The sequence below is a fragment of the Falco punctatus genome (genome assembly GCF_963210335.1).
Source record: "Falco punctatus genome assembly, chromosome: 15".
Classification (NCBI taxonomy): Eukaryota; Metazoa; Chordata; class Aves; order Falconiformes; family Falconidae; genus Falco; species Falco punctatus.
Window position 1 is genome coordinate 19,498,543 of NC_137595.1, and position 121,896 is coordinate 19,620,438.

Consider the following 121,896-nt stretch of genomic DNA (forward strand, 5'->3'; position numbering starts at 1 on the left):
ATGAGTCATTACAAACAACATTTGATTTTAATTTATAACACCTTAAAACTGGGGTGGTGTTTGCCAGTATAATGAGGTTTTCTTTTATTCCTAGCAAAAATACTTGACTTGCGTGGTATCCTAATCCTGCTTTTTATGTGCCTGCTGTGGAAAACCCCTGTGGGTTAATAATTCACAGCCAGTCACAATGTCTTTCTGGTTTCCTATGTGGGTAGCAGGAGGAGGAGGGCATGCCTTCCCCCTTTCTCCTTGAGGCACTTACTCCCTGCTGTGCCCCAGGGGCAATAACCAGTCAGTAAAGCAACCCTGCCACCAGTTGGTAGTCCTGATTTGCTTTCCACTTTGTGTGGCCTTGTTGTTCACTGACAGGTGGGAGTACAGGACAAGTAATCCCAGCTCTGCTCACGGTTGTTAAGAGTTGCAGCTGGGGCAAGTGGGAGAAGGAGTGAAGGGATAAAAGATGGCGGGATGCTGAACTTGGGCTTTGCAATTTAAGTGTGCCCAAAGAAAGACCTAAGACATCCTAGCTGTCAAGATCTTCCAAAGGTATTTTTTCTGTATGTAGAGTGGTACAGCAACTAAAATTTTGGCATGGGAAGCTGACTGCTCCGTAAGAGTATAGGCTTTCATTTTGAAAAGATTCTTATACAGAGGGTATCACCAAACTCTTACAAAAAAAAAAAAAAAAAAAAAAAGAAAAAAGTAAACCAGCTAAGCAGTTCCTGCTGTATGATAGAACTGCCAGCTGAGGTTGTGGCACTGCTGTAGTACTGGTGTTTTTATGAAGCTTCTCATCTTGTTCACACTGCTCTGTGTAAGGTGCTTACTGGCTCTGCTCAGCTGGGGAGGCTGAGGAATGGTGGCACTCGTTTTGTGCGGTTTTATGAGCACTGGCAGGGGGCAACCAACCAGTGAGCTTCTGCTCAGCCATGTTTGCTCTCTCTTTCTCTTTCTTTCTCTTATTTCCATTTTTGTTGCATGCAATGTACGATGTGAAGCATTTGTTTTGCTCAGTTATGCGTGAACTAATGTGGATAAACCAAACTATTATTGCAGTTCTGGTACAATCAGCACTCCAGCCTTTTGTTTCAAATGCTAACACAGCCTATTGTTGGAACGCTGCTTTTGTAACATTTCAACATAAGGCAGTTAGTCATAAAAGCAGCTGTGTGGCTGTCAAATTACTCCCCTTCTAGGGACATAAATAAAACCAGAAGCAGTATATGTATACTGTTAGTTGTTGATTTCTGGGTATATTCTAAGATTAGCAAAAGTGGTGAAGTCAAACGTGATGTAGCTCTCAGACTTCAGTTGAGTTGCCCCTAAACCAAACATTGTGAGATGGGTTTTGGGATGGATTTATTAATTCATTATCAAATTAAGCCGATTTCCAGGGCAACACAACATTGCTGTTACTCCACATCTATTTTAATTGCTATGAATAATAATAGTTTGGTGGTTTGCATACTGTGTGTAAAGGAATATTGAGCCAAAAAGAAAGGTTTAGTTGAATAAGTTAGCTTGTTGTTATTTCTAACAATTTTGATGTTTTTCCCCTTGTTCTAATGATGACCTTGGTGAACTCTGACCCCCTACTCCCAGGTCCCTCAGGTTAGCCCCTTAACTCCAAAATAATAACTTTGCATGAAAATGAATGTATATACTTTTGCAGTTTCTAAATGTAGATATGCTGAGTCATTTTTCAGACATTTTAATTTGTGGTAGAAAAGCAAAGCTCAGAGTTGGCTTTCAGGCTCTTGCATGTTGTTGTAGGGCTGATGCTGGAAGGACACGGTGGTGTTCTCCCCATGGTGGAAGATGATGTGGGTCCAGATTTGCAAGGCTTTGATAAAGTGTCCCCAGCTGTGACACTTGTTTTAGCATATTTATTCTCAGTGCCGTTAAAAACAATATATGCTGGGTTTCATCTTTTTTAAAAAAGCACATTGCACTGTCCTCCCATGTCTTTGCTGTATAATTGTGTTTTCCAACTTGGGCAAGTGATGGTTTTCATTTTTGTAACCCCTGCTAACTGTTCATTTTGGACACTCTCAAGTGACTTAAATAAATTAGGTGCTTCTTTTATACCAAGTGTCTGTAGGAAAATTTATAGAGTTAGTGTGATGCTTTACATCCCCAACTTAGAACATTATAAATTTACAGTGCAGAGAAATCCTTATTTCCATTGTTTTGCTTCACCAGCACATTTAGAGAAAATGAGGAAAGCTTTTCCTGTAACATATATTTAATGAAAATGGAGCATACAGCCCTCCCCTCCCTAATGTAGGGCAGTGGAACAGGATTGGTAAGAACATCACCATTTTCACAAGCTTATCGTGATTTTAGCATACCAGCATGTAGCACGAGCCAGCTCTTGGGAAGATTTTTAACATCTGTGTCTAGATTGAAAATGACTTAGTATATCTATTTAAAAATAACTATGTCTTTAGGTTTTGCTATGATGATTTCAGGAAGCAAGGAACTGTCATGAAAATTCAATAAAGGAATACACTGTAGTTTTTAGTGTGCTGTCCTAAGTACTGTGAGGTAGCAAATGTGGTAGCTCCTGATATCTGAATTCTCGCTTTATGCAGTCATGTAAAAAAAAAATGAATTCAGCTTTACCTTTTCATTAAACTGAGGTCACACAAGCAGTAACCTTACTTTCAAAAGGTCATCATGGGTATGCAGAGGGGAACTTAACAATTGCTTCATGTTTTGTTCCACATTGTGACTGTGCTCAGCCAGAATTCAATATCAACCAGTACAGGACAGATTTATAAATCATAGCAAAACTTATCTAACAGTGAAATATAGTTTATAAGTATTTAACAGTAACAATCAAATGTCCACGTCATTATTTTTAACAACTGTATTACAGTTAGTATTTAAAATAATTTTCCAAACATGTAAGAAATAGTGCATTGAGGTAGACCCGACATGTATTTATTATAGCTTTTAGCTGCAAATTGCATGGTGATCTGTTGATATATTTAAATCATTTCACTGACATGAAAGATGCAACTGACACAGGAGCCAAAATATGTATTAATTCAGGAGCATGCTAGGGACAACCAGCTTACTTTTAGAAAAAGGGCTTTTAAATGATTTTTCCGAGGAGGTTCTCACATGCCATTCTCTATAACTTTAAACAGGTAAATCAGCATCCTGGGGTATGTTTTTAAAAAAAAAAAAAAATGCCAGCAGTAAAGACAACGAATTCTAAATTTTTAAGTTCTGCTGTCTTTTTGCTTGTGGCATTTGCAGCCCTTTTGATCCGTGTTAATCTTGCTTACCATCGTGCAGAGGGTGTAAGCATACTTTTCAGTCCTAGAATTGTATTCACAGAGAGCTGAGGCTCGTACCTGATGACTGGTGGTAAGTCTTTCTGTTAATCACACTTCCCCCTGCCCAAAGCAGAATTTTGCTTAAGGGTAAGTTGTCATTCACAATTTATCTGCATATTTGTCAACCTCCAGGCCCTGAGATGTTGAATATTGTCAGTGAAATGGTTACATAGTCTAAGCCCCGCTGTGAGTAGGACTAACCAGTCGCAGGCCTCAGCTGTATTGTTAAAGCAATAACACATTCTTTAAGTTTGCTGTGAAATGAAGTGTCACATTAGTCTTAGTAGAGCCTAGTCACCAGAATAAGTTGTATCTGAATATACATATTGTCGTGTATTCATGTATGGTTTTATGCATGCATGTGGATTATATTGTAAATACAAAATATGCTGGTGAAATGGGTTGTTGTGTAGTGTATATGCTGTCATCTGTACTATTTCTAACTAGTAATCTTGTTTTGTACTGTGTGATGTCTGACCCTTCTAACATCGATCATTGGGCTTTGGTGAACTCTGATCCTTCCAGGTCCTCCAGGTTAGACTCTTAACTCGGTCAATTTATTTTACTACGTTGCACTTGATGTAAGAGAAACGGATGTTTTCCTGTAATACTGTGATTATCTTTTTAAGGACTATGGTTACCCTGCACATCGTGTTTGATTAGCATGCCTCAGGATGGTAACCTGTTATTACTTTGCATGTGTACAGTACTAGACCAGTATAAAACAGCAAAAGGAACGCCAAAAAAAAATCCTTGCATGATGGGATGTTTTCTGTAGCTGAAACTGCTACAGGGTACGTGTGAAATCTGGTGTACAAAATTGCTGTTGATTTAAAAGGAAAAATATTGGAAGGAGTTCTATACTCAGATTTGCATGCAGAAACACAGCTCATCAAATGTATCCACTGAATGTAGACTATGAAGATGTCAAAGGAGATTGCATGGTGATATGTTGATATATTTAAATCGTGATTTGAGGTTGTAGAGGAATTGAAAATCCAGCACACTGATAAATGTTATTAGATTTGTTGTACTACAGGGGAGAATGTCAAAGCACTGTCCTGCAAAGAGATCCTTTTGTTAAGCCAGTTATGAGATCTAACTTATAAAATGCTATTAGCTGTTGCAGTTGCTCATGGTTTGTTTTGCCACACATTAAAATCAGTTACCTTCTATTCAGATAGTGGCTTAAAGGTAGGAGTCTCATCTTCCACTTTTCCAAATGCCCAAGTTTCTTTTAAATTCTCTGCTTTGCTTTGCATTAATGTGGCTGTAGCAAAGGGAAAATATTTGAAGACCAGCCTGGTTCCTCTACTGGGTTTAGACAGCACAGTTTTACTAAAGACAGACAAATCAGTTGGAGGGAGGGTCGTTCAACATAAGGAAATTTCTGCAACTCAGATTATTATTTAGGCAAGGCAGAATGATGGGGTTCCTGCTGCCCAGCAGTCAGTAGACAGTATATACCAGGCTCCTCCAGTAGGTATGTCAAATGCTATCAGCAAAAAAGCAGCAGTACTTTACACTGCTGAGACTGGCTTTCAAAAGGAATTCAGTCTGTTCGGGTAGCACTTAGGAGGTGATGAATGTAATGCAGGTCAACAGAGGGGATATTTGTACCATCTGATTTTGGGTTTCTTGGCTCCTATGAAAGGCACCAGTCTGGTCACTGGTAAGCTTCTAATGCAGCTGAGGTGGTTGCGCTGCCTTCTGGAAGGACCTGCTTCGCTTCGTCAGCTAGATGAGGAGCCTTGGTTCCTGATTTGGGTAGTGCAAATAATCCCTCTATTTGTTTTCCTTTTAGTTTATCCTGAATTCAGCGTTGAAATAGAGCTGGGAAGTCAAGCCAAAATATCTTTTAATTTTATTTGACGCTGAAGGCACAAACTTGGGGACAATGGTTGATACGTACTGATATATGCGTATCTGTTCTGCAACGTTAAGGTCCACCAGGCCCAGAAGGTCCACGAGGGCCACCAGGCAGTGGAGGACTTAAAGGGGAAAAAGGGAACCCAGGTCCACCCGGCCCACCTGGCCTGACTGGCCAAAAGGGAGACCAAGGACCACCTGGACGCCAGGTAGGACGTGTTTTCCCCCTAGTTTATTTTTAAATGCAGTAAAAATGGAAAATGTTCGTGTGGAGCATGCAATTTAGCATAGTAAAATGAAAGCCAAAATGCAGTATCTGAGACCCTGTCTTGTTGCAAGTAAAAGGATCTTTTCCATAATTATCCCCCAGAATCTGGGCAGGATGTCCCCGTTATATTCCCATGGGAGCTGGAGCTGTCAATGTGCACTTCACGTTACAGCGTTCTCTGACGGCATCCAGGGCAGTGAGCAAACGCACGGCCTCAGCCCTTCAAGGCACCAGTTCACAGACCCAAAGCGTGCTTATCTGTCCCCCAGCCACCTTTTCTGTGTGTTTTTCTGAAACTCCTGAGGAGCTGAGTGAATAACATGAAGCTGTTCTGTTCAGGGGGATCCTGGCCGTCCAGGTCTGAATGGAATGAAGGGCGACCCCGGGGTTCCAGGCGTGCCAGGATTCCCAGGTATTTAACTGGGGTTTAAAGCGAAAACCTCCAGAGTAACAGCCCCTCAGGGAGGAAAGCAGCCTGATTTTGGCCATTCCTGCAGCAGATACTGTAAGACAGCATGTTCTTCCACCGTGTAACTGTGTGAATTTGATGTTTCAGGTATGAAGGGTCCCAGTGGACCTGCGGGACCCGCTGGCCTCACAGGCAGCCAAGGACTGCCAGGCCCACCAGGTAGGAGCCCTGGGCAGCGTCGCTGTTGCTTTTGCTCGCTGCCAGTAAAATCTGTTACACAGGTGTAAGACTGAGTGGGGCTCAGCCAGCAATGACAGCGGTTAAGTGAGCACCAGCTTAAACACAATTCCAGGCTATGCTTTTTAGCCGTTCAAATAATCCTACCATATTGTATACTCTTATCCAGTCCACGTGGATTAGCCCCTGTGAGAGGTGTCCAGTTTTGGAGGGGATCTCCAAGAGTACTCTTATGCCTTACGTATGCACTTATGCTTTGCATTGATAGAGCTCTTGGCAATAAAGAATAACTGAAACTATTTTAATGCTCTCTTCCACCTTGGTTTATCTAATACTAAGCTGCTTTCTTTCAGGTCCGCCAGGTTTACCCGGTACCATTGGACGAAGCATAGTTGTCAAAGGTGACCCTGGTCCCCCGGGTCCTCCAGGACAGCCTGGGTCAAAAGGGCCACCTGGACTGCCAGGGCCACAGGGATTGCCAGGTAGGATCCTAGGTGGCTGCCGCGAAAATGACTACGTATAGCTGACTGCAGCTGCAACGGGAGTCACTTGGCGTAGGCTGCAGAGACAAGAAGTTAGGGAATTCAGCAAGAGATAATAGATAAGTGTAGGGTTCTACATTCTGGGTTAACGGTCTGTTCTCGTCTGATCTATCATGAAGAAACAACAGATGAGTCCCAGGCAATTTAAAGATTTCTGTAGTGAGATTTCAAGAGCTTTTATTTCAGTTACGCATCTGTCTACTCTAGGTCCAATTGGCCTTCCTGGTGACCCAGGGCGAGATGGACTACCTGGTTTTGATGGTCCAGCAGGACGTAAAGGAGAGAGAGGTCTTCCAGGCCAGCCAGGTATGGTGCTTATCCTACAAGGACTCGGTGGAAAAAGAGATGCTCCCTGCTCCTTTTTGTGAGTGCAGGCTACTACTGGCAAGTGAGATCTTTGCCTCATGGAAAAAAATAATAAAATTATAATTTTAGGATTTTCTTAATGCAAAAATATTACAAGCGGGTGAACATACTTGGTTTGGAATATTCTTGGAACCAATATGTTTCCAGTCATTGCTGAATAATACGGTAGAATGCTTTATCTCAAGCCTAATGTCATCCCCTTTGCAGCACAGATGATGCACAGGAGATAAAGAAGATAATAAGAAACAGAAGAGAGAGATTAGTAAAATATTTTTAATTTTGCTTGGAAATCATGAATGAGGATTTCTTTCATAAAGGAAAGCATTTCACCAAAGGCAGAGATCAGGCTACCGTGCAGCTATAGCTTAGAACTACTGAATTACGATTTGAGAAAAGAAATCAGACTAGGCACTGGGACAGTTTTCTAAAGAAGATGGGACATATTACGCAGCTATATATTGCAACTTATGAGAAAACCTATTAGAATTCAAACAATTAAACCAGCACAGAAATGCAAATTTTTTTTTCCCCCCTCTTTCTCTGAGTAACTCTATGGAATCTGTTAGCATTATTTTAGTGAAAAAAAAATGTAAATAATAATGGCTGTGGAATAACATAGTCTAAATATTTGTAGTTATGTTTCCTGATATTTTTGCTGTTCAAGAACAAATGCCTTTTCTGGTACCTTTCTCAGTATGTGACTCATTCTTGCTCTCATTCAAGGTTGTTCTAGTCTTATCTCCGCTTTCTGTAACCTACTCCAGAACTGACTGCAGCTGTTCTATCCATTTTGGTAGGCTTCGGCTCAGCTGGTACCAGAGCATGCCCTACAGCAAGGCTTGCTTCTGTTTCTGGCTCTACCATTTATTTTGTGATCTTGAGCAAGATACTTCAACGTTACCTTTTTAAGCTGCATACACAGATATGTTTTGGAATTGGGAAGCCGATTTGGATTCATTCCAGTGGCTGTCATGGCCACTGCGGCTGTTACCTTAGCGCCTCTCAACTCAATGTATTGAACTTCACAATACCGCTAAAACACAGGGAAGTTCCACTGTTGTAACTAGCTGTGACAGCCTCAGCGATTTACCCAAGCTTACATAAAAGAATAATTTGAGGAAGAGTGTTAGTAGATATGAAGTCCCCCAACTCACAAGCACCGTAATCACAAGACCATCTACCTTTCAGAGCTATGTTAGTCCTAAAAGAGCAAGAAATGGTGTTAACAAATACCGTGTTGTGTTTCTCTGGCGTGAACAGGTTCACGAGGAATACAGGGACCTCCTGGTCCTGATGGCTTACAAGGCCCACCTGGACCTCCTGGAACAGCTTCTGTTGCTCATGGATTCCTTATAACTCGGCACAGCCAGACCAGGGATACACCACTGTGTCCGCAAGGAACATCAAGAATATATGATGGATTCTCTCTTCTGTATGTGCAAGGAAACGAGAGAGCACACGGCCAAGATTTGGGTGAGATGCTCTGTATGTTCTGTCCTTAAGGGGAAGAGCTGCTGCTTCAAATGCTCTGGTTCCCTGACGATACGACAGTCTTACAGATTTCTTAGGTGAGGGTGGGAATTGCATACTAAAAGCTACTACCTCCTGAGGTCGCACATCGTAAGTCTGGGTGAAAAATGTATGCCAAAACTGAGAGGGTAAGTTTTCCCACATGTGACAATTTGATCGCACGTGCTGTGCACTCACAGGTGGAGAGGAAGAATACACAATTACTGGTCTCAAAGAACTGCTATGAAACACCACAAAGTGAAAACTTTGCTGTCACATTTTATGTCTCTTACTCTGTAGGTACTGCTGGGAGCTGTCTCAGACGTTTCAGCACCATGCCCTTCATGTTCTGCAACATCAACAACGTTTGTAATTTTGCATCAAGGAATGACTATTCCTACTGGCTGTCAACTCCGGAGCCAATGCCGATGAGCATGGAGCCACTGACTGGGCAGAGCATCCAGCCATTCATCAGCCGGTGAGACAGAGCAGGCTATCAGGTCTCTTTTTGAATGTCTGGATAAACAGCACATCTTACCCACGTGTTTCCAACGTGCTGGTTGGATATTAGCAGATGAATCTGTCATGTTTTGCTCTGGCAAATACTAGGAAAAGAGCTTGTTTTAAAGTCTCCATTGTCTGAAAAGGTCTGTCTGCATGCAGCAGTGCTAATTAGAGGCTGAAGGGCTCTAGGAGCTCTCCTCGACTGAGGAGGCTGTGCGGTCAGCAGTGCAAGAATCTCCACAGACAGGAAAAAGAACATGAGAGCCGTTAGCTCTAGGATTAAGGCGTTCACTTGAGGACTTGGAGCTTCCAGCTTTCATTTCAGGAACTGCTTTAGTACTTTACCTGATAGTTGTTAGTGTAAGTGCAGGCAGATTTTGTACTCCACACTGTCTTACTGTAGTTACAAAATATCTGAGAAGTAGAAGTCTGGATTAACAGGACAGCTTCTCAGAGGAGTTTTCCTCCCATTCTCTGTGTCAAGAATTGTTAATAAAACACGCTGCTATTATATTTTAATACCCCATGTTTCTTTGATGCTTCCCCTGTGTCCAGATGCGTTGTGTGCGAAGCTCCTGCGATGGTGATAGCTGTTCACAGTCAGACCATTCAGATTCCCTCCTGTCCACCAGGCTGGGACTCCCTTTGGATCGGTTACTCTTTCATGATGGTAAGAGCCGCCTCCTGCTCCAAGAAGTGGCCAGTACCCACTAGTGCCCTCAACTAGTTGCCGGAGGACTTTGTTAAAAACCACAATGGTTGTCACTCGAAAGCCTTTACCTTGCATTACTAACCATAGTAGCCAAGATTAAGTGCGATTTTTTCAGTGCCCAGAGCCCAGTGTATCTGATATTTATGGAAGTGTCTGACACCCCATTATCTCAACCAGGAATGATCAGTGGCTCTTTTGGTAGCTGAATGCTGTGCTATTTAACTTTTAGCACCTACTGTAAGACTCTTGTTTGTGTGTTTCTTTCCTCCACCAGCACACTAGTGCTGGAGCAGAAGGCTCTGGACAGGCCTTGGCATCGCCTGGATCCTGTTTAGAAGAATTCCGCTCGGCTCCGTTTATTGAATGCCATGGTCGTGGCACTTGTAATTACTATGCCAATTCATATAGTTTCTGGCTGGCAACTGTAGAGGTGTCAGAAATGTTCAGGTAAGAAAGCCTGTTTCTTGTATATTACTTTATTCCAGAATGAAAGCTTTGGAAACTGAATTTATTCCAAAGATCAAAAGAGATTTGTTTACAGGAGTATAGAGAAATGGTTTAGCTTGTTTTCCCCCTCACAACCAGTTTTTCAAGTGTTTCCTTGGTAAGCCTTTAATATTATGTAAAAACTTGCTAGGGCACATTCTGTTTTGCAAGGAGTCAGATTCTTTTTGTGGCAGTTCTTATTCACATTTAGTATTACCTTCTCTGAAAGAAGTCCTATTGTAGTTACTATATTTGGAGCCTAAACTGCCCATTTTGATGGGTTTTTTTCTTCTTACCAGGCTTTTCAATAGACTCAAATATTTGAAAAGGTAGTTCACACACATCCAAGGGACAGGTATGAAGGGCAAGATCCATTCTACTTAAACCTTTTAAGGCAGATGGTCATACAACCTGTTTTTTAAAGGAGGGAGGTTTCACAGCCTCTATGGCAAGCATTTTTTCCAGCACTCTGCAGAATTACGATGACGTTTGGGCTGCAAGGAAGCCAAGGGACGTTCTGCACTCAGCATTTCAGCTGGAGTCTCAGCTTCTCGAACTTCTTCCCTTTCAATCTGAGTAGCAAAATCCATTTTTTTCCTTTGAAAAATCATCTCCTTTCATAGAACAAATTGCTACTATCCTGTTTGTCTACTGATAAAAACCTCATAAATACTCCCGCTGCTGCCTAACTGAAAAACGTGGCTTTGTGGCACAGGGCTGGAATGCGCGCTGTGCTGCACAGCAGTATTGGCCCCGGAGCTGGTTTTGTCTAACACCTACAACCACGATACTTCAATGTGCATTAAACAGCCATCGCTAAGTTTTCAGGGTCATTGGTTAGCGGTAATAGACTGGTGAAAACTGCCTACTAATAACTGCCGTGCACCTTTGAGCGTTCTACCTGCTATTTGCTCTCTCCCATAAACACAACTTTCGTTTTTATTCTATTTTTTTAAAAGAAACTTTTAAGAATTGGATTTACTCTGTGTACACATAGAGTTAAAGTTCCCTTCAACTGAGAAGCCCAAAGGCTACCTGCAAAGACCTCAGAAACAGTGTCTCAAAAGCACAAACTTCACCTTCCAGGCGGGTTGGTATTTGTGCTACGTCACGTGCTCGCCCGAGCAGTCCATTAGCCTGTCTTGTGTATACTGAGACACTGGCCAAACCCGAGCATCTGCCTGTCACTCGGTGCTGAGGACGCAGGGAAAGATCACTCTTAAAGAAAACTAATTCCCGGCTTATGTATTTGTGTTACCTTAAATGGTGAATTAAGTAAAAGTTTAAAGGAAGAGTTCTGTAAACAAAGAAAAATCTAACCTGACCTTACCTTTGTGTCTGTCACCCAGTAAACCTCAGTCAGAGACACTGAAAGCTGGAGACTTGAGGACGCGTATTAGTCGTTGTCAAGTTTGCATGAAGAAGACGTAACGTCTTGGAGAATGTTTTATAAAACAGTTGAAAATTCCTAAGATGCACTGTCTTCCAGCTGCAACAATGGTGCTACTGTGCAGAAAGAAAAGAAAAACCACATCCAAACTGTTTTAACCATGCAAATTCCAGTGTACCTCACTCGTGTGCCAAACTAAGGGTTGTTCGGTACATATTTGACAACAGGACTAAGATGAAAGAATTGACCTCTTGGAAACAGAAAAGAACACCTGAGGTTCACAAAGGATCAGAAGATGAAATTTTTCATTTCTCTCCCTGTACCAAAATGGCACCTTTTTGAATCAACCAAGAGAATAAAGAAAAACATGACGCACTGAGTATGTTTAAAATAACAAGACTGCAGTTTTGAAAAACATTTTTCATGGTGCTACTAACCCTACTGTATCCCAGGTTTTTAATATGAAATTTTAAGCTTATTTCTCTTTGTAAGTAATGAAATGTGTATATTGTGTAAACACCTTTTTAGTTTAAACTTCCAGTTAGAAACAAACCAGACTGATATAAAAATTCTTATGTCTAAAATTGAAAGATACGGCCGTATTTTATTATGAAACTTGTGGTACAGAGAGAATTTACCCCTCTCACGCCAATTTACTCATTTAATATTTCATTTCCTTCCTCAGTTGCCAACCCGATATATTGGGGGAATGCACAATTATTCTGAAGTCATTTTGATCAGGGTTTTAAATGTTGTACACCATGCTATCAGTGGTTTTATTTGTGCTTAGAAATCCCAATCCATTTGAAAAGGGGTTTTTTGTATCTTGTGAAAATATGTGAAATTATTAGCCATATTCTATATCCTTCTTTTCTGAATAAAAGTCACGTTCACATTTTAGTAATTGGTTTGGTTTAAGAAAACCTCTTCCTTGGGAATATCCAGTTACCAAAGCATTTAAGATTATGCTCACCTGAAACCTCTACTCGTGTCATGCATTTTATCCAAAATAGTGTACACGCTAAGAAACCTTCCGAAAAACATAACATATAAGTTGGTGGAAGCTTTCATATTTACAAATTAAATACTTTAATCTTATGTGAATTTATACACATCCACAATGCATTTACGGTATGCAGCGACTGTTGTGTACGTATGGTTCACATAAGGCCTTGAAAGATGGTGCACGCGGTCTTTCCAACGTCGTTTTGTAAGACTCCTACCGGGTATGTCCTAGAGCGTCACTCCTGGTGCAATAGCTGAGAAGTGATCACTTTTTGTACGCGGGGCTGTTCGGCTCCTGCCGTCAGTGCTGTTCCACCCGCCTTCTGTGCAAGCAGAGCTCCCTGACAGAGCAAGAGGATTTGTCAAGTGATGAGACTTAAATATTTTTGTTGTATCAACTACCAGTACAACTTAACTTGTGAATTAACATACTGCTTTATACAGGTGAAGTGTATTTGTTTATCAACTACTGTTAAGTAATTTATCTGCTAATGGCTATTCGTTATTACCTTGCAGTTATCGTTGTAAACACGGAGCATCAGAAATCTCCTTGGTTTATGCACATTTGACAAAAGACATAGGACTGGTGACCGACCAGGTGGCAGCGACTTATACAGTGAGATCGGTGCTGATTTCAAAAGCTTTCAACTGAGTATGAAACTGAAGTTCTTTAGTTTTAAAAGTGCAAAACATTAATAGCTTTGTCTTTATTTCAATTAGCTGCAGTTATCTATGTTGGTAGAGAGTGGGCAATTCAGCAACGTGCATCCTTCAACTCATTTCATTTTGGTTTGCCGATGCATATAGAAATAAACTGAACCTGCTGCTACCTCCAAGTCAAGAACTTGTTACCAAAGCTGGAATACAATAGCAAGGCTCCTCTGGTAAACACAAGCCCGTATCCTAGTGCTGGCTCCTCGGAAGCCTCAAATGAACACATCAGCCTATCCCCAGCCCCCAAAAGCAGAAGGACGGGTGCTAAGGTCAAGGAGCTCCCACAGGAAAGGGCTCTCCCAGCCCCCCCTCCCACCACCCCCATCTTGCACTCACCACCACGAGGTGTTCACACGCGGGGAGACACAGGAAAGGGCAGAGCAGGTTTGTTCTCGTAGCATGCGCCCAGTGCTTCTGTCTAAGATTCGGGCAGCGCATAAAGCAAAGCCCAGTGAACCGGGAGGACAGGAGCTGCCGGTCCAGGCTAATGGGCATAGCGCCCGGAACAGCCGCTCTTGGGGCAGCTTTAGGTGCCAAATCCACGCGATAACCACAGAAAATGGAAGTGGGCCAAGTAAGTCGCGACACTTCTGCCCGACACTGTCTCTGTTCTGTTCCGGCAGCTCTCGCCCTGGCCTGGAGCGGTCCTGAGCCTTAACCAGCCTCAGGCTGAGATGTCCAAACGGGCTGTTTTTTATTAAGAGAAAAACGGTCTAGAGGGGAAGGAGCCTCTCTTACCCGAGACCTGCAGCAGAGATTCAGGCGATGGTTTAATTCCCATCATACATCCTGTGCCTTAGAGCAGGTAAATCACTTGGCTGGTGTTGGAGCAGAGTTACTGTCTGTAACAGCGCGTGGTTGTGCTTTTCTCCTACTTCTTGACTGCTTAGACTGTAAGCTCTTTGGGGCAGAGACATTGAGGGGGCTCAAATCTCAAATGTTGGTTGGGGCCTCTAGGTGCTATCCATCAGTATATAAATATTAAACTACAGGTAAAAGCTTGTGTTTGCAGATTTATTATTTAAAAAAGTAGAAAACTGTTTGGAACATTAGAACCTTAAACGTCCTTGGTGTAACGGAACCCCGGTCTGGCTCAGAACCCGCTTCGGCGACAGTGAAGGCGCCTTTGCCTCACGTCTGATTTGGTTTTAACTAAAACTTTTACTCTCTTATCTAATCCTGTAAAGTTTGTCTGGTTTAGTTAGTCTTGACCAGGAACCTGGAAGATTATTCCAAGTTGCCTGGGGACGAGTTGCACGCTCCGGCCACTCGAGGGCGCCACACAGCTTGGAATGAAGCTGGGACGCGCAGCGGGGACTAAAACACACAAGCTGGGGGGGCGGGGAGCGCGTTACCTGTCTCTGCTCCCTGCCCAGTTCTTGTTCTCGAAAGCTCGCTGCAGGCGGGGTACTGGCAGCTGCAACTGGGCTGATGAGTGGAAAAAAAAATATGCAACTTTGTAAAGGCATCCTGGTTTGCGAGCCCTAAGCCAGCAACCTTACGCCGAACTTGGAGTTACAGCCTTCTAGTATGTAAGAACAAAGTTCTGCTTAGGACAGGATTTCAGTATCTCCCTTCACCCCAGTAAGCCCTACTATAATCCTTGACCAAAAGGAAAAAGCTTCCTTCGACCTTAAATTCATTTATAAGGTGGGATTGGAACTTGTGGAACAGTTCTGCAGCCAGAAGTGCCCCCTGCGCGGCGGAGCGGGTGCGGGGCAGCGCGGCCGCAGTTCCGTACCAGGGACAAGGCCACGCACGACCCTGGTGCTTCAGAAGCTCCTAAGCCCGCAGCATCCATCCTTGTCTAACGCTCCATCCCCTCTGGAGCGAGGATTTCTCCCATCAAAGGGCAGAGAAGGGAGCACCTGTTTTGGGGAGCAGGTTTAGAACTTCAAAGAGTGATATATTGATCTTGCAAGCAACAAATGCCCAAGGTCTAAAATCTGACCTTCTGCAATGACTTTCCGTACACTTCAGTGTCTCGCTAAAGCATTTTGCAGTCAGAACGTGGCTGGAACCGTACGAAGTGCCAGCCCAGGGCCAGCACTGAGGGCAGCTCATGGTGCCAGCTTGGGGGCTACACCGCTGCCAGCAGCGTTACGTGTTCTTAACAGGCCCTTCCTGCCCGGAAAATCAGGCTGTGGGCCGCCCTGTGCTGTTGCTAGACACATCACACCTCTGCTGCTACAGCTACTGCCACTAGAACAATTCAGTCTTCCCAGGGTACTTTATCGACATAAAGCAGGGCACTCACCAACGGAAGGCAGCGGCGGTGAGCTCAGGGGAGCTGTAACAGCGGTCTAACATTTTCGATGTAGGGTAAGTATCTAGAACGATTCGCTTTTGGAAGGAAGATTATTAACCCGACCGCTGTGCAGCAGGCAGGTGACCGCTGCCCAAGAACAGCCTCAGCCGGCAGCGAGGTGAAGAGTAACTGGTTAGTAAAGCAGGCGGACGGCTGCACCAAAGGTACTCGTGACAGCCCTGGGTGCAGCGCAGGGCAGTGGCAGAGGGTGCTGTGCCAACCAGCTCCGGCGCCCCCCGAGCCAGAGATTCCTGACAGCCGCTCCCCCGCAACCCTAATGCTGCTTCGCAAAGTTCTAAATAAACTCAATGACTTGGCCAAAAACAAAAGAAACAAGGCGGGGTGCGTTTCCTTACAGAAGGGGCGGCGGGGGGAAGCCCTCACCTCCCAGGTATGTATAGTCCTGCTCCCCCAGGCCACCGCTTCCCAACCCTCCATGGAAAAATGAGGAAACGTCTTTATATCCGAGGGGACACGACTGCTGTAGCCAAGAGGATGCAGGGACGGGGCCAAACACAATACAAGCTGCTCTGCTACCTGGGGACCCCACGAAGGACCCCCTCCCCCACCACCAGCCCCTCCTGCCCAGTGACCCGACTGTTCCCAGCACTGCATCGCTTGGCCAGGCGCAAGGGCCAGCACAATGGGACAACGTATTTCAAAACCAAGACTTCCAACACGTAGCCTAGTGGCTGTCTTCAAATTCCGATAAGAAATCTACCTTGCCTCCTGGTTTTAATTGCAGGCTTTGCTTTCACCATGCACCGGAGTTCTGTCAAGGATTCACCCAAAGGGGTTTGAAGGATTAGTGCAAAATGATGTCCTCCACCCCCCACCCCCCAAAAAAAACCCTCAAGCAGTCAGCCCGTTTCAGATCCAAGACATTCAGCCAAAGGTCTCTTAAAGCCGTTACTGTGAGACTGTCACAACAGGCTTGACACTGTTCGGATAATTTTTGCTGTTTGTTTCCTGCCGGTGGGGCTGTTCCTGCCACGTAAGAGCAGCACGGTCCCCTTTTGCTCCCCAACACAGGCTACACGCTACGACGCGGCACCCTGAGCAAGGGGCTGCTTTATTTGAGGAAAACCCTGTTCTTCCAGCACGCTGGACTTTCACAGGGAGTTCTTCCACCGCACTGCTCTGAGGGACAGGGTAAGAATTACAATTAAAGCAAAGGCTAATCCAAGGCATTTCCCAGTAAGCACCCACACTGACACAGATCATCTACGCTCACACCTATGGATAAAAACCTCTCGACAGAATTACCGGCGCAGCCTTCCCGTCAGCGAGGACCCTGACTGGGCACTCCACGTTTTGCTGGTATTTGCCAATGGAACTACCGTTGGTTTTACAAGTGGGAGCATCACCTGAAATAACATGGTATCTATACAGCTTTTGGTTTTACACACCGAGACCTTATTTAACACACAGTGAACCAAAGCCTTACTACAAAACTTACAACAGCAAGCTGTACATGTTCCCTTCTACCCTCAGCTCTACAGACAGGAACCTATTTGATCCTACACTGCTAAAAATTCCTCCCAGGACTAGTACTTTTTGATCACAAAACTCCCATACCCAGTCACAGACAGTTACAAACACAACATCGCTACCGCCTTCTGCACTTCAAGCAGAAAAAGCAAGTACCAGGCACTGATTGTTTGGGTTTCCATTCAGAAATCCAGTTGTTTACCAGCACTATGAGTCTACGACAAAGAAAACTCCTGGGTGTTTTGCTGTGTGTTACCTTTCACACTAAGCGGCAGAGAAAATTGGACAGGCTGGGAATCGCTCCCCCAAAAGACGCCAAAAGCTTCTCCAAACCTTCAGGGACAGAGGGTGACAAAACCACTTGAAGCAGCAAGCAGCCACGGCGGAAGGAAACGCGCTTCTGACAGACAAAAAACCCAAAAGTTTGTTTAAAAATAAAACCCAGACGCAGAGCTACATGAACACGTATTTACTGCAAGTAGCTCTATGGAAAGCCAAGTCAGATAAATATAAACACTATACAGAGCTTCAAGCCAGTCTCCCAAAACCGCAAACGCGATGTGTTTTACAAAGAAAACAACAGAACAATATTTACAATGGAAGACAAAGCCAGATCAATCAGCTCAACTTTAAAACAGATCTGTGAAGCAGAAATAGCAAATATAATGAACAGTTTCAACCATATATGTTTTAGTTTGTACAGACAATAACTGTCCAATATCAAATTAAATTTACAGGACAAACATTGTTCTATCATTGGTATTTTTGTACTATACAGCAGCATAAACGGGTAGCTGGAAGGTAGTATATATAGTGATATGTTTTACATCATCTGAAAATGTTCTTCCAGCACAATACTGAATAAATTAGTTGCTGTAAACTAAGAGATTCAAAAAGATTGCATATTTATTATGCCGTACCTATTAGTATTTGTACCACTATACTTGAGGTTACCCATTTACTTATTTATTCAGCATTTATTAAATCAGTGCTGTATATTGTACAATGGCAGCCTCAGGGATCTAATATGAAATATGTAACAAATTTCTTCAAAACAACCTTTTCCTTTCACATTAAATGTTTAGAACTATCTTCATCCAAATTTTGATTTCTTAGAAAAGATGTAAAGCTTTATAAAAAGCTGTCTACGTATTGCATTATTAATTTATGAGACCAAACAAAAGCTATATGGCGAGACAGTATCGTGGTCTGTAAGAGTGGTCGTATTTTCAATTTGTGTACGTTTAGCAGCAACGAGTAACTGTACCAACTGGAACTTCTCCTCCAGAATCAAAAACAGGTCTGTGCTTTTAAACCCCGTAGCAACAGTTTTTCCTGTCACTAGACACTGAGTAAACTGATTGGTACCATGTTTCCAGGAAAAAAAGGAAAAAAAAAAGAAGAAAAAAAAAAGTCTTCATATTTTAGTGACATGTACATTTTAATACTACTTAAAAATAGATTTGGGTACACATCACTGAACAATCCGAGTTGACAGTGTCTAATTTGTTATACAAACTGTACTAGCAATTTAAAGGTTGTATGTTAGAGGTGAGGCAGCCTGACAAATCAGTTGTACAATATACAATGTAGAGGATTACCAGCTGTGTGGTGCAGTACAGCATGAGGATTTGTGTACCACTTCTAAACCCTTGACCAATCGTCAGTGCCTTTTATTATACATCGCATGTACCAACGACTAGTGTCGTGCTCTTTGAAGTTCATAGCAGTGTTAAAAACCTAAACTCATTTCAACCAAAAAAAAAAAATAATAATCCAGTACAAGAGTGAAGCACTTAAATGGTAGAAAAATCAGGGCTTATTTTTAAAATGTCAAATAGTCATTGTTCACATTTCTGTAAGTGGGATAAAGACAATTGATGAGCCAACATTTTACTTTTTTCCCCATTATGCCAGGAAGAAAGAACAAAAATAGCCCCAAATTAAGAACGGGACTTAGGTTGCCAGTAAGATCAATTAGGGTGGTTTCCCTTTAAAAGCTACAGCTGACAAGTGTCACGCAGAAGTCACAGACGCTGGATACGACTCTGCAGTTCTCCATTCGAATGCATGAACAAAAACCTCATTTTACACAATTTGTATTTATAAACAAGTATCTTGAGGGTAAGAACAAAAACAATCTACAAGACAACCAGCCCATTAATCCTACTTTGTACATACCAAAATTCTGAGCGGAAAAAAATAATTCAGTTTAAGCTCTGACAGACATTTGATTTAAAATACTCTAGCCTATGATCAAGAAATACCTCTTGTACCATAAAAGCAAAACCTTTTAAAAAAAAATTAGGAAAAAAAGGCAGAAGAGGTCTCTTCTCCCCAGACCCGTTGAGTCCCACGGGTTCACCCCTCAAGCTAACGTGCACCTCTCCCTCCCTCCTTCCACCCCGCCACCCGACAGAAATCCTGAACTGCCAAAATATTCCTAAACAATACGTGTTTTAAGCTAACCACTTGTTAATGTACCAGAGAAGCAAAACCCATGTTAAACAGACAATCAGAAACCAGCTTTGACTTCTCAGAATATAAATTAAAAAAAAAAAATATTAACGGGAGAGGCAGGAGGGAGAAAGGGGCATACAGGGATCTCCTATTAGCATTCACACTGCCTCCCAAATAGGTAGGACACGAAAGACCAAATTCCATCACCAAAGCACAGCTATGAAAAAAAAAATCTCAATTCAAATTAATTCGACTGTAGAGAGCTGATGTCTATGGAAAAAAAAAAAAAAAAACCCAAACAATTAAAAGGATGTGTGTCTATGTCCGTGCTGGTGGAAATGAAAGTAGCCGGCTGGAGCTGAGCTTTGCTTCCAAAAGCACCACACAGTTTCTGGAGTTACCAGCAGAAAAGTCTTCTCTTCCAACAATGGTTTCCATGGCAATGCAGTCAGTCTGGAAGGGAAGGGGAAAAAAAAGTCAGTGACATTTTAAATGCGAGTTATACTGGAAAAAAAATACGTGTTTTCCAGAGAGATGGAGCTTATCCATCGCAGGAGCGACAGCTGCTGACCGGAGGGCACGGGCCCGGCCAGGGCACCCTGTCCCATGAGGAAGAGCCAGGGAGGCTGGAGCGAGGCCGAAGGGCCACCACAGGCTGACACGTGGGCGCTGGACAGGAGCTGGGGCGGCCACCAGCACCAGCACCAGTGCCAGCACCACTGCCGGCGCCCGGTGGTGGGAAGGAGCCCAGCTCGCTGTCCGTACTCCGCTGGAGGAGATGGAGCCCCCCGAGGCGCCGGGCGACGCGCAGCACGGAGCCCATGGCTCAGCGCAGGCTGGGCGCGGAGCAGGTCCGTTCACCCAGGGGTACCGAAGGCTGCGGCCAACGCTCCCGCTCACGGCAGGGACGGAACCGCGACAAACGCGCCCGCAACTCCCGTGCCCAACAAGGAGTGGCAAGCCACGACAGCCACGTGCCCCGTCCTCAACGTTTCAGGAAAAAACATGATTCCTTCTAATAAGCACCACCTTGGAGGAGCTTTCCCTTTCCGAAGCAAGACTCACCAAAAGGCAACACAGCGCAGAAGCTGCCCCCGCACCGCCAGCGGCCTCAGGCTGCCTGGAACAGGCAAGTACAAGGTGCTCGGCGAAACGGGGTGGGGGAATATCCTCTTGTGTTACAGGAGGACCCAGCCTGGCAGCAAGGCATGGATGGACATCCCAGAGAGGGGGAGCCCTGAGCAGCCAGCTCCGCAGTTAACCATGCAGGTGCCAAGGTGAGCGACTCAAAAGGCTCCCGACACGGATAAAACTGGTCAAGGGGACACGGACACTCTCTGCAGCAGCATGAACATGAATCGAGGAGCACACAAAAATTCACATTTTGGCTTGCTGCGGAACCCAACGCTCCCAGTAGAGCCAGCATGAGCACTGGTGTCAGCCGGAGGGGCACCACCAGCCCCATCACTGCGTCGTGCTGCCTCCCCATCTGGACGGGCTGTCCTCGCCCACCCAGGTGGTCCTCCCAGCCAGGACGGAGGGCACCGTCCCCTGCCAGTCAGGTGGCTTTGGTCACCTCCTCTTCAAGGTCTGAGGCACCTGTCTGCGGGACCTGCTTCCCGGCATTACAGGGAAGAAGGAAGCAGCAGGCTGCTCGCATAGAGAAACAACAGCCCCCTAAAGACACTGAGCCTTCAGAACACACCAGGTACAGAAACGTCTGCTTCCACCCCTGGGAGGTGCACAGCACAAGCCCTCACTGCCGCCAAGAAGAGCTGCAGGCTGGGGAACGCTTTGTTAGGAGCCCAGCACGGTGCTGGAACGAAAGAGGAGGCTTCAGAGCTTAATCCTGCCCTTCTGCGGGGTCACGAGGAAAGCTGTTACATCTCCTCGCTGAAGAAAGCACAGGGCTTCACCGCCTCCACCACAGGAATATGCTGAAGAAAACGCGACCATCTCAAGAACAGGCAAGCATTATGTATAATAATGCAAACCTGTATGTTTACTTACATAACCAATCCTAAAGTACGCACACGCAAACTCCACCCTGAGTTAAAGAAGTTCTGATTTCCATCCAGCTTAAAAATACTGTCGCTTCAAAAGAAAAAAGCAAGAAGGCCGAAAGAGCAAAGCTCGGAAGAGCTGCCCCGAGCAGCTGCCCCTGCCCTCGGCCAGGGCTGCCCACTGCTCCAGAGACAGGGCAGGACTGGAGCGGTCAGAAGTAGAGGGGTCCTTCAGTTCCAGGGGAAACTCCCTTTTATCCCTGCACAACCCACACCAAGGTCTGGGTTGCTGGGTTTCATTTTTCAAATACATAGTGATTTCGAAAATATAGTCACTAGGTTTTCCACAATTCAAGGAGCAGACAGCCAAAGTACACCCGCAACTCCAGGATCCCCATTTGTGTTGTAACGATCGCTACAAAAAGCTATTGCTCGTTCCACACCGAGCATGGTGTGGTTAGCGATGGCTTTGTTTTCACAAAAGCTCAGTGAAGCTATTCTTTTTTAAATAGTTCTCCTCTTTAGAAAAGTATTATTTTGTTGTAGGACCAAAGGATGAAAACACGCACCACAGCTCACAATGAATCACACCTCAACGATGCATCCAAGTCACACATTAAACCAGTTCAAGCTTCTATATTAAACTTATATTCAGTAAAAATTAACATTTACCAGCATCCCCCCACCCTTTCCTTGCTGCGGACCCATAAGCTTACATAAAAGGAACTTCAAAAACTGTCTCTGCTTTTGTCAGGACATTTTTCCTCCACGCCTAACACACACGGCACACCTGAAAGCTGCTTGACAAGTTATTCTAATCTCTCCAAGCACATCCCCAAAACATTCCAAAAAGCAAAGGCCCAGCTGTTTGAATCAGAAAATCCCGTGTGGCATAACTCAGGATTTATACATAAAACTTTTTACAAGCTTTCAGAAACTTATGCCAAATTACATCTAAGATACTTGGAAGGGAAGGGGAAGAGGAAGAGCTTAAGAGCAAAGAAAAAACCCTGCCGAACTCCTAAGTTTGATTCTTTGAACAAGCCCAGCACAACTCAGAAGGCAGCGTGCTAACCAATTCCAAAGCAGGCTCAGCCCTCATCAGAGCCCAGATGAACACAGATTAATTTATAAGAAACCTGAAGAAAAAAACCCTCAAACTAAGCTTCACTACAATTTAAAAATTCCCTGTATGTCCTGGCTCAAATACTGAGTTTTACACCCACATAAAGGCAAGCTCAGGACCTCCCCGCAGCGTCCCCCCTTCCCAAAACTTTGTGTTTGTTAAACAAGATCCCATTAATTCGTCCCCCTCTCTCCCCTTCATCATAAGCTATACTTCAGCATGTTTCCTCGTCATTTTTAAGCTAAAACAGAATTGTGGGAACTGTAAATAAACATAAGGGAGTTTCACATACACATTACCTACAAGCTGGTAACAGTCTCATAAAGCCTTGAGCCTTTCAGACATGGGGTTACGGGTTGTCACCACTTCTCTAATCCCTTTGTTAAGCTGAAAATTTCAATATTGCAGTTGGAGCAGTACAGCTGGCTGGTGCCCTGAGTCATCAGCTCTTTTTTGGGGATAAAAGCATCAAGCATTTATATATAGAGAGAGATACAGATCTAAATCGATATATATGTACGTATGTGAAGACATACATCAGTGTCAGATAGAAGAGGCAGAAAAGCAACTTGTGAAACTCGACCACCAAAAAAAAAAAAAAAAAAAAGTAAGACAAGGCTGAGGTCTTGTGAGATCCCTCCCACACAGTGCTTGCAGTCCCCACCACTCGTGAGGGTGGCACTCAGCGGTCCATTCCTCCCTACAGCAGGACCACAGCCAGCAAGAGCCACGGGTCACCCCCCCACCAACCTCCACGCTCAGAGAAATCCCATCACGACCAGTGGACCCTGCGCCCGGGGGCGAGCAGGGTGTGCAGCCCAGCGAGGGACAGTTTCCGCAGTCCAAGCCCATCATCTTGAGCCATGGAGCCATAGGAACTCCAGCTGATGTACCTTCCCCCAGCACATCCTCCCAGGGAGATGTGTGCTGAACCACCAGCCTAACTGCCTTTCACATTTTGGTGCCACAGCTGCCCACATGGAGCGAGCAGGAACCCTGGTGTCAACAGAGCACTAGAGACTGCCAAGACCCCCCCGCAGTGCTGCGTGCAGCTCTGGGCCCCAGCACACGAAGGACACGGACCTGTCGGAGGGAGGCCAGAGGAGGAGCATGAAGATGCTCAGAGGCTGGAGCAGCTCTGCTGTGAAGACAGGCTGGGAGAGTTGGGGTGGTTCAGCCTGGAGAGGAGAAGGCTCCAGGGAGACCCTGCGCAGCCTGCCAGTGCCTGACGGGGGCTGCAGGAAAGCTGGAGGGAGCTTTCACAAGGGCATGTAGTGATAGGACAAGGGGCAACGGCTTTAAACTGAAAGAGGGGAGATTTAGATGAGATAGAAGGGAGAAATTCCTCAGGCACTGGCCCAGGCTGTGGCAGCTGTGGGTGCCCCATCCCTGGCAGTGCCCAAGGCCAGGCTGGACGGGGCTCTGGGCAACCTGGTCCAGGGGAAGGTGTCCCTGCCTGTGGCAGGGGAGTGCAACTAGATGGGCTTTCAGGTCCCTTCCAACCCAAACCGGTCTGTGATTCTGTGAAGTCGCATGCATTTATTTAGCAAAGTTGCAAGAGTGCTCATGCATTAAGGTCCTTGGTGGCTCTCGTCTCCCACACCTGATCTTCTACCATTGGACTAGCCAGTAGGTGAAGGTAAACTAATGGAGAACACGAACTGCTCAAAGAAAATGAAAACAATACAGCTTCTGTGAAGCTGGGTGATCTTGTTACGTCAGTCTTCATAATGTAAGATTCATCAGCCGACAGTTTTCTGTGCTACTAGGACAAACACAATCGCTGATCAATAAAAACCAGATTAGCGTTTCATTACAGATAGCACAGAAACGTACCTGGCTCGACACTGACTGATCAGTAAAGGAAGCTGTCAGAGAAATGGATGAAACAAGTAAGGGAAACAAATTACGAGGTGCGAGCTAGCTGGGAAGAGAGGAACAAGCTCACTAAACAGCCCATCAGTCCCTTAGAGTTCTGAAAACACGCATGCCACTAAACAGAACTCAGTGGCCAGATCAGACATGGCAAGTTTGAAGGTAACTTTCACTTGCAGTGTAAACACACGGCTGTTCCTGGATTGTCACCAGCTCTTCCAAGAAAATCTGCTCAGTCTACAAAAACAAACACACAAACAAACAACAACAACAAACCACACCACCACCCTGGGAACAACAAAACAAGCAGCAAAAAACTGAACGCCAAAACCCCTCTGCACTTTTGTAGCAGTCCAGAAATACACTGTTCTAAGTGGTTTTCAGAGCACCCTACACTGGGCTTTTCCGCTTATTCAAACTTCAGCTCCGTTAACAGATTCTACACGAAAGCTTCAGCCTTTATGCCAAATCGAGTTCTGCTGCTTCAGAATATCGAGAACAATACAAATTCAACTTCCTGTGAACATTTAATATTGAGAACGAGTCCAGAAAGCGTCCACACATTTTCACAGATCACCTCTCAAAATAGATAAGCAAAGTTTAGAAAATTAAGAGTGTTCTCTTCACTACACAATTCTATTTAAATTCATCAGTTTAAGATGGGATCAGATTATAAAACTACACACAGCTGTCCAAATCTTTCTGAGGAACAATGAGAGGGAAAGGATCAGAAGGGCAGAAGAGAAACCAAGAGGGCAAATATTTAAAATGGGATGGCAGCATGCCATTGCTCAAAAACGTTTTGTTGAAAATCAAGGAACACACGGAAAAAGTGCTCTACAAGTGTTCTATGCAAAAATAATCTATAGTTTTATAAAAGTTAGGGTCAGAGGATTAGATCAGTCTTAATTCATTAGATTGCAAACCCAGCGTGTTCCATTTGAAAATGTATCAGATGAGAATACATCCAATTTACACTTCATTTCCTGCATCTGAATTATTAAGGTCAGGCGAGTCAGGCCACTTTGAAACAAACCAAGAGGTTTTAAGAACATAGCAGACATACCCTAATTCTCTCAAAAAAATCCATCCTAAATAATATCTGTTTTTACAGGAAAGGCTTTTACTGACATAATTCTGCAACCGATTCCTAAAAGGATAAAAGATTTGCTTACAGAAGATATTAATTTAAGATAATTAAATGATTAAAATCTCCATGTCAAAGACTTAGACAGCTTAATGCTTTCTGGAGAACACTACTGAAGTTCTCCATTTCCTGAACTTCAGGTTAGGGGGAAATCAGAATTAATCTGATTTACACAGATCAAAAGCAGCAGAACAGCCCTTGACTTTCTTGCGCGCAAGGCCACACAATATTCCTGTTGTTCAGGAAAGCACCAAATCCCAGCACAACCTCAGGACACAACGTGCATGTCCAAAAGCGCTTTGTTCGTGCCACCGGGACAGGGCAGAACTGCCATGAACAGCACGCAGGTCGGGGGGAGGGAGCTAATTTGCACAAATACATTCTGCACGAGTTAGTGAGAATTTTCTTTTGCCCCAAATCTTACCAAATGCAGTTACTATCCTGCGTCACTGTCCTATTTCTTCGAGTTCTTATTTTAAAGGCATAGCTTTAGACCTTGCTAGAGGCAAGTGGTGTTATTTGAGAAAAGCAGGATCCCTTCTTAATTTGCACACGCAGACATCAAGTCTACAAATACAAATCAGAAAAACAACCACATCGTTTGCCGTGGCCACTCCATATGCAGTTACCATACCTGGGTAACCCAGACAAGGTCCTGACACAGAAATCCCTTACTTGGGAAATGTGCTAAACTACATGTTCACCATTAAGCACATATTCCACAAAATGATGCTTTAACTGAGCTAATGAATGTATTTCATACCTACAATTTTACCAACCTTACACAAGCAAAAAAAAAGCGAGATCTGTTTTAAGAAAAACCTGTTACATGACCCACTTTTCATTGGATAAACTATTTAAACACAGCGAGTGGTAACAACACATCCCACTAAATCAGATTCCTCCTCAAGCTGTGTTTCTAAAATTTAGAAGACAAAGTTACTCTTGCAAATAATTTTTATCCACAATTGTTCATTCAAAATGTGGTTCTGCTATTCTTAGTGCTTGGCGATTTCATGAGCTAAAAACCTCTCCCATGCTTTAAGATCAGTTTTATTCACTTTGCAGAAACGCCTTATCTTTTGCAACAGTGGCTTCTTTTTCTGTTTCAAACAGCAGTGTTGTTTCTAGGAAGGCTTTATGCCCACTCCCTAATTTCATCTCTTACTGATACTATTCCTAGAATTAGGAAACTTGCACGCAGTTTTGGCAAGGGCTTAACACCAACTCAAACTGCACTGGACAGCTTGGCGAGCTGTTGGGGAGTTTTGGGGTTGGTTGTTCTGGTTTTTTTTTAAATAAATTTCTGTTACAGTATAGCAAGACAATACTAAAAATTCACGTAAACACACACAGAAGTTCAAAATTTCAGATTTTCACGTTGCAAAAGAATGAAAAAGGTTCTTTTTTAAAAGCACTGTTACAGCAAGTGACTGACCTCCTAAACTGCAGAAAACAGATAAATTTTAGCCAAAAAAAAAAAAAAAAAAAAAAAAGAAAAATCTTGCGTGGCTTCTGACAATACCACCTGCTACAGTTGACTCCGCTCTCCTGACAAAGGTTAGAAGCCCTAAAGGGCCAACAGGGAGGAATAAATTTCCTGCAAACTGGATGTCAAGAGCTGTTAGGGAACAAACAGGGAAGAAAACAGCCAGGTCAAATACCAGTGCTGAACAGCGCACACAGCTCCGGTTCCCTCATTCAAAAAAGACTTGGAATAGCTGGAAGAGTTTCAGGGTAGTGCAGAAAAACTCATGAAAGGTGTGAAACAGCTTCCTAGTGAGGAACAGACAGGTAACAAGAACCCTTCAGCCTGCAGAGAAGTATTAGGACGTATCAGTAAGTTAATAATACTATTACACCGCAGGTCCCTGCTGCGCACGGTGCGGGAAGCTGCTGACAGCACGCTGGCGAAGTATATGGCAGAGGAGGATACAGCATCTACACAATCCTAAATAGCATGGAGAGAAAAGATAGGGTTTGTTATCTCTCCCAATACACAAACCAGGGGCTGCAGTACGCAGCAGGGTCCAAAACAGAGAGGTCTGCATGCAGCGTGTACCGACTGCGACCGCAGGCTGCTGCGGGTACAAGGAGTTTACACAGGATCAAAGGGAGATTGGAAAAGTACTTGGATTAAAGATCCATAAAGGATTATAAAACAGACAAATTACATCAGGCTCAGGAAATCCCCCAAGCTGAAAAAAAAAAAAAAAAAAAAAAATACCAACCCAGCGGCTGGGTGTAGGTTTGCGGGGATGTGTTATATACGCCTGCTCTGCTCTTCCTCTGCTGGGTGGTGTCTGCTTGCAGGCACAGGCCTTGGGTTTGGGCGAGCCAAACTATTCTCATGAACGCAACTAAGAGACACTGTCCTGTCACTCATGACTAATGAAACAGCTCCCCACCTTCCAAATCGCCTTTTCTTGATATTTTGTTTCTACAAGAAGTTTCACCTAATTCACCCCTTTGCTCTTCTCAACCACTTTAGCCGTCACCGTTTGAAAGCACTGGGCACTACCTTTTCTTTCACCTCTACTGCCATAAACGACTGTCAAAGGCATGAAGTTGCTACACGGCCACATCCCCAGATAGTTACACCCTCCTCAGCCATACCTTTTGCCCATGCATGCCTGCACAAAAAAAAATAAAAAAATATTTGCTATCAGCCACTATCTGCTACCACACACAGCAGCTGCACGCATCAATTTTCTACATTTTCTAATTACCACATTATTGAGTCTGCATTAACATCAGGACACCCAAAACCCCGGCTCACGCAGGGGAGGAAGAAGAAAAGATCAGACTGCATTGCATGTGTGAAGCAAGATCTTCTCAAATCACAGCACACGCACAAGAGCCAAGGATAGGGCCTTCAGCTTCCAGGAGGAGCTCGGGAGCACACAAGGACAGAGTTAAACTGTGTCCACACACAGACAAGTTTTAATCAACAGCACGCAGCTCTCCTTCAGTGTTTACCTTGTGGAACACGTCAACATTAGTATTTCAATCGCTTACACCCTCGACAGTGAACCAAGCCTCACTGCTGCCACCACTTCCAGACGCGCCCGCAACCACTGGTGGCTGCTCAACCTGATCTACCGACACAGAAATAACGTAACTTTCTCTGGTCAAAGCTCTCATTTTGCACTCCAGCTTCCGCAGGCCACTCTGGAGCAGCTGAAAGCACCCAGCAGCTGCCACCCAGACCTCCCTGCTTGAGCTGGACTCCAAACACTCGCACACACCGGTTACAAATCCTTGTATCTCCCAAGCCATGCTGCTGCCTCCTCCCCTACACTAGGAGGTTGCCTGAAACCACCTAAAATCCCTCCTGCAAAACCATGGAGGAACCAGCAGTAATGCCAAAGCAGCTCCATCACCCTGCTGCTTCTGGAGCAAAGTCACACAAAGAGCAGAGGATGCAGCGATGGTAAGTGCCCAGGGGTGCTGCCCCGCGTGATCCTGTGCTCTGGTACGCATTCCTGCACCCCTGCTTGCACTAAATCTATGGCTGCAGGAAAACTAACTTACAGAAAGGAAAAAAAAAAAAAAAAAAAAAAGAGGAAAAAAATAATCACATTCCACATCTAAAAGGGAGAAGTAAACATCGGGACATGCTCCTAACTCGGCGATACATGTTGGCCCACATTCCTCTTACCAAGATTAATATCCTGGCCAGTGTTCTGACATTTACCTCATCCTTTTCAAGTCATTTAAACCATTACAACCACTGTATTTATAGCTCGCTACCTTCCATCGCTCCCTGCCCTGTTCATACCCTTCCAAGTGCCTCTACCAGCTTCCTCTCTTGCAACCGCTCTCAGGCAGCCTTTTATCTCCCTGCGAGGCTCTTATCTTCACCCTGCCAAAGGCAGCAGCCTTGATCTTTATCTTACTCTCCACCCCAGCACATTAAGTTTCATCCATCGCTTTAGTTTTGTGTTTTAAATTGTAAGCTCCTTAGGACAGGGACCAACACATTTACATTTGCGGCAGGGTACAGGGGACCTCCATCCTGCCTACCTGTTCAGGTTCTACAAGGAGTAGAGATCGTGTCTGGAGCTACAAGCTTTCATTAACAGACTCACTGTTGTAATACTGTCTGAATGACCTCAAGATCAAATCTGTTCATTTTTTTCAACTCATTTCTAACTGATTTCCAGTTCACCACAACCTGCAATTTAGAACAGTCTTCTTCTAAAAACAACCAAACAAAACTCACCCACCCAACCCAAAAAAACATCAGAGTTAATTAATATAGATGGCAAATACCTCCCAAGGTATCTCACATAACAAAAAGCAAATATTCTAGCAGTTTGAACTCAACAGTGGATGTTACTACAGAAAACCCAAACAGCTCACAGATTTTCCTAACAGACTAACTTAAAATACAAAAAAAAAAAAAAAAAAATCCATACAGCAAACAGGATCTATTCAGCCCCTTAACCCATATTGGTTTACACTTAAGAAACTTTATTGGTTTAGACTTACAGGAGTTAAGGGTGTTCCTTCATCTGTACTGATGGAAGTTTTACCTGCCCCCAACTAGTGCTGAGGAATGCCCCCAGCCAACCCCCCCGCAGACAGGCTCTGTTACCTAGACCAGGGAAGCAAAGGTGCCCAGGTGTGGGGAGCAGCCTTTCCGTGCCAGTTGCTGGTTCATCTTGGCCATTTCAGCTCAACTGTCGAGAAGCTGCCACAAAAGTCACAGAAATAGCTTAAACAGGGGGTTTACACATATAAGGTATCACATGGCTCACATTAATAGCTTTTCTTGGTCTAGTACGCAAGAAGTTCTCATTTATCTAATGATGCATCTGCTTTGCTGCCACTAAGATTGCTCCAAACCCCTAGTAGCCTGAGAGATCTGTGTGAAAAAAGCACTAGTTCCCAAAAAACAATCCAGGCTCAGGCTGAACAGCATCAAAAAAAAGTTATACTGCAAGTTCAGCTGTTCAGCAAGAGCCATAAACAATAAAGCAAGCTGGCTTGGCATGAGCATGGGAACAGAACCGCACTATTCCCTCTGGAAGGAAGGTATCATTCATTAGTGTCTCAACAGATTTAGAAGCAAATTTTACCAGGTTTCTTGCACACCTTCTGGTATTATTTCCCACGATTTTCTGAAAAAGAAAAATACAGTTTGATATCCTCAGTCATTCCACAAAACCCTGTTCTACTGGAAGGGAAGCTTTTCTCCAAGTAGGTAGCATAACTATAAGCCTTCCATGCCCTAGCAAAAAGCAAAAACTAGCCTATTTTATGCCCTAAATAATAATCCAATATTTATGTAAGTTCATAATATACATACGCTATGCAGTGAACACAAGCACTATTCACCTTTTAGTAGTAATTTAAAAGTTTTCAATTTTGTTGAGTCCCATTAAATTTTATCGCCACCCTGGAATTACAGCCAAATTTTAACTATATTGATTTTAGTATAAGCCATCTCTTTCAAAAACCCTTTCTTCTCTGAAGACTAAAAAATAAGACCTTACACTTAACTCAGTATCACCAGCACACACCACATGTATACACACACCCCCAGTCTTGAATTGTTAGCATCCAATCCTGCAGCTAAACCAACAGAAAACAATGTTTTGAAATCAGCAAACTTTGCCCCTTAAGATACAGCTCATGACTTAACCAGGGCAGAAAATTCTTGCTAACAGTCTGCTACACTGCTGCTCTTGGGATAATGCTACACCTGAAGCAAAATCTCCACAAATCCAAACACTTGTATGTTCAAGATCATTTAGATAAGACACTCAGCAACACCTCTGAAATGCCTTTGATGAGTCAGGCTACTTTACCTTTGTCTTCCCACTGCCCTCAAGTATGTCACAAATCCCTACTGATCAAGGTTCTCAACTAAATTGTAACCCTCCCTAAGCTGGGTGACCTTTACAGAGATGCAGAGCTTGATTAAAACTAGAACATACTTCTTCCTTTTCCCCATGTCATTGCTTTAACCTGTGAGACAGCAATGCAACTTCATCATTGGATCCTTGTTATTATGCAGAAGCTAAACGTGAAAAAAGTCAAAACAACAAATTTGCAGGGTGGGCCACAGGACCGCTCTCCAGCCAAGTCATTACACACCATTTAGGGTGAGTCATAAGATAATGCTACATTTTTAGGACAAAACAGCAGTAATACAACCCCAGGCTCCAGAAAGCTTGACACATTCTCACCTGCCTTTCAGCTTTATCACTCCGTTTTTATTAGAGTTGAAGAATGACACGTTTGATCACAACAGTACTTAAAATAAAATTGTAGAATTTGTTTCCTGCTTGGGATGGGAAAAACAAACTTGTTAGCGCAGTCAACATACTGAACACCATTCAGCATGTTTTTGGGAGCACCACAGATCCCCAAACAGAGCACAAAAACACACACCAAGGTACAACACAGTACTATAAGCTCTTTTTAGTACCATCCAAAACCTCAAGGCATAAACCCTGCCCCCAGCAATCAATATGAAGAAAACTTGTTAAAGATCCTTTCATTAAAAAAGCAGCATATGCAGAGAAAAAAAAACCCCTCAAACCCAAATTCTACCTACTGCTAACAAGCCGCTGGACATAGAAAAAAACTCAGAGAAAGAACTAGTGACAAACCGCCCCAGTAACCCTGGGCTGGAATACAGCTGCTGGGGAGACTGACTACGTGACTCCAACCTGCCACCCCAAGCCACAGGGGAAACAAGGGGCCCTCAGACATCATGGGAGACAGGGAAAAAGTGAAGTTTTAGAGGGAAAACTAAAAGGGTAGTAAATCTTTTGGTGAAATCTTAAATGCATTAAAAAACAAAAACACCACGCACACACACGCACAAAAAAAAAATGCTGCTTGGACCAGTGCCGGATTACTCCCGAACTCCACAGGTTCTGCAGTGGTGCTTTAACCTGCAAGACAGCTACAGGGAGGAAAATTTAGACTTTCAAAGAAGACACACGTCACCAACAGCTGCAACTATGGATTTCAAGTCTGGAAAGCTGATTTCCAAAAGTATTTCAACGGTGACTACAAGTTCTCTATCAATGGTAGGGAAACATTCTTGTCTCAGATTTTCTTACCCAAGCAGAAGTAAACCCCAACTGATTCTTGGTCAAATATGTCATAATTAGCTCACTCCCACGCTGCATGGCAAAAAATCTGTTCTGCCATCAGCAGCTTATACACTGCTTGAGAAAGTTACCCTGGGTGGTTTCAAGCATAGCTGTAAGTCACTCAAGACTGTTCAAGGGGCATCTGTTACAGTAAGATTAAAATGCTTTGGGTTTGTTGGGGTTGGGTTTTGGGGGGGGGGGGGGGGGGGGGGTTGGGTTTTTTGGGTTTTTTTTTGGTTTTTTTTTTTTTAAGAATTATTATCCCAGTGTTATTTCAAAGATGCAGGACACACAGCAGCATTCGGATGCGCTTCAGTAGGGTTCTTCAAGTTATTTTTACATGGGCTTGTGCCTTAAGTATTCTGCCGATACAAAAGAGCCTCAGTTTGAAGTAAACTTTTAAAAACCACTAGCTTGAAACCTAAAAGGGGCAGTTATTTGCTTGGTATCCTGTAAACTGTAATTTACTATATTAGTAATAGCTAAAACATCCAGCTTCTGAATTTCTCAAAGTGTATATTGTTCATTACATTCTTCAAGATTTTGCATCTGAAATATGTAAGTTACCATAAAGGACCTGGACAATTTGGAACACAAGTTTTACTTTACAGCTGTACTTGTTTTCCTTCCTCTCAAGCTCCCCAAAGGGTACACAGCCCTCTCGCCCAGTATAGCACAGGAGGAGATTAAAAAGGTGAGGAACATTGAAATTATAGTCCTGCACTTTAGACAACTTCTGAAATAGTATCTTAGCATAGTGTTAGAATAGCAGGTTAGAGATAAGATTAAAAAGTGGGTGTAAAAAAAAGTGGGTTGATAATAAGCTGAACATTACATTTACTCTGAACAGCCTGTTCTGTTTCTGGAGTCCAGGGTATCTTTGCAGGTTTAATATTTCTAATTAAGACTGAAGAAACTTGTATTATACAGGACGCATTATGCAGTTTATTACCGCCCCGTTCTCATTATCCTCCTCAGTTTCTACAAGGTCCAATAACAAGGTATACATTAGCTAAGCCCTGTTTGAAGTAGCTTTAGTGTTCTGTACTCCTAGCACAAAATTTCATGACTCAGATTCATGTAATCAAAACTGCAAACCGCTTGCTTCAATATTGTGTAACGATTTTGTGATGAAACTGTTTTGCTAATGACCTCCTTAAGCTTCAAGCATTAAAAATCAGAACATTATAATCTTTTTATCATCATCATTATCAACATAAAACCTGAGTTCAATTTTGCCTAAACCTAAAATGAAAGTTTACTAACAATTCAGGCCTATTTACCATTTCAAGGTAGTGCCCTCCCCCTCCTCCATCCATGTCATGAATGGAGAAGGGGAAGAAAAAAAAAAAAAGTTTGATTCACATCAGTGAACCTGACCCAGAAGTAGTTTGGGAATTACAATGAGGGGGCAGTGATGCATTGGAAATCACTCCACCACCCTCAGCAGTTTGGAGAACGCAGCTGAGTCACAGAACACAATATTCCACTTAAGCAAACAAAAACAAAGCAAAACAGCAAATGATCCGAAGCTGGGAAGTGTTTTCCTTCCAGTAAAACTGCAGTTTACGGAGAAGAGAGCAAAGTTCTCTACCTGATAGAATTTAGCACACGTGGGATAGATCCTTTCTAAGAAGTAAAGGGCAAAAATGCATCTGCTAAATATTTTCCTTAGGAATGGATTTAACCACACAGCATTTTGCAGGCAGAGACCAAAAGAGTGGGACGTAAAAGGAAAGAAAAGACAGCACTGAGTTCTGCTAAAAGTCTCCAAGTATTAAAAGTATCAATTACACACAGGCACACTACACCTCTTCAGGACACAGAAGTTTGAAATGAAGCTTCATTTTCACTATTCAAAATGGAACGTGCGAGTGTTTTTTCTAGATTACAGAAAAAAAAATTAAGTATTAAAATAGCAGTTTATTGCAGTAGAAATGATACATTGTTTAAAGAATACAGGCTTCTAAAATTATGCTTCCGATAGCTCAGAGACACAATTTCCTACGTGAATGGAAACTGCTATCTTTATAATCAAGAATTTCAAGTCATTACTAAGAAACAGATACACATCACTAATTTACAACACTGTATTCAGGTCTGGCCCCCTACTTTTTGCCTGGACTATTCTGAAATTTGTTCAACCCCTCCACGAGCCACCTACAAGTGAACAATGTCCACACCCCACCTGCCCTCCTACTATACACCAGAAATATTTTATGCTGTCTTTTTAGAAAACTGTTAGGCCTTGTTTTGGAGCAATGTTTTATAATTTTGTTTTTCTTTTTAGGACTAGAAAGAAACCACCAACCTAAGCTCTTACTGTTCTCATGCTTCGTTTCCTGCCAAAGCCCATGGTTTTTATGCAGAGTTTCTTTCACTTCATTTTAACACACGTTTCATTTCCAGAAAACTTCAGTCCACAGCATAAACCAGCAGCTCTAAGTCTCTTGCCCCTCTGCAACTCGTAATAGACAAGGGAAAAAACCCCAAGCACAGGGCTGCAGATACTTTGCTGTGGCAGGAGTAAGCAAAATGTTTAACAGAAATACCATTTCTACACACACAGTCTCCCAAAAAATATTTTTAAACGTAACATTTACAGTATGGCTGAAAGGAAATCATCTCTGCTGGGGTTTTTTTCCTCTCCATTTTGTAAGAAGTTTTACTTTAGAGCATGGATTTTAATCATATGAGGGGCATAAAAATCAAGTAGGAATTCTGCTGTCTTTGGGGGTGCTCTTTAAAAAAAATAATATTCAAAACCAGAAACACAGATCAGATACAGACATCAGTATACCTTTGACTTAGCAGAGAAATCTTTGAAGTGCTGAAAGACTAACTTTGGAAGAAAGCACTTTCTTGGACTGGCAACTTTCAACGTCTTCTAAATTTGATTCCAACCAACAAAACAAAGCAGAGGCAAAAAACCACTGAGGCAAACCACACATTTCTGAGCAGCCCCAAGCAGTGCTGCCAGACTTCGAATGGCATGCGAGCTGAGTCAGGCTTATACCTTCCACTATGAAAGGCTACACAATTTTAAGCTCCTTCAATACCTTCTGCCTTTAGATACTTAGTTTTAAAGTGAAACTAGAAAAGAAAAAATTTCAGTGTTTAAGATTGTAATTAAAAACAGAAAAGCCTGCAGTAGCCTGCCCCTTCACTGCTTCCTCTGTTGACAGAGAAATAGACAAGTATCAATGTCCAACAGCAATTAAATATTTCCTCTTAGTACTGATCAATTATTGACTACATCTGCATTTTCAAAGACAGGAAAACATTTCCAACACACAGAGTTTTCTATCTGGCTGGGTGAATTACTGTAAGTTCAGTGGGTCACTGACACCAAAACAAGGATTATACTTCCAAAGTTCCAGTGCAATGCAGCGCTTGCACAAACACTGCTGCTCAGCCAGTGGACACGGATAATACCACTAACAGCTAATTACTACTTACTGCTCCCACCGTGAGAGCTTATCATATGAACAGAAGCGTCCCTCCTCTTCCCCATATTCTTCCTTCCCACCCCCAACACCCTTTTTTACGCACACCTCAAACTGCATTACCTTAAGCTGGGTCAAACCACTGATCTCTTGAAAGCTAGCAGCCTTCTCTCCAAAGTTTCAGACCTGGAAAACACCACTCGGAGCCTGCTCATCCTCTATCGCAGGCCCTCCTCATCCGCCATGCAGAAGGCAGGTCGCTGGGTGCAGGCTGTGGCTCAGCTGAGCCCTTGGATCCTACTCAGGGACAAGCAGGGAGGGCATGGGCTGCAGGAGCCCCCCACCACCCTGCCCAGCCACCCAGAGATGGCTTCTCCAGAGGATATAAGGCTCCTGGGGAGAACAGAGCTCAAAAGGGAAAAAAACACCCCGAGTTCTGTTTACATAAGATTCAGCTAAATAAATGTGGGTAGATTTCCACATTAAAGAACACATGTATTTCACCTACATTTGTTGAAAGAAACTGACCTAAACCCCAAAATTTGATATCCAAACGCAATTCAGCAATTTTCAGCTATCCCTATCCATGAGACAAACTACAAAGTATCAAGCTCACAAACACCACCACCACCACAACTAAAAAAAAAAAACACAACAAAAAAAGTGAAGAGTCATCGAGTTATAGGAAGGAAAGAAGAGGAAAACAGGAAGGAAAAAAAAGAGCTACCATAAGCTCAGGATGGGAATTCACAAGATGAAATACAGTTGTTGTTTATACTAGCAAAATTCTTTCCTAAGAAACCAAGGCAGGTGACAGTTCGCTAACACCTCTAACCGCCTAGAAGAGTCACATAAATCCTTTAGACCAAGGACCACGTCCCCTTGTGCTGCTGTTCAGCGGTTAGAATGCTGCACTATGAGACAGGTTGTGCTAGAGTCATGCAGAAGACTATAAGAAACATTCACCCCACCCCAAAGACCACATTTTAGTATTAAGTAGAGTGCCCCATTCCTACAGTTAAGCAAGCATGAAAGGAAAAGTGCTTTTAAAGTTACAAACCTTTTCTCGCAGCGTTACACTTCAGACCATCGGATCTGCTGAAATCTATGCTTACGTAAGCTCCACTGTCCAAACCTGAAGTACCATTTTGGAGATGGCAAGTTGGTGCTGCAGTACTTGCCTCACAGCTTATAGGATCATCGCGTAAATTCAGAGCGATGTAGTTTAAGCCATTCTGAAATCCAGTTGAGGTATCCCTGGACATTTTGCTTTCCTGACCATCAGCAATGTTTTCATCCGGTTTTAACCAAACATTGTCAAATGAGGCAGAGCTGTGTCTTTTGCTACTGTCAGTAAAGAAAGAAGAGGAGGTTGTCACAGTCCCAGCAGAAGAGAACGTTTCGGAACTGTGTCTCCTCCTGCCTTGAGGATCGGCTCGGATCACTTTCGGTCCCAGAGGAGGTTCAGAGCTAGGAACAGAGAAGCTACTGCTACCAGCATATCGATCGACAATGCACAGTCTATTCACGATGGAAGAAGGGCTATCAACCTTTACACCGTTGTCAGATTCGGCGGCAAATGGCCGAGGCGGTGTCGCTGCCATGTTGAACGTCATCTCTGTGTAGTCATCAGTCCTGCTGCTTGCGGTGCTAACACAAGCGGTACCAAACGAAAGCCTAGCGTAGTCAGGATTTGGTTGGTTTCTAGGAATACTGGAACTTGCATAAATTGAAATATCCGTTAGAGAGTTAGACAGTTCCTTCGCTACTTTCGGCGACTGTACATCCAAGTCAACGCTCATGTAATCAGAAAGCGGGGACTGTCTGTGGTCACTGCTCGAGCCTAGGGACGATGGTGATCCTTCTGCAGATAAGGAATATGGTGTATTACTCGCCTTTTCATTAAAATCAATATTTATGTATTCACCGGGACTTGCTGGCTCAGGTGGAACTGTACGATCATACATTCTTGGGATAGTATTGCTCCCTCGCGTACCTAGGGGCAGTCTCGTGGGCCTAGTAGCCCTGTTCTGCACAAGTCCTTCATCCGAACCTTTCACCGCCGACAGTTTAGAGATGCCGTTAGCCAGAGCCTCGCTGCTGACCCCTTTTACATTTTCTGGTCCACCATACAAGAGTTTTCCAGGTGAAGACATCGGAACATATTCACTGTGGTCACCGTTTTGTCCTGACAATGCCTTAAAGCTTCGGGGCAAAGAAAAATACGAACTAAAACCTTTGGAAACAGAAGTGGTGTGAACATAATTCGAATCACCGGGGTGCTTTGGAGCTGAATTACCAGGTGACATATCCATATACTCATTGTTTATGATCTTCTCATTACTTCCTTTAGAAATAAATCCAGTTAAAGGACTTCGCACAGGTGAAGAGCTAGCCTTTGGAAACATCATCATATACCCTTTGGAGTCAACCTGAGAGGGTGACCACGAATTGTTAATCTGTTTCGGAACAGACATACTTTTAGGAGTCATCGGCAAATAGTCGCTGTTGCTGGCTAGAGAAGATGCCACTCCTGGCATCATTGGCATGTACCCATCATCCCTGGCTTTACTCCTACTTTGGTTACATACAGAATCAAGGTTAGTGTCATTGTACTCCGATTCATGGTTATCTCTCAATTTTGGTGTTTCAGAGTAAAGTAATCGCCCGTGACTTCCCACAGAATCTTCATCTAATGAAGCCGTAGTTTGTGTCGTCTTCTGCTGCACCGACACAGACGTTGGCTTTGTTAGAGAGTAAGTTCTTTTCCTGAAACACTTTTCAGCCTCCATATAATCATCTCTGGAGCTATCATCTGCCTGTTGCTTACTCATGGACATGTACTCACTCAGACAGTTCTCCTCTCTGATGGGCGGTGTGTTTCCCAGGGAATCTGGCGTGTTACTCCTGACCCGAAAGTACCTGAAATCTCCAGGGCTGGAGCCATATTCATCAGAAGAGATAAATCCCCCATCGCTTGGGGAACCACAGACGGATGAGCTAGAAGGCCTGGTCAACATGTCCGAAGCAGAACCATGGCCACTGCTGGAAGAAACACTGATGGGACTTGTAGTGGAGGGAAAATGAGACACGGGCAGCGAAGCAGACCTGGTGTGGTAAGATGAGCTGAATGCGGCTCTCACATACCTTCCACTTCCTTCTTGCCGGCCCAAATTCATCCTCGCAGTGTTCAGGTGGATCAGACTCCCAGTCACTGACCTAAAAGGTCTAGTCATGGTTCCTTCTCCTTCGCTGGATGTTCTGAAGCGATAAGAGCTGCTGCTTTTGGTGGTAGGAGGCGTCCCTCCAGCAACACTCTCAGTTCTAGATCTTCTCTGCAAGCCCGTCTGGCTGGGGGGCAGGTTGCCCAAGTGCCTCCTAGTGGTGATGAAGGAGATGGGGTTGGTGCCACTGCCACCACCAGAAGACTGACTCTTGCTCCGGGGCCTGAACTCCGCAAAGGCCTTTAGCGCTTTCATGGTCTCCAGAAAAGTCTCGTGCATGTTCTGGGCAACCACTGAATCGTCCACTTGCATCCAGAGCTCTCCGGGCCCAATGGAGGCGGATCGGCCCACTTCAATGAAGAAGAAGTTCTCCGAGTGCCCGCAGCGGCGAATGTTCATGAGCTGCAGGTGGACGGAGGGCACCTCCGAATTGAGCTTGACAAGGTGGATGGCCTTGCTGGAGAGGCACAACCTGTACACTCCGGTGAGGTTTTTCGTCTGCCCCAACCCTTTGGGCTTGACGTTGACCTGCCACACCTCCTTGAAGACGGTGCCAGGTCTCAGGGCGGCCCCATAGTGCTCGTCGTCCTCGTCCACCTGCTGCTCGGCGTGGTCCTCCTGCTCCAGGAAGCCCCTCTTGCTCTGGCTCATGAGCTCGCTGATGGCCTGGTACCAGGCCTCCTGCTCGCCCTCGTTCTCAGCCAGCATGGCGAAGTACTCGTCCTTGGTGTACAGGGCGATGATGTGCTTGTGCTTGGCGTCCGCCCGCCGGCTGACGGTGAAGCACTGGTACAGGGGGATGACCCGCTTGGGCGGGGGGCAGCAGAGCGCGGCCGGCCCGCCGGCCCCCGCCGCCCGCAGGCTGCTCTTGAACTTCTTCTCGCTGTCGTAGTACTCCAGCCGGGCGGGGGCCAGGTGGCTCTCGGCCCGCAGGACGAAGTAGCGCTTGTGCCCGTGCTTCTGCTTCCGCAGGTAGCCGCACTTCCTCACGTCCTCGCCGGCGGCGGGCGGGGGAGCGGCGCGGCCCGGCGCGGGGGGGGGCGGCCCGGCGCGGCCCGGCGCGGCCCCGGTGCGGGCCGCCGCGGGGGCGGCCTCGGGCGCCGGGCAGAGCGAGGCGCTGGGCGAGCGCCGCAGCAGCTGCAGCAGGTGGTGGGGCTGCGGGGACGGGCAGCGCCCGCCCTCGCCCGCCGCCGGGTCCCCCTCGCCCGCCGCCGCGCCGAGCACGCCGGGCTCCAGCTGAGGCGCGGCTCCGCCTCCCGTGTGGCGGGCGCCCGGCTCCTCCTCGCCGCCCCCGGCCGCCGCGCCGCCGCCGCCGCCGCCCGGGCCATTCATCCCGCTCGCCATCTTAGGGGCCAGGCAGGGTCCGGAGCGCCGGGGAAGGGGCACGGGGAGGGCAGCGGGAATCCGCCCTCACCGGGGAAGCGCCCCCCGCGGCGGGCCGCGCATGGGGAGCGGGCGGTGCCTGGCGGTGCCTGCCTGTGCGCCCACCCGCCGCCCCCGTCCGCGCCCTCCGGCCGCGCCGCGCCGCGTCCGGCTACTCGCACTCACGCAGGCAGCCGCGGCGGCACCACGGCGAAAACATCACGTGACCGCGCAGAGGGCGGGGGCGCGCGCCGGGAGGGAGGCGGGGGCGGGGCCCCCGGCGCCGAGGCGTGCGGAACGAGGAGGGCAGCGGGGAGCCGGCCGGGCGGCTCGCCGGAGCGGCAGGGAGAGAGCGAATAGGGAGCGCCGGCCCTTCTCCAGCGGCCCAATCAGCGGGTAGAGCTGGGGGCAGGGGGCGGGCCTCCCCGAGCGCTGCCCGGTGGAGGCGGGGCTCCGGCAGATGGGCAGCACAGTAGACCACTGGAAGGCGGCGGCAGCCCCGTGCTGGCCGCGATCTGGCGGGGCGTTTCCTGCGCTGGAGACGGGTGAGCGGCGAAAGAGGCGGGACCGGCGCTGACTGGCGAGGGGGCGGTGAGCCGCCGGGCCGTTAGCCAATCCGCGTCTCACACACAGAGATAGGAGAGGCGGGGGCGAGAGCGGCGTGTACTTGGCGGCGTGAGTAAAACGGAAGGCGGGGGCTGAGGAAGACGGGCAGCCCTCTTGGCCAATGAGCGCCAACACCTTGGCCCCAACGAGAGATGGCCGGCTGACGTTGCCTTCACCCAGCTCCCTTTCGGAGGAGCCCGCCCCCCCCCCACCCCCTCGCCCGCGCGCGGCCGGGGCCGGCCCCGATTGGCCGGCGGGGAGCTGAGGCGGGGCGCGCGGGGCGGTGGCGGGGCGCGGGGAGGGAGGGGTGAGGGGGCGCGCGCCGCGGAGGAAGTAAACAACCCGTCAGCGCGCGAGCGACCGTTGGGGCCGAGTGCAAAGGCGGCCGGGGTGCGCGGGGCCCGCGCGTGGCGGTCAGGGCCAGGCCCAGGCCCAGCCTCGCCCCGTAGGGCGGCTGCCCCGCGGCTCCCCGCACCCTGCGTCCCCGCAGCTCCGTGAGGCTTCGCCGTGCCGGCTGGGCAGCGTGGCGGCTGGGCAGCTGCGGCGGGGCCGAGGCAGTCCCGGGCCGGCCGGTCCCTTGCGCCGCTGTCAGGCTGCTCAGCACGGCCAGCGATCCTCACCCGGCGGTATCCATGCGGGCCATAGGCATAATCCCAGAATTTTAGATTAAAATCCGATGAGTGAGGAGCGAAATCTCTCTGGTTTGCAGTGACACTGAATGGGCACAAAATTCCTTCTCATCCAGATGAATTGTTGCCCGGTTACAGGAACACGGTGCGGCCAGATGCACCACCATTCCTTTCTAGCCCTTTACCCACCTCCACAATGCTTTCTTCTGCTCTTAATTAACGCTTCCCTTTGCCAGCTCACCAAGCGCCCTACTAGAGGCATTTAATTGGCGCAGAAGCGCAGCGGCTCTGACCCTACCCGCCAGGCGTCACGGCCAAGGACGAGCACCTTTCCCACCTCGTGCTGCGCTGCGGTGTGGCAGGTGCTGCGGTGTGGCAGGCGGCAGAGGCCGGGGTGTTGCCCACCAATGCAGTCCCTGGTGCCTTCGTAGGTTTACTACAAGCGCCCCTGCCAAAGGTATATGTAATTTGAGTTAGGTGTTTGTGCGTATCAGTCGTGTCGGTGTAAAAATAACCTTTTTTCCATAATATGACTGCAAAGATCATTTCCCTGCCAATAATTTTGACCATATGCCTGTCTCTTTACTAGCTCCCCCTTCTCTGTCAGTCACACCTAATGTACTTGATCTGCTTTCAAGGTCATTCTTTGTCTACATCACCTGTGATTCACTATTGAGATGACAAGGCTCAACAATTCCTCACACCAACTTCTACCACCCACTTGTTAAATTTTGGGATAAATAGCTCTGTGTTTTCTCTCACTGTGCCTCTCTGCTGCGGGAAAAGATATTTTTTGGAGTCTCCAGTAACTCAGTTTGGAAGCTGGCACGCCAAGTCTTGTACTTGCCATATTGATTGTTAATGCCTCATTATTTCTTTGTACTTCACCATTCTCTATCTGTTCACTGCCTGCTCATCATGTGTTTAAACAGCAATCTTTTTCTGTTTTGTGTTTTTACAGCATCTAACACAATATGTTCTTGTCCGTGATTATAGCTCCTGTTATGGCAATACAGTGTATAAGTTGTAACTACAAAAATGTAATCGTTCCCAAAACAAGTATTATAAACACAAGGAAACTGAGATTAAATTTAGTTTTTAAATAAATTCCAACATGTTAGTATGAAAATACACAACTAAACACCACAGAAACATTGATTCTGCCCTGCAATGCTGTCAGGCAAAAGCTATACAATTATATTGCATGATATTGTTGATAGCCCCTGGTAGAATTAAACTGGTTTTTGAAGGTGTGTTCCTTTCATTTTTCATTCTTTTCTATCTGGTCCATCAGTTGGGTGGAGATGTGATTGCTTGCGCATTTCCATATATCGTTTGGATATCTTTCTATACTTTTACATGAAAATTTAAAGTGGTTTTAAAGTTTTATCATAGAATGTGATATATTAAAGCCCTAAAACTTCAGAGCAAGGTGAACTGTGTTCACTGCGTCCTTATTCCAGCTGGTTGCTGAAGGGTACCTGTGGGAGGAAGAAAGGAAACGATTTGAAAGAAAGGGGTTGGGTTTTCTATTTTGTTTATGTTTCTTTTTAGTCATCAACCTCTGGGCTTGCTTGACAGTAACTATGAATAAGCTGTCTCTGTATGTAAGAAGAAATGTATCAGTGTTTCTGGTCTCTTTTAAAGTCTTTTGCTATTGCATTCCACTTGCCATGTTTTCACTAGGGAGTTGAGAAAGCAAAGTATGCATAAATCAGTCATGTAGAATTTTGGGGTAATGGACGCACATGATCGACTCACTGTGCTAACAGAAATGGATTTTTGTGATGGGCCCTCTCTGGCTTAAAAAGAGTGCTTAGCCTTCCTGAAAATTTAAATTTTTGTATATTTCTGTATGACTATTAGGAAATACTTCCCCAAACTGCAAACTAATCTTTAATTTGCATACGCTTTCTCAACTTTCATTACTAGGAAGAATAACTGGTTTGTTTTATCTCTCTTCAATTAAATGTTGGTTAGAGTCTTTGATGCAGTTATTGAATCAAAATTATCGACTTTCTGTAGTAATGATTTTTTATTTTTATAGCTCATATAAAATATGTAAGACTACCTGTTAGTGTAGTATATCCTTCCATTACTGAAATAATTGTCTAGATATGGGATGGGATCTAATTTTACAATCTTTTATGTCACAAATTATTGTAACTTCCACAGACTTTTGTAGGTTGTCTCGGGGTTTCTCTGGCTACTGCTCTAGCACGTAGCCATAGTGTACTCTGTAAAGTCAGTGCCCCACTGTGACAAAGAGTCAGGTTTATATTCTTCCGTTTTACTTGCAGAAACCAACATAGCCTGACTAAGAAATGCTTCCTTAACTGTGGTTGAATTGTCTTCCAGCTACTGTAAAAAGGAAATCAAGATCCCCTCTTTGTGTCTCTTGATCTTCACCAGACTTGAAGAACCTGTAGTTCTTACAGCTGGAGGTATGTTTGCTTTGTGTTTCATTTATTTGTTCTTTCTACCCTACCAAGTGTCGGCATGAGCCAGGCACTGCGAAAGACCAGAAATTTGAAACAATTTCTTTCATTATAGTTTCCACAAGTGGCTATAATATTTATAATACGAAGTAACTAAGCAGTTGGTAGTCATACTGTTGGGCCAAATGAAGGGCTGTATGTCACCTGCTGCAGAAGTATTGAGGGACAAGTAATGTGTTCCTGTAGGTGTCCATGAAATCCCACAAAGAGCAATATTATTAATTCAGTTTAAGATATAAGAGGTAAATGGTTTTGGACACAATGTCACATGATTTATTGCTCATTTCTTCTAGTTTCACCAGCCTATATTATGCCCAGCCTCAGTTGCATCTACAGGAGTAATTAGCCAATAAAAGACCCCAAAAAATCAGTTTTGTTGAGTAGTAAAATACAATGCTAGCTCTTACACATGACACATTCATAAAAAGGAAAGGAACTCCAGATTAACTCACTGTAGAAATTTAGGATAGGAATATCCTAGGAGTATTTAGCAACCCAAGGAAGCTGAGTGAAAGGTAAGCTTCATAGTTTTTATTTTTATGTGTTACACTGTTTCACTAATTATAGATTTGTATACGTGCCTAACATTTTATTAACTATTTTAGCTTAGTATGCAAAATAATATAATTCTTCATAATGTATATTTATGGCCCAAACTCTTCCCCTAGAAGTCTCATTTTATCTTTACACCTCTGAAGTGGCCTGCTCTCAGTAACATCTTAGCAGTCCTGCTCTCAGTATGGACATATTGTGATTTTTACAAGAGGCAAAGTATGTCCATACTGAGAGCAGAACTGCTAAGATGTTATCAAATAGATCAAATAATCAAATAGAATAGTGGTATTAAATTAATCTGTTATAGCTAGGTTATTCTGCAAATGGTGAGACTTCCCCATTCATTCTTTGTCAGTGGAATGAGAAAATGAAATGATTGTGACATTTCTTATCCAAGATCTAGAAGACAAAAATGCCTTCTGTTAAGGCACAGATCAGGAATTCTAAGCTGTTGCTTCAGTTTGTGGCAGGTTTGCCCTACATCCTTGGGCAAATCTCTCAGTCTATCTTGTTCTTCAATTCCTTAGTCATTAAATGAAAACAATAATTCCTCCTTTTCTCAAAAGTGTTTTTGGAGATAAAATCTGTTAATGACTGAGAACCTCAGGTATTGTGGTATCAAGGGTTATGTAAAAATCATTGTAAAAGCCAACCCAAGGGCTTCCTTTATCCCTCCAGCTGCACAGAATTCACCCTCTGTCAAAGAGAGTCCCCTAAATGTGCATTTTCCAGGCGTGAGCTACATGATCTCTTATTTCCCTCATCCATGCTTTCCTTGCTGTGTTGAAATAAGATACCAGAACCTTCCCAGCATTTATTATGATGCTTATTTATGAAAATTTATAGATTTGAATTTAAGATTTTTAGACACAAAGATTAAAGGCAGACATTTTAAATAGCTGCCCAATTTACTTTTGAGGGAGCTGCGGGTGCTCAGCATCTCTCTGATAATGAAGATCTGGTTGTTTACTTGTTCCATTATAGTCCTTTCACCATCTATCTAATCCTATCACATAATTGTCTACAGAAAATACTCAGACGCTTGGTTTCTTTACTGTTTTGTATAATTGGGGATAGTGTCACCATGCAGTGAAAAGAACCATAGAATGCTGTTTTTCAAAGGCATATGCTCAAATTTGCGAAATGTTTTCTCACTGGATCAGGAAAGAATAGTAAGATTATTCTGATTATTCTGCCTATTTTTTTCCTATTAATGGATAGGTGCTATTTGGGTTATATAGCTTTGGGATTATGTGAAATACTGTGCAATTACTTCAGTGAAAGAAAAATGTGCCCTGTTGCGATACAGAGGTTTTGGCCGTATGTCCAGGTCAATAAGATAGGGAAACTACTAAAGCAACCAGACTTTTTTTCACTAGATTGTCTTTGGAGAATAGCAGGGTGGAATGGAAATTAAATATACCCATTTATATAACTTGAAATAAAAAGTGGTATAGTTAGTGTCAGTTTTCAAGTATTAATGGTAGCGAGCAGACAGGACCGTTTTCATAAAGGAAAAACATTTTTTCTCCAAATTGAATGCAAATGAACCTTTCCTATTACCTTTTTTGTTAGTACGTCATATCTACCAAAAAAGGTGTTCTATATCAATTAGCCAGCATGTCTTTGTTTTTAGAAAATTATTATGGAAGTTAAAGTAAATGCCCTCTAGACAGATTATAAATGAGAAGTTTCAGCTTTACACTGAATGATACAGCTTCTGTAATTATTATCTCCATCCTTGCTTTAAGTTATGCCTTAAGTTAAAAAAATAATTTCTTTGCCTTTCAGATTTTTTGACTTGGGAAGTTGCAAGTAATTTGTTTCCTGCTTTCCTGACGAAGCTTTCTTTAGCAGTAAAGGTAGCAAACACAAGTTTGCAAACCACATTTGTGTGATGTACTTGCTTTTTCTCACAACACCTTCAGTCTTAAAGAGTGTCAACACTTGATACCAGTGGAGGTCAGGTTGTTTTTAACCTGAATTTCTACAGCAGTATCTGTTTCAAGGAATGAGTGTGCATGTGCTTGTCTTAACCACAGCCACAATGAATGAACTGAGTATTGCTTACACTGTTTTGTGCGGTGTTATTTTCATTTAGCCTCTGTATTTTCTTTTACTGTGTAATTGACAGAAATTGTCCTTTCTTTTTGGTGTAAGAGAAAGGACTTTATCTCATCTGAACAGCAAGATATCTTGATTTTTTTATCTAGTTATGGGCAACAAAATAATTTTCTTAAAATAATTCCTGTGGACTTTCCTGTGTCTGATTTATCATTCTTTGTTATATAAGGGCATCTATTTTAAATGTTTATGAACAGCTGAATTAGGAAAAAAAATTGGAATGTACAGTTGTTAATTGACTAACTCTTTATTTAGATTTCTTGTACTTTCTGATACAAGACCATGGAGTAGAGTTAGATTTTGTTAGAATTGTGGTGTTGTGTAATGGAAAAACAGATGATCACCTGAGCATAAGAAAAATATTTGTTCAGAAGAGAAGAGATCATCAAACTTAAGGGAAAATATTTGAAAGAAGGAATCCTGGCATATAGAATCCTTTTTCACACAGAAGGTCGTATTCCCACGTGTTGTTTTCTTTTTCAGCTGAGTCTGAGCTTTCTGTTGGAAAAGTTGGGCTGGTATTTTTGCTGTACAGTGTCTTTGACTGAAGGCTCAGAAATGCCTCCATTTGTCATATAGAAGCAGCATAATCCATTTGTAAGGATACCAGACCTTCTGTCAGTAAGAAATAATATTGCAACTGAACTATTACTTTTTTAAAAAAAAAAAAAATGGGGCCAATTTCCATTGCAGAGTAAGTGCCAGCTTAGGATAATGTTTCAGTCTTCTTCAAACAGTAAGCATCTGTGGTAACTGCAGTAGTCAGTGCATGGAAAAGGCAGGGTGAAAGTCTTTGCTCCTCACTGTACGGAGCCGTTTTTAGACATTTGCACATTTCTGTTACTTACTTACACGCTATTATCTAAATACAGGTAGCCCATGCAAGATAGTAAAGGGTGTTTTATGTCTCTTTATGGAACTAGGAATGATACAGGTTATAGTAAATGGCACTACTCAAAAAAACTTCCCACTGAAGCACAAGTGCCTACAAAGTAGTAAACTAAGTGTGTAGAGTTCTGCAAGAAAGCATAGGGTGAAGCAAAGAATAGAGCTCCTTTCTGCCTGGGTTGCAAAGGGGATGTCTGCATTAGGCACCTCATTTTAGGTTTATATAATAATAAAACCTCATTTTAGCTTTAAGAGTTCACTTTTGAAGAGGACAGTCTTGGAGCAAGCAAACTGAATTCCTGTTTGATTAATCTAAACGAAAAGATGCATTCCAGGAGTACAATCACGATATATCTACATTAGTGTTTTAGTTTGGAGTAGAAGTTAAACTTTTGAAATTCATTTTTCATTTGTCCCTACTAACCTGCTTTGATTTGCAATGTGTAGCAGTCTTGGAGTGCACGAATAGAATTCCTTTCAAATAAAAGTAAACCAAAAGCTGTGGTACAACAGCATGATAATGGATTATCTGTTCATTGGACCAGCCTAGAACTACTGTCAGGTAAACTACAAAATGGTTATAGAGTGGACATCCAGTTTTCAACACCAACTTTTTGCCCCCAGATCTGCTCTAGTGCACTCCAGCTGCTAATGAACAGTCAATGTACTGGACCAAATTCAAGTTAGTATAAAGTAAAACCCTGGAAATCTGTGTCACGTGGACTTTGTGTTCTCAGCACTGTATCTTTTCATGTTGTACTGCACTGCCTGATAAGGAAGATAACTAGCAGTAGAACATTGCAGACTAGCAGGTAGACTCCAAGGCAGAAATAAGGAATAAACAAGACAAACCAAAGTTTTGTTTTGTCTTTTCTGTGATCCATTGAAAAAAATCTTTGCTGTGGACAAGCTGAAACCTTTGCTCTGTAATGTCTCTTGTCAGAGTAATGTAAACATTCAGTTTGTCAATTGGATTAACTTTAGCAATCCACGAACTATCATGTGGGTTTGGTATCTCAAGAAACAGCTTTGTCAAGGTTGTTTTTATAAGGTCATCTGAAAATGTAGAAGATTTTGTTAGTATTTCAGGGTATTACTGGATTTCAGGGATTGTATGTGTGAAACAACTATGCAGACACCAAGGCGAGTGAAGGGAGGAGGAAGAAAAGCAAGAGTTTGGTCAAGAAGCCAGTCCTTCAGCAATGAGAGAAAGGAGTGAGAGAAACTGGACAGGAAGCAGAAACTACCCAGTCCCTGTACCTTGTCAGAACTTCAAAACAAGCAGAAGAATTACAGCTGCCAGCCAGGTGAGCAGATTTCTGGCTGGCTGCTCTGATGCTGGGATAACAGGGCCAACAGTCAGCAGTTAGAAGGTAAGGAAGCTAAACATCTGGGATCCCTGGCTAGAAACCAAGGAACTGAGAGAGGAATTGGAAAAGAGGCAGTGATTTGCAGCCTCTGGAGACAGCTGCTCTCAAGTGAGCGCAAGATATCCATTCAAGGAAGATCTTGTGAATGACCCAGGAAAGTGGACAACTGAGGACAAAGGCATCCGCTGCTTGAGAGAATTAGCAGTGCTGGAAGTCACCTACAGTGATCTAGACAATGACAAGGTCTCCAGAGATCCAGAGGACATCCTGTGCACATGGGCCATGGTGGTGGTTCAGAATGCCCATATTCTTCACCAAGCATGGCACAGTGAGAAAAGACCTTCCATAACCATTAGGAAAAGTCATAATATAGTGTTCATCACACTCTAGGCATGTGACTGTATTGGGTTTGTGTGGCAGGGGTTTGGTAGCAGGGGGCTACCCATGAGCCTTTTGCTATCTTTTTCTCTTCCCTGTCCAGCTGAGAAGGGGGAGCGACAGAGCAGCTTGGTGGGTGCCTTTTGTCCAGCCAAGGTCAACCTACCACATAATCCAAGAAATACTTGAATAATATAAGTGACCTTCACTATCTATTAATTTCTTGACATGCAGGGCAGCCCCTCCACGTCTCCTTCCTTGCCTGTCCCTTCTAAACAGCCTGTAGCTGTCAATAGCCGCACTCCAGTCATAGAGTTTGTCCCACCAAGTTTCAGCAAGGGCAACTAGGTTGTAGCTTTCTAGCAGCACGGTGGCTTCCAGTTCCCTGTTTGTTGCCCATGCTGCGTGCATTGGTTTAGAGGCACTTCAGGTGGGCTGTTGGCCTTGTCACCCTTGTAGAGAACATCCCTTAGTTCCTTTGAGGTATTTCACTGGAGTTCCCATTTGCTGCAATTACCTTAGGAGCTCCTGGCTTATTTCTGTAAGACTTCAAGTGTACCTAGCAGTGTGCCTAGCAAGTCTCACAGCAACAGGTTGAGGGCCTTCACTAGCACCCAGTCCCTTTAACCTTGGCATGTCGCCCCACAACTTTTCATGAGCAAGCCCGATATTATCCCTCTTCCCCTTCAAGTCTAGTTTAAAGCTGTCAATGAGCCCCGCTAGCTTGTAAGCAAAGACCCTCTCTCCCCTGTTCCCACAACGCCAGCAGGCCTGGTGCCATGTAGGCCATCCCATTACCAGAAAACCTGAAATTGTCGTGGTGACACCAGCCACAGAGCCATGTATTAACAGACTGGGTCTGTCCATTTCTTCCTATGTCACTGCCCACAATTGGAAGACAGAAGAAAAAAATAACCTGTGCTCTGGATTCTCTCACCAGCTATCACAAGGCCCTGATGTCTCTTTTGATTGCCCTTGGACTATGTGCTGCAGCTTCATCACCACCCACCTAGAAGCACAGTAATGGGTAATGGTCTGAGAGCTGTACTGGGCTAGGAAGTTTCCTAGTGATGCCCTTAACCAGGACACCAGGGAGGCAGCAGACTTCCCTGAGAAGAGGGTCTATGTGGCATATTGAACCCTCTGCTCCCCTCAGAAAGAAGTCATCTATAACTAGAACCCATCCTTTCTTGCTTTGGAGGTGGTCGTGACATGGGGTAGGCCTTTCTGACTTTGGCAACACCTCTGGTGTAGATGAACCATCATCCACATCATCCATTGACTGGCCTTCCACATCCAGAGCCTCATACCTGTTGTACAGAGGCACCTCGGAAGGTGGGGATGGGGTTCAACTGCATCCCCAAGTGTGGACTTGCCTCTGTTCACACCTTTCCTTGAAGCTACTGCTTTCTGCCTGGCAGGGAGAGGGAGGATGATCTTAGGTTGATCTCATTTTTTTCCTAGTGGCTGTTCCCGTTTCTGTCTCCAGGCCGGCAGAGCATAGTTCCACCAGTCCTTCTCTTTCTCTGACACCCTAATGCTCCTTGACCTTTCTGCATCCTCTGGTATCTGTGCCCCCAGGCTGAGCAGGCCATCCGCCGGGTCACACCTCACACAGCTGGTTCTCCCTGCTGCCCACCCCCCCCACCCCACCCCCCTCCCTTTCCCAGTGTCCCAGGCATGCCCTGCAGCCCCACACACTGCGCGTTTTTGTAGGAGCTGCCTGGGTTGCCACATCCATCCATCCTGGCGAGCGCCGAGGACGGAGCTTTCAGCCGGGTGGGTGCCTCCTGGGGGGGTGAGGGCCGCCGGCTGCCCCGACCCCCGTGGCCGGCCGGGTGGCGACGCCCTGCCCTTCCCGCGCAAACTGCCGGGGTGCGATGGGGGCCGCGGTTGCTCCGGCAACGGGCCGGTCTCGCCAGCGCCTCTCGCGAGAGCGGCGGGCGGCGGGCGGGCTCCGCGCTGCCGGCGCTTCCCCGCCTGAGGAGAGCCCTGCGCGCCGCCCCTGCGCCCGCCCGCCGTCCGCTGGTGTAGGATTTCTGTAAGCTTTAGGTAATGAACGCTTCCCCTTTCCATACGTATGATGGATATATCCTCTCTATATATGAGATATGTATTATCTTAAACGTGTAGCAGCACAATACGGGCATTTTAGAAAACACAGATACCGAATATGCTGTTTTACTGTTCAAAGTCATTAGCAGTTGCTTTTCTGTTAATACAAAACTTATTAGCCTGGTTTAATCATTGCAGAGTGGAGTAACTCTCAGTAGAAAATAAAGCGTGTTGGTGCCCCTCGCAAAGTCTGCTCTCTCTACTCTCAAAATGTAGGGTAAGATTGAATCTTTGCTTGTAGTTCCAAGTATGGGACGAAACGTAGCCGTACCAGTTCAGAAGGAGCTTGAAAAGAAATTATGACTCAGAGGCAGTCCTCTGAATCATATTTCCCCTGAGCTGCAGCATTGCACAAGTGGGGAGTATGCCATCAGCCCTGCCAGATGAAGCATGTTCCCTCGCTCGTGTCCAGTCAGCTCTCCTTGCTGACACAGAAGGAAGCAAAACGACGATTATGTTTACTTCCGACCCTATCTGCCCCAACTTCTTTACTTGCTCATGGAAGGAAATAATGCCTCATCGAGGTTTGCTTATAATACAGTGCCCTTAGTACAGCTTTCAGGAAAGATGGTGTGATAACACAGTAGAATGCAAGAGTGCCATGCAACTTAACGTACAGAACGTTGTGACCATCAGGTGTCTGGTGTATTATGTTTTACTGCTCATTTCTAGGTAGATCGGATACTACTCGTCAGGTCTGAAACTAATGGTTGTTCCTGGGGCACTCACTTTTCATCCTATAGGAAGCAAATCTGTCACAGTAAGAGGCTTTACCAGCGACACCTATGTGGCTTGCAAAGAACCATTTGTGTTTGATTACAGGTAGATTTGGCAAGACTAATAATCACCAAATAAAATATGAGTTCTTGGTAACTTTTTTCAAAAAGTGAGTGGTACTCACACGCAAACAAACAGAAATAAATGTTTCCTGTGTGTTAAATTTAAGACTTTAAGAATAGCATAAGCAAATAATCAGCTTATCAGCTAATTAAGCTCTGTAATGACTTTTAACAGATTCAGTCAGCAGATTTTACAGATGAACAGTGATTTACCTGTAAATAATTGAGATTAAAGTATTCATTTGTTAGTATTAGAACAGCTAGCAATGCGAAGGTCCATTGTTCTTAATGGTTAAAGAGGTTAATGATTCTGGTAACCTACAAAATCAAGCATTTAGAATTCGTAATTTGGTAGCAACAGTAATTCTGAGTGAGGCCTGACAGAGAATAGTATTTATATTCTTTCCTGGTTTATGAAGGAGGAAAATCTGGAGTAGATAGGATAGTATATGTTGAAATCAGTCATTTCAGTGAAATTTAAAGAAAATTTTTACCTGAACCATGTACTTAAGGGACAAATTATGCATCTATCAATACATGAGGAAATATCAATTTGTTCAGTTTAGCCTGTAGGACTGCTTGGGTAGGTAGCTGCTCATCAACACAAATACAGATTGTGCAATCTAATTTTAACTTGAAATTCCATTCTGTATGATCGTTACACCTACGTTTGTTCTTCAAAGAGCTTCCACAGATTCACGAGTAGTTTTCACAACATCTAAACATTTTATAATAGAAGATAAACTATAATAAAGCCAGGGGGAAAAAATATGTTGCAATAAATTGAAACAACAGATTGTTACTGAAAATTTGCTTTGTCTCCTGTTATTCAATTATCAGGGCTGTTCTGTTATTCTTGATAATCTTTTATGCTTGCCAAGCTTGACTTCCCATCATTTTACAAAAAATGAGGAATAGACTGAGTAATAAATTATCATAATTATAAAAATTGTGATGTGCCTGTGCTTTTAGGAACCTAACAGTCAGAACCTAACATCTACACCCTTATGGTGTAGAAAGTAAAACTGATAAACCTTATCTAGACTGTCTCTGTGACTGGCATACCATGTGGCCGGTGAACAAATGTTAGTCTGCTTCCATAGTATTCACAGTTTTATGAAGTTCTGAGAAGAAGTGTTATATATAGTGCCTTTTTAGGTAATTGTGACATAATTTATATGATTTGTTTTATATTGTACTTATCTTTAATACATCAGTATAGATTAACTTAGCACTTCCAGGTACTGATGTATCTTGGAGAATAGGGTCATTTTCCCCTATATGCATGGCTTGATGTGAATGGGAGTAGAGGAGGGGAAAGAGTGTATGTAAATATGTTCTATCAGTGCAAAGTCAATCACTTCATGCCTTTCAGGGCTTCCCTTACTACTGTGCTTTTAGTAATAGAATATTCTGTTACTTAGTGTCATCGGCAGTTCAGTGTTATTTCTATGTATTTGTACAATACGCAGCATAATGACCTTTACCATAATATGAAGAATAAATAGTAATACAGGGGCAGTGGATGTCTCATATTTCATGCTGGATTAGAACAGTCTTACTGCGCTTTTTTCATAAAAGCATTTGGTATGTTTTGAAATTAAGTACTACTACTACTTTTTTTCTTAAAATCTTCTCCCAAATTTCTATCTTAAAACTCCTGAAGAGGGAATGTACAAGGTATGTATTTGTATCACTGCGTTTCATAGCAATGTATTTCTCATCTCCAGGCAGTTTATAAAGGAATAGCATTCAGAAGATTTCAAAATTTTGCCTAACATTCTGTTGTTGGATCTTAAATCAGATTTGGAAGTGTTCGTGTTCCAAATCTCAATTATTTTTGAATCTTGCAAAGTGAACATGGTATTGGATGCTAATCTCTTCAACATAAAAGCACTCTATGATGTAATGAAACTGTATTTCATACAGTCTTACTAATAAGTTTATACAAGTTGTTACTATTTTTGTTTGTCATTCAGATGGGTAGTTACAGAACAAAATCAAGGGTATACATGTAAATTACATAAATAAGTTTAAAGAATGAATAAGTGCAATAGATAAACCCCCTATGTTTATTCTTATTTACATATTTAAATACCTATTGTTAGTTTGATAATAAGGATTTAATAGTTGTTAAATAAGTCAGAATATAAACAGGTGGCAAGGAATTATGCAGAAAAAGTCATACTTGATGTGAGTCCTTCATACAGTGATTACTCATTTCAGGAGTCTTGGCCATAATACTTTCTCTAGAAAAATAAATTAAATAAATAGCTACAGTATTTTTATTGAAAATAATTTAGTGACATTAATATTTTAGTTTGAATCAAGACATGAACATTTGCTTGTTCTTTAATATGCTATGATTAGAAGGCATGCTAAGCCTTCTGAATACCTAGTAAAACAGCAAGATGTGTCAAATGGTCTGAAGAAAACAAAAACAAGTAAAGATGGCTGTTATGGAAAGGTAATTAACATACTGTTAGGAGAGGGGAGCAAATACAGGCCTCATTATGGAATGGTAATTAACATACTGTTAGGAGATGGGAGCAAATACAGGCCTCATACAGGTGGCAATAGCTCAAAATGGCCTTGGAGCAACACTAATTTGTCATAACTGACAAGTGGATTGGATCATCTTCCTTCTTCCTTCTCTAAAGTCCCAGGTTATTTTCACATACTTCTATGTGGACCCACATAAAAGCTGTGTGACTGGGAGAAATCTGAGTTTCTTCTAAGGTGGGTCTTCTGTATTTTTTCCCCAGAAATAAGGAAGATATTGTTGGCTAGAAAGAAGATATGGGTTAGTGTGTTTTCCTATTGAGTTTATAGAGTTTACATCTATAGACATAAAAATATTTATACAATAGTAATATACTGCGTTTCCACACTCTTATGTTGCAAATACACTACTGAGTTTTGATATACAGTGTAAATGGTATGAATTGTAATTAGATGGTATACAGTGTATAGACTAAAGAAAATACCACGTAAACTCCAGTCATTATAAAATTAACAATACGGATTCACACCCACATACATTCACACATATATACACACTATGAATATGTGCACATCCGGTAAAAGAAAAGATATAGCCCAGCCAATCAATAAAAAACAGTCTATTCCAAGTGAGTCACTTGTTTAGGGTCATGGTGAACTTAGGATCACTGTGGACAGTCAAGTAAAGCTGCTAACCTAAATGTGTGAACCTAGTTCTCAGTTTTGCTAAAATTAAAAAGCAGAAGAAATATTGCCAACGACTGAAAGGACAAAAACCTTTTGGTGTCTACATTTTTTTAATCCCTGAATAGTAAATAATAGTTAAGAGCACAGCTCAACCAATTGTTCAGTATACTGAAGAGTTTATCAGACTGGGGCTGCTCGCCTTAAAGTTTCTCCTTGGCTAAGGGAAAACATGTAAATCAGCATTCACACTGTAATAATTTCTTTCATTCTAAACCCCAGTTCTTATTTGGCATTATTGAGAAGGTAGGCCTAGTCAATTACTTGCTCAGATAGAGAGACTGCTTTTCTTTCAGAAATTTGCACTAAAGTTACCTGCACCACTTGAGGATGTACCAGGTACTCTGTGTGCAATAATTTGAAGCTGACTCAGAGCAGCTCAGTGCAAAAAAACAAAGTGACTAATCTCTTTGTAGAACTGAGACTTTGCAACTTTGCTCTGAGTCATCATGACAACTCCAAGTGCCTAGACTTAGTACAGAAATAAACAAATTTAAACAGAGCACTCAGTTTGAAAACAAACATTATTTCTGGTCCTTCTGTCAGAATGACCTTTGTAACACTATTTAACATCAAAGTGTCGCTGATATGCAGGGTCGTGTAAAAAGTCTAGAAGACTATTAGTGGAATCTGTGAAGTTCAGGGAAAATAAAGTAAGAAAGAATGAAAAGAAGGCAAAAATATTTTCTTACCCGTTATATGCCACACATAAAAACAGTGGGAGCAATCACTTGTCTAGTAGCAAGATTGGAACTGAAAGAGTAAAACTGAAATTGGTGGCGTTAGGATGTGTCGGGGAGAGCTATGGGAGATCTTTAATAATTTGCCTGCTCTTGACATATTCTAGCCACCCTTAGTCCTTCACATTCTGAGGTCAAATAAATAACTAAACAGTAACATTATTCCTACCTTATTCAGCAAATCTCTCTCTGTGTTTAAAAATTATGGTCCTCTGTGCTGCTATCTTAAGGGTAAATATTGATACAAGTTGGGCTGGAATCTCTTCTGAAATGGGTGAGTGGTTGCTTCTGCCACTCCAAGTTAGAGGAGCAGATCTTTCGGTGGAGCTAGTGCAGTTTTGGAGAAGCAGACCTGAAGTTCATGATCTGCAAATTAAATATGGAAATTATGAGTTACTCCTGATTTACTCTTGTGTAAGTAAGAGTAGTATTTGGCCCTCTCTATATATATTTCAAGATCATAAAATAAATTATAACTATTTTGAAATCCTTACTAGAATGGGTCTGGGCATGTCTGTGCAAACAGACCCAAGTTTTAATGCCTGTAGTCCAAGATAGCCAGCCACGATCTAGCTCTGACTCAGAAGCATTAACTCTGTGCTGTCACAGAGCTAAGAAACCCTATGTGGCATCCAAAAGCCATACAGGTATGTTAGCGTGATGGTGTGCCCGAACGAAGAAGTCCAACCATGCACCAGGGTTGGTTAACCTGTGCACATTTTTTGTCCAAACTTGGTTTACCTCAGCGTAACAGACAAGCAGTGTGAGTTCAGGTCCGCCAGCATCTCTGTTTAGTAATGCCCAGTATCCATGTGCAAGGCATCTTTGCTAGGGAACAGGTATTCCAGAAGAGAACATAAACTTAATACAGAACTTATAAACATAAATTGTGGGTATCTAAATTAATAGATTTAGTGATTAGATAATCAGCAGTAGCACTTGAGTATATTATAGGGCTTGAGGTAATAATTTGGTTTATCACACATATACTACTACATCTCTGTAATTAATATATTTAGGTTTTGAAAAAGATTTTTATAGAAATGGTGTCTCATTTAGTGTCTCATTTCATATAGGCTGAAATTGCTGCACTAGTGAAAAAAGTAAATAAATAAAAAAAAACCTCCAGAAATGAGCAATGCCAAATGTCTTGTTCTTTGAGTCACAAAATTAGCAAGAGGTAACACGTTAATCACTTTAAGAAGGCTAATAAGCATGTTAGTTTAAGTGCTTATGTGCTTGAGGTAAAACCATGTAATATCTCACAAACTAAGCAGAGTTGGTCCTCGCCTGTACTTGAATGAGAGATGTGTAAGAAAAATTCATCGTGTTACGAGAAAGGATGTTAGTGGTTTAATGGGTTTCATCATTGTAGCTGAGTCAGTGCTGAAACCATGCCTGCTGTGGTGTTCAGGAAACATTCTGCTGTTAGAACTGGATCCCAGATTCATGCAGTGGTTAGGTTTCAATTTGGATCCACAGTCTATGGCAGTTCATTTAGGAAAGCTTTTTGTCTTGATTTTACATCAGTGCCCTCTTGTCAATAGAAAGCATGTGCAAAGTTTGACAATGGGATGTAGTACTAAAGCAGTATACATATACCGTATTTATTATTAATTGCTCGATACCTTTTCTTTTGTCTTCACCATAAGTCAGTAGGAGGATATGGTCATCATTGCAGTTTATTTGGCTTACTTCTTTGTTGCTCCCAAATTTTTTACTTGTAAAAAAATTAAGATTGATGAAAGGAAAGTGAAAAAAAAAGTAAGTAAATGTTCGTTGTATCATATATACAATACAAATACAAACCCCAGAAATAACACTTTAAATGACCTGAAAATTAGGAATTGTAGAAAACTGAAATGGGAAAATAAAAATAAAAGGACGAAGTCTGTTAATGGCAGAGCTAAAGAAAATGTGATGGCATTTGAACAAAATCAGTCCAAATATTTTTTGAAGTCTGTTAGTATATCAGTTAATAATAATACAAGAAAGACAGACCTTTCTGTGGAGAGTATAGTCATTGCACTTTTGAATTCGCATGTTTTCTGAAACAGAATTTGCTCCAAGTCTGAGACTTGGAATGTGATATAAAATTTACCTTTGTCAATACGCAGTTTCAGAACCATGTTGTAGTCCTGAAATGGTTCTTGTTTTTATTATATTGAATTTGATTTTTCTTGTTTTTCTAAAGCTGCTTTGAAATCCAGAGGATTTAATTTCTATTGATGGTTAGCTGTGTCATTGATGTAGCTCTCAACCTAATCTTTCAAACAAAATGAGACAGAGACAAATCTGGGACATAAATACCTTCAAGTAACATTGAGATTACTGAAGATAAAAGAGAGAGTAAATTTCTGAAGCTCTGGAAAATAAAAATTGCATGGAGATTTTCAATGTAAATTCTTTTCCTCTTTTCCCGTTTATTTTGCTCTGTTGATTAAGTCAAAACCTCTTTATCTTCATCCAGGAAACTCCTGTTCCTACTCTGTTGAGAAACATACCCTGCACTGTTTCGTCACATTTCTCTGTCTTGAACTATCATTCCCTTTATGGGAAATCAAGGCAGATGCCTGAAAGAAGTCATTAATATTTATTTAAAGATAATAGCTTTTACATCCTCTGCACAGTGTTTGCTATATTATCTTCCATATTTCCTGTTGATGTGAGTTACTATGCATGTAATACAGTGTATAATTAACCATTTCTGGAGTTGTTATATTTTTACTCCTTTGTAGTGGGATAATGAAACCCCTTTTACAGTTGTTGCCAGAGCAAATGCCATATTATTGGATCCAAGAGACATTCTGCCATCCCAGTGTTTCTAGGTCTAAAAAGCACCCACTTCAGAGGAATTTCATCTTTTAATTATCCAAGACTCAGAATGTCTGTGATCCGGCAAAGTCACGGTCTCTGGAAGTCAGCCACATTAATGCACCAGTATTACACTTCTTAACAGAAAAGCTAAAAGAAACTATGCTGTATAGTTACAAGGTCTGCAAACTAGTTTGTATGTGGCACTAAGATGTAAATGTCATTAATGAAGTAATTAACATTATTATTGATTGTAAATCTGAACATTTAAAAACCAGAACAATGTCTCATAATAGCTTTTGGGAATGGTATGATAAATATACCTGTAATCAGGTATCATTTCCTGACTCCTTAGGTGCTTTCTGGAAAGATAGTGTAATATAATGTTTATAATGGGTTGTTGGATTATATTCACACTTAAATCACTTAAAGTATCTTTGCCTCTGCTTACTTATGTGGAAAAAGAAATGCAGTATTTTTAGAGAGGTTTTGAATTGTTTCCAAATTTTTGAAGTGAAGGAAGTTGCTGTATATTAGAAGAAATGTTACTTTGATTGGGTGGAGCTTGTTTGCAGAAAATCTAAGTTCTTCTGTTTCATGGGAGAGCTGACAGAGATTAGTTTTCAAATGATTACCAGATAATATTCTGCAACATCATGTAATTGTGATATTTTTAAAATAATTATGTGTTGCAGTAATGAATAAGTACAGATAACAAGATTGCTGAAGGCTGCTCACATTTGCATGGGCAAAGCTAAAATACGTGTTTAATTGTATTAATTCTCAAACTTCTTGTAAGCAAATGTTAATTTCTTAAGTAAACATGCTTCTTTTTTTTATCCAATTGTAAATTAAAATTCATATTTTTACTGTTCACATAGCTAATAAAATGCTCTCCTCCTTGTGTCTACAGTCCAGCATAAAAATTCATCCACTAGAGCTGCTGCTGAGGGAGCTGACGCGGAGTGGCCCAAGCACTGCTATTTTGGGAGTGGGTGCAGCCTAAAATGGGAGGCTAGGGTGGAGTCACGTGCTTGCACATGCTAGTTAATTTTCCTTCTGCAAGTTATGGAAAGAGAATTCTATCTTACAGTTTTAAGAGCAAAAAGGGAAGCAAAGTTGTGCTTTCATTGCAAAGTTACTTCCAGTATGTCAGAGAATGAGTGTACTTCATTCCCCTTTCTCTGAAACTAATTCTGGTTTTAGCTGCATAATAAATCTAAAGCAGCTGCATAGAAAGTAAGACCACTTAATAAAAATATGAGAGGTTTTACAATTTATATTTATACTAAATTACAGTTTTTGTATCTTGAAATTTGGTGTTTCTGTCAGTTTGTCACCTGCCTTATCTCTGAACTTCGGTGCCTTCACACAAATAACGATACTGCATGCTTTTTCTAGGATCATATTTGTGAAATGATTAATGTTACAGGAAATATTTCTGAATATTGTTCAACAAGCTACAACTGGTTAGAATATCAAAGAATTGAAAGCTGGTGATGTCTAAAGTTGCTTTACTAAAACTCAGATGTAAATTTGCTCAAGACTGAAGAACAGGTGACAAAGACTGTAACTTTTTGATTCCAAATAGGGAAAGCCTACCCTGTTGCACTTCTGATAAGAACCGTATTTTTCACAAGCATCTTCTACAAGTTTTTACGCCCATGGATGTTTATATGTATGCAGTCTGATTTTGAATGTCTAAATTCTGATGCAAAAAATTGGTGTACTTTATTTCCATAGTTGTTGATAAATTCTTGGGCTTGCTGCTGACAATAGAATGCTATTAATAATTGGTCACAATCTCTCTGTACAAACTGAAATGTTTTTGCATTCTAACCAGCAATACATGAAAAATATTAAGATGAAATTAGTGAAAGTAACATTTTTAAGAGGACTTGGATATTTAGAATTATAAAAAGGAAAGATAGTAGTGTTTTTGGTAAGTGGCCTTCATTTTCCTGTGTTTCCATTTGTTTAGGATTTCATTTGAAGGGGGTAAAGGGTGCTGGAGCCTGCCGGCACAAGCAGAAGCAAGTAAGAGTGCCAAAGATTTAATACATTTCTCTAAATTTTAAAGCATCTAATAGACCTATTCATCTGGATTGCCAGAATGGGAAAAAATTTGGCCCTTTGGCAGTGTCTTTAATGAGAGAGACCCCTCTTGGGCACATTACCTGACCAAAAGGTGGTATAGAGCACTGCTGAGTCAACACAACTCCTCTGGCTTGTTTTTTACATATTTGCAGGGAGTTCACAGATGATTAGCTGACAATCAAGAGTGAGACTCTAGAAATTTATTGTTTAATAGAATTCTAAACTTTTGCCTCATGCACAAGGACAAGGTTTTATAAGAATAACAGAGGGGCACTGAGTTTGTGAGTGGAATGCAGCCAGCTGTAGTTACAGAACAACAGTACCGCGCTCCAGAATTTGAATGGCTTTTGTGACTTTGTAAAATATTTTAGAATTTTCAAGAGCAATTGAATCTAGAAGCACAATTTCTTAAAAAGAGAGAGAGTGTGTGTCATTTTTTTATTAACTAAAAACTGGAGATTTACACCAAGGCAGCTTTTGTATATTAATACTTGTATCTATCTACATATGGCCCATCTCCACTAGCTGGATAACAGAGATAAAGCCATAAGATGCTCCAGAGAAGGGAAATAACAACAGCTGTTACAGGTTATATTGGTTCACAGTTGGACAGAGCTGAGTTAAGTACGCAGTGCGCTCCCAAGACAGTCTAGAAGTCCCTTTAGCAGAGCATTTTGAAATACCTACATTTTTGTTGCCAATCCAGTGATGTAGGTTTGATATGGAGTCACACTTAAACTGTTCACCAGCCATGTGGGACTCAAGAGCTATATATATGTTGGTAATAATCTCTTAGAAACACAGACTTAAAATGGTCATGACTGTAGTGGATGAGAGCAAAAGGCAAATGGATTAATTTCTTGTTGTTATCTCATTCCTTTTAGGGTCAAATCTTGCCCAGTCATTTTAAACCCTAGTTAAAGGTCCATAGTACACAGTCTAGTGTTAGTGATGCATATACTCCTAGACATAAATAATTATATAAAAGTTTGGAAAAAAGTTTTGAATTGTGAGAATATGTTAACAATATGTAAGAATGCCATTGTAAGCTTTCTGGGGTAGTTTTTTTTCAGACAAATCTGCAACTGAATGGTTTTCTAATCTCCTGTAGACAATAAATATGAATAGTTAAAAGATCAACTAAAATCAATGTAAACTAAGACCAATTTAGATAATTAAACTAGGCAGATAAAGAATCTTGTCAACAAACCTATTTTTGAGGGAGTATGCATGTGTCCTGTCAGGGAGATCCAATTTCATCTACTGTGGGCATATAGAGAACGTGGTACTTTCACCTTATGAAGTGAGCTTAATTCACAAAGATGCGATGCTTAGCTCAGACATGCTGATAGGGTCGGTCCCTTCAAAATCTTTAAATGCATTTTATAACCAATTACTTTTCCAACAGTCTGTCAGCTATATGAAAGCACTATTTGCCTAATAATGAACTGAACAAGTAATTTTATGTCAATGGATAGAATGGATTGGTATTTTAAATGCTGTATTTATCTTGCATCCAGTCACTGGAATGAAAAATTTTCTATACTGCTGTGTTTATAATTGATAAAATACAAAATATCTATATCTACCCTAAGGGAAAAAACAGACTTTTGTTTTTGCAGAAAGAGGATTCAGGTCCCTAATTGCAATAATATACCGTTGTCCCTCTTCCGTCCTGTTGGCAAGTAATGATCATTTGCCTTTTCATATAAGTTAGTTATTTAAAGATGTTATTTATCCTGTTACAGAGGCAAATGTTGGTTACAATGAGAACCTTTAAGCTAAATTCAGTTGCAGATGTTTTTATTTGTATTTTAATAGACTACTTTTTGTAATTAACTGTAAATAGCACTGGTTTAGGTTAAGAAAATGTTACAGTGTTTCCTGAAATACTTCTTTCTTTTTTCTTTGCTGAAGGTGTATTATTGCTTGTAACTAAACTAAAATGTATATTTTCAATTTTGAAAACTAAAATAGTTTATAAATTTAGTCATCATGAGCTGAAATCACAAAGGCAGAAAGAAAGGATCTGATAATTTTTATTTTCTTGCCTGTCTTTTCTAGAAATGGAAAATAACACATCTGTGAAATAATTGCATTTCTAGAGCATAGATATTCATCATTCCTGTTTTCTTTTACTTCTACGTCATTGTAGCAGCAACAGTAGGACTAAATAAAGTCAATCTTTTGATGTACGAGGCCTAAAATTGAATAGTCAGTCACAATTCTTTGTTCTACATCAGCTGTGATTCCGGATTTTATGATCTCTCATCTAAATGTCAAACAGGGTTAGTAATGTTTAAGTTCCAAGATCAAACACGATTGAGTGCTTTAAGTCTGTGTGGGCAGACTACCAGGAGAACAAAAGGTACATACACCCGGTAGTACTAGATTGATTGTTTTGCTTACAGTGATTTTATTTCTATCAGTGTTTACAGAATGGAATATGTACTCACAAAGTAAGGTAGTTATAAATTCCAGAAGGAGAATGTGTCTATGGCTGAAATACTTAAGAGGAGTGTTTTAGTGAAGTTACTACACATCTGGATGAATAATACTTGTACCTACAATGTGCTGGAGTACTGCATAGAGCAAACAATGATTCATTCTCTTCTAATACACCTTTTCTTAAATAGGATGATTCATATCAATACTTCCCTAGAGGAACACACTGTATTTTTATTTGTTACCGAAACCAGACTGCAAGACCTAGCAGAGGATCTTTTCAGTTTCTCCTAAGACAGAGCTCTGTAGGAGTTGTTGTTGTTGAATAGAATACACAAACGAAAACTGACAAAAATTTAGGTGGAGGTCTGAAATGCCATTTGCTTTTTTCCAGTAAAGACATACTACTGAATCAAGCATACCAGATTTTGTGAATTAGGCTTGAGAGAATGAAAAAAACCCCAAACTGACCATCTTACAAGTGCAGGCTGGTATTTAAGGAACAGAAGCACTAAGAACCTTTTGTTTGTCTGTAAATGTCCTACCACAGTTAAAGTAACAATCAGATTGTTCAGTGCCTCATCACCAGCTGGTACAAGACAAAAATGCAGTGCACTCCAAGGGCTAGATGAGGCAGTGGGTCTATAAGTCCTTTCATTTTTAATCTAGAAATATGGTTTATGGGATAAAACATACCTTGTATTCAGTTCTGGATCTAGATTTGAACATCACCACGTCCATAATCATAGTTCATAGTGTACTACTTTTTTTTTTAAATGTTCATCTTGCAGCCTTTTGGCAAAGCGTAATGCTCTTTTCAGTTACCTTTCCCAACCTGAGAGTAATTTTTGCTTTGAGCTGTTACTGGTGATTCTGCCCAGTAAGCAAATCTTTCTTCTACAAATAATAAACTGTTGTAACAACAACAAAAAAACCCCATGAGATCACTCTAAAAATGAAGAACCAAAACTTACTTGAAAATACTGTTTTGCTGAATATGCACTTTGTCTCCTGTTTATACTCTCAACTTTTCCCTATACAATTCTCTACATATAAGAATGGTGTAATACCAACCTTGGAAAGATGTAGGTGTTATGAGAAAGGAATCAGGAACAGAGGGCTGAGAGTGAATGATTAGAAAAAGCATTTTTTCACAAAAGAAACCGCTGTGCTATCTGGGGGGGTGGGGGGGGAAATAAGTGTTTGTAAAGCTCAGCTAGCCAGAAGGTCCTCTGTTGGTATAGCAGCAGAGATTGAGCAAGACCTTCTACACTGTAAATACCAGAGTTGGAAGACACAAACAGTTTAATTTCTGTAACAGGAATTTGGAGGTAGGATGCAAAAATTTTTAGGCTCTCCATGACACAAAAAGGATTGGGAATGTGGGGTCAGGAACTGATGGGCAAGGACACTAACATTTTTTGGCACAAGGTAACAGAAAGCAAATTTAGCTGCAACATTAGGCTTCCCCTCAGCTGCTACATATCACAGCTTGGCTTTTCTTAAAAAAGCAGTTGGTAGTCTTAAGTGAAGAAGCCTAATACTGGATGGATTTAAAGCCTTGGTCTGCCTTCTTGCCTACAGAAACATTTCCTCTGAAGGCCCTTAGGGTATATTAGAAAGGTGAGCTGAGAAGCTAACATGGTTATGCTTGCTGTGCCTGATCTGTGAATAAACAGAGGATCTCAAGGATGTTTACATGGTGCTATGCCGTACAGAGAGCGCTCGGCTCCTGAAAGCAGTTTAGCTACTTTAACAGAGCACTCAGACTTACTAGGTCAACAGCCTTTGCAAAATAGCTATACAGCTACTTTGCCCAACATTATGCTGTGTAAACATTCCCTATAACCTCTAGTTCAAGTGTAGCATAGGTAGTGGCAGGTATTTCTGCAGTGCCCTACATTGTACTGTGGGCAAATCTTTGGTTTCAGAAAATTGTAATTAAGTATTAATATGTTGTTATTAGATAAAAGAGCATGATAGTTCCATTGTAAACTGCCCAGCATTCCTGAGTTATTGTTATAATGGATGATTTGAGTCATCTTAAACAAGGGTAGGGTTCTATCTGGTAAATTGCCTAACTGAATTCCCTGACACCCCAGCTAGACTGCTAACCCTGTAAGACAGGTCTGAGTATTTCTGTGATACATTTCAGCCTGCAGGTCAGAGATACCCTGTTCATTTTACTCTCCTCTGATTTCATTAAATTACATGTGTTGTAACTGAGAAAAACAGTATAATAAAACATACAGGAAACATTCTGATTAACTTACATATGTTCATGTTAAGCTTTTTGGAAGCTTTTTTAAAAAAAATCCTTTTACCTTGAATGATTTCCTGCACTCTGTCTTCAGTAGCTAGAACTGCTTTTTGTAAACTAAGACAGCATTTTGGAAATTCTCTGATCAGCCACCTAACGTTAAGTGCAATGTACTGACTTATGCAAGATCCCAGCTGCTGACTGATGTGCAATAGATACGGCTTAAATGAATGTCTGTCTTGGAAACCTGTCTTTGTGATATGCAAGAGAAAGTAATGTTTCCCTCTCTTAGGATGATAATCCTACTATGTTGAAAACTACCAGGCAAATTAATAGAAACTATTTAGAGAGTGGAGTAAGTTCACACAGTAATAAATACTATATATTCAGGAAAAGTCAACTCAACTTTTGTCACAGATCTATTTTAATCTTTAAAGAAGTCACTGAGCAGGTGAGGGAGAATAAAACAGTTGATACAGTCTTCTTAAAAGCCAATTAAAAAAACTACACATGTCAAAGGCTCCCATAGAAATTCAACTATCAGAGGTTAAGAGGGAAGATCCTTGCTTGGGTAAATCAGTGGTTAAAGGATAGAGGAAGAATCAACAATCAGTTTTCACAGTGGGTTTTGTAGCTGTAAGAGTATGTAGCTCAGTACAATCTAGCCACCTGATTATTTATGCAGTTTTATGAGTAGGTTTCACATATTTTGAAAGACAAGGCCTTTCTGAGATTTCAGTTTCTCAGACTTGGGGGGAATTAGACTAGAATTTGGAAAAGAAGTACTGTTCAAAGTTTCCATCCTTAGATCCACAAAGGAAAACTGGCTCAAGCTGTTACAGTAGTAGTAATTAAAGTATAATAAATGAGATCAGTTAATCCTATACTTTTTCTTCATGTCTAATGCTTCATGTTTATGAAGCCTGTTAGGTCAGGCTAATATAGTCGGAGATTCAAAAGTTCAGCAACAGAAAAGCAACTGAGAGTCAAATTTTAGCCTTATTATAACTGTGATTTAAGAACACAGAAAAACATGAATATAAATTTGAGTTGTGATTTGAATCAGTGTACTAGACCACTTTTTCACAGAAACAGGATAAAGAACTGCAAGTACAGGAGAAGACTGTATTCTTCTTTATTTGTACTACAATGGTAAAAATCTCATTGAATATTATATAGTATAATATGGAAAGAATAAAAATTAATAATACCTTTATTAAACAATATTTGAGATTAAAAGAAAGCCATAAGATTTTTAAGACCAACATTCCATTAAAAATAGATGATACAAGTTTCTGTTACTGATTTGAAAATAAAAATTATAGTGATTACATATTGATAGGTTTGGAATCCTACTTCCACAATAGGAGAAATTTTGACTAACTAAATTCCTAAATTTACTGCAAGGTTTCAAAAAAACTTCTAGTTTTATGGTAATACTAAGTTGCCTTAGGGCTTCAGAAAATGTATGAAAATAGATTAGATAATCCATGGAGATAGGGAAATCGTTAAGCAGCCAGCTCCAGTACTAATACAAGTGGGTACAGACAGACAAACTTTACAGGCGGTAAGCGGTAAGGCAGCTTATGCTGGTGCCATACAACTAGACTACAGAAACGTGACATAAATGCAATTTTTAAAAAATTCAAAAAGCTGGCTGACTGACAAATGTATGTTCTCTGTCCTGTGTTTTCTAACATCTTTTCATGGTTCATTTACTCATTTATATAAAATAATAAATATAATTTATTTTTATAAAATAAAATATAAATATAAATAATATAAAATATAAAAAATGGGATCTAGAAGATGGTGCATGATTAAAATATTGTTGTCATTTCTATGGTGGTGTTGCTTCACTGAGTGGCCTACAAGTTTTTGCTGTTTCAGAAGTCTCTTTAGGAAGTGAAACCATCCTGATTTCAATCAATCTTTATTCTTTCCTGGATACTGTGGATTATACCTGCAATTGTGTGAATTTATCTAGTTTTCTGATTATTTTTAAGAATTTACTCTCCTTGGTATGAACACAGCCCATCTTTAGGAGGGAAATCTAGATAGCTGTAAGCCTGCTAGAGCCAGATCAGTAGTCCCCTGTGTATTTTGGCATACCCTCTTCTGAAGCATAATATGTAACATACCAATAGCAATACTGATGGATTACTTTCCAAAGCATTTTAACAATTTCATCTTCCATTGTATAGTTTTGTGATCACATCTGCGAACACTAAAAACTAGTTTATTTTTGCAGGTTAATAGTTTATTTGTATGCCATGGTACTCAGTCACACTTAGTATTCAGACTTCAAGTACTGGTTTTGCTTGTGTGATCTGCAAGCAACACTGAAATTAATCTGATCTGAAAAGAGAAAAAACATTTCTCCAACATTCGCTTAAGTATCTTTAAGTGTATTAGTAAACCGAATGGGTGAGATTCAGGCATTTCCTACTGTACAAGAACTCACAAGACAATCCATGCAGTACTAATTTACAGCCAAAATACTACTTTATATTTCTTGAGTATTTTACAGGAAAAAGATGCCCTTCAAATGTACAGTATGTTACAAAAGGTGTTTTCACTGATAAGAAGGCTGAGAGAAACACCTGAAGCACGTGTTGCCAGATGTTTGTGTGTTCCTGATCCAGTACCACAGGTGGAGTTAGGTTATCCCTGGCAGCAGGGCAATATAGCATTTGGCATTCAACCATGATCTTCCTAAAGCTAGATCTGTGTTTGTTAATAATTATTCAGATTCATTACTTTATGGCCATTCTTTTTAGACTCCAGCCAGCCGTTCAGCATGGTAGCGTGTCTGTGTGTGGGAGAGGTGAAGTCAGGAGGGGGAAGAAGGAGTTACGTGATTTCCCTTTAACTTTGGAGTTGTAAACAGAGATTGGTTCTGCATACTGATTTCAGCAGGCAGCCAATGTCAACACTGACATTCTCAATCTCTTTCTTTTATGTCACATTAGTGGAAAGTGACCTGTTGTGTTTGTGGAAGCTCTGGAATCCTGCAGGAGAAGGATCACTCAGCACCGTGGCAGTCTGCCAAGTACAACTTGTTCTGAAACACAGTGGTGCTGAGAAGTTGCATTATCAACTGAAACACAATGTCAGCTTAGCGGGAGATAGGTAGACTGTTGATTAGCTGAGTTGTTGTGACCAGCTTATCCTCCAGGGTACATTGCACCTCGGATGCCTGGCTCTTCCCTTTCTCTTCTCCTCTCTACTTAGGTGCCCTCTTGTATTCTTTGTGGAGGTGGCCGCTACAGAGTTCAAAATTACGTCCTGTTCTAGTGCTGTACTGTGTTCGGCATCTATTGTGTATGCTGGGAATGGAGGGCCTTAATTTATGAGGAACAGTTTCTTAAACTGCTACATTGTTCAGAAGTCATGTGTTTTGTTCCAGTGATAACAAATGCTAAAGTGTGAAAGTTACTCATTTAAGTGTTAGTTTTATTTCAGCTCTCCTATTTCTTTGGCCTGTTTTCCTAAACTAATCTCATACTCTAATAAGAATATGATAATATATCAGTCTAATCAATCAAGAATAGTAAAATAGTTTAGCCAGTAGGAAAAGGAAGTAGCTTAAATAAGCATCTTGCAGATGGAAAAGACATACAGTGTACTAGAAATACAAATGTGTTTGTATTGTTCCAAGAATTCCTTATTAACAAGAACAAATTGAGAGCAGACTAGAATTTACCTTAGGAGGTCTGAACTTGAGTACTAGTAGAAAAGGACATCCTTCAGCCCACAAAAAAAAGGAAGTGCTTACTATATAAAACAAATTGTTGGGCAGATCGGAGTCATCTGATCTTTGTCCAAAGCTCCTAATGTCTAAAATCCTTCATAGATTTACTTTTATCTTCAGTCCTCAAGTCTGTGACTATACTTTGTAGAAAAAAACTGGACTGTATATGCAGAACATAGACTTTTATTACAGGGTGGGCAGTGAGACTCTTGCACCCTGTACTTTCCAGCTGCATGGGAACTGCAGGAAATAGTGGCAAATCATTTGTAAAAGTGTAAACCCTCTGTATATGATTGCACCTGGTGTCTGAGCTATACAGAGCTTGGCAGGCTTCACTGGCAGGGCAGTGGAGCTTACCCTGCTTTCTTTCCCCTGTCCCTCCTGGGGAGAGTTTGTGACTTACAAAACCCACCCTCAGGGCCCTTGTCATCCTCTGTGGTTTCTGGTGCTGCAAGAACAGGGCTTCAGTAAGCTGAGTACACAGAAGGGAAAAATGGCAGCTGTGGCAGAGGGCAGCAGCAAAGGGTCGAGTGTATGTTGATATAGTGTCTGCATCTAAAATAAATATTGAGTACATACACTAGAATAAATTGGGTAAGGTAAGCAGATGGCTAAAAAATCTGGAGTTGAACAAATTATATTAAAAGTCAATATAAAATACAAGTACTGAACATGTGGAGTAGACTTTCAGAGGAAACAGAATGAGTATTTTTGTAATTTGCAAATAAATGTGGTTTATACACATTTATGCATAATGTAACCTTCAGGGCCCAGACAGAAGAGAGGAAAAGCCTAATCTGAAAAGAATGAGGCAGATTGTTATGCCATTTTAAGGAAGAACTGATGGCCTCAGAATTGCTTGAAACAGTTTTCAGTTTTTGGTTAAATCGCTGACTTCAAGCTTATGGAAATTCTCATGAGTTTTTTCACAGGTTAAGCTAAGCATTATATAGTACTGTTTGTTCACATTAATGGCACATACTAGATCATGAGCTATAAGTTTCAGTTTAAAAAATACCTTTGCATTGTTCAATTCTTTACTACTTTCTTGAATGAGGCAGTAAGAATGATGAAAAAAAAGCAGTAAGCTTTAAGCAATGTTAGCATATTTTTCATACTGCCATTTGCGTGCAGTCTCTGTATGTCATTACATTATTATGTGGATACAGTGTATTCTCTACAGGAGATATCTTTTTGAAGATGAACATGGCTTGTTAATACAAGGAATATTTTCAATAAGAGAAAGAATATAAAAATAATAATTTTAAAGATTATTGTAATTGTTGCATCCTGGTCTGAGTCCTAAGTATTTACTGGTATCTGCACATTACTTTATAAAGGCAGGTAATTTTCAGTGTTGAAAACTTTAAAAAATGCTAAAGAAGAAAGATGACAATAGACATTTTTAGAAAGAAATGAGCAGCAGAGCGAATGCAGCTGTCAAAGGCTTCAGGATTACAAAATTTGTTTAAATTCCAGGACATCAAGTGCAATAAGGAAACAAACATATAGAACACTTGAAATAGTTAAAATGTTACACTTCATTATTTTTGACCTATTGTGCAGTTTTTAACAGGCCACTTAAAGTCTGCAGAGCCTGCAGCACTAAAGACCATTTTGTAGTACACATTGTAAATGGTCGAACTTTGATTTTTCACAGGACCTGTGGCTAGGTATTGTTAAAATCTCAAGCAAAGGCATTGTATTAATTAGATATTGTAAGGGTACATTTATTTTGTAGCTTTAAAATGTTGGCCTAATGTGCCCTGCTGAAAATTGAAAGCACTGAACACTTCTTTTGCAAGTGCTTTGTTCCACACTTACCAGAAATCTTCTAACAACAGTGCTGTGATTTTGTATGTTTAAACACAATGGAAAATGCAATATTAATAAAGAACCATTTCAATTTAAAATTTTTAAGAATACATTAAGAAATGCAATGTGGACTAAATGAGAATGCAAATTCTAATATGTCTCAGAATTCTTTTTTTTTTCAGGATAGTGATTAAAATCAAACAATAAAGTACAAAACTAAACCTAGCAATCACAAATCCATTGTGTCTGCAGAAAGTGTGAGCTAATTCTGACAAAGTTTTAGTGAAGAATGGAATGTACAGAGAACCTTGGATTCTTTAATTTCATTTAGTTTCATTTGGCAGTGTCATGGATTTACTTCATTAACTGTAGTCTTCTTAAATGACTGGAATGAGAATTTCTCTCAGTCTTCCATAAAGTGTAATACAGTCCACTTTGGGGTGTTGAGGGAGTGTCTGTAGCTCAAACGCATGTGCCCAGGACTATGTGCACAGAATCAGACCAGCCGAGGGGTTTCTGGAAAATGAAGTTTGAGCAAAGAGCACTTCATCAGATCTGATTCTGCAGCCACACCCGGCATGGAACTTTCCTTGAAGTCACGCAAATTTTTGTGAGATTTCTTGCCCTACTTTTTTTTGTAGACTCCAGAGACCTAGAGAAGCATCCAAACTTGCAGTGTTTGTATGAACTAAACTGTTTGATTTCTTAAGGACTCAAACTAGAGGAATTGGTTATTTCTGAATTATGGGAGGCTTAGGTCTAAATTCAAATGCTTATATATCATTGATTTGTATTGTGTGTGAATTTAAAAATGCCATAGTAGTGTCCTTAAAGCTGAATTCCCTCATGATCTTAAATTTTGATTGCTTGGGGAGTCACAAAGACACACTGTTGGTAAACTAAGGGAAGCCTGCAGAAACACCCAGAGTTACAGAGTCCTCCAATATGTCCTTGCAGACTTCCATGGTGATGATCAGCGATGTTTCTGCTGCCTGTATCACATATTCCACAGAGCAGCCTGCATTATCACACTATCTTGCCAAAACCCCTTGCATTGTACTGTGTACTGTCTGGCAGTTACTGAGGTGACATTTGGAAACAATGTTGATATAATCCAAGAGTCTAGCCAAAGCCCATAGAAATCATTGTATTTTGGGTTAAGCTTGAAACCATTTTGTGCTTTAGTTTCCAACCTGTAAAATGGAAAGAATACCATCTTTCTTCCAGATTTCCTTCTATCCTTTTCAGATTGTATGTTTTCTTGGGCAGATATATTTGTCAAATATAATCTGGTATATTAACTACATAGCACCTGTGAAGATTTGAATTCCAGTCTCAATTAGGTCTAGACTCTATGGTAGTAAAAAAATATTTTACTAGAAGTAAGCTGTAATGTATTTACAAGCTTTGTGTCTCTGTTAGTCAGATACCAAGCTTCTACCCAAACTTTGAGAGTGGTCATAACTGTACTGTGTGATTACTACACCCACTGTGATGTGCTTATCAGCAATCTTCATTGCAGTTATGTGTACTTGCTTTATTTTTTAACTGTCTCTTTGATCTATCTCCAATATTGCAGTTCTGTGACCATTTTTGGTTTTATACCCAAGAGCAAAAGCTAAACAGGAGGAATATGATTAAGGATTTAGCATAAACCTATTAGATACTGTGTCATTAAAAGCAAAAAGCAATTCCTGTGAATTAGAACATTTATGCTATTAAAATGGATAAAAGTACAATAGAATTCACAGATTTACTTAACATTTTAAAGAGAAAAATAATCCAGTTCTCTGTAGAGATAATGCCATGGGAACTAAAAAGGCATTTTGTCTTGTTAATCACAGATGTTAACTATACAAATTCTTGTCTCTAATCTACTTGGTACAAAACTGTATTATAATGATTAAATGCTAAAAGCTTTGTTTAAATAACAATAGGGCCATCTTGCAAGCTGATACTCTCCCACCTTACAGATGAAAAAGGCAGAAACTGTAGTGTAGAAGCATAGTTTGTCTTTGCTAAAAGGGTAAATTTTCAAAACTAATTAAACATATAAGACCTCATCAGCATCGTGTTCCTCCAGCTTCCTGCCACTGATACTATGTTCTAGCATGGTATTACTCCAGTTTCATTGGGAATCCCCTCTGTTGAGGTCTTGACCTATTAACTGTGCTATGCTGGCTTCATGCTGATAGTCATTCATGAATCCAAATCTTTCCACCTTGCTTGTATGTGTATATGTATGTAATATACGAAAACATAAATGTAAACAAAACCATACATATATATGTAAAATAATGTTTAATTCATTATGGCCACACTGATACAGTGGAGGTACCAGTCTTCTTATATATGTACATCTTCATAGCTAGGCTTATTTTGTAAATTAGTGATTAAACTTAGTTAAATTTCTGAATGATCAACCCTTCAAAATTCAGCCTCTAACTACCTGTAGTTGCTCTTATTTCAGAATGTTGTCATGTAAATTTAAACATCTCTCTCACCATTTTTTTTCTAAGAATACATTGCCATAAATCACTTTACACATCTGTCAAAGGAAGGACTATAATACTTAACTTTTTTCAGCCTAAGCATAATTTGGGATGCTTAACTAACACTCCAGTGTTCTTTGTATGACAGGTTTTTATGAGAGGTAAAAGCCCAAAGAAAGAGTTAAGGATTCAACTCCTGAGTGATTAAAAAAGCACCTTCATGTGGAAAGGACTGTAAATAAAGTGAGGGCATAAATGAACTTACTCTCATTCCAGTCTTTTAGCTGCAAGGGACCTCAAGCATACCACATGCTTTTTCACATTTAGAGGCCCTCTACGTAATACAAATTAAAACCAGGGCATGCCTTTTCTTAGAACTTCTGCCAGGTATTTTATTTTCATAGTTGTCAACTGTAAAATCATGCTTTCCTCTTACTGATGTTTTGATGGAGGTGGAAGAAAGGAGTGTGCAAGTGAACTCTGGTTGCTTGAATGAAAAGTGTTAAGTCATTTGGACCATTTTCTTTCTGTCTTGCAGGTTCCTGGCTGACCCTTTTACATGTAGGTGGGGTGGGGAACAGCATCAGTCTAGACAGAAGAGGCCAACAACTAGTTGTCCACTCAGGTTTCAGATTATAAATGAATAGTGTTCAATTTCTCACAGATGTTTGGCAGCCGCTGTGCTTTCACTCTAATCACAAGCAGGATTTCTTCTGCCTGAAGAATGCAGTGACCAGCAGACATACATAGACTCAGAGAATAATGATTCCATCTGCTATGGTTTAGATTTATCAACCAGAAAGCAATAAGGTTTTAGAGGTGAAATCACTAGGATTATAGTCTTACTAAATAAATTATTCAGACCTGGCACATCTTCTTTTAAAGTTTGGGGAGGTTGAATGTTTGTTTTATGTAGAATGATACTTGACAGTAGATTTGGTCCAGGGATTAATTTAGTTCTTTAAATCTAAAGTCAGACTGTATCTGTAAAAGCTTTTCAAGGATTAAGAAAACCATAGAGTTAAAAACTGTGTGTATGCCCAGCCTACAAATAAGGGAATGCTTTAGTTTTCCCTGTGCTACCTAATTTGAAAAACAGTAATCTAAAAACTGAGGCATTAAATGCAATACTCTCAGTTTCTCTTCACACTGAGAGCTTCACAGTTGCCAATTACCATGTCACATCACCAAAAATGCTGTAACTCAAGTTTGAAAGCACATCTCTTTTCCCCCCCCCCTGTATTAAAGAAGGATCTAACTTAACATCTAGGTGTTTAAATGCTTTGATCTAGTCTGAACACCGGCAAAGGTCCAGGTTGTCTCCATCTTCTCCCAAATTGTAAACCAAAAATAAATTCACTTGATATTAACTAAAGTGAAAAAAATGGAAGATAATACAGGCTAAACATTTTTGACCAAGTATCAAAGTATCATGGATTTTGCACAGTAGAATGGTCAAGATGCAAGAATGATGACAGCAAAAGCAGTCCACTGGCAAACAGGATAGTATATAAAGAAAATACTACAGATTAAGCCTAGGGTAAAGAAGTTTTACTCTCTGTGTAACTACAAGGCGATACTCTTCTGTTACTGAGCATCCTGATGGCTTGTTATAGTTGTTTACTTAGTTTATATTTCAAAATATACAATGAGAAAATTATAAGAATCAAATTACTTTCTGTAAAGAACCCAACCATCAAAACCCCATTGTGGCCCTTACCAGGGATTCTGTTCTAAGAGATATATTGGGCAATACAAGCAGAAACATTGTGCTTTAAAAAGGAAACAGAAAATGTGGGCTGAATGTCAGGAAGAACTTTGTGGCAGAGAGACCTATTAGGTTGTGAAATAGTCTCCCTGAGTAAGTGCTGGAAACAGTATCACTTGGAACGTTCGGGACCTGATGGACAAACTCTACTGGAAATAAAAGGAAGGGGGCCATCATGCTTTAGAGCAAATGACTGCTTCTTTCTTAAATTATCAAGGACTATCTTTTATTACTTTGCACTGGATATGTCACAGTATGTATATCTGAAGTTTTTAGATACTACACAATTCAAATACATCAAAATAATACTGTCTCAATAACATTTGGAAATGAAAACTAGTGTAAGTTAACTAGTGTAAGTTATTCAAACTAAAAAACCTGCTGTTTACAGTCAGGGTATAAAGATAAGAGCAGGTCAAAACGCTTAAAACCAAGTAAATGTCTTAGCCTAACTTCTCTCTATCCATCATTGTTTGAAAATATTTGCATTGTAACAGAAAAGAGGAGAGACTGATTTAAAGCAGGATGATTGTGTTACTTTGAATTACTTTTTAGATTTTAGAGGATATTCTGAAAGGACAGAAACACCTGAGGATGTGGAGGAGTGGATGCAAAGGACTGATTGGAATTGGAAGAATACTTGAAAAAAAACCCCAAACAACCAGCACTTATAAAATCATTTTTCCATACTTACATACTGTAATTACCTATATGTGATTTGTCAGCGAAGGAACAAAAGCTTGTCTGCTGACCTAAGTTTCTGGGAACATCACTCAAAATACACATTTGGAATGGCAAATGCTTAAAGAATTATTCAAACAACAGACTAAGAATTACTGTGCTAGAAATTTGTACATTTTCTTCATAATTTTCAATCATTTAAGTCAAGGAAAATCACAGCCTCCACAGGTTTTCAAGCTGCATACAGACAAAAATCATATAAATAAGCAACTTCTGATGTATATGGTTCTTCTGTTTCCAACTTTTACATTTATGCTCCTGAGACTGGGAATGCCATAGATTCCTAGCCAACATGTGGCTCAAAGACAACATGTTCAGTTCTTTTGGAGCTGTGTGGGTCTTCTGTAGCTTTCAGCTCTACGCAGGACTTCCAGAAATGAGAATGGTATACAAAGTTAAGTTTTGGAAGAGAATAAAATTATCGAGATGTTTCTAGCAAAGAGGCAAATGATACAGGGGCATCTAGGGGTCCATTTACAATTTTAGGTGCTATTTGAGATAAGGCATAAGTTACATCAAAAAATAAGACGAGGAATGAGGATGTATTTTGAGGAAAGAAACCCCCAGGTTCAGGGAATCTTGTGAACTTGCTTTTGAGCTAAGTTTCTTCAGTTTCATAACTTTTATCAGAGCTCTGATCCCGTTCCTATACAGTACAATACAATGTTAAAATGCTGGCTAACTTCATAAAGGCAGAGGCAATCTTATGGTTTTGATTTAATGTTAGATTCAGTAAATATGGCAGAATATATACTTTAAAAAGTGGTATAAAGTTAACTTTCTAAGTCTGTATTTTTGAAATTATATAAATTTGCATTTATCCAGCTGCAGTCTACATTATCCTTCTGCCACTGAATTCACACAGCTATGACTTGTATGGAGACTGCCTCTGATGCCCACACACAGCTGTTCATGAATATGAGCCAGCCCTGTGCCCAGGTGGCCACGGGGGCCAGCAGCAGCCTGGCTGGTGTCAGGAACAGTGTGGCCAGCAGGGCCAGGGCAGTGCCCGTCCCCCTGTGCTGGGCACTGGTGCGGCCGCCCCTCGAGCCCTGGGGGCAGGTTTGGGCCCCTCAGCCCCAGGCAGACCCTGAGGAGCTGGAGCGTGTCCAGAGCCGGGCAGGGGCTGGGGCAGGGGCTGGGGCACAAGGCTCACGGGGCTGGGGGGGGGGTGGCTGGGGGAGCTCAGCCTGGAGAAAAGGAGGCTCAGGGGGAACCTGATTGCTCTGGGCAACTACCTGAAAGGAGGCTGTAGTGAGGCAGGGACCAGTCTCTTCTCCCAAGGAATAACCAATAAGACAAGGTGAAATGGCTTCAAGTTGTACCAGGGGAGGTTTAGGTTGGATATTGGGAGAAATCTCTTCACTACAGGGGTTGTCCAGTACTGGAACAGACTGCCCAGGGAAGTGATAGAGTCGCCATCCATGGAGGGATTTAAAAGACTTGTAGATGTGGTGCTTAGGGACATGGTTTAGTGGTGGCCTTGGCAGTGCAGGGTTAACGGCTGGACTGGATAATCTTAAAGGTCTTTTCCAGTCTAAATCATTCTGTGACTAGTTTCTATGAGCAGATACTACGTGGAGTTGTAGGGAGCAGAGAATGCTACATCATCTTTCTGAGCAGTGCTGACTGTTGGGGTTGTGCATACTTTTAGAACTGATGTCAAAGTAACATCCTGTGAAGTGGCAACTTTGTAATACAGGAGCAAAACAAAAACAAAAAAGTATCTCCTAATGCTGTGAGACCAGGAGTCAGTTTCAGACGTGCAGTGATGTTGATTCATCTTCTATAATTATATGTTTACTGTATGTTGTATTTAAGTTGCCAAGTACAAAAGCGAAGGCAAAGAACTTCCTAGGTAAAATTTTACTGTAAAGTCTAAACAAGAAACATACAGCTTCAGGCATGGAAGTTTGATTCTTTAAAGGATGTCTTTCCAGTTCTAATAGAAAATTACAAGCTAACTATACATATGAGATCATAATAATTATAATCATAATCAATACAGACAGAAATTGATACTTCCATAAACTTCTAAAATTTGAAAAGAAAGGCTCTGATTCTCTAGAAAATTGTATAGTATTTTTAGACAAGTAACATTCCTATAGAACATTTTTCTGTTTCTGTAGAACCTGTTGTTTTTTTAGTCTATGCTACACTTTTTAGGCCTTTTCCACAAGAGTCCAACTTCTGCTATCCACAAGACAAGCATATTTTATTCCTTACTCTCTTGGTATTATTCCTTAAGGACCAGTTTGGGGAAATCTTTCTGTCCCATTTGAAAGTTACAGATCTCTTCCTTTGTAGTAAAACATTAATTATATTATTATCATTGCTTCTTACTGAACTTTCTCCACACTGAAAAACTAAGGCAGATAGGTCAACAGAGCTTTCTTAAGGCCATTGATTCATCCAGGCAGGATTGGAAATACGAAATTCCAGCCTTTTGCTACTGTACTCAGACCACTAGACCACATATTTTTATGTCACAGAAAATCAAACCCAATTACTTTGCAAGATTTCTTGATTTGTTGCTTCTCCCACCCTGTTTGCATTGCTTTTTGCTGTGGCAAAGATACAAGATTCCAATTTTGGAATTAAAACTCAGTTTTCAATGAATCAAAACTAAAATATTTTGAAGAATAATAGCTTTAATACCCCCAATATTCAGGTTACTGCCAGATCAATCAGCATTTCAGCATGGGATGATATTGTTTTCTTCTGGCAGTAAGTAGCCCACATTATGACTTCACCTCTTAAATTTCCTCAAGAGGTTGGTTTTCACTAGAAGTGCAGTTTTTCCAAGCCATATTTAATTTAACCATATCATAATTTAGGAATTTAATTTGTTCCATATTCTTGCAACTGCCGCTCTCAGCAGTTGAATGGATGGCATGATTTTTCTGAGGCTTGGGAGCATAGAAATTGTTTGCTTAGGCTTTTACAGAACTTAAGAAATTAAAAAACCACAAATAACGAATCCACTTCTATATAAGTGCTTATGTATACGTGTGTAAGTACATACATGCATATGTATATATATATAAAAGTACTTATATATGTGTATGTTTTTCCTTTGAAAGTAACCTGGTTAATGTTTTATGTTGTACTTGTATTACATGCAGATGCTGCCCCTAAGAAAAAGCCATTGCATGAAAATAATCTCTTGTGTAATATGACATAGTCATAGGCAGCCTATTCCACACTTCCCATAATAGTTTTCTGGGCAGGAAACTTGTCACAGGTTTTCTAAGACAATCATAGATATGCCCAGAGTTCTGCAATATCTCAGTATTTGTTGGAGCAGGGATGGTGAGTAACCGCAAAGGATACAATGGTAGTTCTAGTACAGCCTCATAAGGAACGCATCTGAAGTGTCTGCATACACTGTGCTTTGATCCAGATGTAGCTAAGAAAAAATTCAGAGGATGGGCAGATGGGGCCATGAAGTATCTGGGGAGAGGAAAAGAGGAGCAGAGGACTGGGAAATGGTAAGAACAAGGAGGCTGGAGACCGGGGTACAGAAATGTAAAAGAACGTAGATGAGAAAGGGGGGAATGTATGAGCAGGAAGGTTGGAGGGGCTGGACAGGGACCTCGGGGTTATTTTGTCCTGAGGAAGGTGCGCAGTGAGCTGCACAAAGTAGCTGCCGAGTTGGGCATGTGTCGCAGGGTGGGTAGCCAGCACCAACTAATGGCTTCACTGATGCTGCTGGAGCTGCAGCTGGGAGCTCCAAAAGGGAAAGGTGGTGAAAAACCCCTGTTGGATCACCCTTGTGTTCCAGGCTGATGAACTGCCGTGCAGTAACAGGCTGTGTCATGTCCATGTGAAGAGACATCACTCCTCAATGAAATACATCCATTTCTGGAGAGGAAACGTGAAATTCAGGTTGCATTAAGTGCTACAGAAGGTGTTTTTGGCAAAGAAATGATAATATTACATCAGACTGAGGCTGATTACATTAGAAGACTGTCTCACAAATTAAATATGGCTCAAACTGACAAAAAATAAGCTACGGGAACTTTATTTATATTAATTGATGGGGGTCTTTTTTATTTAGAGCAATATGTAGCAGTTGAGGACTGATTCTTTCTTTTAGGTCCAGGCGGATGTGATATTTTTTATCTTGTAAAAACAGCTGCTGCCTTTGTGCTTGTGTTCAGGAAACTGATAACTTTAATGATTCACACCTCTTTACATTTAAATATGAGAGCTGTGTCAAGCTCTCTGTAGCTGCTGCACTCACTCACATGTTGGGCTGAAGTCCAATATGGGATGCAAGAGCATGTGTGATAAATACTGAAGGTTCTGTTAAGTCCAAAATTCTTCTTGCTGTGGGGATGTAAGTAGGAAGGAAAAGAGCTTTCCCATTACGCCACAGAAGTGCAGAATCACTTTTGGCTGCAGCCCTAGAAATTCTCCTTCGTAGGAGAGGTACAGTGCAGGATTAGATGAGGTCATGCTTTCATCTCCCTCACACCTACTTCATTCTGGTGCACAAAGGACTGATAATAGAGCTCTGTATCAAAAGCGTGTAATGGGGAAAAGAAAGGGTGCAATAATGAGGTAGTGGCAGTAGAGTTTAGGACCCTTACCACCTCCCTCATGAAGGGAGTTCACAGTAGTTCACAGTCAGGCAATCTGAGAAGAGATTTGCTCCATGGTACTCTTGCAATTGTCCTTATAGCAGTAGGTTATTGGAGGTGCAGTGGCTGAGAATTTGAGTAGCTCAAATGCAAACCTGTCTCTCAGTTTGATTTTCTGTTGCTTACGTTAATCTTCCAGCTACATTTTATGAATGAAGCTAGTTGCCTACCACTTGTTGCTTCTACACAGGACAGGAAAGCAAATGTGTTGCTTTTCAAGACGGGATGGCAGAAGTCCAAACGTATCTAACAGAGGAAGGAAGCAATCTTATCAGCCTTTCTGGCCCATTGATAAAACCATAGAAGGAAATCATTCAGCTTTAAATGAGGAAAAGGAAATCTTAGATAAAATTTAGAAGTTGCCTTGGGAGTTTTCATATCACATCAGTGAAAAAGTCACATACAATGAACCAAGCATTCTGGTCTGTATGAAGTGCTTTATTTGTGGTACCAAAGCAGAACTATTTACAGCTTCTCTACAGTGGATCAGCTGATGCTTTTCTGGCCTGTCTGCTTGAACATATACCTTTTGTCTAAGCTTTTCTTTATGGAAAAATACTGCAGCAGCCATCCTGAAACATGGTTTTTTGCTCCATTCACGTCATAGAATCTAACTTTTAGTCATTGTTACACACTGAATATTTTGGCATCTTGGTTTTATTTTTAATTTTAAAAAATTGAAAAGCAAACAATAAACACATTTACTTGGGTTTTGTACCTAAGCTGCTATCTCTGCTGGCAGTGTGTCATGGCATATAAAAATACTAGTTCAAAGTAGCAGTAGCTCATGAATCTCTCTGCAGTGTACCTTATTTCACAAAATAGACATATCCAGTGTCTCATGTTTTTTCTAGCAATCTTATCACACTGTGATTGTTGTGATAATGGACAACAAACATAATCACAATCTAAGTAGTTGGGTTTAGCACTTTTGAGATTGTTACTGTGGCTCAAAGAAGTTGGGGAACAAAGGGATTCTGACATTGTTTCTTTAGGCCTATAGTCTGCAATAATTTGAGGTACAGTAAGTTAATTTCAGGCTAAAGCTTGAGAGAAAGAACAAAACATACATTCAGTCAAAACAAAAACATTATAGTACTTCAATCATGAGTACTTAGGATTATAGCATGGGTTGTTTGATAAGCAGATGTTATTCTTTAAATAAAGAGATCCTGGTTAATGCTGAATACCTGTATCTTCTTGTTAAATTAATTATAATGAAGAGTATCCAGTATTTAGAATTGTTTTAAAATAGTGGTATAAGAATAAAATTAACCTAAATAAAACAGAATGCTCCACAAAAGCAGGACTTTCAATATATGGGCTGTATTTTTTAAATGAAACTCTTATGTTTGAGCTGAGGTAAGAAGCTTGGAAATTTGAGCAAGCCCTTGTGGATGCAGTATGTTCCTTTATAACTTCTGAGGCAAACAAGCAAACAGAGTATGCACATAAAGCTGCATTATATAAATTAAGTGTGAGTCTATGCATGCTTAAAATACACAGAAAACAATAATCAACAACATTATACTTAATTTAATGTATCTTGAGAGTAACACTTGTTTATTGGCTCTCTGTGAAAGCCAGCAGCATATTCTTGCCAAATTCTCTCACTTGCAAACTTGGTCATCTATCAAACGTTGCTTTGTAATTCCAGAAGATCTGGTATTTTAAATGTTATTTGAATGTATTTGATCTCATCATTCTATTTTCAGTCTTATAATAGGTGACAACTGCTGTTACCAGTATAGGCAGGAAGTTTGAAGCATAATTTCTTTTTAGGAATTGATGTTTTTCCCTGGAGAACTGAGCAGATTGTCTGCATGTATCTAGTAGTATGTGGGATAGAGGACTGTATGATATTCCTTCCCTCCTGGAATTAATACTGTGATGGGCACCTGGAAAATGCCCCAGATGGCTGAAAATGTGCTGCTTTCCTACTTAGGCTTTTTCTATTCTAATCAGGCTAAAGTAAAATTCTGGCTGTTCTACCTACTTTATTGTTTACTTATTTTAGAGCTTCTTGTTTTGTTATCATGGACCCACTGTGTGGTTGTCAAGCCTAATTTATCAGAGCCCTGTTCACTGTGACCTTTAAAGTACAGCATGTACTGTGGCAAAGTCAGTTTTCCAGTAACAGAGAAATGAATCAGTTGACATAGCCATGGCCTTTTACAACTTGTAGAATTTATGGGGTCATGGGCTCTCTTTGTACAGTTCTTTGTACAATTAGGCTGTAGGTCAGTAGTACGTGAGCTAAGTCAAATCTCAAAATGTCTCTCTTCTGTCTTTCTCATCCTACCCATTCCAACATGAAGGACACTATATACAGCAGAGGTGGAAGTGTATCATTGAGCATCCACTAAAACAAAAAGAAAACTGTAAGTTCTTACAGAATCAGCTGAACAGTTGTTTTCCATCTCTTAAAACATGATAATCCTGGTTGCTGGTCATTTTTCAGACAAAAGAGATAGAAACCAAAATATTCAATAATCCCAGTCTCCAGCATAGTCAGAACAAGCTCTACCAGAGTGACAAATGCCACAGACATTGGTCCAGTGAAGTGATTTCTTCTGCTCTAACAAGCTACTGCAAAATATTTATAATATATATTTTTTTTTGCAAATACTCAGACTACCTCCCACTTCTAGTTGTCTGTAATTGAGGGCAGGACTCTTAAAATAGGAAGGAACACATCTGGGCAGTCTCCAAATAAGCTCAAATACATAATAGGTGTAGTATAGAAAAGATCTTTGAATTGTTTATAAGTGTAACATTTTGTCATATGTGTATATATATATATATATACACACATATATGTATGTCCCAATTATTCAGCTTAAATGCTGAACAAGCTGTGTCTTTAAAAAGAAAGGATTTTTTAAATACTTCTTTAAAGTACTTTAAAGTAAACAAATTACACGCTGAATTTCTGATTATATGATTTACCCTAGACTGAAAAAAAAGGGATGAACTACGTAACATTGAATTCCTGGTCACATTATTTAAGTTCACAGGAACATCTAGTTGCATTCCAAATATTTTCTGTGTTTTCATAATAGAGAGCGATAAACAAAAATGGTAGAAAGAGCAAGACCTATATGTTAGTGCAGTTGCCTGAAACCCTTAGAAATCAGTAGATTTCAAGCTATTAAAATACAGCTTCTGTCTGTGTTTCCTTCAGATTCTGCATCATTCCTTAAAATCAGATGACTCGTTTCACTTGGAACTAATACTTACATATATCTGGAGTAATTCCATTGACAGTTACCCAGAGAGAAGTTAGAAGTGCATACTCTGTGCATACTGAAAGCAACAGAACATCTCTTTACCTCCTGGAAATACTTAGCCTCCAAAACACTTACCCAAAAGCATTGCAGCCCCTCATTTGAGTTTAATTTCTCTGTGCACAGCCTATTCCAGCTGTGATATTTTTCAGGCTCAATACAAAAAGGTAATTCGGACAGGTGTAACACAGGTTTTAGTCTTCAATTAGGTCAAATTACAATTAAATTTGACACTAAGAAATAGGTTAATTGCTTTAGACCCAATTTTACAAGACTTAGCCATTGTCTAAAAACAATTCTCTTATAGAAAATAATAGCATTTTTCTATCTAGGTGAAGGAAGAGGGAAACTTTGCTTTATTTGTAATACCACAATAAGGAAACTTTTATTTTTAATCTTTATAAAGAGACATTCATATATTAAGGTATTAAACAGCCAATATAAACCCTAGATCAAACCTGACAGGGCATAATCTTTTACAACTAACAAAAGACTTCTTTCTGAGCCATTCTTAGGAGCAGCCCAAGTGATCTATGGAAGAAACAACAGTGCTTTGCTCTCTTTCAAAGACTGCAGATTAGAAAAAAATGCATTTATTTCACATTTTACTTGGGCTCACACAGTCTCACTAATGTTCTGGTCATGAGTAAAACCAAGGATTGACCTGCACTCTGCTTCTCTGCACGTTTTGTTTGATTGGGGAATAAGAAGGAGGAGTACGGCAGATAGTTCTTGCTCCCCCATGAATGTGGCTAAGCCACTGCACTCCACATTACTCCACACTGTTACTCCACATTAGTTCATGCTTTGTGCAATGTGACTTTCACCAGGACTTAGAGTCTTAGTAATCAAGTATACCCAATAACACACCCCAAAACTTGTTATATAGGCAATTTAATCTTCCATATAAATCCTGAAGTGAATTGAATTGTAAAAAAAAGGAACATCTTAATAATCCTGATAATTTCCTGTTGGACCTCATCTTGCTATTAATAATCTCGGTTGTTTATAAGGCCTGCTTCACTTGTTGGTTTTATTTCAGAGGAACCTATGCAGTCTTTATATGTTGCTAACTTAAATAAAATCAATAGGGAAAATTGAAAACATCTAATATATCTTCTTGTGGACTTGCACATAAGACATTTTATAATAGGTGTTTCCCAATTTATTGCTTCCCTGCAATCATTACTGGAATAGCTCTGCCAAAACATTGGTGGGACATATGTTATAAAGTATGTGCAGCTTCAAGAGCTAAAGGGAGGGTCATGTTCCTCTGCCTGGTTGTATATCTGTTATAGAGGAGAATGTGGCTCTCTTCTCTGAGAAAGCTAAAGCTTTGTTTCCCATCCAAGACCATATCTAGGTACCAGAAAACATTTGTAATAACATCTGAGATCAAGACCATATAAAAAAGGAAAAAGAATGAGAAAAGGTTGATGGGGGGAAGAAAAGGGTAGTTTGCTTCCTTTGGCATGGAATTACATGTCTGGACTTTATCTAGCAAGCAGGTTTGACATTTATACTGCATTTATCTCAGTGTGGCATCAGAGATCTGGATTTCTGTCTGTGTGACTATAGGAAAGTCACCCTGCTCCTCTGTGCCTCCATTTCCACCACAACCTCTTATTTGTCTTCATTTAGAATTTCAGTTCTGTGCAGTTGGAAAGTGTGTTCGTTTGTGCAACCCCCGAGGCATAAATCTCAGATGCAGCCTCTGCATATTGCTTAAATACAAACATCACTATTGCTGCTGTGACTCTAAAGAAGCCTTTGATCTCTTTGCTTTTATTTCCTCAACTTTAAAATGGGACAGTAACTCGCAAGTGGGTTATGAAGATTAACTGATTAATGCTAATGAAATATTTTTACTTTCTCAGAAGGCTTTTAAGGATGGCAAAATATTGTTGAGGAAATTACAAATGTATTCCATTTTTTTTTCATTGAATATGCTATATGGTTGACTCAAAAAAATGCACTTTTGATCAATTACGTAGAATAGCCCATCTCATGGCAGAAGTTTAAGTGTTGTAGCTGGCTTTTTACAGCTTTGTGTAAGGGAAGTGGAAAGAGGAAGGAACTGTGCATAAGTTTGCTTCAGGAATACCAGGAATTTTAATGATTTCCTGTGTCAAGTCTGAGGGTCCTTCTCTACCATTCAGGAGTGACACTGTGTAAACAACAGTAGAGTAACCTCGAAAGAATAGTGAGCTCTCTAAGAATTAAAACCAAACTAGTATGTGACTTTTTTCAAAGTATACTGGACAAGCATACCAGAAGCCTGTTCAAAGTTCAGTTAAGAAAGTGAAACGATAGTGGTTCATATCAAAAGCTGATTCATTTTAGCATTATGAGATACTGAGAGCTGGGCTAGCAGTCTAGTGGCAATACCACCACAAATGCACAATGAACCATTCAGCCTTTTGTTCTCTCAAGTAACGAAGAATTAAGGAACCTTGCTATATATGCTGTAAAGAACACAGAATTTCAGTGCAGGGAATTGTATGGCAAGGCCAATATGAAAGGGTCAGAAAAGCCTGTTTTTCTCAGGGATCTATGAAATAAAAAGTGAGAGAATAAATAAGAGGAGAACCTGCAAGCCTTTAACACAGATGGAGGATAAAAAACCTTTTTCCCAAACCATTTTTCCAAGGGAATGGTAATAAGCTCAAATTGTGGATAGAAAGCTTCCTCAGAGATGTTAGTGAATGGCTAGGTGACTTAGTTGATAGTGGGAATATATAAGGGAGAAAATAGCTGGATAGTTTTTAATTTTAGAAATTTTAATTTTCATATCTTTACAAGATTTAAAGTCTGGCTGAAAAGATACTCTTTTTGTTACTGGAATTGCTTAGCAATTCATATGACTGTTGACTTCAGGTATGTATGTATTAGAACCAATAGCTTTTCAGTGATAGAATGCTTCATAAAGGCTTTTTAAATCAGAAGTATTCTGTGTTTGTTTCCTATTTGCATGGCGACAGGCAGCTATCATGATATATTGGCATGTGTATGCTTACATGTGCATATAGGGAATTTAGAAATACAATAAGCCTGGAGGGATGCTGAAAATGTTCAAGCTGCAAAAGAGAGAGACAGGCTGCCTGATAACTTAAGAAACAGTTCATTTTATTCTGTGCAGGCAGGCAGGAAAGGGAGTGCAACATAAGCAAGACATTTCATTTGTGGTTGAATCCACAGATGAGCTATTGTAGAAAGTATTCTCCAAAACATGCTTACATGGGAGATGGGGCACGTGGTACTGATTAGATTTAGTACCAGCAGGGCAGTTTTATTACACAGAAACATTACAGTTTGAAAACTGCAAACGTGTTTCAGTGTCAGAAGGCTGTCCCTTTATTGTTACACTGTCTTAATGGGAATTAATGAAGCTCTGCACCTTCTCAGAAAGTGCTCAGCACCTTTTAGCTTTGGCCATTGTTATAGCTGCAAAGATTCAAAGCTAGAGACAATGTTTTCTTTTAATAGTCAATCATGCTGGAAAACAAAGGAGAAAGCATGCCTCACATTCCACTGAAGTCAGTGGTTTCTGTCTCTTTTTGCACTTCAGATCACTTCCAGTCCCCTTTGGCAGGAAAGGAAGAGCCTGTGTTTGAGTCTGCATTGTCTGCTCCCACAGGGATACTGAGCTTACACGTATCAGACAGGGAGCGATGCACCCCCTGTGTTACCGTGCTGGTGCTGCTGTGTCCCGTCACTAAATGCCTTCTTGCCTATTAGCTGATAGATTAGAAGTAAGAAAATAAGAGATTTTAAAAACCAAATGTACAGCTTGCTTTTTTATTCGGTCTTCTGGCATGCCACTGATTTGATCTACACTCCTTTTATCTAGATGATACCAAGAAGTTTATTGAGTGAAAAGTTTAGTTGAATTTGTTCAGATAAATTAGATCTAAAAAAACATGAGAAGGAAAAATTTTGAGCATTCATTTATCTGAAAATGTCAGCTATTAAATACGAGCTTGGGAAACACAATGCCTAGTTGTACGGTATTGTTATTCTCAGAGCATCTTCTGAGCCTTGATATAACAACCAGTCTGAAAAATGTTGAGTGCCATTCTTTGGAATTATTTTTCTGGTAGAAACAGGTTTACACAGCAAATCAAAATGATTTTAGAATCAGTTTAACCAAATTAAGAAGGTTAAGAAAATGTATATGTTGGGTTTAACACAACATTTCAGCCTTTATTTGCCTGTTCTCTGCTTTTCTCCTTCTCTCTTTTTTCTAGACTGTAAATCAATGGCAGGCTAAATTTTCAGGTCTAGACTTTGTTTCAATGACTATTTTTCCAAACCAGGGAGAACAGGAATAATATTAAACAGAAAACAATAAAAAACACAGAAGACTCCACTAAGCATATAATCATTCCTCCAGTAATTCCTGATTGGATTCATGGTGATGAATAGAAGAATCCCTAACTAATTTCACTTTTTGATATAATTGCTTTTTCAGATTTCCCTTTATCCTTGAACTATTGCTCACGAGAGCATTCTACAAGATAGACAGTACCAAATCAGCATTTCATATATAACATTTTAGTTGTTTTCTAATTGTTTATTTTTACATATGGATTTAATTTGTTCATCTAACAAAAGTCAGGGAAACATAAACACATATGATTTAGCAAATATGCAAGATTGTATTAAAAAACCCACACAACTACTGTGCTTGCTGGAAGGAAGTGCCAGGGGGCCCTCCCAACATGAATTGTTAATTACTTTCCTCTTCAGCTGCCATAAAGAACTCATTAAATGCCAAATTATTTCCCTAAACAATGAGTAGCGCTGGTTCCTCTCTGGCCTCTGTGCTTATTTGTTAAGAATTACAACTTCCTTAATTGATACATACATTCAAAGGAAAAGGAAATCCAACAGTGAAGCTATTTTTGAGTCAGTTGTGGTCAAGGAAAACATCAAAAATACTCATTAATGATGAAAAAACAATTTAGTTTTCAGGCCCCCAAATCTAAAAAAGCAGCAATATGAAACTTTTCCAAATGTCCTTACATTTTATTTTACCCTTAGGCTAAGGACATAGGAAACATCAGGCTGATGTGTCGGTTCCTTCTTAAAGTTCTAAATGCTTTATGACAGAAGAGGCAAGTTACAGCTCTTCCTCCACTTGAACAAAAGCAGTGCTTGAACAGCATTATAGTATGCCAAAGCACTTGTGTTTGTGAATAAGGAGAAATTTGAAAAGACATTATTTGGGAAAGGTGAACTGAAAATGGCATTATAGGAAGCGTTTCAAAAGATGTAGCAGATTTTGGGAAATCACAGAAACTCAGAAGTTAAATACAAAGAAAAGTAGAGTAGAAAAGAAAGGAAAACAAAAAAGGAAAACTTTAAAAATAGTTCTGTTAAAGTTTTTGCAATCAAAGTGTACACCTGGAATGTCTAAAGAAGAGCACATCCTGACAGTGTAACAACTTAAATTCATTGAGGGTTTGCAGGTGCAAAGCCTATGCAAATTTAATGGGTCTGTCCCACCTAGTGCTGACATCTTTATGCCCCACAGAAGCCAATGGGAACTGAAAGTTCTCAGTGTTTTCCAAAATCAAACCCTTGAAAAGTCCAAGAGAAATAATGCATGCTGGGGAAAAAAAAAAAAAGAAGAAGAAACAGTCTTGATAGTAAGAAGGCAGTGAGACACAATACTGTGATAAAAAAAAAGTACATAATGCTGCCTCCTGAGCACAGCTGAAGGCAGCTGGAAGGTGGTGGGAGGGCTTTGTCGAGGCTGACTGGAGAGCAAGAGGAGCAAAGGCCATGAAAGGCCTGTAAGACAAAATATCTGCAATGTGAAAAGCTAAGAAAAGACTGATACTTAGCTCAGTGCCACACAAATAAGGTGAATAAAATACATAATGAATGAATGTTAGGTTTTCTAACAGCTGGGACAGTGCTGAGGTCAGATGACAGACAGTGGAGATCGCAGGATGGCTTTAGACCCAACAGGCTCCTGCAGTAATCAGTGGCAACTTTATTAATAGGATGATATCACATAATGAACCCCAGTAACTACCCTGCTTGAGGCACTCATTATTTGGTAATGCTTCTGGGGTTTGTTGGGACTGACCCTTGCCATGATCTTTTACAACCCCAAACAGTACTAGTTGACAGGAACTGCTAAATGGTAGTTACTGTTTTTAGCAGAACTTCTCTATGTTATACTGACAAATGTGCATTCGCTTACCATGCAGAAAAGTTTATTAAAGTGCAAAATAACAAACCATGTGATTGTCAACATCATCATTTCATACTAGATGTCGTTCTGGCCACACCTCTGTTTTCCCTAGTCACACCAATTTTCTGGGTGTTGCTGTCGGGAAGTACCAAGACTGAATGCTTTGCTCTCACAATAACAGGGCTCAGGACACTGTTACTATTTTGATTTGTATTGCGCTACTTTTATAAGTACATTCAGTAACTTCCAACGTGTTTTCTCACAGAATGTACAGCACAATCTGGGCCTGAATTTCATGAGCCTTCATTGCTAGTAGACAATAGGATATGGTAGATTTCATCTGACATGTTGTTATATTTTCCTATACTAACCTTTTCGGGGAGGAAAAAATAAAGAACTGTTTAACACACACACAAGGAATGTTGGTCTGCAACCCAGGTCAATGTAAGCCTACAAAATTCCTCTTGGTTTTATTGCTGGCATTGTCATTAACAGTGTTCTGTGCCTGTTATCTGGTCAGATGAATTCTTTTTCTGTTATTTCAAGACATTCCAGTACATTAAGCTTAAAGTTGTCATTCATCTGTATGCAGTTTATAAAATAGTTACCATTACCTCACCATTTCACTTTGCAATGAGATATCCTCCCTCCTAGTGTTCTGCCCCACAGTATGACAATGTCATGTACTCCTCCCAGTGATTTTTCCTTAGTAAAATCTATGACTGTGGTTTTCATAGTAATTGAATTACTGTACTGAAACAGTTGTTGCTGATTTCACATTTCAGCCAAGGATTGGTGTGAAAGGTTATTCGGTGTTGGGTGCTGTCTGACTTAAAACAACTGAATCTGTACCCAGTCATTTGCTATCTGCTTCAGTTCAAAAGCACCCTAAAAACCGTTGCTGTCTTCACAGTCTGGGCCTCTATAGCAAAATTTTGTCTCACACTGGTGATCTTAGCAGCCAGACTCCATACCAGCAAACACTGCCAAGGGCTGGAGTGTAGGAGCTTCCTCTTGCTGATGTTGACAACACAAAGATTATGTTGTTTGTGGCTGCTCCTACCCCTGTTCTGACTTGCTTGCTTTCCATGTATTCCAGCAGTGGTCTGTGTAGCTCTTAACACATCCTCAGCCATCCATGTACCCAGGCATGGATGATCTTTTTTATTTTCCATAATTCTCATACTGCAGTCATCAATGAAGCCAGGAGCATGGTTGGGCATGGGTGCGCTACAACATCACCTCACCAAGCCGCTGTCCTCAATTCCAGAGGTGAAGAGTTCAAGCACAATCTCCCTGCCAGTTGGAGAGCACAAGCATTCCGTAGTTTTCTTCCTTCTGAAGATCTTACCTGTTCTGTTGTCGTGTGAACATCTGACATGGTGGATCTTTGGAGCAACCGTTTTCATTTTTAACATGGCAATGCTGTGTATTCTGATCAAACCCAACAGCAGCCAGCAGTCACCCATCAGCTCCCAAGAATCCTTACAGCCAAAAAGCCTTTGTCTGTCTCCTAACACAGTGTAACCAAATTGTTTGGCTCCTGGGATGTACCTTTGGGGAACTGTGGCTGGGATACTAGCAAAGACATGTTGAAAAGAAGGAAGAAGTGTAAATGAAATTGAGAAATATATGTGTGAATGAAGCCGGGGGGGGGGGGGCGGGGGGGATGCTGAAAAGAAGAGAGAAGTTTAAGGCATGACATTTCTATGAGAAGGCAGGCTGAGAAGGACAAGGCACAAAAAAAGCACCAAATCTAAGGAAGAAAGTGAAAAGAATCAACAAAGAGATGTATAGCCCAGTTCTGACAGACAAACTATCAAGACAAATAAAGAGCTGGCAGAAGAAGATTACATCTCATGTTTTGTACTATGCTGCTAAGAGGTCTTTGCGAAGTGGAGAAGCTTGTATGCCCACATGGTGTGCTGGGTCACTGCTGGGAGGAATCCCACTTGGATCAGTGTGAAAAGGGTGCACCTACTTTTTTGTATGGCTTTTACCTGGAAAAAAACCCTGTATTTCTGTTCCAAAAATGCCTCAAGAGTTGAAATACCATGAGGTAAGTAGGAACAATTGTGGCAGGAAAGACAAATACCTGGGCAAATCACCAGTGCAGACATAGAAGGCAGGTTGGTCCTCATCATTACTGTTACCATCTTCCTTCCAAGTTCATCATGAAACTTAATCATTGTACAAAGTCTACTAATTTTAATCTTCATTAGGGAATAAATAAAAATAGACTGTACTCCAGGAGCTAGATTCACAGCTCAGTGAGTACTTAACTTTGATTTTGGGATTTACAACAATGGTAACTGCTCAGAATGCTTTCTCTCTTTCCTGTGTCCAAATTGCTTGGTCTATGCAAGCTTCCATGTTTGGACTTCTAAATACAAAGGCATATTTTATTAATGGATGCAAATTAAAATTTTCTCCTGTTATACATGCCTGCTTTCAAGGCACTCACACCCTGTCATCTGTTAGGAAGCAGCCACGTTGCCTGAGTTTTCAGGGACTGGGTGTCCACCAGTGCAGACAAGAGGTGAGCATCAGTTTATTTGGAATAGCTGCCAGTGTTGTGACAAGTAAACCTGTGCCATTTCAGGGCCCCTGCAATGACAGATGTCACATATCTGTTGCAGAGAGGTCATGCCAGCTTGAGGACGCAGATACAGGCTTAAGTTCAAGCATGGGAAATTTATTAATATTCAAGGGGTTATGTTATTTCACAACTCTTTATCACAGTTCAGTTTTTCCTAAATTAAGCCTGTCCTTATGTGCATGACATTAGTATAAGGCACATTAAAAAAGTAGTATACAGACTTGGGGTTATGGGTTGAAAACTTAAAGAAAATTATTTACTTTGAAGTATCCCATGACGTCTTGTTTTTTTGTAGGACTAGTGAATTCTTTTCTAATAAAATGGGTAGATGGAGGGGATAGTCAGCAGAATTCATTGCTCCTGTAGTACCTGTTCAGAGCTTGACTGTTGTTACGTCTACATCCTGAAAAATCATGCAGGAAGATAGAACTGTTGCTCATGTTAATAAATTATTTTATCTATAAACTTCCATTCTCAAATAAGTAGACATTTTACATGCACCTACTCTGAGCCTAAAATCCTTAATCATTTAATTTGTTTTAAATTGTACTGTGGATCCATAAAACTTCCACACTGGTACACCACTGTAAGTCAGTTAACTTCGAGTCTATCACTGCAAAATTCACAGAAATTTCTCTGGAAGCTGATGTAGTCTGTGTCAGACTTTTTGAAGCTCATTGCCATTTTATACAAGCATCTAATTTCTGCAAAGTATGCCAACAAGCTGCTATAAGAAAACAAGGTAACCTGAGAGAATCGACAAGAACATTGCTCTTTCTAGAATCTTATCCTCTAAACCTTCCTTCATGTAAACCAGTATGTTATCTCTATAGTTAAGTCTTCACTGGGATCTAAGTTAAGTTATAATTCTCATTGACTGTTTTAGGATGCTGTAATATTTCTGACCTGCATAAGTATGGTCTCAAAAGTCAGACAGACATGTCAAGCACCTGACACTAAGATTTTTCACAGTGGTAGCCAGTTGGTACCTACAGGCAGGTGGATGGCTACAGGAGTCAGACTCTGACAATACAGAAATGGAACTGGGGAAGCCCCATGCATTTTACTTCACAGACCCTCTGCAGTCTCCTGACCCTGCTCTCTGAATTAGAATTGCCTTAGAATTTCTAGTTCAGAGTTTGTTTACAGCACTGGGTTCTTTTTCTTGATAGTTGTTCAAGGTTGTAAAGATCTGTCTAAAAATAAAAATTAGAACATGTCCCTCGTGCACATTTCAGTCTCCTTTCTCAAATGAGACCAACCAGAAAGCAACTGACTCCGATACTCCTAGTCTTGGTTGAATATAGAACATTGCTGAATACACCAGTGAGTGCTGCTCTCAGCACACAATGGCTGGCAAAAGACTAGCGTTGTAACCTGAGTTAAGCTTCTGGGAAGAGATGTTCTTTTTGCAGAACTCTCTGATAGGAGAGAGAGAAGCATGTACTCAGTGTGTATAGAAGCCTTCACAGCTCAATGACAACATTCCCTTGGTTCTCAACAGTCTTCAATGTCTGGGGCATCTAGTGTAAATACCGCCAAAATTGCCTTTCTGTGTTCTGTCAGGCTATTGTATACTCCAGAGCCCACTTGAAATTATTATTATGATTGTGAATTTAAGTGTATTTTGTCCTTTTTCAGCAGATAGGCATGCTAAGATGCGTACCATCATTGTCATTTTACCTTCTCTTTCTGCTTGAAACTGAAAAAGAACACGGAAGGATTTATTCTCATTCTGTACTCAAGTGCCACATAATCTTATTCCAAATATTTGTGAATATAAAAATAATTCATTTTTTAAATATTTTCCTATACTTTCGCTTTAATTGTTTTTGTGAGACACTCAAAGGTACTGTCTGTGTTTGAAGAGCCTTTATTACAATGTGATTTCCAAATTTCGGTATTCTATTTTATTTTGTTTTCATGGCTAAAATGTTAGAGAACTAAACTACTAAAAAGCTGTAGTTGTGTGTGGGATGTGTGTAGCCTCTCTTAGGTAGCTTAAGAAAACACTTTGATATTCAAGAACATTCCCCCATAATGTCCTTGAAAATATCTAACATTTTGTACAGTCTGCTGAATTCCAAAAGGAAAAAATAGTCTACTATGTTGTCAGACCTCTACATAAATATTTTTCCCTCTCCTTTCACTCCTTCTGTTTCAAGAATGGATGCTTTAATAATGATCAGGAATCTTCACTAAAGACACATCTCTTTCTCCTTCTAGAGGAGTCGATCTGTTTAATTTTTGCATGTCCTCACCATCATTTCATCAAAGATCTACCAGATTGCAACAGACACCCCAGCTGGACTTCATCAGGTTTCTGGTTCTTTTGCTCTCCCAATTATAAAGAGCTGTGCTTGGAATGAAATTATTTCTATTATATTTATATATTGGAAACAGCCTTCCGATACCTAGAGGGGACCTACAAGAAAGCTGGAGAGGGACTTTTTACGAGAGCATGTAGTGATAGGACAAGAGGTAGTGGTTTTAAGCTGAAAGAGGGGAGATTTAGATTAGATATTAGAAGAAATTCTTCACTGTGGGGGTGGTGAGACACTGGCCCAGGCTGTGGCAGCTGTGGGTGCCCCATCCCTGGCAGTGCCCAAGGCCAGGCTGGACAGGGCTCTGGGCAACCTGGTCTGGTGGAAGGTGTCCCTGCCTGTGGCAGGGGGGTGCAACTAGATGATCTTTAAGATCCCTTCCAATCCAAACCATTCTATGATTCTATGATTATTACTGTTAATTGCTATTACTAATTTTGCAGAGGTATGCATTTGGTGTTGGGAAGCCTGAGTACTTGGCTAAGCTGGTGGTTGCCAGTGGTAAATGTAGTTTGTAAGAACAACTTTAGATGAAGTTTTGTCTCAACACTTGAAGCTTTTTTAACTCTTACCAGTGTTCCAGCCCAGTCTGAAAGGTTTTACAAGCTTTTCAAAATAAGAAAGCTTTCAAGTCCCCATCTAAGTGAATAAAGTGCTCTGGTTTTGTGGTTCTGGGACAAGAAATTCTGACACTACCAGCCAGGTTCTTGTTTCATCAGTGTTTTGGTGTGATCAGTACATTAAAAATGAATGCCCAGACAACTGAAAGCCACATTTCTTTCCACAATTAAATATGGCTGTATGACTCTGGTAGTGAACATTTACAAATGTATCTTCCAGTTTTTTTCATTCCTTACTCTTTGAAACCAAAGTTTCTCCACTGGCAGAAAGTAAATACATTGCACCAAATTTTGTTCTTTAGACTTTACTCTGACATGTGATGACTAAATGTTACCCTGATGTTTGACCTCAGTCACAAACCATATACTGCTTGGCAGTCCAGGAATGTTTAGCCCGTGCCTGACCTCATCAATCGTTACTGGAGTGTGGAAACAGGCAGTACCTCCCGCACTGGGAGCGGGCTGCTTTGGGACGAGACGGAGGTGCCATCTGTGGGTGAGAAGAGGAACAATTACGGCAATGAAATTACGACTGGATTTTCTTTATTCAGTGCCTTTTCTATATTCGGTGAATTTAAAGATCAGCATCGGTTAATGCAATTTCAGTAAAAGGCTTATGCCGCTTTTAATAGGATGATGGAGACATAGGTGTCTGCTGTTTGGTTTTGACCGTGTTCCTTTACACCACAGATTGCCCTTTAAAAATCCTTCAGTTTAGGGATGTTTAATCAGATCACGTTTTTGGAGGAATAACATTTTGGGTGACTTATCATAATAAGTCCACATTGTTGATCCAAAAAGAATAATTTAAAAAGTGTCTATATAGTATCCTTTAATCTTTAGCTTAGTCCAAAAAAGTAAGTAAATCTGTTATGAGGCATCAGCAAGTCATGGATGGATACAGCTGAGAGGAAAGCAGGTAATTTTTAAGGAAAGTGCTATTCTGCTTGTGTAGCATACACTCAGTGCCCTGGAGTTCCATAAAACACATGTGTTTCTGATAGTATGTGCCGTTAGTGGAAAGTTTTTTTGAAGATAATTTTCCTGTCAGTTGATTTGTTGTGTGTTGTGAGTTAGTTAACATGCTGAATATTTTCACTCATGCCATATTCTCCTGTGCCACAAACAGTACTTACAAAGAAGTAATTAGGTGGATAATTGTCTGGCAGGTACTATCTCTGCTAACTAGATTTCCCATCCTTTATATGCTTTACTGATTCTGTTATTACCCATTGGAATATACTTTACAAGCAGTTTTATCAGGATGCATCTTGATCTACTTTATTCATTGCCTTCACTCCCGGTGTTTATCTCTTACAGTTCATAAAACATCTATTTTGATGGGTGCACTTCTGTTCTCTCAGTTCTTCAGAGATACTACATGACTGTCTTCAATTTCCATATTTTCTTGTTACACACATTTGTATGGTGATTTCATCACCTCTCATCTTCAAAGCTTGTCCATGCTTGGAAGTTTTTCAGCTCTACCTCTCCATTTCTAAGTATTCTCCTATCACATAATGTTGCTTCATTTCCTCTTGAGTATCTTTTTCGCTGGAAATACCACCACAGTCCTCCCTGTTGCTCAACCCTGTAATAATGCGCTGCTTCATTCATCTAGTATTCAAATTCCACTGCTTCATGCAAAACATTCCCTAATAACATTTCTGATAAACATATTTGTTCTTTCCCCACAGCTGTGACTCCATAAGGTCACTCCCTAGCCCTGACTGTTGTAACATCTTCCATACTTTCAATGATCTAGAACTTCCCTCTCCCTTCTCCCTCATAGTGAGTATAAATGTATTTGTTAGTCTCATGTTCCTAGCCTGGCAATCTGACCAGATCCTTCCATCTTTGCTGCCCCATAATTAATTTGATCCACTAAACACTACTTTCCATCTCCCCTTACTTAGGTGTCCTTAGCTCACAGTGAACCACCCTGAACTTGACCTTTTTGGAGATGCTACAGGACCTCTAATTTTGACTGGAGTTGCACAGCTGCACAAAATCCCAGTCGGGAGCCCTGCACATTATGTAAGAAAAAGTGCTCAGAACCTAAGGACAGGAACAAAATGTAACATTTTCCAGTATTTCAAGCTCCATAGAGAATCACTGATGACAAATTTAACAAGCAATTGTTTGTGTCAGACAATATGACAACTATTGAGCAAACAGCTGTTGCTGCAGATGGAATATGTATGGCAGCCGGTGGGTCCAGGTGCATTGCTCTGGAATAAATCAACAGAGCATTGGCATGTTGGTTTATTCTTGGCTGTTTTGATGGCAGTTCTGCCAGTTTCTTTGATGCTCTGCTCTCAATCTTAAGAAAACATTTTTTGCACAATGGTGTAGTAATGTGTTGAAATTTAAATAATAGGGAGAGGACTTCCAATGATTATTAATAGATAAGGATTTAGGGACACAGCCTGTTATAATTCTGTGAGTATATTCAACTTGATTTTTAAAAATAAGATTGCAGGAGATGCTCACTTTTCCTGTACTTTGTCTTTTAGATACTCTTAAGTTGTTCAGGAGCAGAGAGAGCATTTAACTTATAGATAGCTTATCTGTATCTTCATTTTCCTGATTGGGACACTGTGCCAGGTGCAACAATGGCTGAACCTTTATTGAGGAAATTTTCTACTTTCTGAGAACTGAACTAGGATCAATAACAAATGCCACCTAGGTCCCTGAATAAGTTGAATTGATTTGACTGCATGTTTAAATGTGTAAGCTTCTACAGCCTGTTACCAGTACCCCGAATCATACTATTATCTGGTCTGGTTTAGTGCCTAAAAGGAAAGACTATCTTTCAGTATCCCTGCAAAATAATCTTGAAATATAAATCCAAAGGTCATCTAGAAAATCCCTTGTTTCTGACCCAGTTTGGTCTTCTTTCTGAAAAGAATCTTCATATCCTTAAACCTCTTCTCAAGAGAACAGCGACATGGAGAAATAGTATTTTTAGACATGCTAATCCCTTTCCTTGCTTTGATCTAAACTCTAAAGGAATGCAGAAAAACAATTTATAAATTGTCTTAGGGCTTGTGCTTTCTGAATATTTACCTTTCTTGTCTGTTTGGTGATAAAATCATAAAGGTTTTCATAAATCACTTACAGCTTGTGTTCCCCCTATACTTACTACTATGGTCTTTAAATATATTCCTCATTGGCAGACTCGTACAATCATGGGAGTTCATAATCACATTTAGTGTTCTTTGGTGAATCAGTATGTACACTGCAGCAATGCAGAGTTTGTTATTAATAACTGTAGTGGAAATGAGAATTCATCCTCCTGAGTATTTGGTAAATGCAGTAAAGATGTTGTGGGAAGATTCACATGCTTTTTGTTATAAAAAAGATCCATTCCATAGGTTATAGCTTGTCAACAGAAAAACAGATTAGGCTGTTTGGTTATACACTGACCCAGCTTTGAGTCTCTCTAAATAAAGAGAACCTGTAAAAGAGTAAAGGTAAAAGGGGAGCCTGTGTCTGGGCTTGCTCTTAAGCCCTTCTTCTCATCTTTGGAACCAAACATCACTGTTTTAATGGATATTCCTTAAAATTGTTGGAGGCGGGGGGGCACTCACAATCAGATCTTACATTTTACTTCTGGTCTGGCTGGGGGGTGAGAATATTTGGGAAAAAGAAGAGTAAATGGTATCCTCCATGCAAGTCTTCACTAGCAAAGATGGTAGACTGACTGTTTTGTCACTGGAGAGCACAGATAAGTGGCAACCTTTGTGTGACGCTGACATCTGCTAGCTTCAGAATCTCCTACATCTATGCCACGTCTACACTGACAACTTAAAAGGAAGCACAGCAGGGGTTGGCTTCACAGCGTCCTACCAAGGTGAAGAATTCACATGCACAGAAACCCATATGTAACATATATGGGTTACCTATTTGGAAAAATGTTTATCTTCTCCCCACCAAGTGTAGAAAGTAAGTTATTAATGCACTTTGCTGCCAAAGAGCAAATTGTTATTGTAACCAAAGAGAACTAGGCCACTGGCCAGAAGGGTGACAATGATTTCGTGGAACCAAGACAATTCACTGGAAGTGCTTCTGCATGTCCTATGTCTTACTTCAGTAAATTGATTGGAGGGTATATTTATAGTATAAAGGACAACTTTAATGAGAGTCAGCTCATTTTGTGCAGTTCCTCTTCATTACTGACAACCCTTCCTGTTACAAGACTTGTGAATAAGACACTTTCCTTTTTTGTTCAAGCAGCTGTGTTTTTTTATATTTGTTTCACCGACATGTTTAATGTCTCCTTGAGTCATTTGTAAGTACAAAATAGCACACCCTCTGATGCTAAAATTTATCCTTTGGGCTCCGAGTTGGGTCTGCTGTTGTTCCTATCTCATTATGTATGTACAGGAATAGGAGTTGGGGGAGAAAAACTGCTTGGGGGGAAAAAAAAAACCAACAGAAAAAAACCCAAATATTCAGGTCTATTCAAATTGATATGCTCAGAGGAAGCCTAATGCACAGTTCCAGCTAACAGCTGTTGTAGAACCAACAGGGGAACTCGCACCTGTTTTGTGAGTTTTTCCAAAACAACAGTAATTATTTCAGAAAAGTGACAAATAATTTAATAAAAGCAATGATTTGTTGAAATTGTAACTGGGGGAATATCCTGCCCAAAATAATAGAGTTATTTTAAGTTGCGATACATTTGGTACCTAATCTGCTTGATATTTTAACTTTGTCTGTGTTTAATTTGAAATTGCTGTGATGCCTATTGATTAGTTTCATCTGAAACACAAGCATCTGTTACAAAACATTGATTTTTGCATCACCTTTTGGCCAAGTAGGTTAATTGAATGGTGCTTGGGGAAATTATTTCAAATGCAGTCTCTGTCTAATATTTGTCTTCAAAGAGCTGATGGAATTGTTTGACATTTAGCCAAGATATCTGCTAAAACTGGAGCTTGAGCAATGAGGCTGTGTAACTGAGGTAGTGATTAAAGTCACATTTTGAAGAAAATTTGTGTATTCCCTGTTTAGACAAAACAAACAAACCAAAGGCCAGATCTGGCTTCCATTAGAGCTGGTGGGAGTTTTGCCATTTTTTTAACAGTTGACTGTTGGACTACTGATATTTTAGGGAACACTCGGTACCGTTGTCCTTGCAGTTTAAGTTAGCATAGCGTACTGAACTGTCATGCAAACCCACCTATATTTACAGTGGTGTTTTGTATTGTACATACATGTGGTACTCAGGTCACAATAGTTTCTTGTGGTTCCAGGCTTTAGTACAAATTCAAAACCTGGATTTCAGTCAACACTTAGGAGACAGTATGCTTATTTGCCAATTAACAAGTGTTGCCTCATTTTAATGAGGCAACGTATTTCTAACACTTCACCTTCTCAAATATCAAAGGGGAAAAGAAGGAACATTTTGTCGACTGAATCCCCCTGAATATTCCTGGTAGTTTCACATTTATTTCTAAAACATTCTGGAAGAGACAATAATGTAATAAAATGTAAAAACTGTAATGTAAAAAAAAAAATTTTAAATAATCCCTTTTCTAAAAAGTACACTGTAAATTGTTGACAACAAACCATAAAATAATGCATCATTGCTGCAAAATAACAACAGTCTCCCACCATTTGCTGATCTGTATATCTCTCAGGATCAATCAATATTACCAAAGCATTGAAAACAGAGTCAGAAAAAGAGGTGATAAGTGATTTCTGCTTCTCTTTATTGTGATTTGTGTTTTTGTATCTCTTGTTTAAGTGTTCCACTGACATCAGGTTGCCTTCCAACTATCTTTCTTAAAATATTTGTGAAGCAAAAGGTATATGAGTCAATGTTTTGGGTGCTAGTGCTTATCTTGTGTTGTATGTCACTTCATGGATTCTTTTTTCAGTTGTCATTATTCTGTGGCAGTTAGGTGGCTCCAGGCATTCATACAGCAAATTTCTCTTTGGGCTTTGTCTTTTCTTTACTCTGGCCATGCACAAGACCATAGAAATAGACGATTAGGTGAGGATGAATCTGTTTCAGTGAAGATTTCTGTTCCTTCCCTAGAGACCTAAGACCTTTCTATAGAATTAATGGGCTCCACTGATTTAGTTTGTTGATTTCATTAAGCTGTAAATGAAAGATATATAGATGAAGCTTATGGAATGTAAGTTAGCAAGCTATTAGGATAAGAGAAGCAGGTTGTAAAATCCAATACAACATTTTTTCCTGTATAATTTAACAAGTAACTCAACAGATAAAAATAGATGTACTGGCTTTGCCAATGGAATTTGACTGTTTTCCAATCTATGTGTCATAATCTATGTCATGAAGAGGAATAAAACAGGTTCCAGTTTATATCCCTGAAACAATTTAGTTGTTTATACTTGTGGGGAGAAGCTAATTAATCTCCTTTAGAGTTATCTTTCATCAGTACTCTTTGCTATCCGCGTTCCCAAAGTGAAAACAGTGAGCTTGATTCTTTCCTCACATTAAGATGTACCACATTCCAACTTCATTGCTTGTACTAAATAATTCCTAATTAGTCCGATGTGAGATTAAAATTATCAAGTTAGTGTGTTCAACATTTAGGAGAGACCACCCCAGACTTCAGTGAGTTTACAGGTGCTCTCAGTGTGGATTATTATCTTGTGATGGAAGGGGTTTGTTTAGCAGATGTGCCAAGGAGCAACATGGTCTACAGTGAGTTAATGAGTGTACTTTCACTATATTGAAGTTATCCCATTAAAAGTATATGGTTTTTCAGGTATGGATTTAGAGAAAATTAGGCTTCCAAGCAGTCAGATACATTATCAAAATAATTTCTGACATATGTAAGTATTGAAAATACCCTCACCTGTCTAACTAGAAAAGCTTCCATTATACAAACTGAAAGATCATTTAATAAAACACTATAACACAGCAACCATTTCTACTGCCTGCTTGATGTTCACAGTTTTGCCAACTTGACTGAAAACCTCTACAGTCGGTTTTATTTACTCACTTGTTGGCTTGCTGGGTGTGCTTCGGCAGCTGCTGTAAGCTGACCTGAATGCCTGCTGCTGCCTGAAAGGGCAGTCCTGCCCTAAGTGTGCTTCCATCGCCCTCCTTGTGCCAGCATAGATGAGGGAAATGAACAGAAAATCAACCCAACAATCGCATGATTTTCAGTCAAATCAGTCTTGGCAAATATCTACACAAATGAAGGCAGAAAGGAAGTGATGGGAATCAGAACTGAGGATAGCACAGGAGGAAAAACGGGACCACGTTTTTTTGGCAGTGGGTTGCATCCATGTCAAATTCATGTGGCAGCCACAAGGTATCACTTCACAACATAACATGAGTGGCATAACAGTGCATTGCTGCTCTTCTCAGAATCACAGAATGGTCAGGGCTGGAAGGAACTTCTGGAGATCATCTAGTCCAACCCCCTGCTACAGCAGGGTCAGCTACGCACAGGTCATGTCCAGGCAGGTTGTGAATGTCTCCAGAGCAGGAGCCCTCACAGCCTCTCTGGGCAGCCTGTCCCAGGGCTCTGCCACCCTCAGGGTAAAGTTTTTCCTCCTGTTCAGGTGGAACCACCTGTGTTGCTGTTTGTGCTTGTTGCCCCTTGTCATGTCACTGGGCACCACTGAAAAGAGCCTGGCCCCATCCTGACACTCACCTTTAAGAGATTTGTAGGCACTGATAAGATCCCCTCTCAGCCTTCCCTTCTCTAGGCTAAACAGGCCCAGCTCTCTCAACCTCCCCTCACAAGGGAGATGCTTCAGCCCCCTCATCATCATCGTCATAGCGCTCCCCTGGACCCTCTCCAGCAGTTCCCTGGCCCTCTTGAACTGGGGAGCCCAGCACTGGGCCCAGCACTCCAGATGTGGCCTCACCAGGGCAGAGCAGAGGGGGAGGATCACCTCCCTCAGCCTGCTGGCCCTGCGCCTCCCAACGCTCCCCAGGATCCCACTGGCCTTCCTGGCCACACAGGCACACTGCTGGCCCATGGGCAACTTGCTGTCCACCGGGACTCCCGGGTCCTTCTCCACAGAGCTGTCCCCAGCAGGTCAGCCCCAGCCTGTACTGGTAGAGGGAGTTGTTCCTCCCTAGCGCAGGACCCTACACTTGCCTGTCTGACCTGTCTTCCCTCCCTCCCCTTCTCATCCTGGCCATAAACTGCAGCTACTTACCTTTATTTGCCATCTGTTGCTTGCAAGACCACACTTTGATCCATTTTAGCTTGCTGAGCATACAGTGGGCAAGAAGCTCAACTGATCATAGAACCACAGTTTAGATGCTCAGACGATGCTAAATATTTTACAGTATTCAGGGTATAAAAGTAAAACATTTTCATGTTCTGAAGGCATGTACTCCATTAATAATCATACAAGATTTTCGTAACTCTTCCATCTATAAAAAAAAGCAAGTGACAAAACTCTTCCAGCTGGAAGTAAGTGGTTCCTCGCTGGAAAATGATTCCTTAAATGGTCACAGGTACATTTGGCCTGGAGAAATATTACTTAGCATTTGATTGTTGTTAAGTCATCCCACTAACCAGTTAATTGCTGTGGCCTACCTACTGATGCCCAGCATTCAAGTCTGAGCCAAATGTAAATTGAGCTCAGAATATGCTACAAGCTGACCTGAACTAATGATTTCAGACAGCATATAAACCATAATTCTAGCCCTGCAGGCCTTTCTCATCTGAATGAGCTTTGCGCAGTAGTTCTATTAAATCTATAATGTGGAGTGGTTAGTGCTCTATCTATAGCTGATCCAAAAGTTATTCATTAAAAATTATTTTTTATGAAAATTGATTTTAAACTAAATTAGACTATTCTCGAAAGACATCTCTTTCTTTTTTTGAAGGGGAAAAGATATTGGGGGGGGGGGGGGAACAGACACCTGAAAATTGGGAAGAAAAATTGCTTTTGACCAAAAGCACAGGAAAATTTTTTCACAAACAAAACTTCATTTTTCTTGTTTGTGTTCCTGACTTTAAAAAAATGCTGGTTTTATTGAAAGTATCAATGCAAAAGGAACTCATCTTCCATCTCCTGTTACCCATAAATATCTGATACTCTGACCTGGACAGAAGGAGAGGACAACAACAGCCATTAAGTCTCCCAGGACTTTTTTTTCCAGATTCTGGTGGACACCTAGTGCAATTTAGAACAGGTTGAGAAGTCGTGTCGTAGCTCAGATTTTTTCTTCTCATTTTCCATTAGTTTGGGAAGCAAAGTGCTACTGCCATTTGAAATCAAAGTCTTCTTGTTCTGTCTCTTAGCCTGATAAACGTCTCCTAGGGTGAGGTCTAGAATCAGGCTCATTTTACTAGTGCTCCAAAACTGGAGATGCTTCCCGGTATTTCATAGAATTTGTCTTCAGAATGTAATCTCACTATGTAAGGTCAAGTTATTTAACAGGAAAACTGGATGCAAAAAAGGCATTCTTCTTTCCAGGCTTTAGTGAGAACTGAGCAGTACTTGATGGAGACAGGAAAAAGGGCCAGCCAAACTATTGCAGCTACGCTTGCAGCCCCAATGAGAAAAGATTATGGAGTGTGCTGGTTCAGCTGCACACAAGTTAAAGAAAACCATGGTCATGCGGTGCAAGTGATGCTTGTATAAAATCCTTCTCAGCTCATGTGTATGATGCAAGGCATTGTATAGGTATTGCGTACTTCAGATATCTTGGTAATAGCTACTTGCAACATCTTTGTTTTGTTTTTACAGGACACAATGGAGAGGTGATACTACACTGCTAAGTGATACAATATACTGCTGAAACCATCATCAGTATTTCAGTCTAAAATTTTGAGATAAAAGGACAAGTGCAAACAGAACTACCTTACAAGCCGTAAAGGTGAGACTATAGGCTCCCTCCTTCTAGTTTATCTACACATATATCTGTGTGCACATATACACACTTCATCTATCAGCTTGCTACATTTAACTGTTGTGGAGTCCGCTGTAATACACACGTTTTCCTAGGTTTTACATACATACGGCCAGATTTTCTTAAGAGCTCAAATGCTGTTTCATTACCTAATGAAACGGATAGGATTTAAAAATTTCTTTATCTAGCAACTGCGGTGACACTTTGAACTGACCTGTTCCGAAAATTTATCCCCACTTGGGAGTGCTTTGACATGGATTAAAAGAGAACAGTTATTTGTACTTGATCTCACCATATCCCAGTGGGTCAGCGGAACCGTTATCACTTCAATATATAGCAAGTCCTGGTTTTCTTTAAGAAACAAGAGAGGTATTTATCAGGATAAGAGTCATTACATTCCTCCAGTTCTGGTGTGACAGGAATTTGAGATGGAGTGGTGCATAGTCCAGAGCCCCTATGGAATTGTAACAAACACAGGTTCTGCCTGGGTCTATCCAGAGTAATATGCCTTTTACGTTGAGAATGAACTGGCCAAACCCAGCCTTATTAAGTCCACTGTAGTTCAATAAATCAAACTCCAGCTTTAGCAGTATTTTTGTATCCAGTATATAAGGTCCAAGCATGAATGTGCTGAGCACCTGAGACCCACTCCCAGTTCCCATTAAAATAAACAGATCAAATCTTTGAGTTCTCATTTAGCCCTTGCTTAAGCAAAACTCTCAAACAGTGAGTCATGATCCAACTTCATAGGCATTGCATTAATCAGAACCAGTCTGGATATGGCTCTTGTCAGTTGCTTCCCTTGTGTTAGGAGACAGTTCCTTAAACCTTTATACATCTGGGTAACATTACTACATATTTTGGTAACTTTAACAAAAGTTGAGAATACTGTGTTACACAAGAACCACTTGCTATTCTAAAAGATTCATGGTCTTAGAGAATAGCGTGTATGATCTATATGACTGCATGATGACCTTTAAAGATACTGTTCTACCAGCTTGACAGCTGAAGCGTTGTGTGAATCACAGACCTTGAGGAAATTCTTCTGGATAATGTCACTACACATGCTAAATCTTTGAACTGTTAATTGGACATTGTTAACAAGGATGCTGTATGCAGTATGCAATCAGTAAGGCTGATAAACCTAATAAGAGGGTGAACATACCAGTTTAATTTTAATCACTGACATAGGCCATGGATGGTTTTTCTGGTCTGTTCAGTAGAGTAGCTACTGATATTTGCGGGAACCTTGCCTTCTGCTGCCTCCTGGACTTGCCCGTCATTGTTGTATACAACATTGCAGTGAGATTTTGAACCTGCTGAGTTCAAGCGTGTTATGATTTCAGTAATATTACATATACTCTGAATCAATAAATTAAGAAGCACAGTAGTTTCTTGGGTTCTTTTCATAGAGGATATTCTATTTGAAATCTGCCAGTGTTAATTATGTAACCTTAAAGTGGAATAAATTACAAAACCTTGAAAATTACAAGTGCATTAATCCAAGTCCAGCAAGACTATTTGCAAAACTAAGGACTATTAATTTAATCAAGGGTAATCAGGGCCTAAAAACCTCATTTTAGTCTGCTACTGAAGTCATTACAGAAATATCCGTTTTCTGTGACACAGTACAAAGTTAGTTTGAAAAGTGGCCTAGTGATATGCAATCTGGCTTCATTTTTGTATGGCTACGAATGTAAGTGTGCATAATTTTCAGGTGAGGATTCTATGGGAAAAATGTGAACTCTTTTCATCTTGTTGGAGACTGAATTCTACATTCATTCTGTGGTCATTATTTGCCCAGTATCAAAATAATTCGTAATAAAAATCTGTGCATTTTTTCAGTGATTCTGAAATTATCCAGCACTTTGCTGTCAATTTTGATTGATTTTAATTGATCAGCCAGTAAAAAGAAAATCTGACCTAACCCAGATGGCTGAATGCATTTCTGAAAGCTTAATACATTTTTACATATCATTAGTTACGATATTTTGAGTAAATTTGGCTGAAGTTATAAAGCAGTCACTTGTAAGAATTACTTCATGTCTCCGTACAGATACAGCGATAAAGTCATCCTATTTGCCATTTAGTTGTGATTACCATTTTAATCCATTGTTCATGTATTGGCTATTTGGGAAGAATTCCAGCAACTCATAAGTTTCAACTTTAACATTATTGATTATAGAATCAAAAATATCCCATATATCTAAGTTCATCTCACATGTAATAGCTGATCCCAGCTATTTCAACAAAGCCACATTTTTTTGCCTCTGATTTGTTCTGTAAGATCTAGACTAACTCAAAATTTCGCTTCCGTATGGTAAGTGGGTGTAGTAGAGGTGCATATTCTAGGAATATGTGTTCCTTCTGGAATATAAAGGGCTGGGGAGCGTGGGTAAATTGGCTTGAGGTATTGGAAATAAAGGCTGAGAAACTGTTAGGAATATCTGGGCTTTTGAAGAGAAATTACGAGTTGCACTTGGCTGTTACTTGAACTAAATCCAAATGCATATTTAGGGAATATCTGGACAATATACAGAATGGCCATAATTTGTTCATCACAAAGTGAAAATTCCGTCTACTCATACTACTCTTAGGATTTAAACACCTAACTTAAAGGCTGGCTCAAGGGAAAGCAAGTGAAGGAGTCTTGCAGAAAGTCTTTTATATGTTTCAGATGGACTCCTTTGTTTCCTTGGCAAACGGTACATTCGAAGTAAAGAAAATATATTTTCAGGGAGTCAGGTTTAGGTTAGTGTTCTGGAAGTCTAAAAATGCTACGAAGATTCTTAGTAGCTGAGTTGGGTAACAAAGTGAGGGAAGGAAAGCAGAGAGTCTCATTGTTCCGCCAGCGTCATTTGGAATGGTACTTGAACTTGTACGTTTAAATAAACTATTTCATATAAAACCTACTTAACTGCTTCCAAGTAATTCTAGAATCATAGATTAGCAAAACCTGAAATTTTAAAGAAATCGTGGAGTGGAAGAAGCATTGTTCACTAGCAAAGCTCTTTACCTCCATAAGTGTTGTCTCTTTTGAAGAACTAACACATTTTTGAAGAATAACTTCTTAAAGAACTATGTTGAGTCTACTCTAATAAGTTGTGTTTATCCAAGAACCTGCCAATTCTGTTCTTTAGTATAATTTCTACAAATTTGCATAGGACAGACACCAGATTTACAGGTCCATCTTACAGCTGTTTTAGAAAGCTGGCCTGCAGTTTGCCACCTTCCATTCCTTGAGGACAGAGCCTATTATAAATTACAGATTACATACCATGGTTAGTACATCCTTTAGGAGCACATAATCTGTCATATAACTTGTCACTATTTGTTTTATGGATTTTATAGAATCATAGACTGGTTTGGGTTGGAAAGGACCTTAAAGCCCATCTAGTTGCACCCCCCTGCCACGGGCAGGGACACCTTCCACCAGACCAGGTTGCCCAGAGCCCCATCCAGCCTGGCCTTGGGCACTGCCAGGGATGGGGCACCCACAGCTGCCACAGCCTGGGCCAGTGTCTCACCACCCTCACGGTGAAGAATTTCTTCCTAATATCTCATCTAAATCTCCCCTCTTTCAGCTTAAAGCCATTGCTCCTTGTCCTATCACTACATGCCCTTGTGAACGTTCCTTCTCCAGCTTACTATTTTTTGTTCCAGCAGGTTTTTGTTGTGGGTTTTTTTTTGTTCTAACACCTTTTGTACTGACATTGCACTTCATGAACCATATTCCATTTCATTCCCTTTTTTTAAGAAAGGCTCTAATATAAGATACTTTATAAACTCCTTCATGGTGATCAAAGACTTGAAGATTTTGTTTAGCTTTCTGCAGTCTTGTCTTCCTGTCTTTTGGTGCTCACTGATCACTTGTTGGCCTTACAGATTTTCTGGCAAGATTTCTTGCTTTTGATGTGTCTGAAAAAGGATTTCATTCATAGTATTTCTGCCTTAGTGAAATGTTTCTCAGGACACTTTTTCATTTGCCTTACTTCCTTTTTAAATCTTACTAGCCAAACTTTATGGGGTTTGTCTTCATTTGGAAGCAACTTAATTTTTTTGAGGATGTTTCTGTACTTCCAGTTCTCTACATTGGCCTGTTATTAAGCATTCTGGACATTTTTGGCCCTTTGTAAAGCATGTCTGCTAGGTGGCATGCATTCCGTATTTCTAATGTCTTTAAGCAGTTTCCACACCACTTGCAAATACTGTAAATTTCTTGCTGCTCTTATTTTTTTAATTAAATACTGGGGTGGGGCGGTGGGGGGGTATGGCGGTGGTTTTCTCTTTATTTCCTTTAATCTCTGTTTTTCAAGAAGTTTAGACCTGAATACATTTTGGCCACCGTTGTGAGCCACAAAGTGCCTCTTTCACAGTAATATTTTGAACCAGGACTCTCATACTGCTTGGTCTTAAGAAAGAAGTATTATTCTCATTTTTTCCTCAATTAGCTGATCCCAGCAAGAAGCTATTACTCTAAAATTATATCCATATTTTTGTTATCTTCAGAAGTAGCTCAGAATTAATTTCATGCCCATTCCCATTCACCTTCCATTTGAGACATTACTTCACTAAATAATGAGTAGTGCTGAGGCAGGCAGGCAATAAGCATAGAGAAACTTCACGTTATCTACCTTCCTGATTTCCAGCGGAGTCTGCACTGAATCCTGCTGAGAAGCGTTCTTCTGATTAACTGTTGCCAAAGAAACTATAATGATCCCACTGCGTCAAGTATTTCTGAATGAAAAATCTGTAGAGAAAAATCCTGACCTGACAGAAGGGCTTGTGAACTAATTGGCTACTTCAGTTTCTACTGTTTCTGATTTATTCTCTATACATTACTTCTTTTGTTGGAGCAGCCATTGATAAATGAGAGTTTGGTTTTTTTCTCTCAGATACTTATTTTAGTGCGTTTGAAAGAACTTTGCACAATCTGCTAGCAGCAAGGCTTGTGCTAAGCCTGTTACACTTCCAGGTTTCATAGATGCATGAGTAAATGCAGAGGTAAGGCTTTTACAGATACTTACCTCATCTCTATTGTTTTGTCCAGATTGCTCACAGTCTCTGTGATAACACAAATGTAATTTCTTCAGTCCACTAGAATTTACAGGTCATTTCCTACAAATCCAATTTTTAGAAAAGGAACATGACGCTACCTTTTTAGACATGTTGTCATCAATATGATGAAAATAAACATGAAATAGATAATGGACATATCAGATGGGAGTGATTTTTCTTTTTAAATTTTACACTGATATATCTCAGAATGGAGTGAAGATGTTTATGTGATGAAGGTAAAACATTAGAATTGCAGTTTTCAGTTCTGGAATTGTTTCCCTTTGTGACCTTGAACAAATCACATATAAATTCAGTGCCTTGTTTTTCTATTTAGAAATTGATGATTGCTTTTCTTTTTATGTGAGAGGTTTTATGAACTACTTTTATTAACTTGAGGCAAATAGATAATATGGTGATGTAGTGACACGTGAGATTTCCAAGGGGAGGATGTTTGAATTTTTGTATTATGCAATCTGCATGAAGCAGTTGTTAATTCAGCAGGATATGCTGTTTCATAGGGATACAACTCCTGTACAGCAATGACAGACGAGTATACAGCTGACACTGCTGGATGTCATCCAGTATACTAAAGGGCACAGCCTCAGCTGCCCTGACCCAAACTCATTCCTCTCCCAGCAGCCCATCACAGATGCACCTTTCCATTCCCCGAGTGTTTATCACCTTCAGTATGATTTCTTCCCAGCCTGCTCCACATCATCTTTAGAAATTAACTGCAGACCTCTTGAGTTTCATCAAGTCTTTTCCTGTTATTCACTGCATGATGAAGATTTAACCAGCCAGCCTTATGACTCGGCTTGTTCCAGGGGGAAAGAAAAATAATAATAAAGTGACCTTCATGCCCTTGCCTGGCTCCCTCCCAGTGGCAGGTGTGCAGGCCTGGGATGTCAGGAGGTCTCTGCTGTGAGCGATGGCAGCCATGGGGAGAAAAGGTGCATACAGGAAAAGCACAGAGATCTAAAATGTCTGTAAAATCAGGGGCTTTATGCACTGACCTGTTTTTACATGCACAGTCTTCCAGACACATGTACAGGGCCTGTGACTGTGTCCTCTGTGATGGCAACTTGCACTCATGCTATCCTGCGAGTAGCTATTATGTGTGCTTTTCCACACAGGCTATTGGCCAGGGTACATAAGGCATCTTTGTTCTCATTTGCATTCAAAAGTTAACGTACTGATCACTTAAATACCATCAACCACTTGTAGCAAAGCATGCAGGACTTCTTGAGCAACTTCACAACTCTGGATGATGTTGGAAGTACCCAAACTCGTGGGGGTTTTATTCCTAAAAGTATTAATTATTTGCTGTGGCTGGAAGGCACTGCAGAGAGGCTACCTGATGGGCCTGTGCTGCGCCCCGGCCCAGGCCCGCGCTGTGTGACGACGGCAGGTCAGACCCGGCACATCACCACGGCAACCCCGCGGCGCGCTGCCGGGCCCAGCCGTGCGCAGCCGCTCCGAGCCCGAGCCGCCGCTCCGTGCCCCAGCCGGCCGCTCCGTCGCTGAGCCGCCGCCGCCCGAGCCGGCCGCTCCGTGCCCGAGCTACAGCCCCAGCTCTGCGCAGCCCGAGCCGCTCCCTCGGAAGGCCACCCTGCCCCCCCCGGCAGGCCTCTCCCGGGCGCCGCAGGCCCAGCCTGCCTGCGGCTGCCCCGAAGCCAAGCGGAAGCCAGTCCCGCTCCACTACCCGGCAGTTCTGGCTTCCCTTTCCCAGCCAGCGCCCCCCAGCAGTTCCGAAGACCCAGCTCGCTCCCCCGAAGCGCCGGGGCCGACTCGCGTGGTCCGGCTCAGCGCAGCGGCCCGGCGGCACAGCGGAAGGCCGATGCCGTGGGGCCGGAAGCGGCGGGCCGCGCACAGCCACATCCGGCGCTCGCCCGCGCCGGGGACCACTATGGCCGCCTCAGTGGTGAGTGCGCGCCGCGCCGCGCCGGGGGGGGCCGTGGTTCTGAGGCTGCGGGGTGCCGTGGCCTCGCCGCCGCGGGCCGTGCGTCTCCGAGGAGGCCGCCGGCGGGGCCGGGAGCCTGGCCTGCGGGCCCGGGCGGGAGCGGGGGGAGCGGCCCGGTGCAGGGCCGTGCGCCTGGCGCCGTCCCACTGCGTCTCAGCCCCTGCTGCTCCCGGGGCAGAGACGGTTCCCGTGTCTCTCCGGCCGGTTCCCCGGCCCTCCCGCCTTCGCCGCCAGCATCCTTGTAGAGAGGCCCAAGGCCGGGCAGCAGGTTGTGTCTTACAGAGACCGTGTGCAGAGGCCATGTAAATCGGCTAACGTCTTGGAATTGTCCTCAGAGCCTTCAAATGGGTGTGGTTGATTTTGTTGGGGTTTTGGGGTTTTTTTTTGGTTGCTTGGTTGGTTTCTTTAGTTATGGCTTTCCTGCTAAATGTTAGGAAGAAGGATTCCCAAGTGAGGTGGTTAGATACTGGAACAGGAGTCCAAAGAAGCTGTGAAATCTCCATCCTCGGAGTTGTTTTGACACATGACTGGCGATAGGACACCAGGCAGTCAGCTCTAACTTTGAACTTAGATTGAGCTTTGAAGTTGGCTTAGCTTTGAGCAGGGATTTGGACCAGATGACATCCAGAAGTTTCTTCCAACCTAAACTGTTCTCAGAATTTAAAAACATATTCCAGGCAATGGTTATAAAGAGCCTGTCTGGAGCGTGAAAACTAACAAAGCATATTTTCCATTCGACTTATATTGCAGGTACCCTAACATCTCATTCCCATCTCCTGGTATTTCTTTAATGCTGTCCCTCACACCCGTTCTGTCTGTTTGGCAGCTAAACAACAGTATGTTTGGCTGCTGGTTAGAAAGTGTTTGTGTCCAGATGTGGCTGCCTGAGAGGTAACAGCCGTCTGCTCTGAATAACGTCACAGGCTGTTATAATCACAGTTACCTTAACGAGGGTGGTTGTCTAATATTCTTTGTCTCTTGATGCCAAGGAGTTTCTCTTTGCATTTGCTGGAATACAGCATCTTGAAGACTGTTTTGTCGTGTTTGTTTGGAATTGGTCGGTGGGTTTGGAAATTACTGGCAAAGATAGGAAGATGAAGAGCAGGCTCATGTCCTTACAGAGGGAGATCAAAAGAATAGTATGTAGGAAGGTGAGAGTGTTTGTTGCTGTGGAGTAAGCAGGGATTATTTGATAGGCCAGTAAATATTTTGCAGTATGGAGGTTTCTTTGAGTAGAAGGGTTTCTTGTGGCAGTGCTGGGGGAGTTTGTGGAAGTTCAGATGTATGTTCATTAAAGATGGCCACGAAAATGTAAGAAGGTAAGTTGTGAAGTATTGATTGAGTTGCAAATATTCAGAACATAATAGTGAAATAGAATAATGATATACGATAATATTTGAAACAAAATACCATAACAGAACCAAATGCAGTTTTATAAATGTACAGACAGAAAGTTTGGAATCTGCTTTCCTGGATGTCACAGGTCAGGGTCTGTGCAACAGGCTGAACATTCTGAACAGTTCAGGTTCTCAGTTCAAGGGCCAAACACCTAAACAAACTGAACAAGTAACTGAATGAGATCACAGTGCAGTGGTGTGACAACAAAAGGCTGGCACCTGTGGATGACTAGAAGGAGAGAAATATAAGGAAAATAATGAGATGTGAGAAGAAGTGTTTGGGTTTTACCTGTGGATGTAGTGCTGGCGTGGTTGGTATTGGAATACATCTAATGTTTGTGCATGTTCTCTCTCTCTCATATTTTTGATCTGTATATCCAATTTTGTATTATCACACTTTACATATGTGTATATGTATAGGTGTTTTTAAAAAATGAGACACTGGTGGCATTGTCATTGTGATGAGGTTCTTGCTAATTTTCAGAAATATGCTGAGTAAATCTTCTTCCTTAACTTTTATTTCAGAACAGCTATCACAAATATTTTCATGGAATACTTGCATGTTCACACCACTTGCAGCCAGCTGTAGCCCATTTTTCAATGTAAATAGTTACAATTTAAATACAATAAATATATAAACATTCAAAATAGATCCTAAAATTGTCACCTGGCTGAAAACTGGTACCTCCTGAAAGTAGAAAAGGAGTTTGGAATAAATTTGAACATTGTTTGACATCATCTTTCAGTGATGATGGAAAATACCAACCAAAGTGACTTGCTGGAGAAATAGTGTAGATGACTAGGCTGCATAAAATTGCCTAACTTTAAGTAATTTGGTATGTTTTTTTTTTTCTCTCCAGGATTTCAAAACCTATGTGGATCAAGCTTGTAGAGCTGCAGATGAATTTGTCAACATTTATTATGAGACAATGGATAAAAGAAGAAGGGTATGTAGAGATTTTGACGATAGTTAGAACAGTTGTACGCATTTTTTGCTTGCTTTTCCAAGTAGCATTACTTAAAAGCACCTGAAAGTTGGTTATTGTGTATTGTATTGGCCAAGTTGAGACCTCTGTTCCTCTTAGATTGCCCTGTAGGAGACTTCATGTTACTGTGTGGCACTGTTGTAAAAGGGGGCCCTTTTAAAAAGTGCTTTAGACTTCTTCGTGGTAATAGTTCAGTTAGTGTCCAGCTGCGTTTTACACGTACAGGAATTGGTCAGTACAGGCAGATAAAAACTTGCTTTCTCTGTCTCTGAGGTCAGGATTTAGCTTATTTTTTTCAGAACAGAAGTTACCACTTCTGTTTCTGGGTGTATTGTGGGAGTGCCTGAGGGTGAAGTGGAAACTACTCCGTCTAGCTCTGAAAGTGTTCATGAACCATGTTGATGTATTGTCATATCAGGTATTTGCACCAAAAGAGAGCTGTGGAGACTGTTCTTTGGAATCTTAGATGTATTATGATGGTAATTTAATTAATAACTTTTAGATTATGTGAAAATATCAGCAGTTGCACGTTACTTCATAGTCACTTTGCACGTAAGTAGGTTAGGCAGAGATGTATCAATGGTTTGAAGGAGAGTTGGGCAGTTACTCAACTGTTACGAACTCATACTGCTTAGGAAACATTTGAGAAGCTCTGATCTACTGCTGCAGGTAACTGCCCTATTTACTTGCTTTTTTAACTAGCGTTGCACTTGAAAGCACCTGAGAGTTGGTTAGCATGTATTGTACCGGCCAAGTTGAGACCTCTGTTCCTCTTAGACTGCCCTGTAGAGGATTTTATGTTACTGTGCAGCATTGTTGGAAGAGGACCGCTCTTCTTGGCCTTGTTCACTACTTTTTTTTTACCTGAAATTACACTTCCCTGCCATAAGCTGTTGTGTGCACACATCCCTAAAAAAAAAAAAAAAAAAAAAAAGTCAGCAATAATCTTATTCTGGAAAGGTAGCACTAGCCTTTTGTCAGCAACTAGTTCAGTTCTACCAGTAGCTTTGTTAAAGGAATCTCATCGCTATTTAAATTTGGAGGTGTATGAGTCACTATGTAACTTACAAAGGAGAATATTGTTTCAGTTAGTTTTAATTCTTGGTCAGGAGCACTAATGGTTAAAAGGAGCTAATATTTTAGGAGGGCATTTTATCTATCAAAGTAACAGAAGAAATCAATCATTCACAGCATAAGGATGCAAAGAATAGTTTTGTATGTTGTCCATTGTATGTGTTTACACATTTTCCCTGAATATGTGTTTTTGTAATCACACAGGCTTTGACAAGACTTTATTTGGACAAAGCAACACTAGTTTGGAATGGTAATGCAGTGTCTGGGCAAGAAGAACTGAATAAATTTTTTGAAATGTTGCCATCTAGTGAATTCCAGGTTAATGTTTTGGACTGCCAGCCTGTTCACGGTAAGCTTGTATTACAATTTACTTATTTTTCAGTCTTTTTATAACTGTTGAAAGTGAACTGCAATTATAATAGCCCTTAATATTTCTTTTGGAACAAGCTTAGAGAAAATACTTCGGGTTGAAATGTCAAGTTGTGCATAAATAAGGCACAAATCAAGAGATGCAGCAACTCCACGCTTCTTATGTCTGGGAAAATATGTTAAGGACTCTTTTGTTCAGATCATGTTCAGGATGTGATGTATTTTCATGTATTGAAAAAGTCTGGCTTATCAGGTTATGTTGTCCTTGGCAATGTCTAGGAGTCAAGAGACATCTACTGTAGCCTCTGATACTGACCTACAGTATAATGTGGAACAAATCATTAACCTGTATGTACTTTGATTTCTTTACATCCAGAATACATGTTAAGTTCTTTAGATTTGTGATTAACGACTGCTAAAGAAAGGCTTACATAATTGAGAAGTTAATAAGTTACTTCTGATGGATATTTTGGGAATACAAGTAAGGAAAAAAAACTGTGGTCAAGCATGCTTGCTTTGCTCTGCTGTGAAAAAGATAGAGTCTAATAGTGTGTATGCAACTTGCTAAATATAAATATATATATGTGTACATCTCAAAGAGTGAGAGCTTATTCTAAGAAAAAACTCAGGTGTTTGTTGTAGTACTGTAAAGTGAACATGAAAGGAAAATAGAAAAGTCATTAAAAAGTCATGTTGGTGAGTGAATACACTGTTGTCTGTATAGAAGTGATGCAACAAAACTGTACTTTCTGTGACTGTGTAACCAACTGTTAGACATAACTTGTATGACCAGAACTGAATTAAACTTCTGTGTACACTTCTTACATCTTTAGCTTTTAGTCTCTGAGTTGCTTTCTTTATACTTTTTCTCCTTGTGAAGAGCAAGCTACTCAAGGCCAGACAACAGTCCTCGTGGTGACAAGTGGGACAGTAAAATTTGATGGCGACAAGCAGCGCTACTTCAATCAGAATTTCTTGCTGACGGCGCAAGCCACACCTACCAACACAGTATGGAAGATCGCCAGTGACTGTTTCCGTTTCCAGGACTGGGCCAGTTAGTGAGGACTGGCTCCGTGAAGTGACCCCTCTCACTGGACATGTTGAAGAAGTTAGCTGTACGGATATTTGTTCTCCACGCATGGGAAACGTTCTTTGTGTTGCATCTGTCATTATGGAAGATCTACGGATGTTTCAGGGTCGATCCCAATGACCACGGGTTTAGTAGTAAACAATATTAAAGTGTGAGAGGTTGCTTCTGTTAGTTGACTAATAAAGTGCTGAAGGCAGTGAGCTGTGTCAGAATCGTTCCCAAAATGCCTTACAGGCAGCTATGCTGCCACTTCCAAATGTCTTGTATCTAATGCTGAAACTGCTATTTGAACACAAAATCCTCTTAGTGTACAATTCTGACCAAATGTGTAATTTTTTCAACTTGAAAAGATGTGTTTTTACAGTAGCATCTTCCTTCTCTTCAAGAAGATGCTTGTGGCATGTAGGTAGAATTCTGAAAGCTACCTACTCTTGATTGTAAGAGGCTAGGACAGATTGACTGTATTTTCTACTCTTTGTGAAAGTAGCAAATATAGCTCCCAAGTGTGTCATCTCTCAAATAATCCATTGGAAGGCTAATGTTGCCTTCTCTGTTAGGAAAGGACTAAAAAATCTCATCAAGTTTCCTTTTGGCTTGAGCTTCTCAGACTTTTGTTGCCATTAGTTTACACCGATTTGTATGTAGGGCGTGCTAAATGATTCAGAGCTCCTGTGCCAGCAACTCTTGTCATGTGCATGTGAAGGACTTCAAACTGCTTATTTTTCTTTTGAAGTCTTACAGTGCAAGAAATGGGTCAATTACATCACTTCTGTTTGTTTTAACTGCTAATTCTGTTGCTATGAAGTTTGGGCTATTTTCCCCATATTCAGTCTGCAAGTTTTGAATCCTTAGTGTCTTTTTCAGGAAACATTGTGGTAAAAAAGTGGCACTGAAAGTGAGTATTACTGTGAAGCCTTCAATTTTTCTCTCCGGTACTGTTACTCGGAACAGGTGCTTTGATTATTTTCAACTTAGAAGAACAACTCTGAACATAAATACTGTCATCCTCTCATGCAGATTTTTGCTGTAATGTTCATGTTCTTTTTAAATATTACTTTTAATTGATTCTGGGGTTTTTTGCGTCTTGCTTTATATTTGCAGTTCAAAGCTTTCAGCTGCTTTAAAATAGTTTTCGAGTCCTGCAGGTCTTGAAAGTTAAGACTGTCCATCTTGGGAACTTGAAGAGCGAATCTGGTATCAGTAGATTTGTTTGAAACTGGTACGTTTCTATTTTAAGCTGAGTGGGGAAAAAATAATCAAAATTTAGCTATATATGTAGAGTACGCTTGCTTGTAACTGAAAATACATGAGGGCAACTTTAACTCTGACCTTAATACATGTTGCAAGGACAGCAGCGACCCCAATACAAAAGCAGTTATTACTGCAGCTTACTTGTTTTTATGACTTAAATCGGGAAAACTGTGAAAATGAGCAATATCTAACTTGTATAAAACATCTTAAAACCTCTGTAGTTTGTGATACACATAATGGGATGTTAAAGTGAAATGAGTGGGTTTATCACCTATTAAGGCGCTCTTTTTAGATCAGTAAGTTAGAATTAGTAACCTAAGAGGGTCCCCCATGGAGTCTCGGCCAAGTCGCGACAATCACACCAATATGGCTACATGCCGTGTTCACTTTATTAAATAAACAGGTCATATTTATAACTTAAACTGACCGCTCACCTGACTTTACACACAGGTGATTGGATAAAAGTCTCTGCGCCACGTGGGGTCCATGTCGCTGATTGTTGGGCATGCTGCAGGTACCTGATCAGAGTGTGCTGATGAGAGTGTGTTGATTTCGCGGTTCCCAGGACTTGCTCTGCACCTGGCTTCTTGTTTGTGCACAGCTTGTTTTCCTTCTCCCACTGCTTGTTCCCAGGACAATTTAAAACTGCTCTGCAGCTTCAACTAACAGGCCTGGGTTGTCCAACCCAGACAATGGGTAACATGTGTCCTCGGTCCCTTAACAATCCCTCTACATATCCCCCTTTTTCTAACAAGAAAATAAACAGCTAAAAACGTTACAACAATGGTTATAACAAAGCGTGTTCCTTCCATCAACAACGTCTTCAACCAACCTGTTATCCCCAATCCTCTCAACCATTCATCAAAGGGAGTGTCATCAGCAAGAATATGCTTCGTGTTTCCCTGCAGTTGTGACAACTTCTTGTGCATAGATATGGAATGATTGGAAAGGTTCATACAACACATCCCTTCAAAATCCTCACAACTGTGTCCATGTGCTAATAGCAAAAAATCTATTGCAGCTCTATTTTGTAATGTAGCATGCCTAACACTATCTACATCAAGCAATAACGAACTCAAAATCTGTGATGTAAGATGAAATTGTTTCTCTCCCCAGCATGCTAACCTTCGTATATTCTTAGCATTTAATGCAGCCATTGACCGCTACCCTCAGGACAAAACTATCCAACCTATTCTTCATCCACTGAACAGCATATCCATCAAATCCTTATCTTGTCAATTCAGAGAGAAGGATGTTGTGGGGGACCATGTCAAAGGCCTTACAGAAATCCAGACAGATGACAGCTGTAGCTCTTCTGTTCTCCACTGATGTAGTCACTGCATCATAGAAGGCCCCTGGGTCGGTCAGGCAGACGTGCCCTCAGTGAAGCTGTGCTGGCTGTGGGGAATCACCTCCCTGCCCTCCATGTGCCTTGGCACAGCTTCTAGGAGGATCTGTTCCATGACCTTCCCAGGCACAGCGGTGGCCTGGCGGGTGGGTGGGTCCAGGGGCCTCCTTTCCACCCGCTCTAAAAATGGGTGCAGCGTTTCCCTCCTGCCAGCCACCGGGGACTTCACCTGACTGCCACGACTCTTCAGGTGTCACGGAGAGCGGCTTGGCAGGTACATCAGCCAGGTCCCTCAGCACTCTGGGATGCTTCTTGTCAGGTCCCATAGGCTTATGTATGTTCAGATTCCTCAGGTGGTCACAAATCTGATCTTCTCTTACCGTGCGAGGGACTCTGCCCCCCCAGTCCCTGTCTTGTGGTCCATCCGCTCCAGAGGTGTGGGAAGAGAGGCTGCCAGTGAAGACGGAGGCGAAAAGGTTGTTGAGTACTTAAGTCTTCTCATCCGCTGTTACTGTTTGCCAGTCATGTCATCGGCGTACGCTTTCTTTGACCTTCCTTTTCTGGCTGACATACCATAGAAGCCCTTTGTATTACTCCTGGTGTTCCTGGCCAAGTTCAGCTCCAGCCACACCTTGGCCTTCCTGACCCCATCCCTACACAACCAGCCAGCGTCCCTATACAGAATTCTGAAAAATTACCTGCTAGAGACACCACGAATATTATAA

At 41.1% G+C, this 121,896-nt stretch overlaps 3 protein-coding genes across 4 annotated transcripts in view; 2 read left to right on the top strand and 1 right to left on the bottom strand.

Annotated features, from left to right (window-relative positions):
• COL4A5 (collagen type IV alpha 5 chain) overlaps positions 1–12,539 on the top strand; it is an 86,639-nt gene extending 74,100 nt beyond the window's left edge. Inside the window, exons 42-51 of the mRNA XM_080365828.1 lie at positions 5,292–5,425; positions 5,824–5,896; positions 6,041–6,112; positions 6,484–6,612; positions 6,880–6,978; positions 8,299–8,511; positions 8,848–9,025; positions 9,607–9,721; positions 10,038–10,210; positions 11,599–12,539. Coding sequence (XP_080221954.1) covers positions 5,292–5,425; positions 5,824–5,896; positions 6,041–6,112; positions 6,484–6,612; positions 6,880–6,978; positions 8,299–8,511; positions 8,848–9,025; positions 9,607–9,721; positions 10,038–10,210; positions 11,599–11,680 — 1,268 coding nt within the window. The 3' untranslated portion in view covers positions 11,681–12,539. The remainder of the gene's footprint in view (positions 1–5,291; positions 5,426–5,823; positions 5,897–6,040; positions 6,113–6,483; positions 6,613–6,879; positions 6,979–8,298; positions 8,512–8,847; positions 9,026–9,606; positions 9,722–10,037; positions 10,211–11,598) is intronic.
• A 5,072-nt stretch (positions 12,540–17,611) lies between these two features.
• On the bottom strand, positions 17,612–41,095 carry IRS4 (insulin receptor substrate 4). The gene is made up of 2 exons (XM_080365829.1): positions 37,390–41,095; positions 17,612–20,070 (listed from the first exon to the last, which is right to left on the bottom strand). Exons 1-2 carry the CDS (start codon positions 40,895–40,897, stop codon positions 20,066–20,068), a joined length of 3,513 nt encoding a protein of 1,170 aa, XP_080221955.1. The 5' UTR covers positions 40,898–41,095; the 3' UTR covers positions 17,612–20,065.
• A 10,898-nt stretch (positions 41,096–51,993) lies between these two features.
• On the top strand, positions 51,994–120,039 carry NXT2 (nuclear transport factor 2 like export factor 2). Of its 2 annotated transcripts, XM_080365832.1 has the most exons (5): positions 51,994–52,015; positions 106,476–106,605; positions 115,914–116,000; positions 117,318–117,462; positions 118,363–120,039. In XM_080365832.1, the coding sequence occupies exons 3-5, from the start codon at positions 115,983–115,985 to the stop codon at positions 118,539–118,541; spliced, it is 342 nt and encodes a 113-aa protein (XP_080221958.1). In that variant the 5' UTR covers positions 51,994–52,015; positions 106,476–106,605; positions 115,914–115,982; the 3' UTR covers positions 118,542–120,039. The 2 variants fall into 2 exon arrangements, with proteins under 2 accessions (XP_080221958.1, XP_080221957.1); XM_080365831.1 differs by lacking the exons at positions 51,994–52,015; positions 106,476–106,605 and adding an exon at positions 113,220–113,617.
• Positions 120,040–121,896: the final 1,857 nt, after the last annotated feature.

What these genes read in the sequence shown, in the direction of transcription:
- IRS4 (XM_080365829.1), bottom strand. Translation starts at nt 40,897, where the DNA reads ATGGCGAGCGGGATGAATGGCCCGGGCGGCGGCGGCGGCGGCGCGGCG.
- NXT2 (XM_080365831.1), top strand. Translation starts at nt 113,534, where the DNA reads ATGCCGTGGGGCCGGAAGCGGCGGGCCGCGCACAGCCACATCCGGCGC. An exon ending in CCACTATGGCCGCCTCAGTG is followed by an intron (nt 113,618 to 115,913) that starts GTGAGTGCGCGC and finishes TTTTCTCTCCAG; the next exon opens with GATTTCAAAACCTATGTGGA. An exon ending in CAATGGATAAAAGAAGAAGG is followed by an intron (nt 116,001 to 117,317) that starts GTATGTAGAGAT and finishes GTAATCACACAG; the next exon opens with GCTTTGACAAGACTTTATTT.